At 48.6% G+C, this 142,796-nt stretch overlaps 2 protein-coding genes across 10 annotated transcripts; both read left to right on the forward strand.

Moving 5' to 3' along the window:
- SFSWAP (splicing factor SWAP homolog) lies at positions 11,408–92,150 on the forward strand. 9 transcript variants are annotated; one of them, XM_018061423.1, is made up of 19 exons: positions 11,408–11,782; positions 14,318–14,487; positions 15,071–15,202; positions 19,408–19,493; positions 27,679–27,904; positions 28,803–28,915; positions 29,799–29,934; positions 48,844–49,084; positions 50,059–50,190; positions 50,768–50,861; positions 51,568–51,739; positions 58,624–58,854; positions 59,918–60,108; positions 72,250–72,515; positions 77,117–77,338; positions 78,593–78,718; positions 90,120–90,272; positions 91,424–91,496; positions 91,828–92,150. In XM_018061423.1, exons 1-19 carry the CDS (start codon positions 11,565–11,567, stop codon positions 91,891–91,893), a joined length of 3,048 nt encoding a protein of 1,015 aa, XP_017916912.1. In that variant the 5' UTR covers positions 11,408–11,564; the 3' UTR covers positions 91,894–92,150. The 9 variants fall into 9 exon arrangements, with proteins under 9 accessions (XP_017916912.1, XP_017916915.1, XP_017916911.1 ...); XM_018061422.1 differs by having other exon boundaries at positions 11,409–11,782; positions 90,117–90,272; XM_018061424.1 differs by having other exon boundaries at positions 11,409–11,782; positions 77,183–77,338; positions 90,117–90,272.
- MMP17 (matrix metallopeptidase 17) lies at positions 106,321–131,116 on the forward strand. Its single transcript, XM_018061431.1, has 10 exons — positions 106,321–106,488; positions 116,698–116,830; positions 117,643–117,772; positions 118,455–118,738; positions 119,651–119,827; positions 121,320–121,419; positions 123,690–123,772; positions 123,862–124,014; positions 126,909–127,166; positions 128,200–131,116. The coding sequence occupies exons 1-10, from the start codon at positions 106,345–106,347 to the stop codon at positions 128,511–128,513; spliced, it is 1,776 nt and encodes a 591-aa protein (XP_017916920.1). The 5' UTR covers positions 106,321–106,344; the 3' UTR covers positions 128,514–131,116.

Genomic DNA, 142,796 nt, shown 5'->3' on the forward strand with positions numbered 1-142,796 from the left:
CCCGGCAGGCTACAGTCCATGGGGTTGCAAAGAATCGGCAACAGGCCTCTAGATAAAGATACTGGCAAGAGTTATGATTAAAATACATTTCCTTAATGTTCAACTTTGGGCATTAGGACTTGCTTATTCTTTAATACACAGCAATATCAACTAAAATGCACAAACAGAACAATGGCTAGACACTCTGAACTTGTCTAAAGGCTGATGGGCACTGAGAGCTTCTCTCTGCACTTCCTTCCCTGCCCCCACTCCCACCCTCACCCCCAGTGAACAGCCAGCCGGCTTACTCTTCAAGACTCGCTTAACAACTCCACTCCCCAAACACAACCATTCCTGTGAATTAACAGAATACATACTTAAAAGATGCTACTTTAACTCTCTACTTTCAAAATAGGCTGGGTACTTTTACACATCTAGACAGGCTGCTGCTCCTGCTGCTGCTAAGTCACTTCAGTCGTGTCCGACTCTGTGTGACCCCATAGATGGCAGCCCACCAGGCCTCTCCATCCCTGGGATTCTCCAGGCAAGAACACTGAAGTAGGTTGCCATTTCCTTCTCCAATGCATGAAAGTGAAAAGTGAAATTAAAGTCTCTCAGTCATGTCTGACTCTTAGCGACCCCATGGACTGCAGCCTACCAGGTTCCTCCATCCATGGGATTTTCCAGGCAAGAGTACTGGAGTGGGGTGCCATTGCCTTCTCCAACTAGAAAGGCTAGATGTTTCAAATAAAGATTTAAGTTTGTCCAGTATACATACACGTAGCAGCAATGAGTACACTGCACACAAAGGCTATCTAGTCCAAAGTGTCATCTAAATAGAACCACTCTAGCCAAGAACCACACCCCTGCTCATCTCTAGCAACCCAGTGGACAAAACTAATCAAAGGTCCATCTAGTCAAGGCTATGGTTTTTCCAGTGGTCATGTATGGATGGATGTGAGAGTTGGACTGTGAAGAAAGCTGAGTGCCAAAGAATTGATGCTTTTGAACTGTGGTGTTGGAGAAGACTCTTGAGAGTCCCTTGGACTGCAAGGAGATCCAACCAGTCCATTCTAAAGGAGATCAGCTCTGGGTGTTCTTTGGAAGGAATGATGCTAAAGCTGAAACTCCAGTACTTTGGCCACCTCATGAGAAGAGTTGACTCATTGGAAAAGACTCTGATGCTGGGAGGGATTGGGGGCAGGAGAAGGGGGCGACAGAGGATGAGATGGCTGGATGGCATTACCGACTCGATGGACGTGAGTTTGAGTGAACTTCGGGAGTTAGTGATGGACAGGGAAGCCTGGCATGCTGCAATTCATGGGGTTGCAAAGAGTCGGACGTGACTGAGCAACTGAACTGAACTGAATGCTTAGAGGGGATTTTAACAATTTCACTTCCACCAGTTGTTTTCAGAATCTTTCCTATGAATTTTAGTATGAAATGTACCCAATGTATTTATTTGTTATTTTTGTCACACACTGGCAACTTCTTTAACATCTAGGAAGACTAGATGTTGTAAACTTGGACATTTATGCCTTATGTACAGCAATGAGATCAAACTAGTCAATCCTAAAGGAAATCAACCCTTGGAAGGACTGATGAGGAAGCTGAAGCTCCAGCACTTTGGCTACCTGATGCGAAAAGCTGACTCACTGGAAAAGACCCTGATGTTAGGAAAGACTGAAGGCAGGAGAAGGGGATGACAGAGGATGAGACAGTTGGACGGCACCGACTCAATGGACATGAGTTTGAGCAAGCTCCAGGAAATGGTGAAGGACAGGGAAGCCTGGTGTGCTGCAGTCGATGGGGTTGCAAAGAGTTGGACATGACTGAGTGACTGAACAACAATTCTTAGGTATACTATATACACAGGTATGTAAAACAAAATGCAGAGACACATAAGGGACAATGGTTAATCTTGTTTCAGTATAAACACGCTAGTATAAATGCCCTGGTACTTTCATTTTCCCTCCGTTCATCAGTTCAATCGCTCAGTCGTGTCCAACTCTTTGCGACCCCATGAATTGCAGCATGCCAGGCCTCCCTGTCCATCACCATCTCCTGGAGTTCACTCAGACTCTCGTCCATCGAGTCAGTGCTGCCATCCAGCCATCTCATCCTCTGTTGTCCCTTCTCCTCCTGCCCCCAATCCCTCCCAGCATCAGAGGCTTTTCCAATGAGTCAACTCTTCACATGAGGTGGCCAAAGTACTAGAGTTTCAGCTTTAGCATCATTCCCTCCCAAGAAATCCCAGGGCTGATCTCCTTCAGAATGGACTGGTTGGATCTCCTTGCAGTCCAAGGGACTCTCAAGAGTCTTCTCCAACACCACAGTTCAAAAGCATCAATTCTTGGGCACTCAGCTTTCTTCACAGTCCAACTCTCACATCCATACGTGACCGCTGGAAAAACCATAGCCTTGACTAGATGGACCTTAGTCAGCAAAGTAATGTCTCTGCTTTTCAATATGCTATCTAGGTTGGTCATAACTTTTCTTCCAAGGAGTAAGTGTCTTTTAATTTCATGGCTGCAGTCACCATCTGCAGTGATTTTGGAGCCCAAAAAAATAAAGTCTGACACTGTTTCCACTGTTTCCCCATCTATTTCCCATGAAGTGATGGGACCAGATGCCATTATCTTCGTTTTCTGAATGTTGAGCTTTAAGCCAACTTTTTCACTCTCCACTTTCACTTTCCCCTGAACGAGCACAAATAAAATAATGTGTACTGCTCAGAGAGGTGGTTAAATTATTCCATTTCTAAAAGGACAGTAATTCATATGAATTTTTAAAAAGGATATATCTACAAAATATATTATTTCATGAAATCTCTTTTTAACATAACTTGTGCACTTCTAAACATCTAGAAAGACTAGATGTTTGAAATAAGGACTTAAGTTTATCCACTATACACACAGTAGTGTTGAATAAACTAGACACAGGTAACAATGGCTATATTCAAAAGTGTCCTCTACAAAGGAATATTCTAGTCTAGAATCTTTCATTTCCCCCAGTTCCTCCTTTCCACCATCCAGCCAACAGTGGGCGGTAAGTACAGGCACATATGTCACTTAGATGTGATTTGCAATTTCACTTCCAAAGGTCCTTTTCAGAGGACAGCCTTTCAATGAATTTTAACACAAAGTGTACAAACTGTGTTAGTTTACTAACCTTATTTTTGTTATTCACTGGAAATTTCTTTAATATCTATAAACTAGATATTATAAAATTGGGACCCATTTGTCCAGTTAAACGAAATACATTAACATAAATGTTAAACTGAAATGTTCTAGGACACATCTTTTGCAACCTTCCCTCCCACCTCCCTCAACCCAGTGAAAAAGAACAGAGTATACTGTTCAGACATGATGTCTAACAATTCCATTTCCAGTAAGTGGTGGATCTGCGCCGTTCATAAATGAAGGTGACCACAGCCTCAGGTGTGACATGGCCAAGCTACACAGCAAGGATCAAAGACCTATCCGTCCAGAGTGTTGACAGCAGGAATGGAGATCTCCCCTTACACATCTGAGCCAAGCAGCGGCCCAAGTAGGAAAGAAATATGAAGCTGTTTACAAAAGTGCTTCACTGTAACTGTGTAGAGGCTTTCACTCTGAAAATTAGATTTCAAAGAAATTTAGGAGAAAGGCTAAATCAGGAAATATTCTAGGGAGTTCCAGTTCAAGATGGTGGAGCAGAAGCACATGAGCTCATCTCCTGCGAGAGCACCAAATCACAACTAGCTGCTGAACCACCACCGACAGGAAGACACTGGGACCACACACAAAAAAGAGATACCACACCTTTAAAGACAAAAAAGAAGCTGCAGCAAGACAGCAGGAGGGGAACAATCATGATAAAATCAAATCACATACCTGCCGGGTGGGTGGCCCACAAACTGGAGAATAATAATACCAAAGAAGTTCTTCCACTGTTGTGAAGGTTCTGAACCCTATGTCAGGCCTCCCAGGCTGGGGATCCGACAAAAGGACTGGGCATCCCCAGGGAATCTGACCTTGAAGGCCAGTGGGATTTGATTACAGGACTTCCATAGGACTGGGGGAAACACATTCCAGCCTTGGAGGGCACAAACAAATTCTTGTGCCCATCAAGACTGAAAAGGAGCAGCCATTCGACAGGAGACTGAACCAAACCTACCTGCTACTATAGGAGGGCTCCCATGGAGGCATCGGTCAGCAGGGGCTCGCCACAGGGCTGGCGGCACTGGAGCAGCTGTCCTGGAAAGTCCCCATTGGCTTAAGCCCTCTTGGAGGTCACCATTATCCCTATCATAGAGCCCTGAATCAGCAAACTAAAATTGACTGGAATGGGTGAATTTAACTCAGATGACCATTATATTTACTACTGAGGGCAGGAATCCCTTAGGAGAAATGGAGTAGCCATCATGGTCAACAAGAGTCTGAAATGCAGTACTTGGATGCAATCTCAAAAACGACAGAATGATCTCTGTTTGTTCCCAAGGCAAAGCTTTCAATATCACAGTAATCCAAGTCTATGCCTCAACCAGTAATGCTGAAGAAGCTGAAGTTAAACGGTTCTATGAAGACCTACAAGACCTTTTAGAACTAACACCCAAAAAAGATGTCCTTTACATTATAGGGGACTGGAATGCAAAAGTAGGAAGTCAAGAAACACCTGGAGTAACAGGCAAATTTGGCCTTGGAGTACAGAATGAAGCAGGGCAAAGGCTAATAGAGTTTTGCCAAGAGAACACACTGTGTCATAGCAAACACCCTCTTCCAACAACACAAGAGAAGATTCTACACATGGACAGCACCAGATGGTCAATACCGAAATCAGATTGATTATATTCTTTGCAGCCAAAGATGGAGAAGCTCTACACAGTCAGCAAAAACAAGACCGGGAGCTGACTGTGGCTCAGAACATGAACTCCTTATTGCCAAATTCAGACTTAAATTGAATAAAGTAGGGAAAACCACTAGACCATTCAGGTATGACCTAAATCAAATTCCTTATGATTATACAGTGGAAGTGAGAAATAGATTTAAAGGACTAGATCTGATAGATAGAGTGCCTGATGAACTATGGACGGAGGTTCGTGACATTATACAAGAGACAGGGATCAAGACCATCCCCATGGAAAAGAAACGCAAAAAAAGCAAAATGGCTGTCTGGGGAGGCCTTACAAATAGCTGACAAAAGAAGAGAAGTGAAAAGCAAAGGAGAAAAGGAAAGATATAAGCACCTGAATGCAGAGTTCCAAAGAATAGCAAGGAGAGATAAAAAGCCTTCTTCAGTGATCAATGCAAAGAAGTAGAGGAAAACAACAGAATGGGAAAGACTAGAGATCTCTTCAAGAAAATGAGAGATACCAAGGGAACATTTCATGCAAAGAGGGGCCCAATAAAGGACAGAAGTGGTATGGACCTAACAGAAGCAGAAGATATTAAGAAGAGGTGGCAAGAATACACAGAAGAGCTGTACAAAAAAGATCTTCATGACCAAGATAATCATGATGGTGTGATCACTCACCTAGAACCAGACACCCTGGAATGTGAAGTCAAGTTAGAAAGCATCACTATGAACAAAGCGAGTGGAGGTGATGGAATTCCAGTTGAGCTGTTTCAAATCCTGGAAGATGATGCTGTGTAAGTGCTGCACTCAATATGCCAGCAAATTTGGAAAACTCAGCAGTGGCCACAGGACTGGAAAAGGTCAGGTTTCATTCCAATCACAAAGAAAGGCAATGCCAAAGAATGCTCAAACTACCACACAATTGCATTCATCTCACACGCTAGTAAAGAAATGCTCAAAATTCTCCAAGCCAGGCTTCAGCAATAAGTGAACAGGGAACTCCCTGATGTTCAAGCTGGTTTTAGAAAAGGCAGAGGAACCAGAGTTCAAGTTGCCAACATCCACTGGAACATGGAAAAAGCAAAAGAGTTCCAGAAAAACATCTATTTCTGCTTTATTGACTATGCCCAAGCCTTTGACTGTGTGGATCACAATAAACTGTGGAAAACTCTGAAAGAGATGGGAATACCAGACCACCTGACCTGCCTCTTGAGAAACCCATATGCAGGTCAGGAAGCAACAGTTAGAACTGGACATGGAACAACAGACTGGTTCTAAACAGGAAAAGGAATATGTCAAGGCTGTATATTGTCACCCTGCTTATTTAACTTCTATGCAGAGTACATCATGAGAAACGCTGGGCTGGAAGAAGCACAAGCTGGAATCAAGATTGCCGGGAGAAATATCAATAACCTCAGATAGGCAGATGACACAACCCTTATGGCAGAAAGTGAAGAGGAACTAAAAAGCCTCTTGAGGAAAGTGAAAGTGGAGTGAAAAAGTTGTCCTAAAGCTCAACATTCAGAAAATGAAGATCATGGCATCTGGTCCCATCACTTCATGGGATACAGATGGGGAAACAGTGGAAACAGTGTCAGACTTTTTTTTTTTTGCTCCAAAATCACTGCAGATGGTGACTGCAGCCATGAAATTAAAAGCACTTACTCCTTGAAAGGAAAGTTATGACCAACCTAGATGGCATATTCAAAGGCAGAGACATTTCTCTGCCAACAAAGGTCCATCTAGTCAAGGCTATGGTTTTTCCAGCGGTCATGTATGGATGTGAGAGTTGGACTGTGAAGAAAGCTGAGTGCCCAAGAATTGATGCTTTTGAACTGCGGTGTTGGAGAAGACTCTTGAGAGTCCCTTGGACTGCAAGGAGATCCAACCAGTCCATTCTGAAGATCAGTCCTTGGTGTTCTTTGGAAGAACTGATTTTGAAGCTGAAACTCCAGTACTTTGGCGACCTCATGCGAAGAGCTGACTTACTGGAAAAGACTCTGATACTGGCAGAGATTGGGGGCAGGAGGAGAAGGGGACGACAGAGGATGAGATGGCTGGATGGCATCACCAACTCGATAGACCATGAGTTTGGGTGAACTTTGGGAGTTGGTGACAGAGAGGCCTGGCATGCTGCAGTTCATGGGGTCACAAAGAGTCAGACACGCCTGAACAACTGAACTGAACTGAGAGCCCTTAAACCCAGAGCTGGGTCACCTCAGGCCAAACAACTACCAGGGAGGGGGCACACCACCACCAATCAGCAGATAATTGGATTAAAGCTTTAGTGAGCAAAATCCAATTTTTCCCATCACCAGTCCCTTCCATCAGAAAGCCTATGCCAGCCTCTTAGCCTCCTCCATCAGACAGCAGACAGAATCAAGAAGGATCATAATTCCACAGTGGCTGAACATTACAGAAAGTTAATCACAAGGAAAAAGGAGAAAGTTATGTCCCAGATAAAGGGACAAGATAAATGCCCAGGAAAAAAAAAAAAAAAAAACCCTAAATGGAGAGAAGCAATCTTTCAGAAAAAGAATTCAGAATTATGATAGTGATGATCCAGGATCTTGGGAAAACAATGGAGAAGATGCAAGAAATGTTTACCAAAGACCTACAAGAACTAAAGAACAAACTAACAGAAATAAATACACTAGAAGGAATCAATAGCATGTATGAACTTCCACTTACCGCATCACTCTGCTTAAGCCCCCAAATTGTATGTAGTTATTTTATATTGTTAGATTAATCATATTCCCATTATGGCTGGCAACTGTAATCATCTTTTTGTCTATTGATTGTGAAATTTGATAACCATCTTTCGCTACTGTGATTATGTTAACTATTACCTAATCATATCATGATTGGTCAACAGAAGAACAACAGAATTCTATATCACCAAACTATCATAGTTTAGTTTGTAATCACTTTTTAAAATCCAGATGCATATCAGAATTATCTTGGAATTTTTTGAAAAATACAAATGCCCAGGTATTGCTTTTTTTCTCCAAAGCTCCAGATATGTTTCTAATGAGCAGCCATGTTTAAAAACAACTGGACTATATGAGAATCTTTTACTTTCACCTAGCTTGTTTAACTTTTTCTACTTCATATTCAGTGCTCCCACTTCATTTAGTTTGTTTTCCAATGTCTCTCTCTCTTCTATGTTCTTTCTCAAGTTTTTATCAATTGTAGCAGAAAATCTTTTGAATACATATATATAAATAGCATGTATAACATATGTACCTTAGAAAACTTTTGAATTTTTGCCTAACTAAAAAATAGAGAACTCTTTACATTAAAAAAAATTTTTAATAGTACTGGTGAAGAGAGAGAAAAAAAATAAGAGATGTTTGTTTGTAGTCCAAGTTTTTGTTATTATTTTTTGCTAAGAAATGCTTCTCTTCCTGAGATTCCAAAGCTTCTGAAAATAACAAAATGGAAGGGATGGGGAAGAAATTCACTTGTTAATGGTTAAATATATGGTACCTTTAGTCTTTAAATAAAAACAAGATTCTGTCACCAACACACACACTACTGTACTGGCACAACACTATATTTTTTTTCCATCTTCAAACTAGATTATTAAAATATCCAGTTGAAGGAGACAAGCCCAGCTAACACTGCAGACAAGATGCTTTCATGTTGAGAACTTAATAGCAGAGGTGGGCTGGAAGGGCATTCTGACATTCAGTGTATAGCATGAGAAAGCATCCCCGTAAGAAATACCCACTTACAAAATATTCCAACAGAACAGATTTATCTTCACATGTCTGTCTCCCCACCTTGAACATGACCCTTTCAAAGACAGGGAACATCAACTCTCTTATTTCCAGTGCTGAGCACATTCAGCCTGGCAAGACAGTTGCCTTGATGGGTAGGAGCACAGGCCCTGGGGGCATCCAGCCAGGGATGTGTGACCTTGAACATCTCCAGGTAAGACTGAGATCACAGGACAACTTCGATCACAGAATAGAATTCAACTGAGCAAACCTTAAAGATCTTACTGGTTTATTCAATGATTCATATATCAGGTAGCATACAAATTAACATACAGAAAGAAGCACCAAGAAGCTGTACAAAACAACTTTTATAGAGGACTTCCTTGGTGGTCCACTGGTTAAGACTCCGCACTCCCAATGCAGGGGACCCGGGCTCAATCCCTTGTCAGGGAACTAGATCCCTGCATGCCACAACTTAAGACCCAGCACAGCCAAATATATATAAAACCTTTCATAGGTAGAAGGGAGCAAGAACAAGAAGTCATACTAGCCCCAAAACAGGTTGGTTATTGCAAGATTACTCTCCTGGAGGAGGTGGCAGGGGTCTAAAAAGCAAGTGACCTAACTAGTGCTAACTAGTGCTTATCAGGTGATTCCTGATTTGCTGATTTAAGATTCCATTTCTAGGAGAGCCAAAACCATAATTAAATCAGGTCTTAGTTTGATGACATGACGCTTAGTATCATCAACCCCATTTGGGGACTGTTGTCTTATTTCCCATCAGGCCTCATGAGGACCAGATGGGTCCTACATGTGCTCGGGAAGGCATCTATCTGCCCTCATGACCACTGATGCCCTTCTATCCAGTGTCACAAGAGGCTTGGCCTACAGGCTGAGCATATGGGCTTCCTAGCCCACTGGCTTCACCTCCGGACAAGTGCTATTTGGGTGCTGGAGGGCAGAGGCTGGCGTATTTGTCTACTTCTCTGTTTTGAATGGCATCTCCTGTTTTATCTGTATCTTCTTGATTCTAGGTCTCCACACAGCCCTTCCTTCACAACCAAGGCAGATACCCCACCCCAGCTCTGAGGAAGCAATCAACTCCAGCCTCCACGGTAGTGGGGGTGCTGGCTCGTTGGGCTCAGAGTTACCCCATCTACCTGTTTTCATCTCTTTCTAGACCTTTACTGGAGAAGGAAATGGCAATCCACTCCAGTATTCTTGCCTAGGGAATCCTGTGGACCGAGGAGCCTGGTGGGCTGCTGTCTATGGGGTCGCACAAAGTCGGACATGACTGAAGCGACTTAGCATGCATGCACGCATTGGAGAAAGAAATGGCAACCCACTCCAGTATTCTTGCCTGGAGAATCCCAGGGACAGAGAAGCCTGGTGGGCTGCCGTCTATGGGGTTGCACAAAGTCAGACACGACTGAAGCGACTTAGCAGCAACAGCAGCGGACCTTTATTACCAGCTCAGGGTATTAATTTCCCTCTGTAGAACCACCTTTATTTTCTTAACTGAACCCGGATTCTTAACCACTGGACCACCAGGGTGCTCCATTTCAGCCTAATTTTGACTGAATTTTAGGACTGGAATCACAAAGGTACAATTTGCACTTTTCTGTCTTGCTTCCTTTGCTCAAAATTGTTTCCAATTCATCTAGTCTCTTGCTTATAACTGCAGCTCATTCAGCTTCACTGTATATTCCACTGTGTATATAACTACACTACAATTGATTTGAGCACTCTGTTGTTGATGGACACTTGGGCTGCTTCCAGTCTGGGGCCATTCAAGAAGGATGCTATAAACACTTGTGTCCAGGCCTCCTACAGCACTCCGGGTATCACATGAGAGTACCCATTAGGGTATCCACGGACAAATGGAACTGCGGGGTACAGGTAAATACGTTGAACTTCATCGGAGTGACAGTCTCCAAAAGTAGTCGAAACAGTAAACCAAACAAATAAGAGTAAGAGACGAAACAAACCAAAGCAAAACCACCCCGCAGTCAATTGACAGGTCTCCACAAACGGAGTTCCCACCACTCTCCTCCCACTCGGGTCCCCAGGACCACAAAATCCGTCAAGGCAAGAGGCTTCACATCTTACTAAGATCTCTGACAATCGCTGAGGAAACCTTACGAGGTAGGCGAGACCAGGGTCATGACCCCCAGGACCTAGAAAAAACCAGGGCTTCAGAAAAGCCATGCGACCGGCTCCCGAGGCACACCCCTGTCAACCTCCCGGGCCCCAGAATCCCCGGCCCAAAGCACTCGATGCAACGACCCACGGCCCCTTTTCCTCACGACCCCACGGCCCCCAAGCACTCGACTCCACGGTCCCCGAGCCCAGAGCACCCGACCCCACGGCCCCCAAACACCCGACTCCACAACCCACGCCCCCGAGTAACCGACTCCACGGTGCCTCGGTCCCAGAGCTCCCGACCCCAGAACACTCAACCCCACGACCTCATGGCCCCACAGCCCCCAAGCACCCGACCCGACGGTCCCCGGCCGCAGAGTGCATGGTCCAGGGCCCGGCTGACAGAAAAGCCTCTCCCAGGAACCAATAGCACCCGCCCCAAGCCGCGTACGCAGCCCACGAAGCACCCGCCCTCCTTCCGCCCAGGGCCGGGACGCGCCCGGGTGTAGGTAACGCACGATCCGAAGCCGCGCTTTCGCCACTGGACTGCCGCTGCAGAAAATCCACACCAAAAACGCGCTTTCCTCTGATAACGGAAGTTCCTAACGTGGCGGCACCTCCGAATGCGAAAAGCTGGAGTCAAATATTTTTCTAGAGGCTCAAACGACGCGAGTGGATTAACTAATCAGTGGAATCTGCTCGCCGGAAGTAGGGCTGCACCTCGCCGGAAGTTGCGCTCCTCCATTTTATTGCCCGCAATGGCGGCAGTGTCTAGTTTGGGGCCGGGATGCGGAGCTCTTGACTGAACGGGTAGGCCAAGCGGAGGCTTCAGGGACATCGGCCGCGGCGCAGAAGAAAACCAGCCTGGACGCTGAGGACGCTGTCATGTACGGCGCGAGCGGAGGCCGCACCAAAACCGAGAGGAAAAGCGGCACGAAGGAGGAGACCGGGCCCGGCGGTGCCGGCGGTGGGGGGAACCGAGTGGAGCTGCTGGTCTTCGGCTATGCCTGCAAGCTGTTCCGAGACGATGAGAGGGCCCTGGCCCAGGAACAGGGACAACACCTCATCCCCTGGATGGGGGACCACAAGATCCTCATCGACAGGTCGGTTCCTCCCCCCACCCGCCGGTCCTCCCCTTCCCTCGCCCGCTTGATTTCGTCTGATGTTGACTTGATGGCCGGGACTGAAAGGGGTTTTCTGGAGTCATCGGGGATCTGGGGGACACCCCTCCCCTGTCCTCACATCCCCCTGGTTTTGGGGGGGAGGGGATGGTGAAACCTGCCCTAAGGCACTGGCTGGAGCTGCGTGCCGCGTCTGTCGCCGGAGGGATCGTCTCTGCTCCCGCAGCCCCTCACGACCCCTCACTCTTGTCGCTGGGTTGCAGTTGCCACTCCGGGCAGTGGAAGCTGCCCGGGCCCTGGGCCTCTCCTGACCGGCGCTCTGGGGCCCTCGGCGCTCCCACAGCTCCGTGTGGTGGGAGGGCAACCCGAAACGCCGCAAGCTGATGTCGCGATTAGAGACCTCTTGGACCCCAAGAGTTGGCTTTGAACCTCTCTTATCCCCAAGGCTCTCTGTGGAGCGCCCGTATTTTGCCGTCATGACATTTGATTACCGCCCCCCCCCAATTCCTCCCCCTTCCTGTGTTAATCTGATGAGTTTCACAGATTGAGGCTGAAGTTGCCAATCACTGAAGGCCAGTTGACTTTTTGCAGACACTGGCCTTGCTCTTAGAGGTACTGTTCTTAGGGCCGGTTTCACTGTCTCTTAAAACTGAAGGGTAGAGCTGAGACAGAGGTGTGTTCTTTTCAAATCAAACATGCTTTTAGGTAGTCACTCTGGAGGGTGTTTGGCCACTTTGGACAGAGGGGTCATGGGACTGGAATTTCTGAAGATGTTTGATTTGAAAAGGATGACCTTATATGATGTAGGTTTTTGCTCCCCTCCCCTCCCATGTTTTCAGTCCCTCTTTCTCCTTGGAATTTTTGTTTGTGGGTTTGGTTTTTGCCAATTTGGCAACTCTGCTTCTGGGGCCCAGACTGAAAAGTAACCGTGACCAACCATTAAACTGTGGAATAGTCTCTCCGAGCGAAGGAAGCCCATCGTTTGAGACAATTAAAACTGGATTCTACAAAGCCCTGGAACCTGACTATAGGGATGACCTCTGAGCTGGCCAGAATGGACACATTAGTGACCAAACGCCTTTTCCATCCCCGACGTTTCCACTTGGAGTTAGATCTAGACAAGAAGAACTCGTGGAGGGAGGGTCGCCAGCTCAGGTCTGGACCTGAGGGCCCCGGCACTCTGCTCAAGCATGCTGTACCTTTAAACCATGGTTTCTATTGAATGATGCTGCCTGAGTTGTCAGGCGGCTTCCTTTTGAAAAGTGTTACTTGTGGTATTGTTAAAATTTGATAAGCGAGGAACTCTGAGCTTTTTATGCAGTTTTCCATATCATTCTGTACATGATGTGAGTTAGGTCTTCCAAAACCAGTGGGGAGCAAACGCTACACATGTAGATGTGTAATATTTTAAGATAATGATCTACATTTGTAAGTTAAGGAGGTTTACAGCATAGTACAAATAATTTTTAAATTTAATAATATGCAATAACTTGGCTACCCTGAAATATTTGGCCTTTTTTCCTGTAAATGTCTTTTTTCCCCCTATATTTTCTAGTCCTCATTACAAAAGTCAGCATTAAAAAATTAAGCAGACTTTTGTCTCTCTAATGTCTGTTTCTGCAACCCTAAATCTGAGTGTTTTAAGTGAAATTCCCTAATTCACTCATTATCTGAGAGTTGCACTTTGACAGCATCTTCATTGAACTTTTTGTATTTTAAGCATAGCAGAAAATGCTTCCTTAGTCTTCATCTGGCCAACATACCTATGGGTCCGCGCAAGTGCACATGGATGTGTGTTCATGTATGTTATATCCTGGGGGCATAAAGTTTAGAAGCACATATTTTATACTGCATCTTCTAATAGTTTTGCTCTGTTTCTAGTGAACCTCCTTAAACTGCACGTATATGTCACTGTTCCTATGTATGTGTGTCTCTCTATCACATAACCCAGCACTTATTTCCTCAGCCAAGTGGCTAGGGGGCGAGCCTAGCCAAGATTTTACCTCCAATGGACGCAAGTTTCTTTGGTGAAGATCTCTCCTGAGAGTTCGGGACTAGCAGAAAGAAGCGAGGAAATTTCGACCGTTTGGTTCTTACGGATAGGTATTTATGTATTCGGTTTGTGTGAATGTAAGCTATGATATTTGACTTTTCAGAAAAAAAAGTTTTTTCTTTTCTTTTTTTTTTTCCTTACAAATGGCATTGAATGGTTAACCAAACCATAAAGGGTAAGAACTGCCACTGAAGTGGATACCATTTAAGCTATTAAAGGATTGTTTACCTTTAATTATAAGTTTTATCATATGTTAGAAAGGAATTTAGACTTTGTTAAGATAACTTGAGTTTAAAAGTAGGTGAGATATGACTAGCCAAATTAAATATAATGAGAAGCATTTTTATGTTTGCTTTAATATTTTTATTTCTTTATTTTAATTGGTAAGTATACATAGACAACGTCACACACGAACCAACCCAAACGTTAATTTCTTCCCCTTGACCAGCATGTTCATATTACAGATATGATGGGCGCGGTCACCTGCATGACCTTTCTGAGTACGATGCTGAGTATTCCACATGGAACAGAGATTACCAGCTCTCCGAAGAGGAGGCACGAATAGAGGCCCTGTGTGATGAAGAGAGGTATTTAGCCTTGCATACGGACTTGCTTGAGGAGGAGGCAAGGCAAGGTACTGCTCAAGAAAAACTTACTTAAGCAACAAACTTTTTAAAAAATTTTTAAGTATTTAAAAGTTTACTCCCATTCATTTTTTTATACTCACTCTTTCTGATATTATCTTGACAGTACCCAGTGGATTGGAAAAACAGCAGTCTTTGCGTTCTGAGAGGACCTCAGGATAGTTTATATATAGAGCCACAGAGAATTTTCCCAGCTTTTGAGGGCAGACTGGGATTTGAAAAAACAAAAACCAAACTCTTTAACTGTTCTTCTTTAACAGTATCGTATAAATTAAAATTGATGTTCTTGTCTTTGCCGTAACAATCTTTCATACAGTTCTTAATCCCCAAGTTTCTCAGCAGGAAGAAATTTTCCACAAAAGACGTGTAATCTGCTGTCTGTGGTAAACATGTACTGGCAAAAGTGCATATTGATAGATGTGAAGTGTGGAATTTTAAAAAACATTACTGCCTCGAAAAGAGGTTGGAAAAAGTGTGTTGTGTGCTCTACTGATAGCCACAACTTTAGAAATATATAAAATGTTTCTCAGTAAATTTCTGCTTCTGTTAACATAATTCTCATTTTTGTTCAAGAGGAAGAATACAAGCGGTTGAGTGAAGCGCTGGCGGAGGACGGGAGCTATAATGCAGTGGGATTCACGTACGGCAGTGATTACTATGACCCATCCGAACCCACGGAGGAAGAGGAACCTTCCAAACAGAGAGGTGAGGTGAGGGGGCTGCCCAGGTGATGATGTTGGGCAGGCGCTGCGGGTAACCATAGAGTCTCCAAAGCACGATTATGGGCACTAAACAGCCACAGTGTCACCATGGGACAGAGAGGAAACGTGATTGATGTTAGGGTAAAACAAAGCTAAGAAGTAGGAAAGGAATTGTTGTTGGAAGTGGGGAATGAATTCAGAGTTCAGTTATCTTCCAAGGATCTCGTTGCCTTTTCCTTTCTTGCTTTTGGATTCATGGAGCAGGAAGTTACTCTGGATTCTGTGTATGAAATGTATGGACAGTGTATGTGTTGAAATCCACAGTTCTCAGGTCTTGAAGGGACAGGCATTAACCACTCTCCTGCTAACCTGCTTCCTCATAACCACTCCATGAGTGAAATAATGACTGGTGTCCAGTGGAAGGACACCTGTGGAGTCAGTTATTATCAAACAGAAGACAGCACAGGGTGTCCTGGTTAGCCTCGATAGGCCCTAGGACATAGACTTACACAGTATTTTAAAGTAAGTAATATTTACCTAGAAATAAAGCTTCTAAATGTATGCCTTTTTGGATTAACTCTGAATGTTTTTTTTTAATAAACGATGGTGCTACTAAAAAAAACTGGAGCTGTGCAGTTCAAAAATAAACTCCATATTCACTTTGGTAAGCCCTGAGAGCACCTGTATAACAGCCCTGCATACTGATCAGTCATGAATTGTCAATGATGGTAACACACACTGGAAACATTAAGAGTGGATCACTTTATTCAGGATATTCTGTTTAAAGAGAAGAAGAGCTTCAGAAACCTATTCAAATGTTCGAAGTAATGAACTGGAATCACATCATAGAGAGATGGAATTCTGGAGCTAGCTGAACCTGTGATATGGACTTACTTATTGTTTTCTCCTCAAGTAAGAAACCTTCTGGCAAGTATGAAGTAACTGTGGCAGTTAATATTAAAATGCCATCTGCCCTGCACATTAAAATGCCTGTGCCCTGCAGCCACACTAGGGTTCTCCCAGCTTCTTCACCTCGGGGCATGACAGCAAGATGTGGGGGCCAGCTTATACAGACACTTGCCTCATTGCCCTTGCTTTCATTCTGCTCATTACTTTATGGCCATAAGAATCACTGTTGCACAGCTCTGTTCTGCAAGCTTCTCAAGAGTTTTCCCAGATGTAATTTTAATCATATTGAGTTAAAGCCTAGTTAAGGTATTAAACACCTTCTAGCATTGACTTCCGAATCTGAGCAGACCTCAGAAGCTAGGGTGCAGTGGACGTGTTCTTGCAGGTTTGAGAAGCATACACTCATTCCTTAATCTGGAATAAGTCATCCATCTTAGGATTCTGGACAGTTCCAACTTTGTCGTTGTCTCTGAGCCCTGTACATTCTGTGTGCTTTAAATATGCAGTGTTCGATCAGAAGGAAGGAATGCACACTATCTCCATTTCACAATGGAAGAACTGAGATTCATAGAACCCAGATGTCTTTTGCAAGGTCAATCAACTATTTTGGGAAAATATACAGTGATGTTTTCTTAACATTTTAGATTGGGGATCAGCAAACTATGACTGAAGACCCAGTTGGCGCATTTCTGTGAAGTTATATTGGAACAGCCATGCTCATTTGTCCCTGTTTTGTCTGTGTGGCTTCTGCACTTCATTGACAAAGTGGAGTTGTTGAGACAGAGGCCACCTGGCCAAAAAGCCAGGAATATTTACTGTCTGGCTTTTTGCAGAAAGATGTCGCAAACGCCTGTTCTAGGTGTTGGGTACCTGTCTCAGTGTAATTGTTGGGCTACCTGATGTCAAATATGGTCAGATTATTGAAAACACTTCAGTATTCTTGCCTGGGAAATCCCATGGGCAGAGGAGCCTGGTGGGCTACAGTCCATGGGGTTGCAAAAGATTTGGACACAGCTTAACAAGTAAATAACAACAGCATTGAATTTTAAGAACTTCAGTGTGGCTTAGTTTCTCTTCCAAGTTTTAGTGTGTTTTCTCTTTAATGTAAATTCTCCATATTTAAAATCTTATTTCTGTAACCACATTCTCAGAACTTTGCTTTGTCTGCTGATTAATTTTTTTAATGGAAGTTGGGCCCCTGTAAAACTTACAGCTCAACTCTAAATTTACACTAGTATAAATAAAATGCCACATATACAAATAACATGTACGCATGCACACACACACATACATACTTGTATGTGTACCTATGCATGCACACACTTTTCAAATAGAATACAGTTTGGTACCCAGTACCACTAACAACCAGATTGTACTTTACTGCTGCATTATCTTACAGTCTAAAATTTTAATTTTTGTTTGTTTTTCTGAGTCACCAACATGTCTCAGTATTCTTTGATTTACAAAAATGCCATACAGTTGACCATTGAGCAACAGAGGTGTGAACTGGGGAGGTCTGCTTATCCTCAGATTTTTTTCTTCTTTCAATAAAAAGCAGCATTGTGCTGTTGGCCAAATCCACAGAAGTGGAGCCACAGATACAGAGGACCGGCTCTGGGACTTGAGCGTCCCCGGATTTTGGTGTCCCTGCAGACACTGAGGGGCGACTGCACTGTCCTGGTGGTCGACTGATGTGAATCCTTCTGATATTAACCAGAAGCCTTTGACGGCGCCTTTAGTTCTGTGTAACATCTCTCTTCCCTTTCGGCAGCTTACTGTTTCCATCCTTTATTTTCACAGGTTTTCATCATCATCTATCCCTTTTTTTAACAAGAAAAGATTTAAATTTATTTGAATCTTAGTTAGCATTACAAAAGTTGCTTTTTATTTTGTGCGACTAAAACCATTTTTCTGTGAAGAAAAGTATGTGTAAGAACAGAGCAAATCTGTAAGCTACCTATTCCAAATAGCTCTTTTGCTCTGAGTTCCTTTATTTTTGAGAACAGCTTAGCACTAAGGAAAGGCTATTCGAACAAAGTTTATACCACTTTGTCATTTTAGGGAGATACGGTAAAGTTATACTTTTATATATTCACACCTTTGGCCTCATTCCCAAAGAAATTTGGGGATTTTAAGCTGTTACTTGGCATGTTGCAAACCGGTGTTTCTAATACTTACCAGTTCTGCTGTGTCATTTGGTTACTGGAGCTGAAGAGATGGGTTGCTGATTACAGGGAGCTTTCAGGCCATAGTAAGTCTTCAGTTCTTGGGAGAGAACAAGGGTATGTGAGCTTGTGAACAGTGGTGAATACTCTTACAAATCAATCTGTGTCTCATCAGACTGCAGTCAGCAGGTCTTTTGTACTGTGAAGCCTGTATAAAATTCCTTCTTGGCTTCGCAGAGAATTAAGTTTGAAATGGTTGTCTCTTCAAGAGAATCCATTATGTACAATGGAGATATTTGTTTTGATGAAGACCTAATGTTTATTTCACATCTTTTTTGAAGAAATAAGTAGATGTGAAATTCTTAAAAATGTTAGCTTGGTTTTCTAGTAGTATGTTTTCATATATTTCACTATATCCGCTTAAATTGTTCATTAAATTGAGATGTATATAGGTACCTTAGAATTCAGAAAGTTGCAGTGTGTGGTGTCTTGTCTGGCTTCCAGTAGACAGATGTTTGTGAAGTGAACCGTTAAACAAGAAATGAAAATGGACATACATCTGATTATTTGTGAAGAGAGAGGTGGTTTGCTTGGGTGGAGAGGTCTTGGCAGTTACATGCAGGGATTTTATGGTTCAGTGATGAAAACAGCCGTCTTGCAGTTGAGCACCCTGTGCTGTGCTTGGCCCTCTGGGGAACCCACCCAGATAGTGTGGGGGTGGGCTCAGCAGATCAGAGGGGCTGGGAAGGAGGAGAGGTGAAAGTGTGTCTGCCTGCTGCGTGCAGAGCCTTGGGGTGGAAACGCTCTCATGTGTGGTCTCACTGCGCCTGCACCATGGCCCTGGAGTCCGCGCTGCCACTCTGTCAGTACTAGGAGGAAACAGACAAGGACGAGGGAGGCACGGCCGCATGCTGCACCAGCCCAGCCCCCCTGGGATCTGGTGAGGTGCTTTTGCCGACAGGTAGTACAGTGAACACAGAATAGAGAGTGGAAATGTTCCTGAGAGCTGATGTACGACAAGACCACGAGGGGCCAGGTGATGCTCCTGCCGCTCTCCCCTCCACTGTTGCTTACTGATGGTGGTGCCGTCTTTTCAGGTTGTGGTTCTGAAGTTTTACGTTTTCTTTTTATACAGAAAAAAATGAGGCTGAAAATTTGGAGGAAAACGAGGAGCCTTTCATTGCCCCATTAGGACTGAACGTGCCGCCTGATGTGGAGCTGGTAGGTGTCTTTGTCCTTCACGTTGCTATTCACCGCTGTTTGCACTTACCGGGAAGTACTCATGTGAGAACCTCACCACAGTCACAGCCGCCTTACAGTTTGTGTGATGCTTTACAATTATTTTTGAGTTAATGGAGGAAAACTCATCACACACCACCTACTTTTCTCTAAAGAAAAAGAGAAACACTACAGTAGAATCACTAGACCAGAGCATCGGGGGCTCGGGAACTGGCTCACTCTGAGACCATGTGGTTGAATCCCCAGGTTTTACCAGCGCAGAAAAACCTAGTCAGAATTCCTGGTGAGGAGACTGTTAGCCACGTTTAGGTGTAAAAACCCTCTTGCTCAAAGCAGCTTGGCTTCAATAAAGTTGCTCTGGCCTATCTTTCTCTAATGTGGTTTTTGTGGGCACTTAAGATAAGTGTCCGGAGAAGGCGATGGCACCCCATTCCAGTACTCTTGCCTGGAAGATCCCATGGACGGAGGAGCCTGGTGGGCTGCAGTCCATGGGGTCGCAAAGAGTCGAACACAACTAAGCGACTTCACTTTCACTTTTCACTTTCATGCATTGGAGAAGGAAATGGCAACCCCCTCCAGTGTTCTTGCCTGGAGAATCCCAGGGACGGGGGAGCCTGGTGGGCTGCCATCTGTGGAGTCACACAGAGTCGGACACGACTGAAGCGACTTAGCAGCAACAGCATCAAGATAAGTGTCTTCACCTTGACATTCCCTTGGCACACTTCCGCCTGGTTTTCCTCTCTAGTATGTCAAGACCCTGTGGTATCTCCAGGCAGCCCCTGCACTCTGGAGGAACACCTGGGTGGCCTCCTCTCCACCTTGGTGCCCTGCAGCTGGTTACTGGCGGAGCTGGATTAATCTCACCTCACCTGGCTATTTCAGCTGCATTTGGTTAAGGTTACATTGTAACAGGCCTCATCAAGGGTTCTCCACCTGTTACCTCATTTAATGCTAGTGATCCGATGAAGTAGCTTCCTGTTACCATCTCTCTTTCACAGATGGAGAGAAGTGAAGAAGTTGGGTCACACAGAGCAGGCAGGAACTCTGACTCACAGTCTTTTGACTGTCACGCTGTCATGAATTGCTATGCTTTGTAGGGTCCCTACATGTTTATTAGGGATGTTTAAACATTTTTGTTGCATGTACATACCCAGAAAAGGGCTATTTGTGCTCACTGTAAAGTTTTTTCTTTGGCATCTTCCTGCCATGGATGTGGGTATTCCAGGTCGTTCTGTGTGTCCCGCTGTAGTATCACTGATACTCAGTGGACGCTGAAAACTCACAGAAGTCTTTTGCATTCTCCTCACGTGTGCGTGACACCTCCCATATTTAGTGCAGCATGGATTTGATGGTTCTTCCTCTTTGGTTTTGGTAATATAGAGTTTTATTATTTTTCTGTTGACCAGTCATGATACAGTGGTATTAAGTGAGTAATAGTTACATAATCACAATAGAGAAAGATGTTTATCAATCAGTGACCAGACAAAAAGTAAAAGATGATTACAGTCACAAGCCATAATGGGAACATGATTAACCTCACAGTATAAAAAAATTACGTACAGTTTGGGGGGTGAAGCAGAGGGATGTGGTAAATGGAGGTGCATACATGCACATGATTTCATCTGCCCAGTCAGTCTCTGTCTTCTGGTTGGTGCATTTAATCCATTTTCATTTAAGGTAATTATAGATACTACGATCCTGTTACCATAGTCTTAATTATTTGGGGTTTATCTTCTGTAGGTCTTTTGCTTCTCTTGTGTTTCCTGCCTGAAGAAGTTCCTTTAGTATTTGTTGTAAAGCTGATTTGGTGTTGCTGAATTCTTTTAACTTTTGCTTGCCTGGAAAGCTTTTGATTTTTGCATCAGATCTGTATGAGAGTCTTGCTGGGTAGGGAAATCTTGGTTGTAGGTTCTTCCCTTTCATTGCTTTAAATATATCTTGCCACTCCCTTCTGGCTTGTGGAGTTTCTGTTGAGAAATCAGCTGATAAACCTGGTTGGAGTTTCCTTGTATGTTATTTGTTGTTTTTCCCTTGCTGCTTTTAATATTTTATCTTTCTCTTTAATTTTGGTCAGTTTGATTACTGTGTGTCTCAGTGTGTTCCTCCTCGGGTATATCCTATCTGGGACTCTCTGCTTCCTGGACTTGGTTGATTGTTTCTTTTCCCTTGTTATAGGAAAGTTTTCAGCTATTTTCTCTTCAAATATTTTCTCAGGTCTTTTCTATCTCTCTTCTGCTTCTGGGACCCCTAAAATGTGAATGTTGGTGTATTTAAGATTGTCCCAGAGATCTCTTGGGCTGTCTTTTTTTTTTTTTTCCATTCTTTTTTCGTGTATTCTCTTCTGAGGCAGTGATTTCCACCATTCTGTCCTCCAGGTCATTTATCTGTTCTTCTGCCTCAGTTGCCTCAGTTATTCTGCTGTTGATTCCTTCCAGTATATTATTCATCTGTTAGTTTGTTCTTGCAGGTCTTTGGTAAACATTTCTTGTATCTTCTCCATTGTTTTCCCAAGATCCTGGATCATCTTCACTGTCATTATTCTGAATTCTTTTTCTGGCAGGTTCCTTTTCCACTTCATTTAGTTGTTTTTCTAGGGTTTTATGATGTCCCTTCATCTGGGATATAACTTTCTGCTTTTTCTTTTTTTTTTTTTCTTTTTTTTGCTTTTTCATTTTGATTAACTTTCTGTAATATGGTTTTTGTTTTAGCCGCTTTGGGACTGTGCCTCTTGCTTATTCTGTCTGCCTTCTGATGGGGGAGGCTAAGAGGCTTGTGTAAGCTTCCTGATAGGAGGGACTGGCATGGGAAAAACTGGGTCTTGGTCTGGTGGCCAGGCCCTTGCTTGCTGCTGCTACTAAGTCGCGTCAGTCATGTCCAACTCTGTGCAACCCCATAGATGGATTCTCAGGCAAGAACACCAGAGTGGGTTGCCAGTTCCTTCTCTAATACATGAAAGTGAAAAGTGAAAGGGCCTTGCTTAGTAAAGCTTTAATCCAATTATCTGCTGGTGGGTGGGGTTGCACTCCCTCCCTGCTAGTTGTTTGGCCTGAGGCAGCTCAGCCCTGGCGTCTGCTAGCTCTGTGGTGGGGGTAGTGGTGGCCTCGAAGAGGGCTTACACCAACGGGGACCCTCCCAACCTGATGCTGCCAGCGCCCCGGGCCCCACAGTGAGCCCCTGCCAACCCATACCTCCACGGAGGCCCCCAACTCTAGCAGGTAGTTTTGGTTCAGTCTCCTGTGGGGTCACTGCTCCTTTCCTCTGGGTCTTGGTGGGCACAAGATTTTGTGCCCACCAAGACTGAAGTCTCTGTTTCCCCCGGTTCTCTGGAAGTCCTATAGTCAAATCCCACTGGCCTTCAAGGTCAGATTCCCCGGGGGTGCCCAGTCCTTTTGTTGGATCCCCAGTCTGGGAAGCCTGACGTGGGGTTCAGAACCTCCCCAACGGTGGGAGAACTTCTTTGGTATTATTGTTCTCCAGTTGGTGGGCCCCCCACTCGGTGGGCATAGGATTTGCTTCTGTCGTGATTGTGCCTCTCCTGCAGTCTTGCTGCAGCTTCTTCTTTATCTTTAGATGTGGGGTATCTTTTGGGGGGGGTGCCAGTGTCCTCCTGTCGGTGGTTGTTTAACAGCTAGTTGTGATTTTGGTGCTCTCGCAGGAGATGAACACGTGTCCTTCTGCTCCACCATCTTGAACTGAAAGTCTGCTCTCTTCTCATGTTATTATAAAATGGTCTCTCGAGTAGGAAATTGCTCTGTGTAGGAGCCAGTTGTGAGTGCTCACTGGGTCTCCAATGGACAGCTTGCTTTTCCTTTATGGTGATGTCAGTAGCGGATTTTTCATAATTACTGTGAATTGGAGCAGTGATCCGCTGTGTGCATTATACACACGCTGTCGTCTCCACGTTAGTGGAAGAGCTCTAGCAGACAGATGTCTGTGTCATATAGTCCATCTCGGTTACTAATGTTGAAACTGCTGGCATGTGTTTATGTGGACACATGCTGCCTGGGTGGGCAGGGGCTTCTCTAGCTCCTGGCCATGTGGGGCTGAGGATGGTAAAGAGAGCAGGTGCTTTAGGGGTCCTTGGTTTCTAAGTTAAGTTTTTGGTTTAGAACCCAATGGCTACAGGGGCTCTGAGGTTTCATGTGAAGCATTGGGAGCAGTTAAGAGGTCACGGCACCCTGGGGACGTGTGCTGGTGCAGGCTCGAGGCTGGCCACTTGTTTCAGGTCCAGCCCCTAGACTAGACGCAAGCCCCTCAGGTGGCCTCACAGCTCTATTTTAGCTTTTTATACTGACTCTGTGTGGCTACTTGTATGTTTCTTGGGAAATAAGGACCTAGTTTTTGCCAGAATATGTAGCCCAATGCTTGTCCTAACAGTGTTTTCAGTTACCTGTTCCTTTCCCAGGCTTTGTCACCTCCTGAGTTCTGCACACGCCCAGGCCCGTTTGTGGTTGTCTTGTGTTGCACTGCAGGGAAGGTAGAGGGCGTGTCTCAACCTGGTCTCTCACCCACCTGAGATGCCATGGACCTTCTGGGCCTGTCTGTTCTGTACCTTCTGTTGTTTCCCTCAAGCCGTGGGGACCAGAAGTGCTGCTGCTCAGCACACCCATTTGAGTGTATTTACATGGGAAATGCACTTTGTTGTTCAGTCACTCAGTCATGTCTGACTCTGCGACCCCATGGACTACAGCACGCCAGGCTTCCTTGTCCTTCACAATCTCCCAGAGTTTGCTCAGACTCATGTCCATTGAATCGGTGATGCCATCCAACCATCTCATCTTCTGTCATCCCCTTCTCCTCTTGCCTTCAATCTTTCCCAGTATCAGGGTCTTTTCCAGTGAGTCGGCTCTTTGCATCAGGTGACCAAAGTACTGGAGCTTCAGCTTCAGTATCAGTCCTTCCAATGAAATGTGCTTGTTTAACTTACTTTATGGACAGAAGGAAAAGGGGGAAGGATTCAATGCACAGTCCCCATCATGGGCTGGGTTTCCGTCTAGTAGGTTAATAGCAACAGCAGCCAAGGAGTGTTCATTAAGCAGGTGCTGTGAGCCAGGCACTGTGCTGCTCGGCTCCTCAGTCCCCCTGACACCAGTATTTCTGTGACAGGGACACAGGCTAGAGGTGTCAAGAGTAGCGGCCCCAGGGCAGCCCAGAGCCATTGCAGAACTTGGGGCCACATGGTTATGCTTCGTTGAAGGTTGTTCTGATTAGAGCATTAATTCTCACCATGTGTTCAGCTGGTGTGTTGCCATGGGATGGAGGCGGGGACAAATTTTATTTACCCATGTCCCTGTGGAGTTCGTGTGTTTTCTCAGGAGATTGTGAGGACTGTTCGTGTATGATGAGCGCTAACTAACCCCTGGTCCAGCACGTGTTGTGCATGTTTGTTCTTCTGGTACTTTGTCTCTTAACTGTTTGTCCCTCTTTCCATGCAGAACTTAAATGTATTTTTAAAAACACATATGTCACCATGTTCCTTTCTGGCTTCAGGATTTTGAATCTGGTTTCAGTAGACCTTCCACCCCTGACAGCCCTATATTCCGTGCTGTTACATCCATAGTTTTGTTTTTACAGTGCAGTTCATGACTCAATCTGATGTTTATTAGGGGCTGTGATCACAGGGGCCTTCCCTGATAGTTCAGTTGGTAAAGAATCTACCTGCAATGCAGGAGACCCCAGTTTGATTCCTGGGTCAGGAAGATCTGCTGGAGAAGAGATAGACTACCCACTCCAGTATTCTTGGGCTTCCCTTTTGGCTCAGCTGGTAAAGAATTCACCTACAGTGTGGGAGACCTGGGTTCAATCCCTGGGTTGGGAAGATCCCCTGGAGAAGGAAATGGCTACCTACTCCAGTATTCCGGCCTGGAGAATTTGATGGACTGTATAGTCCACAGGGTCGCAAACAGCTGGACACAACTGAACGACTTTCACTTTCATGATCACAGAGGAGGAAAGGGCCAGCCCAGCTGCTCCTGGGGTTCCTCACTTATTCACCCCATGTGCCACCCAGTCTGGCCCCCTCATTTTCCCCCGGCTCCTGGATCTGAGCTCAAGTCTTTTCAGACCTTTTCAGAAATCTCATACTTGTGCAGGTTTTCTGAACTCACATAATGTTGTCCCATTTTCGATTCCTACTCTGGAGTTCTTAGAGCCACATTAATTTTGGGGGATCTGGGAGGTGTTAGCCCCCCTTCTTGGGGCTCAGTCATTTTCTTAAAGCACTTTCTTGAATTAGAAAATCATTTTCCCCCATATCAGTCTTTGTAACATATGTGTGTTGAACATTGGGCATATCCTTAAAATCTCATCTTTGGGTGGGAATGATTATATTTTTAAATAGAAAAGGACTTTTCTAAAACTTACATGATAGAGCAAAGAATGTCTTTCTCCAGACCAGGCATTTGTCTTATATATACTTGCTTTAGTAGCAGATCTTGAAAGGACGTTCATAAAGTACTTTGCTTCTCTATACTCATCATCGCTTTGTGAAATGACCTGTTTCTCTGTAACCACTGTAGCCATAATGCTGCCCAACACGTGGCTAGGTCATGAGAGAATATCTCTACATATAGGGGCAGATGGGGTTATATTTTCCCATAAGGGTCATTATTCTGAAGTAATCATAAATGATTATCATATATGCACTGACTCAAAAATTAATCTTCCTGTTGAGGCAAAGCCACTGAAAACATGCATCAGCATCCAGACTTAAGTATTCAGTGAGCCTTCAACATGGTCTCTGGTTTATTTCAAGATCAGTGAATAGCTTTAATTGTAGACATTTACGCTGTTCAAGAGTGAAGGACGTCATTAGTTCAGGAATCATATTTGAGAATTAAGGCATTGGTATTTCGTGAAGAATTCAGGCCTCAAGTGACAATAAGCATCTTGACTGTGTGTCATTAATGAGAGGCCATTTCCTACTTTATTTGCATGTAATTTTCTAGTATTAATCTTTTCATTGATACTAATAAAAGTATTTCAGATGTGTGGCTTCCAGCCTCTGGTCTGAGGGGCTCCATGTGTGAGTAGGAATTGCTCAGCTCAGGATGTGGTAGAGGTAACTTTGCAGCAGGTGCAGGAGAGAGGTGGGGTCTGATTCCTAGTAGTAAACTCACTCTAAGGCAACAAGATGATTCACCCAGTAAAGGTGGGTGAAACCCTCCCTGTTCTGGCCAGACCATACTTTGCTGTTCAGTTGCTAAGTTGTGTCCAATTCTTTGCAACCCCATGACCTGCAGCACGCCAGGCTTCCATGTCCTTCACTATCTCCCTGAGTTTGCTCAAACCCTTGTCCATTGAGTCAGTGATACCATCCAACCATCTCATCCTCTGTGTTTTCCATTGGGAAGTTGACTCTTCCCATTGCGTGACCAACGTATTGGAGCTTCAGCTTCAATATTCGTCCTTCAGTGAATATTCAGGGTTGATTTCCTTTAGGATTGATTAGTTTCATCTCCTTGCTGTCCAAGGGACTCTCAGGAATCTTCTCTAGTACCACAGTTCGAAGGCATCAGTTCTTCAGTGCTCAGCCTTCTTGATGGTCCAGCTCTCACATCTGTACATGACTGCTGGAAAAACTGTAGTTTTGACTATATGAACCTTTGTTGGCAAAGTGATGTCTCTGCTTTTTAATACACTGTCTAGGTTTGTCATAGCTTTTCTTCCAAAGAGCAGGTGTCTTGTAATTTCATGGCTGCAGTCACCATCTGCAGTGATTCTAGAGCCCAAAGAGAAGTGATTCTTAGATCCTTGAAAAGCTTGTTGAAACATGCACCCTCTCCTAGAAATATGCATGTGTATGTGCCGAGTTTACGTACAGCTTCCCAGAAGATTCATAACCCCCTGAAGCCTGTCTTGGAACCATGTTTAAGGGTGCCCAATATACGGAAACCTGTTGATTTTCTTACAGAAGTCTTCCCCCGTCAGTTCAGTACAAAGCTAGAATGTCCTGCCTCAGCACGGGAGTTTTCTGCTCACAAAATTCAGAAACTAGTTGTCTTGTGACAGGGGCCAGTGTCACTCAGTTCAAACTGGGCTCTTCCCCTTGAAATGTCTGTAGTTTCTTATAGTTGGCAGTAAAAACCAGGGTCACTTCTATGTTTTGAGTCACAAAGTCAGTGGACAAGAGAACAAACTGGTGACATGAATGTGTGTTTTCTCATAGCCACCAACAGCCAAAATGCATGCCATCATTGAGCGCACGGCCAACTTCGTGTGCAAACAAGGTGCACAGTTCGAGATAATGCTGAAAGCCAAGCAGGCCCGAAACTCTCAGTTTGACTTTCTACGCTTCGATCACTACCTCAACCCCTACTACAAGTTCATCCAGAAAGCAATGAAAGAAGGACGGTATACGGTACTGGCAGAAAACAAAAGTGAAGAGAAGAAGAGTATGTGAGACTGTTTCTGTCCTGTGTTGGTTGGGGTGGAGTGGGGCAGGGGTAAGGGGGGCCCTGGAGAAGTGTAGGGAGAGTCATCCTCATAGATAGAAGCTTGAAGTCTACACTGCAGAACTTCCAGAACGTTTATGAAGTCCTGCTGCCAAGGCCCGGGGATTAAACCTGCTGGTGCTCCATAGTCTAGTATGACACTCTTCCTAATAAGTCTGAAAATATGTTAGATTCTTTATTAATATTTTTATAGATTGGTGATGTAGAATTAAATATTGATGCCATCCGAACATATCCATGTAGGTTGGAAATAATTCCTTCCTTTGGGCTGTTGAACGTGTCACAGAGAAAGCAGCAGGCTCATGCTTCGTGGATGGTTCTAGGGTACACGCCCGGTTAGGGCATAAGGTTGAGTGTCTAAATTTGGAGTCCTTACGGCAAAGGCTAATTAAGTATTTCGAATAATATCCTAAGACAGCAGTATATCTGTCTGCCATTGAATTTTTTTTCAGCTGAAACATGATTTTCAAAATCAGTTGTATCAGTCTTACTGCAGACCTTACCTTCTCCATGTTAGTCTCCTGTAGGTTTCTAAAATACCTGTTGCTGTTATTTTACCTTCATAAATCAGTAAGATTTTTGCCTCTTTTGTAAAAAATGTGAATATTCAGTGGCCCCTGACCGATAAACGCCAGAGGGGAGCTGCCACTGGGCCACGCCTTTCTCACCACCTGCCTTGCTGTTGAGTGACTTCGGGGGCAGTGAGATGGGGAGTCTTTCCCAGAGGGATTATTTGGACAGATAATCGAGGAATGGCAGCACATAGTTCTGCCTTTGTTCCTACATTCCCACACAGTATATTTGTACCGTAAAATCTTGAAATGTGCTTTGCTTTCAGAGTCAGGCATCAGCTCTGACAATGAAGATGATGACGACGAGGAGGATGGCAGTTACTTGCATCCGTCCCTCTTCGCCTCGAAGAAGTGCAACCGCCTGGAGGAGCTCATGAAGGTGCTGGTCTCCTTACAGAACAAAACTGCTAATTTAACCTTGGAAGTTGTTAAGCATGTTTTTGTGTAATAGCTCGATTTCGTTTTACGATCATTGAGGTATATTTCGCCGTTTTGTTTGACTTGGCAGCAAAGGATTTGGTCCCTTTATTTCTTATATGCCCTGTTTTATATAATCACAAGCATATTGTTTTCATTTTATTATATTTGGGATTTTTTCACTATTTGGGATATTTAGAATGAGTAAAATGTTGGTTAAGACTTAGAAAATGGGTTTTTCATACAGATTTTATTATGAGAGGATTTCATAGGTGCATAGAGTATGTGCTGCTTGAAACCATCTGTCACAGGAAACATAATGTTACCTAAAAACCTATTTATTTTTTTTCATCCTTATCATTAGGAGTTAATCTACACCCCTCATGCTGCCATTTGTGATGTGAGAAAACGGGTCCCTCACACCTAAGCTTATCTTTTCAGCAGTCACACAGTGCGGCTGATCGATTGGACCTTAAAAGCTGTTGGTGATTAAAAATGAGAAATTGTTTTGAGGAGGGGCACAGTTTGAGATTTTGAGTGAATTTGGAGGCTGACACTTTTCTCAGCAGCAGTCTAGTCCTATCTCCCATCCTTACTTTCCCTCATGTCATTAGGAAGAGTGAAGTGATTCATTTATTCACTTCCTCTGGATCTCATGACCAGCTAGAGATCTCAGCCACAATTAGTCAGGACCTCCTTGTGTGCACGCACGTTTACACACGTCTGCTGAGGTTTTTCTGAAGCGTAGATACTGTTCTAAAGTTGAGATGAACCTTGCCACAGAATGGTTTTGCGTGACTCAGAATGCAGGAAATGGTGTGACCTGGCATCTTCTCTCTCTGCAGCCTTTGAAGGTGGTAGACCCTGATCACCCCCTTGCAGCACTGGTCCGTAAAGCCCAGGCCGACAGTCCTGCCCCCACCCCACCCACGGCGGATGGTGCAGCCGTGCAGCCCTCCCAGGTGGAGTACACCACTGACTGTGAGTATTTTGTTGTGCGCTTCCCGGCAGGGTGTCAAAAAAATATGAAAGCTGGCGGGCAGGTCTGGTAGAGGTGCCATGAGGAACCTTTACGTTGAGCATCCTTAGCGTGTGGGCTCATCCTCTTGCTTGTTGCTTCATATTGGCAAGTGGCTGCCCCATCACCAGCATCAGGCCTGCATTCCAGGACGGATGAAGAGGAAGGGCAAGAGCAGAAAGCAGTGTCACATGGTCTTCTCATATTTGGACACATTGCTGCCCTAAATAAAATCAGTTCTGTTAAGAAGAGCAGGGAGAACAGACATTGGTGGACGTGTAGTGTTGTCTGCCGTGGTCACTTCGCTGAAAAAGACGACAGGGCTTAAAGCAGTGTCTAATATGCACCTTGGAATTGTTTTCGGTTCCCACTTATTCTCTCTGATTGCTACTCTTTTTAATCTTAAGATTAATAGAATGCAAATCTTGAAGTTTTATTCAAGAAATTATTTGAAAGTATTTAACCTTGGGCTTACTACCAGGTCTTTTAAAAATTATTTTATTCAGAGGTTAAATATTGAATGAGAGAAGAACCTTTAGCAAAGCCACAGGAATTCTGTTCAGCCTACATCTGGTATCTGATTCAATGAATCCATCTATAAAGCTTGTCACTCTCAGCGATTAGAGGGTCAGCCTGAGGTTAATTCCGTTTTAAAATGTATAAAGTGCTTGCTTTGGGGGAATGAAGCTTTTGTTAAAAATGATAACTGTGTCCTTATATACTTCCTGTCTGGCATTGGCATGCAATAATGTGTAATTTTGATGTGCTAAATTAACATTTTTAGACCTCAGAAATAAGTTGCTTTAGTGAACTTAATGCATATGTCCTTATAAAAAAACCTCTTAGAGAACTCAGGTAACATCTTTAATGCTTAAATCAAGTCAAATGAAATTTCTTTAAATGTTCAAATCAAAGAGCAGATCTGGCCCTGTTTCATCTCACCTGCTGGTTAGGGTTTGGGCTTGGGGTGTGGTGGACCTGTCATAATAAGCGGAAATGCCTGCAGCATTTTGTAAATCACTCCCCAGGGGCTTTCTGTGTAGACAGCCCGCACAGGTGAATCTACTGCTGCCTCAGCCCAAGGTGCAAGCCGCTGAGCGAGACGTCTCCAGTTTCCTTCTTCCTTGCTGTGTCTTTTCAGACCCATCCTTGAATTTCCACAAGTTCAGTGCGCTGTCCCTGCACCTCCACTAAATTCCTAGAGCTATCAAACTTTCTTAAATTGGGAAGGAATAGAAATTCAGGATTGAGTGGCGGTTACCTGGTTATTCTCGCTGCTTATCACTAGTGTACATGCGGTTAACTGTGATATTGGTAATGGCTCAGCGTTGTCTAGAGACCCTGTAGGACTGGGCAGGGGAATAGCTGAGTGAGAGAAGCTGCTCAGTGACTTGGGATTTCACTGCAAGGTCCTGTGGTCTGGGCCAAGTAATGACAGGATGAAAGTTGTGGGCAGGTCCCAGGGAGCCCATGACTTCAGTCCCTTCTGCCACCAACCAGGGGCCCCAGAGGCCAGAGTGACTCATGGCAGCCTCTTCCCCCACCCCAGTATAATCTCACCCTTGATCTTTGCAACTGCTGTGAACCAGTTCATAGGTGAGAAGTCTTGGTTCCCTACGTGACCCATGACCCCAGATGGAGATACTCCAGTCAGGGGGCACCATTAGTAACTGGCTCTTCCCCTCAACAAAATAGTTGTTTTGATGGTCATCATTCTCTGGTGGCCCAGCTGATAAAGAATCCACCTACAATGCAGGAGACCTGGGTTCGACCCCTGGGTTTGGAAGATCCCCTGGAGAAGGGAGAGGCTACCATTCCAGTATTCTGGCCTGGAGAATTCCATGGACTGTATAGTCCATTAGGTCGCAAAGAGTCAGACATGACTAAGCGACTTTGACTTCACTTCATCACCTTCACACGTGCAAGAGTGACAGACATGAGTAGGAGAGAGCCTCTGGGGGGTCTTGCCTGGACACACCCTGCATCGACGGCAGCCTCATATCTGCCTGAGTCCGCAGAGATGAAGGAGGTGGTGCTGACAGAACGTGTGGCTGATTAGACATGGCAAGGGCAGGGACCAACTTCTAGGTATTCCAGAGAAGCAAGGAATCTAGCATGTTTGGGTGAAACATCTCAACTCACAGATGTTGGCAGTGAATTCGTACTTTGTAAAAATATAAGGCAGTCCAGCAAAACACGCAGCAAGCCAGATGCTGCTCACAGGTGCCTGCATCAGACCTCTGCTGTGGGTGCAGGAGGAATCACAGGCTGTGGGTCAGAGGGAGCTCACAGAGCTCCTCTGTGGAGACTGTGCTCAGCAGTAATCAGCTCTGCCTAGAGGCTGGGGAGCAGGCTCTGAAACATCCTTCAGATTTCAAACAGATTTAAATGCAATGTTCCAGGAGCGAGACCAGTTTTATTGAAATGAGGAGGACAAAAACCAGATTCCTTCCTGGTAGGAAGTGAATGGGTGGTGTGCACGACCCCTTGGCCCCTTCCTGGAACTTGCTTGTGAAGAGGGATGCGGGGACAGCACTAGTGAAGGAAACATTCCCTGAGAGCCCTCCCTTGAGGATCAGCCCCTTGGTTTGCCGTGACAACAACCCATCTAGCATCCAAGAGTCTTAGGGTGGGAGAGGTGGCCTGGGTATTCCCAGGAAGAGCCCGGGGCTAGAATTTGGCTCTGGATCAGAAAAATGCTTAGAGATAGCTGTACTCGGGTTCTTGAAGTTTGTTTTTATTTGTGGTTAGATTCTTAAAAATTAGCGAGCAAGAATATGAAAAATTTGAAAGAGAGGCACAATAAAGGGCCACATCTGATGTGGCCCATAAGATAATCAAGTGATGTGTTATAATAGAAGTCCTTGGGAGGTCTGAATTATTTGGTGATTTAAGGAAAGCGTGTGATTAAAACAGGTCTGAAAATGCTCCGTCCATACGTACCTGAATGTGTGCCCCTGTTGACTCACTTTTGACCTGGGCCACACCCTTGCCTCTGATGGGTGTACTCACCACGGCCAGCCTGGGTTCGGTGAGGTGAGGTGTACATCAAGAGCAGAACCCCAGGCTTGTGGTATCTTCCTTCTGCACTTTCACAGTTCTTTCTCCCTCCTTGGGTTCCACAGCAGTTTATTGTTTTTGTATTTTAAGCAATTGGTGTTTTAACCCATCTTTTAAAGGATTCAGTTGCATTTTCACAGAAGCAGCCATTCTCTTTTCCCACCCAGATTTCATCTGTGTGCATACATTTTAATTAAATACCTACATTCCAGTACATTTAACTAGAAAATGTTTAAAAGTTAAAAACTCTGCTGGTGAAAGCAGAAGGCTCAGCCGTCTAAGGAGGAATATCCTGGCCTGGTGTGTTAGTGCCTCCTGGGGCCTCCCCAGCACAAATCCCAGGAGACTCTTCAGAGGGAGAGAATGAATGAGCCCCCCAGAGACGGGTTCAGATGAGGAAGGGCTGGCTTATGAAAAGCATGGTGTCGGAAAAAGCTATTCAGAAAAGATCCCATTAAAACCTCACCTTTTATCTAACAGCAGAATCACTTCCAGGTTTAAGTGCCAGATGTGAGAGTCTCAGGAAAGTAAGTATACTTTAACAGATAAAGAATCATCTATTTAAACCAACAGACATGATATTTAACTAAAGGAAAAAAATAAAACTATCAAGAAAGCAGAAAAAACTAATAATACACAAACAGTTTTTATAGTCAAGTAGGAAAAAAAACTTACAGTCCAGTAGAAAAAATGAACTATAGTATGAATAATTCACAAAGGTAAAAATGACCATGCAATTTTTTTTTTAAAGGTTTACCCTTGCTACTCACTCAAATGGCATTGTATCTGCTGACTTTAGAACCTAATCTCCACGGAAAATAAAATCCAACATTTCTTTTAAATCAGGCTGCAGCAAATATATGAAGAATCTGAGACTTCATTACGATAAAAAAATGTCCATTCTCAGGAACATGAGAATACTTTGAAATTATATATCTTGAGATAAAATAGAAGTTTCTGGGCTATGGAAAATGTTCTTTTGTGTATACCTTTTTAAATTTCTTAGTAATCACAGATTAAATAAAAAGATGCAAATGACCCTACAGTGACATGCCATTTTTCAGCTGTCACATAAGCAAAGGACAAGGTTGACAGCACTCACTTGTTGCTGGTGAGAGTGTAGACTTGTATCCAGCAGAGTGGGGGGCAAGTGGACAGTGTGGACCAGAACTAAAATGCACCTGCCTTTGACCCAGAATTTCTCCTTTATTTCCCCAGTATTTCTACAAATATATGTGTAAAGATTGAGCTAGAAGAATGTTCACTGTGGGACTTCCCTTATAGCTCAGTTGGTAAAGAGTCTGCCTGCAATTCTGGAGATCTGGGTTTGATTCCTGTGTCAGGAAGATCCCCTGGAGAAGGAAATGGCAACCCACTCCAGTACTCTTGCCTAGAGAATCCCATGGACAGAGGCGCCTGGCAGGCTGTTGTCCATGGGGTCACAAGAATCGGACATGACTGAGCAGCTAAACCGTCACCACCACCTGGTGGTCCAGTGGCTAGGACTCAGTGCTCCCAATGCAGGGGGCCTGGGTTTGATCCCTGGTCAGGGAGCTAGATCCCACATGCTGCAGCTAAGACCCAGAGCAACCAAATAAATAGTTAAAAAGAAAAAAAAATAATGTTCATTGTAAAAAAGATTTTTATTAGTAGCACAAGGCTGAGCTGCCCTCTGTGTCCTTCAGGGAAGACTAATGGAATAAGCATCAGGGCATGCATGTGTGTGGCGGGCTGCTGGAGTTAAGAGAGGAGCTGGAGGCCCTGCCTGGGGCGCCTGGTGTGGGTGAAGGCAGAAGGCCCAGGAATAGGTTTTGGTGTGAGACCATCAGCATTCAGTTCAGAAGTGGAAAGACAGGTTAGAAACTGGTACTCACGGTGCCCTCGGAAAAGGACCTGGAAGAAGAAAGTACAGGACAAGAAGAGGGACTCCTTCCTTGGCCATTTGCACTCCTTTAAACCTTCTCAGAAAAAATACAGATTTGGGTGATACTTATTTTGAAACACTGGTATCTTGAGTTAATTCTTTGCAGTTCTGTGATTTAATGACATGACTGTTTTGTCAGCTCTCCGTGTATTCTGTTGAGGCTTAAGCAGTCCCTGTGGCAGCTTTTATCCCAAAAAACAAAGGCTGTGGTGCCCACCTGCTGGGGCCCATCTAGGTAGCTGGAGTCTCTAAGTTTTTCTCTCTTTTTATATGACTTGGTTAATAATGACATTAGAATGTACTCAGTTGTCCTTTGTTATTTACTTTCTGCTTATCAGAGATTTTCCTAGATTTGGCAGTCTAGGAGGAGAAACATCTGTTTTTATTTTAAAAGAATTTTTTCTCCAAATTTCTTAAATATAGATATATGAAACTTAATCTCTTTCACTTATTAGTCTGACAGTGAACTGTCATTCATGCTGTTAGCTGTTCTTATTTGGCTGTCTTATGCTATTTAGCTATAAATCCTTACCAAAGAGCATAATAAATAAAATTAATTATGCAGGAAGCAGTAATGCTGAAATACTACCCACTATTATCGGATGTGTTTTTTTTTAAATGCCAACTCAGTTTTTTTAATGTTCTATAAATAGCTTAAGTGAAATTAAACCACATCACGTGGCTGCAGTAGATATTTTCTTGCTTCTTCCCAGTTTTTAAAATGTGGTTTTGCTGTTGGTTTTAGCAATTTTTTCCCTGCAAAGTCATGACCTTGAAATGGTTTACTTACTTTCCAAACTCTCCTTTAGAAATGGCTTTATTGTAATTCAAGAGAAGTAGAAGGGGAAAAGTAAAAATATTACCCAAGATGCTACCATCCAGAAATAGCCATTTTTAACATTAGGTGAACATCATTGACAGTGGAAAAGACTGAGGTAATCGTGGGGACAAAGGGGAAAAAAAGAAGCTAATATCTTTAGGATACAAAGATAATTTTGATGAAAAAATGTTTTTAAAAATTGATGTGTAAATAGAAATATTGTGTTAAAGTGGAAATAAGCTTTATAATTTTACTTGAATTTGGCTGAAGAACCTGTAATCAAAATCAAAGTGAAGTAATTCCTGAACTTCAGGTAAAAGTTTCTTCCAAGAATTCAGTTCTAAAGGTTAGGAGAACATTAGAGAGGTTGGAATTGTAGGGGGTGGTTTTTTTTCTTAAGCTTTTTATTTTTTATCTTAGACATTATTAATCAACTAAGAAACTAGAGAAAATTAAGTCCTCATTAAAATACCTTCCCTCCACCCCTTCCCTAACTTGTTTTTTGTTTTTGTTTTTTTAAAGAAATACGCTTAGATTGTGAGAGTTACACATAGTATTTATGTTCAGTTCTGTAACCATAATTCCCTGGTTGATTATTCTGAGTTCTTTGGGTTAAGTTTTTTGTCAGAGCATCTCTGTTTGGGTTCTTTATCTGATTCATTTCTTGGTCATTAGAATTTCATAAACAAGTAGGTTTTTTGCAAGGTTTCTATTTCATATGTACTTTAAAAGGGCCTGCCTTTGACCCTGGTGTAGAAAGGAAAAATTGTCTGGGTATAAAATTCTTGGGTTGCTTATTCTTTCTCTGATATCTTTGTAAACTGGAATTTCACATGGTCCTTCCTCTCAGAGAAACCTAGGTTGGCTAACTTTTGCCACTGACTAGTTGTGTGGGTTAGTCGTTTGGTTTTCATTAGTTGCTCCTGGGTGCTGTTCTCTGAGATCTCATGTTCAAAAATGTCTGTGTTGCCCTTTGACATAAATAGCAACTTGACTGAGAATAGTGCACTTACTCACACTTGCTTGGAACTTGGGAGCATTGCTTAGTGTTGCTGTGAAAAGGGAGAGAGTGGCCAGCTCCATCTCCCTCCTTAAGAGCCTACTCTTTCTGATTGGATGCCTTAAGAATTCTTTCTTTCTTCTTAAATTTTAATAACTTACAATGAAGTCCTCAGTTTTCCTGGAATTTATTGCATACCCTTTTCAGTCAAAGATTCTGTTCTCATTTCAGAGAAATTATTTTGTACCTCTGAATGTCTTTTAAAAGATGCCAGCTTCCTTATTTTGGATCATCTTTTTCTTCCATGTCTGTCTTTTTCTCTTTTTTGTTTTAATCTCGGTTTCTCCTTGGCATTCAGCATGATCACATCCACCTCCTGTCCCATCTTCTCCTTACTTTGATTTTTTTCAACTATGACTGTTCGGTTCCTTACAGTTTAAAATGTACCAGCTTGGTAGGAGTGGTGTTCGGGTCCTCAGTTTGTTTTCTAAGCTCTTCAGCAAGGTTTGCAGACCTCTCCTGTAAAGGTCCAGATGTAAGCACTTCTAGTGTGGTGACTGAGTGCTCTCTGCGGCTGCTGCTGGTGGAGTGTGAAAGCTGCGCTGATGATTGGGAACAGAGGCATGTAACGGGGCCTCATAGAGCTTGATTTATGGACACCGGAATTTGAATTTCATAGAATATTTGCATCATGAAATTGTTGTTTGGGGTGGGTTTTGGTTTTATTTTTGAACCATTTGAAACTGCGAAGCCATCCTGAGCTCTCTTAGGCTGTGCTGAAGCAGACACACAGGCCTGGTTCCTGACCCTGCTCAGCATGATCCCTTCCATCTCATTGCTTGCTTTACTTCCTTTCTTTGTGCTTGATTGAACTCCTGTCTCTCCAGATTCGTCTGTGGCCCAAAAACTCAAAAGGTTGCTTGGGTTCTGTTTCCTTCCAGACTCAGTTCCTTGCTGTCTGCGTGGCATGTTCCTTGCTGGATTCCTTTTGCTGGGCCTCTTCCTTTTCACCTTCCCCTTCACCCCTCACCCTGCTTACTTTGGCAGCTCTGTCCAGACCTCTAGTCCCAGCATCGGGCGCCCCTCCTGTACACCATTCACAACTGCTCTGAGATGCTTTGTCTGCCCTCCCAAGTGCAGCTCCTCTGGAGGCTCCGTTGTCCGCTCTCATGGGATCCTAACAATGCCCTGGAGCAGATATCCTTTCCCAGGTCACCCCCCCGACCCCTGCAGTCTCGCCTCACCCTGGGCTCCTGGAGCAGATATCCTTCCCCAGGTCACCCCCACCCCCACAGTCTCGCCTCACCCTGGGCTCCTGGTCACACACTTGAGCCTCCTGCCTTCTCCACCCAGACTCTCCAGAATCCGTTCTTATGTAACTTGTCTCCAGAACTGAAGCACAGTATAAAATATTCAGATCATTTTGCTTGAGGGTCACTGATGAAGACTTTAAGTAATGGTTGGAGACAAGGCATCCTGAGAAATAACTTGTATTTGCAAAAAATAGAGCGATTACTTTTCAACACTGGCCTTAAAGTTCCAGAGTCACATGTTCACATGTCTAAAACTGATTCCCTTGAGTGGTTTCCGGCTTTACAAGTGAGATATTCGCAGCGTCACTACAGAAGTCTTCAGATTTTCCTCTTCCGGTTTGATGACAGCAGAACAGGTCTCCTTTTGTTCGGGGGGTTTTTTTCCCTTGAACACTGGGCTGGGAAATTTCCTGGTGGTCCAGTGGTTAAAACTCCATGCTTCCACTGCAGGGGCTGAGGGTTCCATCCCTGGTCAGGGAAGTAAGATCTGCAGTTGACTTTTTTAAAACAAAAATTCCACTTGTAGAGGGGAAAGTGTTTTAGCTTCAGAGTAAATAGAAAATGCTAGGTGTATGACACTCTCCCAGGTGACATACCACAGCCTGCAGATAGAATCCAGCCCGCCAGCTGTGTGTGTGACCATGAGCTAAGAACAGGCTTTACAGTCGTCTTGGTGATGGGGACACTATGAACCCCAATTCAATGGAAGTTTTACTGTGTAAAAGGAATTGTATTCTTCCCAGTAATGGACCTGTGCACCTCCCCCCCACACCAAAAAAAAACCCTGCACTCAATTATTTTTACTGTATTTTGAATTTCAGCAATTTAAAAATATGTGGGAATTTGTTTTTACTTACTATTAAGTGCCTGTATAATATCTTCAGTGTTGCTGCTTGATCCATGACCCTAACATAATTACTACCTGGGTTTCTATAGGAAAAATTTACCAACCCTTGGTCTATCCCAAAATTACTTAATAGACTTACTGAATATGAGTATTCTTATTTTATTTACTCCTTTTTTATTAGTATGTTAGCCCTACAAACTTTAACATTATAGCAAAGACCTGTTTCATTAAGACTCCAGCATTTACAGTGTATTGTTGTGGTAGGAAGTGTCTGTGTGTTTCCAGCCCCCGCCGCACCTGCCTTCTCACCATCACCCCCTAACTTGAGTGCATCCAGAGCAGGACTCTCGTCTTGCCCCCCGCCGCCCCCGCCCCATCCCTTTTTGAGGGCACAGCACCAGCCTTCACTTTGACATTCAGGCTAGAGCATCAGGCGTCACCTCAGTTTTCTCTTCCCTGTTCCCACATCTTGCTGCGCCTCCTTGGGGATCACGTTCAGGGCCTCCTTCGAATCTGACGCTCCTCACCGCATAACGCTACTTGGCCTTGTCATCTGTTGCAGCCCCTGTCAGTCTTGGTGAGCCTTCCCGTAGCCTGCGCTTCCTCTGGCGGTGAATGGAAGCTGCCCTGCCACCTCCCTACTCAGCCGTTCTCTTGATTTTCCATGCCATTTAGATTCCAGAAACTTGCCTCCACCCTCCACCTTGCCCTGCACTGTCACACTGTTCTTCCTGTGCTAAGTGGATTCTGACCCCAGGGCTCCTGAGCTGGCTCCTCATCAGCCAGAAATGCTCCTCCTTGGAGCTGTCGCTGCTCAGGTCAGGTCTTCCCTGGCCTTGCACAGTGTCTTTTCCTCTAGTTCATCCTCTTCTCACACACCCTGTTCTCTGTTTCCATAACCCTTGTCAGAACTGGAGCTTACTTTGTTCTTGGTTTACTTTCGTACTCTGACTTGCCATACAGCAGTTCCCAGAGGGTGGGGTTTGTCTGTCGTGGAAGTGTCAAAGTAATACATATATTTTCAAGTCAAATAATAAATGCTTTAACTGTTGTGAGTTTTTGAGGATTCCTTCATATCTCTGAATAATGCGTTTATAGCACTGTTTCTGGATTTATCAGCTCTAGATTTTCTCTGACGTCTTTCTTGCTATGACAAATGATGATTCGGCTCACTTGTGCCCCTATGAAGTCTGCGCTAATACCCTAAATTTTGCTCGTATTACTTGTTTAATTTTGGTTTTGGCTACTTTGTAACTTTAATATATTTCAACCTCTGTTTCCTAATCAAAATTCAAAAGGGAACAATACAGAAATAGTTGATTCACGAATCCTGTGCACCAGTTGGATTCCTCTGCAAAGTTCTGGACCTGTCTCTCTGTCCTGATCTCTGTCAGAGGAGCCCCAGCTATCAGGTGCCAGGACAGTCAGCCAGGTCACTGCTTTGACTTCCTCACCTCCAGTTTGCAGAGACATTGAGTGATGTGGGCTCTTGCTAATGGTGCCATCTTTTTAAGCGAGTCTTGTTGCTGGATGCTTCATGTTTGCTGCTGCGGCAGCTTCTCTGTGACATTGTTGGTTGCATTCACGGTCCGCATTGTGGTGACTGACAGCTGTGTTTCTGAGCTGTATGCCTTGGTACCAGTCTAGACGGGCCCTGTTCCCAACCTGCAGCCCAGGGTGTTCCGGTGACTTTCAGGCATTGCTTTCCTGTGTTAGAGCTGTTTTCTTCTGGTTGGTTGGTTTACTCCTGTATTTTACTATAGCACGTCCTCCAGTAGTTTGCCAAGAAAGAAAGGGTACACAGGAAGACCGATTTTTTTATTTTTTTAATCCTTGAATGTCTGAAAATGTCTGGATACTGACTCAAACATGATAGGTCATTTGGATGGATCCAGAATTGTGGGTTGAATATTGCCCCTCAGAGTTCAGAAGGTTCCAGACTTCTGTCTCCTAGAAGCCTTTGCCCCGTGTCATTCCAGTTCCAGTGATTTATACGGCCATTGAACAAGCTGGCATCGTGGGCAAACGATGCTGAGGATAGCCATAACATCGTTTCCTCCATCACGGAGCATCACAGAGTCAACAAGAGCCCTGGGGGAGTGAGTGCACAGCGCTGGCAGATAGAGCCAGGGAGGCCCTTGAGCCAAAGCTTTCAGGGCCCCAAGGCCTGAAGGCAGGTGCCTCACAGAAGGGGAGCGTGGCTGGGGACCTGAGGAGGAAGGTTCCCAGCAGAGGAGTGATGTGGCTGGGTGGGCGGGGAGGGCTCTGTCTAGTCGAAGAAGGGAACCCTGGAGCTTCCGGGGCAGCAGTCAGGAGAGATCTGATTCTGGGGAGTCGGATGTGGGTCTGAGAGACCACGGAAGCCAGGCTGACCCTGTGGGAGGAGGCTTGACGCAGCTGCAGGAAGCAGGAGGTGCCCGTGCATGGGGACGGCGCTGTTCTGGACACAGTCCATCTGTGAGGTTTATGAGATGCCCCAGTGCAAGTGTCGAGTGGGCACTTAATGTACTAGTTCAGCTCAGGGCTGGAGATGGCCGTTCTGGAATCAGCAAGTATAAACAGGATTTAAAGTCATTGAACTTGGTAGAAAAGTCCTGGGATGTAGGCTGGGGGGGCCAGGCACTGACCTCAACGGGGTGCAGCTGCTGCTGCCCAGGCCCGCTAAGGTGGTAACACAGTGCTGCTGCTTCACATTCTCGTGTGAATAGAGTAGATTGATTTTTTAAGAATATGCTCATTTCTCCACAGAACTCAGGAAAGCTATTTTCATTTTTGATACAAACACATGTTTATCTTCCAGAATTGACAGCAAGTATTGCTCACCAGGTCTCTAAGCTCCAAGAACCCTTCCAGTGCTGACATTCTCTCCTGAGAATTAGATTTATTTATATGAGATTTAAGATTGCATACAGATATCAGTAAATTAGCTCTGATTTTTGCAAGAAGCCAACTGAATAGAAGGGCTTCGAAGGAATTAGGCAGGTCTGTGTGACCCTGGGTTCCACAGCTGTCTAAGCCCACACAGTATTGAGGAGGAGTGCTTAAGGATATGCCTGGTGCTTTTAAGCAACTTGATTTTTTCCATACAACTATATCTGCCTTTGGAAAGTGTAGACCCCCACTGAAATATCTCTCTTGGGTTTATTTGAAGTAGGTGTTTGTGGTACTCAGTGATTTTTATTAAAATCACATCGACATTTAACTTGGGGTGAAACCCAATCCCCTCTTGGAAAATTCACAGAAAGTCCTGAGATCAATAGCAGACCTAGTAAGGAACAGTCTGTCACGGAAGCTCAGGGGGAAATGGAACCACAGGGGCCCTTTGGAACCCTGCACCTTCCCTCTCCCCCCACCCCAGTTCAGTCTGGGACACAGTGGTGAGTTTCCAGAAACCAGACCTCTGACTGTCCTTTCCTCCATCTAGTCCAGGCATTGTCAAAACTCAGAAGAATTTCTGACTTGGGAACTATACACAAAAACACATGTGCTCTAGTTGGTGGTCATTTTAAACGGTTTCAAGGACTTAAAAAGAGCTGTGAGGCCCCACTGGGCAAGTGCACATCTTCAGCAAGTGTTGTGGGATGGTGTCAGGTACCCAGCTTCTCGCTCTTGCAGAATGTCTCAGCCCAAGGGTTATTAGGAGGCGCATGCACCCTGCAGTCAGCAGGCTTCACTCTAAACACGTCTCTGGTGCTTGCTCTGTCCTGGGAGCTGTGCAGGTTTTCTGGCACTGCCCTCTGTGCCAACAGGCCAGGTTGCAGAGAACAGCCCCAGCAATGTGTGTTCAGGAAGGCAGAGCAGAGCCTCCTGGGGCAGAGGTGGTAAGTTGCAGGTGTTCGACATAGTGATTCACAATTTTTAAAGGCTATATTCCATTAATAGTTATTATAAAATATTAGCTGTGTTCCCTGTGCTGTGCAGTATGTCCTGGTAGCTTATTTTTTTAGTGAGTTTTTAAAATAATTTTTTAAATTTGTATTTGTTTATTTACGGCTGCGCTGGGTCTTTATTGCTGCATGTGGACTTTCTCAAGTTGCAGCGAGCAGAGACTCCTCTCTAGTTGTGGTGCTCAGGCTTCTCATTGTAGTGGCTGCTCTTGTTATAGAGTACAGGCTCTCTGGCACGTGGGCTTAGTTGCCCCACAGTTTGTGCGATCTTCCCAGACCAGGGATCAAACCCGTGTCCCCTGCATTGGCAGGTGGATTCTTAACCACAGGACCACCAGGAAAGTCGCACTTATTTGTTTTGTACATTATAGTTTGTACCTCTTATTAATCTCCTATCCTTGTCTTGCCCCTCCCCGCTTCCCTCTCCCCACTGGTAACCACTAGTTTGTTCCCTCTGTGAGTCTACTTCTTTTTTGTTATATTCACTAATCTGTTGTAGTTTTTAAAATTCCACATGTAAGTGATGTCAAATAGTATTTGTCTTTCTCTGTCTGACTTATTTCACTTATAACATAATGCCCTCCAGTTCCAGCCATGTTGCTGCAGGTGGCAGGACTTCATTCATTTTTGTGACTGAGTCGTAGTCTGCTGTGTATATGTACTACATTTTCTTTATCGTTCATCTGCTGATGGACACTTAGGTTCCTTCCATATCTTGGCTATTGTAAACAATGCTGTGAAAATTAGGGTGCATGTATCTTTTCAGGTTAGTATTTTCTTTTTTCCCAAAATATGTTTATTTGATTTTTAGATTTTTGAGACACCTCCATGCTTGCTACAGTGGCTGCACTAATTTACATTCCTACCAACAGTGTATAAGGGGTCCCTTTTCTTTACATCCTCACCAGGGTTTGTTCTTTGTTGGACTTAAAAAAAAAAAAACCTAGGAAGGACTTCATAGCAGGCAGAAGACACAGTTTAGAGGTGCCAGGATCAGAAGTGAGGGGCACAGTGCTGTTCACCATAAACTGGGGGGCAAGACAGGACAGGCATGGGTCTTTGCTGAAATTGGCCATCATATCCGTCCAGACCTCAGTGTCTGTGGTGAAAAGAACAGAAACAACTTTTACATTCCATGCACAGAGAATCTTGGAGAAACGGCCTCATAATTGGCCACAGTGTGGAGTCTTCAGCTGTGGCATTGCCCCAGCAGGCACCTTGCAGCAAGTCTGCATTCTCAGCTCACCACGCCTCAGATGTTTCACTGCCATCAAGGTTATTTTTGGATGTACAGAGATTTTCAAATTCCTATTCACCTTTGCAAGGTATAATTAGAATTTATTGGAAGGGACTCACAGAGTTCTTGTGTAAGAAGTGAGAGGGTGTCCCGAACATGTTGTCCCGAGGTTTCTGATTCCAGTCTGTCCTGTGCAAGACTCCCCAGAGTGGATCCTGGGGTGGCCCTAGGGTTTGCAGCCTGAGCCCCATTTCCAGCGTGGGAATCCCCACATCCTGAGTAAGCCCAAGGCTTAAGAGAGGCCTTCGGGTTTGGAAGGTTTGTTTGATTTTCACACCAGGAGGTGGATTCTTTTCTTCTTAGTGAGCTCAGCTATGCATTTTAAATTTCTCCTTTATTTTAGCGCACGTTTTTAGATGTTTGTAATGGATGAGTTCTTGGGTTCATCTGCCATTTCTCTGGCAGGCCTATTTTTAGTCTTTGTTTTAATTTAATATGATGGGTAGCTCAGGTATAGACTGATGGTTAATCTGCATATTCATATCAAAACTTTCAAAGGGCTGTTACTCAGTTTTAAAAATAATTTATTCACTTGTATTACATAAAGGATGCATTAAGTTATAATTGCATAATATATAGTCGAAACTCAGTTACGGACTTTTTTAATTTCATATTGTTTCATTGGTTTATGGCTACATTTTTTAAATGTATTTTGACTTGTTTTCAGGCAAGAGGCTAACTGTCTGGAACAGGACGTGGAGTGTCCTTTCCTTGAGGTGTGACATTTTGGACAGCACTTGCTGTCCCCCCTCCCCAGTATACACAGGGGTGTGCTCTGTCGGGGGGTGGAGGGCAGGGCACTCTCTGATCTTGCTGATGCTGCCTCCTCCTCTGTGGTGGTGGCTCTGCCCAAGGGGTGAGAAGGACCTTGTAGCTTGATTATCTGAAGGGGATAAAGGGAAATGTAATTCCATTTTTTCAAGGTTATGGTTTATCTCACAGAGGCTTCTCTTCACATTCAGATACCTCCTTTGGTTAGGAAAAGCCTGTATATGAATGTCCTATCAGTCTGTCCACCCATCAAACTCTGTGGGCTGAGTGCTGGGCTTAGAGAGCTAACCTCCCTTTCCTCCCTCAACGCCCAGCCCTTTGTGATCTCATCTCTGCCCGCGCCTGCCTTCAGAGGTGCGGTCTAAATGTCTCCTTGCTGAAGATCACATAGAGAGGATGTCGAGGCCACACATATTACTCTGAAAATGTGGAATATTGTCGTGAACGTGAACGGTGGTTGGTGCACAGCATCAAGCCAGAGAGTCACAACCTAGGATCTGAGACGTGTGTGATTAACGGAGAGTAAGTTATTAGCATCTGCGGATACACCTGCAGCGCATGTGAACTGTGCAATCGTTCCCGCCGAGGGCGGCAGGGCTCTGGTCCAGCTGTTAGGAGACCTAGGGAGCTGCTGCACCTCCCGCATCTTCCCTGCATGGCCTACCTTGCTGGAGACCACGGGCAGTGAATAGCTCTTGCTATTTGTAAGTGTTTTTGTCTTAAAGTAAGTTAATTGAAAATCAAAATATAATTCCTTACTTAGGAAAATCTTTCACCATCCTCTAATGAATAGTAAATTAAATCTCTGTAGTCAGAACCAGTTGCTTATCTACAACAGGATTAGAAATTTAAATGCTTAATTAGATCATTGGGTCTTCTGTGGGTTTGCTGGTTTTGAAATTTTTTTCCCTCACCAAAAAAAAAAGAATAAACTTACAGGAATTGTCATTGTTTTTGTTTTTTGTTTTTAAATAGGCTCTGTCTTACAGATACTAGCCTGTGTGGACAAAATATGTAAGAAGTTTTTGTACGTCACTGTTTATAATAGTAAAGCCCCAAAGTGATCTCAGTGTCCATTAGGACTTCTTAAGTAAATCGCAGTGCATCTCTGCGCTGAGGTGGGGACATGCAGTGGTTACAGAGCAGCACAGCTTTGTAGACAAGATGACTTTACTTCAAGACGAATGTATGTTTATTTTTGAAGTGTAGTTAATTTACAGTGTTGTGTTAGTTTCTGCTGTACATCAAAGTGATTCAGTTATTTATATCTACACACACACACACACACACACACACACAGATGTATATGGGTGGCTCAGATAGCAAAGAATCTTCCTGTAATGTGGGAGACTTAGGCTTGATCCCTGGGTTGGGAAGATCTCCTGGAGGAGGGCATGGCAAACCACTCCAGTATTCTTGCCTGGAGAATCCCCCTGGACAGAGGAGCCTGTGGGCTGCAGTCCATGGGATTGCAAAGAGTTATACACAACTGAACAACTAAACATACACATACATGTATATACATGTATGTATATGAGATTTGTATCAGATTCATTTATTATATCTATTACATATATGTTCTTTTTCAGATTCAGTTCTATTATAGTTTATTAAAAGATACTGGATAGTTCTCTGTGCTATAGAGTAGGACCTTGTTGTTTTATCTATTTTATATATAGCAGTATGTATCTGATAATCCCAGACACCTAATTTATGTCTCTCCTTCCCTCTTTGGTATTGTTTTATATGACTGTGAGACTGTTTCTCTATTGTAAATAAGTTCATTTGTATCATATTTTGGATTCCATATGTGAAAGTCGCTCAGTCATGTCCGACTCTTTGTGACCCCATGGACTGTATCCATGGAATTCTCCAGGCCAGAATACTGGAGTGGGTAGCCTTTCCCTTCTCCAAGGGATCTTCCCAACCCAGCAATCGAGCCGGGGTCTCCTGCTTTGCAGGTGGATTCTTTAACAACTGAGCTGTGAAGGAAGCCCATTTACATTCTGCATGTAAATGATATCAAATATATTTGTCTCTCTTTCTGACTTAGTTCACTAAGTAATAATCTCAGTTCCGTTCATGTTGCTACAGATGGCATTATTTCATTCTTTTTTGTGGATGAGTAATATTCTGTTGGGTTTTAAGAATCCACCCAAGGAAAAAAAAAAAAAAAACTGCCATGCTTCCTATGACATGGCTTCCTATTTTTTTCTCACTTTTATGAAGCAACCACCACATAAATTTATCAATTATATTGTTTTCTTCCTGTTTTTCTAATGCATTAACCTCTATTTTTATTAAATTTTTATTTCAAAAAAAAAAAAAAGAGTGATCATAAGCGATATAAACAAATTTTATTGAGATCACAGATACATTAAATATCTTTCAGTTATAAAATATTACATGTTTCTGGAAATCAAAGGCAAATTCATCAGTGGAGGTCAATCTGTATTTTCACATAATAACTCTACACATATTTAAATGGTAACCCTGTCCCACTCCTATTCTAGTGGCCAAAGATATAAGAATAAACAAAAATAGTAAAGATGGCTTATTGTAAATTATAAAAAATATCTAACCTTTTTTTATAATGAATGTGTTTGTCATAATCAATGTACCTAGAATAGTTTAAATAAATGTCTATTATGTAACCTTAAAAAAAAAAAAAAAAAAAGAATCCACCCACAATGCAGGAGACACAGGTTTGATCCCTGAGTCAGAAAGATCCCCTGGAGCAGGAAATGGCAACCACTCCAGTATTCTTGCCTGGGAAAGCTCATGGAGAGAGGAGTCTTGGCAGGCTGCAGTCCATGGGGTCACAGAGTCAGGCACGACTTAACAGCAATAGTATTCCATTGTACGTATGTATCACATCTTTATCCATTCATCTATTGATGGACATTTAGGCTGCTTCCATATCTTGGCTATTGTAAATAGTGCTGCTTTGAACAGTTAGGGTTTTCTCTAGATGTAGGCCCGGGAGGGTGGCTCTAGTTTTTTAAGGAATAAAAAATCTCCATACTATTCTCCATAGTGGCAGGACCAATTTATAGTCCCACCAACAGTGTAGGATTCCCTGTTCTCATACCCTCTTCCTCATGTATTATTTGTAGACTTTTTCATGATGGCCATTCTGACTAGTGAGAGGTGATACCTTGCATTTCTAATGCATTGCCCTAATAATTAGCAGTGTTGACCATCTTTTTTGTGTGCTTATTGGCCATTGTGTGTTTTCCTTGGAGAAATGTCTGTTTGGGTCTTCTACCCATTTTTTGATTGGGTTGTTTGTTTTCTTGTTATTGAGGTATATGAACTGTTTGTATATTGTGGAAATTAAGCCCTTGTTGGTCACATCATCATACTTTCTCCTGTTCTGTGAGTTGTGTTTTCATTTCATTTATAGTTTCCTTTGCTGTGTAAAAGCTTATGAAGTTTTATTGGGTCGCATTTGTTTGGTTTTGCTTTTGTGTCTGTTGCCTTAGGAGACCTAAGAAAATGATTTATGCCAAGACGAATTTTTAAAAGAGGAAAGTAATGAGTGTAAAGAGTGGAGAGTTGATGTCAAACAGGGAAGCCAGTGGAGGGGTTTAGTCCTCAGACGGTCATCTCACAAGACACACAGGGAGGGGAGCTGGGGTGCTGGGTGGGGGAGTCTGTCCTAATCTGCCGTTCTGCAGTTTGTGTAGGCAGTGGCCTTTTCTGAATGTCCCTGTGCATGCTCCGATTCCATTGTTCCTGGGTGTGTGTCTGGACATTGTCCAGTTCTTCCAAATTGTGTTGCCCCCTGGGCACCCTTTCTTATATCAGAAAAATAAAGAAAATACATGGTTGACATTGGACAGAAGGGACACTGCACTTGAGCAAGTGTCCCTTTCTCCCTGCATTGTGTATTCTAGCCAACTGGCCCATCATTTACCACTCTCATGCCCTCAAAATGTGTCTCTTCACAGCAACGGTGGCAGCCATGTACTACAGCTACTACATGCTGCCAGACGGCACCTACTGCCTGGCACCTCCCCCTCCAGGGGTTGACGTTGCCACTTACTACAGCACCCTGCCTGCCGGGGTGGCCGTGTCGAGCTCCACCGGAGTGACTGCCACCGCCCCACCCCCGCCAGGGACCACGCCCCCTCCCCCACCAGCCACGGCAGAGACAAGCAGTGGGGCGACCTCTACCACCATCACCACAAGGTATGCCCTCCTGCTGGCTGTCTGGGGCACGCGTGCTCTTGGTTTGGGCTTCTTTCTAGTATGGGTCACACAGAGGGTCTCTGTTATCTGAGTATTTATTATCCAAGTCCCCGCATTACAGGGGTGATCATGACATAGGCACTTAGAGCAGTGAGATTTAACCAACTGAGAAAATTCCCTCCCTGTTAGCATTCCACACCCCTCCCCTGAGCCCCAGCATCTGTTCTTTCCTGTATGTCACCATCTCAGGTGGACAGTACCGGGCATAGTCAGTATGGAGTCCAGTTATTTGCCAAAAACCCGGATTTCATAAAGTTGGTACAAGTGAATCTCTCCCAAACTGTTGGGAAATGGGGACCTGGCCATCAGCCCAGCAAACCACTGAGTCCAGAGCTAGCACGGCAGGGACTAAACCCCCAGTCCTTGTCGGGTGGAGTGGAAGGGACTCTGAGCGTCTCAGCTGAGCGGGCACTTTGTAAGAGGCACTGGAACGTGCTGAAAATGTGCTCAGGAAACTTGGCAGAACACTTGGGTGTTTTTGTAGAAATGACCCACTTTCTGAACGTGCTAAGAAAGTCAAAAATGAAACTATGGGTGATGAATTATGCTAGCCAGCATTTTTAAGATAAAAAAATCCACACTTGGTTTATTCTTGGTTACTTCTGAGAATTAGCAATTCGAGGGAAACGGGAGGAGATGATCCTATTTTCATGACCTTAAGTGTCACTTTGAGTAAAACCCCTATTTTCACAATCAGCAATGATATTTTGGTCCCTGTTTCAAATGGATTGACTTTGATTTGTTTTCTGGAGTCCCAGTCATCTCAGATAAGAGCGTCCCTGTCTCTGTGTGACTTACCTATTGGTGGGAACTGAGACAGTGCAGGTCCTCCTCCAGCCACTGTGCCAGCTGCCCTGACCAGTGGTCTGGGGGAGGGCCTAGTGCTGTGGGTGTGACTCTGTTCTCCCTTGCAGTGCGCTTGCTCCCGTGGCCACCATCATCCCCCCGCCCCCCGACATCCAGCCTGTGATTGACAAATTGGCAGAGTACGTGGCCAGGAACGGCCTTAAGTTTGAGACCAGCGTTCGGGCCAAGAATGATCAGCGGTGAGTAAAAGAGTTTATATGGGGTAGGTAGATGGTATTTGAGGTTTAGTTTAGCTTCTTTTTTTACCTAGCTACATAATTCTTTATATATATATATACATATATATTTAATCCTATGTTTAGATAAATACATCTTGTTCAGTTACTTTGAATTGGGGTGGTGGTCTGTTGTATTGTTACAATTTTTATTCATTCAGTTTGTTTTGCTTCATTTTTAAAAAATATTGGACCTGCCTAAAATAAAAGGCTGGAATTCATGCTTTTCAAGAATCTGCTGTGGAAGTTTAGACCCACACTTCACCTTGTGTTTTTAATCAAATAATGTTCCATGCTCAGATTGTAACGTAAAAACAGGAGGCTGTGGTTGCCGCACAATCTTTGTGACTGTGGATGAGCGCTCTGCCCCAGTCTCTCGGGTCTGTAAAGTGTGGGGTGGGGGCGGTGTTGTGGCTCCCCTAGGGGTTGTTGAGATCCTGGGAGTCAGTCACTGTGAAGTCAGAGCAGGTGTGGTTGGTCGGAGCTGAGGTGTTGCAGTGAGCGTGTCTTATTGAATGGCTCAACCCTTCTCTGTTCCTAGGTTTGAGTTCCTGCAGCCGTGGCACCAGTATAATGCCTATTACGAGTTTAAGAAGCAGTTCTTCCTCCAGAAAGAAGGGGGCGAGAACGCACAGGTATGTGTGGGAAGAACGGTCTGATTCTCAAGATGTGTACTACATTTCACACTTGCTTTTAGGTGTAATGGATGTCTTGCTTTTACTCACTTACCTTTCTCCCCTCTCTCTGTTTTACACCTGTTAAAACCTTTGACCACATTCACAGTTCATTGATGATCATTTGTCCAGTCAAGGGTGCTGCCCACCTTTGTCCTTGAGGGCCGCCTGCTAGCAGCTCCCTTCACAGCGTCCCTCCCTGCAATCGGCCCCACACTTGATTCTTAGGTACCTGTTGGAAGCATTTCTTCCTGTCCTTATAATCCTTTCTTCTGCCTCTCCTCTCCTCCTGATGTTTTTTAAAACCTGTATTGGTAGAAAACATATCAGTGGATTTCCTCAGGTTTTTATCTCTGACTGCTCAAACTGAAGAAAATGGACTTATCTGCAGGTGCCGTTCTAAATGTGTTCTCAGTGATCCATTTCCACAGAAGTTGTGGGCATTTGTTCCCAAAACGGTGTTAGAGGGGAAATACCTCCTTCTGCTCCTCTTTTTAGTCTGTTCTATCAGAAAATAGAAGTCTGAGTTAGAAAGTATGCTCCTTAGTGTTACTTAGGCAGTAACATAGCAGTGCTGTTGTCCCATGAGATATACATACACTGTTTCCTGACAAATCCTGCATCATTTCCGGTGAGCAGTTCATAGTCATGTTTTTAACCTCTGCAGGCTGTGTCAGCGCCGGAAGAGACTCCTGCAGAGTCTGCTCCTGAAAAGCCGAGTGATGTTGGGGAAGATAGTGCGTCTGAAGACGCAGCTGACGCAGGGGGAAGAGGTGTCTCCTCGGGGAAGAAGGAGGCGTCATCCAGCAGAGCTGTCCCAGACGGGAAGCTTGTGAAAGGTACGCTGCCTTTGGTACTGAGAGTTCCATTTTTGATCTTGTACCTCGTAGGTGTCACTTTAAATTAGCAAGGAAGAGCGCTAGACCACTTACGGTCAGCTGCCTTCAACCATAGGACAGGAGGGAATGGCTGCCCCTTCTAAGTTGCTGTAATGAAACTTGCTTACTTCATAGCATATGGGTTAGCCAACAAGTTTGTTCAAGTTTTTCAGTACTGTCTTATGGAAAAACCTCAACAAGCTTTTTGGCCAACCCAGTACTTTCTTGATTTTGAATTTGGGGTCATTTGGATACAAACTCATCTTAGGTATACATTTGTTTTAACAGACTATTCTCGTGTTAGGGTTAATGGAAGTGTTTAGAATTTTTCAAATAATGTTTTGTACCCCCTTGGACTTCTGAAACTACATTCAGACTATTGTGCCAATGAAATTAGTTTTCTTTATTTGTTAAGGTAGTTCCCTTGAGGGTCTCTACCAGGCGGTATTCCATTCACTCCATTCCCATTTCCCTTTATGTTCTTGGGAGGAGTTTTTCATCTACCAGGACAGACATACAGAAAGAAAAAGGCTGACACAGGCACATTAGCAGAACCCTGTGTGGTAGAGCATGTGAAGAAGCAGTGAATTCCACCAAGTGGGAACAAGAAAGGGCGTGCAGAGGGAAAGGGACTCCCAGAAATAGAGGCTCCCACCCAGGCAGAGGCAGTCCCACCTGAAATGCGTGGCTGGTTCAGAGATGGGAAGTGGTCCGAGCGACTCAGGTGTCAAGTGAGGCATACGCACCAAGGTAGCCTCAGCCAGCTCGTGGGGCTCTGCCCTCCCGGTGGGTCCCGGGGCTCCCGACAGGGGCAAAACACCTTACCGCTTAGATCAGAGGAGTCTCTTTGCCCTGTGTGGTGAGTGTGTGAAGCAGAGAGACCACATGGGAGGTTTGGAGTGGAGCTGATGGCCCCAGGTTGGGGAGGGGCGCTGGAGCTAGTGCTGGGGTGAGAGGAGAGGCAGGAGGTCCCGGATGGGCCAGGACCACAGGAGGGGCTTTCCCAGCAACCAAAGACAAGGTTCTCAAGAGTGACCAAAAGGACCCAAATGAAGAACTAGGGAACCAGTGATTTAGGAGAGCAGGGAAGCATCTGTAAGCCTCTCAGTATAGCAGGTTCCCTGGGCATGTGTGTTTCATCTCTCACCCCTCCCAGCTGTCTTCAGACTCTCGTTGAAATAACCAAAGGAATGTAGTAAGTAGAGAGTAAAAACTGTTACTAGTAAAGCAATTATTCTTCAATTAAAAATTATAAAAGGAGGGTGGGGTTGGTTACTGCTTCAAAAGCTGGGGGAACACGCTTAAGAAAGACAAGCCACCCCATCTGGACTTTAGTTCATAGGAACAAGCCGGACATTCGGGGAGCCAGTGGCAGTGACCCCCAGAAGAACCCACTGTCAACCAAAGAAGGGAGCACGCCAAAGACCGGAACAGCCAGGAGCATCTGAGGGCAGCTAGGCCCTGTCAGTGTAATCCAGTGCAGTGGGTCAGCCCCTCAGCCAAGGTTACTGCCCACCATGGGGCACCCTCCCCTTTCCTGTGAGTGCCTGGTAATTCAGCAGATGAAACCATGCTCGCCTCCTCGCACTCTCTGAGCCTGAGACGCCTGAGAGCTGCAGGTGTCCAACAGAACCCGCCCTGCCTGAGACAGGCCACTGCACCTGCAGAGGGGCAGGAGTTCAGAAGGACACGCATCTGAGCCCTTGGAAGCAGTACTAAGTTATAGGAAAATTCTTTTACTCTCTGATTTATATTCTCATAGAATTAAAAGGTACTGTAAAATCAGTGTAACTGATAATCCAGCATCTGGGAAAGATTTAGAAAAAGATTGCCAATTTTTAAAATATAATAAAGCGCTCAAAATCAGATTGGATGAGAAAACAAGTTCAGAATTTTCCTCAGATTTCCAAGGAAAAGGATAAAGATGGAAGAAAAGCCGTCTAGAAAGAAAAATAGGTTGTCCTCCACAGGGGAAAAAAGCAGGCTGGCACATTAGACATGTATCTATAGCATTAAATGCCAGGGAATTAAGGTATATTAGATTCTGAATGCAAAGTATTCTAAACGCTGGAGCAGAGTTTACAGATGTGGCAATGCCCTGAAATAGTCAAAGAAAGTGAAAACAAGACTATTACCAAAAAATTATCAAATGCAGTGAAAACTTAAAAGAAAAACCTATAACTTCTTATGCTTGTGTTGGTAAAGAAAAAATGCAAACAAACCAAGCATTCAACTCAAGAACCTAGGAAGAAACTATAAAATGCATGTAAGGAAAGCAGAAAAGGAAAATCACTAAAAAAGCAGAAATCAGTGAGGAAATACTAAAAGACCAGTAAAACTTTTCATCATTGTGCAAGTTTAATACAGTGTAGAAAAGAAAGCAAATGCACAACATAATGGAAAAAAAGAAAGAAAAAAACTTATTTTTAAGTACACAGAAGCAATATATGTAACTAAATTTGAAAATTTTGAAAATAAATGATAAAATTGTCTAAGAAAGTATGAATTGGTAAAATGATCTCCAGAGAGGCAGTAAAATAGATCTATAGGCCGAAAAGAATTTAGAAAACATTGGTAACTGAAATACCTCTAAAATCAGGCAGGCCAGGACAAAGTCAAGCTCAAGGTAATTTGAGATTTAAGCTCCTCCAGAGCCCAAAGCGGAGAAGGCAATGGCACCCCACTCCAGTACTCTTGCCTGGAAAATCCCATGGATGGAGGAGCCTGGTAGGCTGCAGTCCCTGGGGTCGCTACAAGTCTGATACGACTGAGCGACTTCACTTTCACTTTTTACTTTCATGCATTGGAGAAGGAAATGGTAACCCACTCCAGTGTTCTTGCCTGGAGAATCCCAGGGATGGGGGAGCCTGGTGGGCTGCCGTCTATGGGGTCGTGCAGAGTCGGACACGACTGAAGTGACTTAGCAGCTTAGCAGCAGAGCCCGAAGAGCGAAAGTTCAAAAGCTCTTGAGCCCCAGTACCTTAACCTCACAAAGCCTAGCAATGTGCAGGCCAGGAGCCTTGGGAAGCCCAGGTGTTAGCTTCTCAGGTGGAAGCAGGTTTGGAAGGGCAGTAAGAGCAAGTGTGGGCAGGTGGGGTTCCTTGCAGAAGTCCCAGTGTGGCACCCCACCAGAAAATCTCCCAGTACAGCCAGTCTTACCACCAGACAGGTGCCAGAACAACATCCACAGTTCCCGAGATGCTTATGAGACAGCTTCCCTAATATGACAATAATTGATGTTGGAAAAACAGGCTCTCCATTTGAAAAAAATTAGACTGTTACACCCCACCTGACAATAAATAATGATTCCAGACAAAGTGTTTAAATGCAGAAACTAAAACCATGAAAGGAGAGGAAAACTAGATAGTTCTTTCCTAGTCTTTAGAGTTGGAAAGTACTGCCTAAGAATTTAAGCCATAAATGATAAAGAAAGATTAATAGGTCTGGCGGGAGCTGGGCCCGTATAGAGTTGAAAGACAAATGTCAGGACAGCGGTGATTGCTAATAATAACAGAAGATAAAGGTCAAAATCCTTGCTATAGGAAGAGCTCTTGTGAATCAATAAGAAAAGTCACTGCAGTAGAAAAACAAAGGGCATGAAAAGCTAGTTCACAAAAGAAAAAGAGGTGGTACGTGAGCAGATTTCTAAAATGTGTCTCCACTGACAAGATACTGTTCTTTGCCTCCACTTTGCTAAGCTAGAAAGTAAAAGAGAGGGTGTGGGCGGCTGGGCCCTTACACACTGGCCGTGGAGTGTTGTTGGTAAGGCCTCTCTAGAGGAGGGAGCCTGATGGTGGAGACCCACTTCTAAACACAGACGCCCTCCTGCTCCTGGAAACGGCTGGTTCCCCAGGCTGTCTCAGCCAGGTGTTCATCACAAGGCTTGTGAGCTTTCAAAAATAAGAAATTGGGAACAGCTGTGGGAGATTGAAATAAACTGGTATGTCCATACTAAAAATATGACTGCCATTTATTAAAATGATGTATGTTGACATGGAAAGATGTCTACACTTGTGAAGTGGAAATAATAAGCGGGTTAAAAACGGTAAAGCGTGGTCCCATTTTCCTGTATCTGTGCACATGTTGCTGCCTCAGAACCATCCTCTGATAATATTCAGATCCTTTTTTTCCCATATCCAAATTGCAGTTGGTCTTTCATTTTCTTCACCTATGTTTTCATAATTTCCCACCGAGAATATATCTTACCATAGAAGTTAAAAGCTATTAATGACCTTAAGAAAGGAAGCATATCTGATGTGGAAGGCAGAGGGCCAGACACTGTGGGTTCACTCACAAGTGTTTCCTGAGAGTCGGTGTGGACCTGAGCCACCTTAGTGCTGCAGTCCTTGCCTGTCCCAGGCTCCAGGTGAGCAGACCACACACGCAGGACAAACTGAAGAGCGGCTGAAGGAGGAGAGCCCAGCAGGCCCTGTCCAGGGAGAGCCTTCATTTGAGAAGAGCTGAGGAAGAAAGCCAGGCGTGGGAGAGGGCGACAGCTCCAGGCGGAGGACAGGGCTGGCCCGGGACATAGTGAGAGAGGTGGCCAGGAGCCTGGGCTGCATCCTAACACGACAGGAAACTGAAGGCTGTAAGAAGCGCTCTTCACATGTTGTGTGATGTGACTTGCAAATAAGCTTCCATGTAGAAGCAGTAGTTGTATAATTGAATAATTCTACAAAGGAAGTAATTCCTAATCACCTGCTTTCAGGCTGAGCTACATTGGGAAAGTTACTTCACCTTTTTAACCTGTTTCCTTGTCTGTAAATGGGGAGGCCTGATCATTTCTTTCTCTTCCTGGGGTCGCAAATGTGAAGTGAGGTGAGGCATGTAGACTGTGTATTAGTCAGTTTTATTTTAAGTCACTTTAAAGTATATGCATGGTGTTGGCATGCATTTAGCTGTGTTCCAGAAGTTTTCCTTTTAATGTATTTGTTGGTTGAATTTATTTTAGTTTGGAGGCCTGAAGATGGGGAGTAATTGTTTTAAAATTGTTTTATGATACAGTACTTTAGCCCCAAGTTAACTTGAGTAATTTTGATTAACAGTTAACTGAGGTTTTCTTTTATAGTGACATGTTTATTTGACTCTGATTTATTAAAGAGACCTAGAGGCAATACAGGGTTAATGTTATGATACTTTTTTCTTAAGAAAAATTTCAAACAAGTACATAAACAGAGCCTGGCAAAATAGTCACCACACACACATGTGGCACTGAGTGTCCAGCTCCCGTGGCCAGCACTGACTAATTTTATCTATAGACTCAGTCCAGCCCATCCCCTAGGATATTCTGAAGCAGATCCCAACATGTTGGCATTTTATCCATCAGTGTGAGTGCATGTATCTCCAAAAGATAAGGGCTGTTCTTAACATAACCACAGTAAAATGATTAATGTTGGCTCTCCCAACAAAGTGTATTTTTCCTCCCGTGTTCTTTGTCTGGGGTTTATGAGGAACGTGCACACCCTGCACAGTCCAGGTGCGCAGCGTTGCATGATCAGCACAGAGACTGACTGTGCCCCCTTTGGCTCTGACTTACAAAACAGCGCTCTGTGCGCATTCGTCGCTCAGTCGTGTCTCTTTGCCACCCTGTGGACTGTAGCCCACCAGGCTCCTCTGTCCATGAGGTTCTCCAGGCAAGAATGCTGGAGTGGGGTGCCATTCCCTTCTCCAGGGGATCTTCCTGACCCAGGGCTCAAACCCGGGTGTCCTGCATTGCAGGCAGATTCTTTGCCATCTGAGCCATCAGGGAAGCCCAGTTTACCAACATTGAACATCTTAGGGTGTGCTTTGTAGCTTGAGGTGATTATTGACAAGAGATGATTATATTTCGGTGATCGGGTTATTTGCCAGCTTCTAGTCACACGTGGATTTGGAACCATAAAATGCTGAAAGTGGGGATGCCTCTGGGGTCAGCTGAGTGAGCTCACCCTCACAACCCCAGCCACTTCAGAACCTGCCTTGGTTAACCCAGATCCACTTCCTTCTCAGAGTTAGCTCATTTGTGCTGCACTTAAAATCACCCTTCATTGAGGTTTACTTGAATAGCTTTCATCAGTAATAACACATGGTTTTTAAAATAATGTGTCTTATTACAACCAATTAGGTGTTGTTAGAAGCCGTTTACCATAGTGTCTGAGGAAGAAGGGACCCAGTGAGTGAGTGTTGAGTGGATGGGGGGGAAGGGGAAGAAGATTGTTTCCTTTTGGGCCTTTGTATTTCTCTTAAATTAAAAATTCCAAATATTCTAGTAGAGAAAAAATTGAACCACCTAAATTTTTGTTACCTTAGGTTTAAAATTGTCTTACAGGTTCCGAAAATAGTTTAACATAATGCCTGGCACAAAGTAGGCACCCAGTCAAATGTTTGCTGAATAAAGGAATAGATTATCTTGCTTTTGTTTAAAAAAAAAAAGTTTATTTTATACAGTTGGGACTTTTTTTTTAGAAGTAACTTTTAATAGTGGAGTCGCATCATATGCTTACTTACGGAAACTCAGCTATGTGCTGAGCCCAGAAAAAAGAAGGAAAACGTCAACAAAAATTGACCATTTGGCCCTGCAGTGACCCCAGCTGGCACTCGGTGTGTGCATCCTGACGTGGCCCAAGTTGGAGCCGGTGCTTTGCAGTGCCCTGCATCTAGCCTGGGGTGTGTGACATCCTTCTAAAGGCTCTCTGACATCATGGGCACTACCTACTGCCCCTAAACCCTCCCTTTGCGTAAGATGTGGCTCCACTCTAGACGTTGCTCCCACCAACTGATGCTCATGTGAATGGTGGGGCCGAGATTTTTGCTCTGTGCTTCCAGTTACTTAAAAATGTATTACCATTTTCACCTTTTCTCAATAGCTTCATTTGCTCCAATAAGCTTTGCAATCAAGGCCAAAGAAAATGATCTACTTCCCCTGGAAAAAAATCGTGTTAAGCTAGATGATGACAGTGATGATGATGAAGAAAGCAAAGAAGGCCAAGAAAGTTCTAGTAGTGCTACAAACACTAACCCGGCAGTTGCCCCACCCTGTGTAGTTGTTGAGGAGAAGCGGCCTCAACTTACCCAGGAGGAGCTAGAAGCAAAGCAAGGTTTGTCAAATGTTTTAAACTTCTTAAAAGAAAAGTATGTACATACAAGATTAACCTACTAAGCCAAAAATACAGGACTGCAGACTAGAGTCTCCAGCCTTTGGAGTCAGACCACTGGGGAGCTGTGTGATGTTTCTGTTCAGCTGAGAAGCTCTCAGTCAGATGAGGAGCGCTGCTGCTCATTAAGCTCAGACGCAGTGCCCTCGGCGTCCGAGGAGGAGCTGAGAGTGGCCAAGAGTGCTTTAATGGCAGCCCTGGGGCAAATGCTCAGCCCGCGTTCTCAGCTCGGGTTAATGTTCTGAGCCAGCAGGTTCCCTTCTGTGAGGCCTCTCCCTACAGAACCATCGGACCCTTGAAGGGGCCGGGGCCCCTGCTGGTTTTCAGACTGTGGCTCGTCTTCATGGGTCACAGTGTGGCCACCGCTTGCCTCTGACACATGACCAGCAGTGTTCTACCCTTCTTTCAAAATAAGCACTATTCTTCTCTAACTAAAGTCATTAACAATCCTTAACTGGTTTTGTGAATTGCTTTTTCTGTGTATGCACAGACAGATCACACAGCATTGGTAAAAGGTAACTCTTTAACCACAGGAGGTCCTGGAACTTGTGATATGCTATAGTTCTCTCCCCAGCACACGTGTGTTCATGCCTGTGTCGCTAAATCTGCATTTACTACGTGTGAACTCAACTGTGTGTCGGTTCATTTGGCATAAAACACTTCACAGAGTGTTCATTGCCCGGTATGGCTGTTTGGGCACTTGTATATGAGAACCATTCCAAGAGTCTCATCATTCCAGGTTTCACTGCTATGGAACCCCATCAGCTTTCTGACTTTCAGTTTGAAAGTAAATTTATGAAAAGTACTAATAATAAGCATCATAAACTAATTCTTTCAGAAATCTGTTTGCCTGATTTGTTGACCTTTCCTGAAATCGGTATCACGTTCATGTTTTAAACTGCATTGTATCTCATGACTGTGCTACTGCCCATGAAAATTAAAACAGCAAGGTATTTATAAAATACTGCTTGCTCTAAACATCTTTTTTCTTTGTTTATTCCTTAAGCAAAGCAAAAGTTGGAGGATCGACTGGCAGCTGCTGCCAGGGAAAAGCTGGCCCAAGCGTCTAAGGAATCAAAGGAGAAACAGCTCCAAGCAGAACGTAAAAGAAAAGCCGCTTTATTTTTACAGACCTTAAAAAATCCTCTGCCAGAAGCAGAAGTCGGGAAAGTTGAAGAGAGTCCTTTCAGCGTAGAGGTGAGTTTAAAAAGGGTCCGCCATCAGTGCTCTGAACCAAGCACCATTGGTAGAAGTACCTGTGTGTGAATCCTGTAGCCTCTCAGCTCTTGAGCTGTGTGAAGGCTATGGGCAGCCCCTGCGTCTCTCCCCTATGGGATGGAGCGCCTGTCCAGGCAGACTATGGAGGCACCATAGAGTTCAGTTCCAGACCTGGCAGCAAAGTGAGGCATGCAGATTTCTTGGTTTCCCCATGTGTGTAACAGTTACGTTATACTATACCGTAGTCTCTGAAGTGTGCAAGCACATATGCCTGAAAGATAAATACATACCTTAATTTAAAAATCCTTTGATGCCCAAAAATGCCAGCCATCATCTGAGCCTTTAGCAAGTCATAACCGTTTTGCAGTAGTAACTTCACTGATCACAGATCAAATAATGAAAACGGTCTGAAATAATGCAAGAATTACCAGACTGTGACACCAGATGTGAAGTAAGCATATGATGTTGGGAGGATGGCCTTAACAGACTTGCTCGACACAGAGCTGCCACAAACCTGCAATTTGTAAAAAGAAAAAGAAAAAAAAAAAACACAGTATCTGTGAATTCCAACAATTTGGGAAAAAACAAACCATAGTATCTGTGAAGATGAGGTCTGCCTGTACTGTATAGCTGGGGTCAGCAAGAGTCTGATGGAGATTCCCAGAATGTACATGCACACACCACATTCTGGGTGCAGTGTCACAGTCCAGGCCTCTGGGCCCAGGCTGGGAGCCTGTGCTTTGTGGCGACCTCCAAGGAGCAACAGAACTTCGCCTCTGAGGCACTCACCTTAGGCCTGGACAGACCCGCCGGAACACTCATGTTCCTGCCATCGTAGCAGCCCTTGAGCTCACGCTTAGGGTTATAGTCTTATTCAGGGATCTAGGTTACTGTCAGCACTTTAACTAAAAGAAAAGTGAGATAAGATGCAGTCACTGTCATCTTCTCTTAAGGCAAGTTTCCTAAGCTGTAGGACCAGAACTTAGCCCCCCGGCCCATTTCTTCCCTTCAGAAGGCTGTGGAGGGGGGCTTGGACTGCTCAGAGCAGGGTTCACGCCACTTCGCCAAGTGTCCCCGAAATGTCTTTTGCAGCTCTTTCCCCTGTAATGTAGACGGGCCCTGTGCGTCTTTTACTTTAATTACGTTGACATTTCTAAGAGTCTAGAGCCATTATTCACAACTGATTTTTGCTGCATGTAGCCACAGGTTTATTTGTTTCTCCTTGGAAAGCAGCATTTTTCAGCATTGTGTTGAAGGTCAAATCAGTTTTCTGAAATTCAAATCTGGCAGGAGGCCTCAAAAATAGTAGCTGGATCAGACTGGGGAGCAGCGAGCGCCGGCTTACATGGCGCCTTCAGATGCGTCCGTCCCCCGTTGGGGAGGGCCTCACTGCCACCAGCTGGGCCAAAAATAAGCATGCCCAGGAAGGCACCCTCGGTCATCACCTAGCTTTGGGAGGACCTCTGGACCAGTGCAGAGGTGAAACCAGCAGCCACTAAGACTGCGTTAGATGTAAAAGGAAGAAGAGGCAGGATATGGAGCAGCTCCACTTTTATGGTTGCAGCTGTAAAAATTATGCATATAGCACCAGGGCAGGTTCTTAGGAAGACAGGGAACTGCCTCCATGGGAGGGGTGTGAGTGGCTATTTTCGTTTTCCTTATTGTTTGGATGTCACTTAGGCAGTGAATAAAGGACTTAATTAAAAGTTATCCACGTACATAGATACTTTCACCAACTATTCTACATGGGTGCATCTATATTTTCTAATAAAATTGTGACTAAATGCAAACTCAATCACAGCCAGAGTCCTTCATCGTTAATCCAGTTTTTCTGTCTGCTGTACTGCCAGTATTGTCACAGGTACCAGAATCGCTTCTTTATAAACACAAAATAGCCTGAGACTTAGGTTCTTATCTTGTTTGTCTTTTTTGTGGCATCTCCCCACTGTGTTCTTCTCAAGCATGTATTTTAAATCTGTAATACCTTAGAAATGAGTGCTTATGCTTCATGTTTAAATCATTGGGTCGATCTTCCTGGACGTCTAGTGGGAAAGATTACAGCTACTAAACTATTTCAACAAAAATGTTAACGGTGCTTGCAGGTGGTGATAGATATCTTTAATGACTTTGAAACAAAATACCTGAATTAAATTGGCAGCTATCATAAATGAGATTCACACTTGAAAATATTTTCAGTCTAAAGCAGCTTCTGGAGACAGGTGACCCTGATTCTGTTGACCGTTTCCTGTGCACTGGACTCACACGCTGACGTGTCCGACCCCACTGCTCAGGTGTATCATTTTAGTGTCCAGGGGACTTGGAGTGCAGTGGTGTCAGCCCAGTGGGAATAGACGGCACCCCAGCTCCATTCTGAGCAGACCCACATAGGGCTGAATAGGGTCATTCAAAACCTGGCACCTTGTAGCTTATCTGCCTGAGAGGCACTTTCTGTTTTTACTTTGCTTTGTATAAAAGCAGTACATACATATGGTTTATAAGTTCAAATGCTCAAGAGAAGTGTAAAGTAAAGAGTAAAAGTCTTTTACTATTTTAACCCTTTTTAAGGATACAGTTCAGTGGCACCAAGTACATTTATGTTGTTAGGCAACCATCACCACCATCCCTCTTGAAAACTTTTTCATCTCCCCAAACGGAAACTGTCCCCGTTAAACACCAACTCCCCACTCCCCTTCCCCAGCCTCTGGCACCCACCATCATACTTATCTACATATAGATTTTTTTAAATATTAGTTACTTATTTGACTGTAGCAGGTCTTAGCTACAGCATTCAGGATTTTCAGTCTTTGTTGCGACCCATAGGATCTTTAGTTGTGGCATGCAAACTCTTAGTTGTGGCACGTGGGATCTAGTTCCCCAACCAGGGATCGAGCCCAGGTCCCCTGCATTGGGAGCATGGAGCCTTAGCCACTGGGCCACCAGGGAAGTAAGTTCTGTATGTATAGAGTATTACCATAGGACTGTGCCCTATCCATTTTTCTGGTGTCTTGATTTTTTTCACTGGCTCCAGAGATCTTGCCATACCAGTGTCAGAGTGATGCTTGATGTGTAATAAACACTTGGTAACTGTTCTCTGGATGCATGACCGTCAGTCCTTTCACGCATCAGCCCTTATGTCAAGCTACTCTGCGTGTGCTGTGCGCTGTTCACCCCTCCCTGCTCAAGAAGCACAGGCCCTACTCGGGGTTTTACTGTATAGCGGCTCCTGTGACTTGTGCACTCACTGAGGTGAGTGTACGCACAGAGTAAATTCCTGACCATGGAATTGTTTATTACATTTCCGATTTTTAAATTTAGTTTACCTTTAAATTAGGCCCTACAACGGTTATTGCTCTTCTGGGGTGGGGTGGGGATGTTTTTGTTTTGTGTGTCTCCCTTGTGTATGAATATAGCTTTGTTGCCTCCCTGTCAGCATTGGTTATCATCCACCTTAATTCTCAGTCTGATAGGTGGGAAAATATGTTATCTCTTTGGTGTGACTACTTACTTTAATTATAGGGGACACTGAGTAACTTTGCACAGGCTTCACGGCCTTTCCGTTCTCCTGAGAACACCCTCTGTGGCCTTTGCTTTTCTCCTGGCTGATTGTCTTGTCTCTGCTGTTTTTGTGTTAGCTCTGTGTCATCAGCATTACCAGAAGTTTCTTTTTTGTCTCTTAATCTGCCCCACTGGGAGTTTATTTCACTTTGAGGAGCATATAGCTAGGCACAACACAAACGACTAAACCACATACCTTTTCCCACTGGTGTAAAGGACTCCCTTTATTGTATACTAAATTCCCACTTGTGTTTGCTCTGTTTTTACATTCTTGTCTGTTCAATTCCTTTGGTCTGTTTGTTAGGAGAGGTGATTTTATGCTTAGGTATAACTTTTAAGGATATCTTAAAGTGTATTTATTGACGTGGACAAATACTAGTATGTTAAATGTTTAAGCAGTATATAAAATATATAAAAACCTATTCATAAGTAGTATTTAGAAATCTGTGTATATATCATCCCATTTTGTGTGTGTGTGTCCGTGCACACGTGCACTGTTATTCAAAATGAAGAGAAATCAGAAGTTTTGAATCAAGTCTCTGTTGAATCATGGCATCGTTTATGTGGTAACAACAGACTTCAGTACTTCTGTTTAGATGCAGTGACTTTTTTCAGGCTAATGATCCTGCCAGGTTTAAGGTCCAGCAAGACTTCCCTGGTGGCTCAGACAGTAAAGCATCTGCCTATAGTACTGGAGACCCAGGTTCAATCCCTGGGTCGGGAGGATCTCCTGGAAAAGGCAATGGCAACCCACTCCAGTACTCTTGCCTGGAAAATCCCATGGACGGAGGAGCCTACAGTCCATGGGGTCGAAAAGAGTGAGACACGACTGAGCAACTTCACTTTCACTTTCACTTTTCAAGAGTTTGGAAAGAAAAGGGGAACAACAATCAACCCATGTTCGCTGAGCCTCTGTGATAATTCAGGGAGCTTTGGGGTATGAGTTAGAAACTGTTTCTCATGACCAGTCGCTTTTGAGTGGCTGGCATCTACACATGAACATTTCTACCACGCCAACCCTGTAAGGGGCAGAGCAGCTCTGAGTGTGTGGATGAGGACCCCGGGCCCCCAGGTCAGCAGAGGCGGCAGCGGGACTGTGAGGAACCTGGGTCATTTGGAGAGGTGACAGTAGCGAGGAGGCCCAGAGGCTCGCCTGTGGGGGAGGCCGGTGAAGCCCGTGCAGGCAGTGATAATGCCTGCAACCCTGCATCAGAGAGTCTGTGGAGGAGGCACAGAACAAGTCAGTGACACAGGCAGGTGTGGGAGAGGCTGAACCACTGGCTGCAGTACGAGTGGGACACTGACGAGCTAAAGCAGTGTTTCCACGGGAAGAATATGTATGGAGCAGCATTGGCAAGGCTGGCAGCAGCACGCCCAAGCAAACACAGCTGATGAGGGGAGGAGAGGGTGCCAACAGAGTGGAAAACGCAGGGTCATCTGGACAGAGGCCTCAGCGATCAGACCTGGGCCATTGCCCTGCCTGGGAGGGTTGCAGGGGTGTGCCCAGCACCGGTAGAAATTTGCAAATACAGTTCTAGAGGATGCATTTCAAAGTCCGATTTCAAACGTTATCTTGAGTCTTTTGTATAATTATCCCATTTCCTAGGTACTGTAGTGTTACTTCAGAAATAAGATTTTATTTTAAAATGTCTGTTAGTCTGCTTTTGAGCAATTTGTTTTCCCACAGCAGGAAATAGTAGTTGCTAGTTTGTGTGCTAACTTGTTGGCAAATACTTCGTTGTGATCAAAGACAAATTAATATTTTTCAGTGTTACCAACAAAAGGGATGTCAGTTTTTAAATACCCGTATGAGTAACTGATCTTGATAAAGTTCCTTTTGGTTTTGCCCTCCCACGATTCAGACCAGCCTGTGCTCTCCCCTCGCCCATGATGATTTGTGCCTTGGTCATCCTTGCTGGAATGTTAACATTCTGTCCGTGAGAGGCTGCTTTGCTTGTTTGGCACTGGTTGGCATGTGGTTCTGTTGCTGTGTCTCCTGTGGGCATCGCAAGCAGCTTTTCACAGGTCACTGTGTGCCAGGCCTTAGCCAGACACCTTCAGAAACCAGACACAGAACATGTGGGGCTGCAAGGAAGGTCTTGACTCAGCAGTGGCTTAGTCTCTCAGGTTATTCATATAATTTAGAGTATAAATTAACAGGTCATTTGACTCCTTCAGGATATACACTATACAGTATGGTAGCTGCTAACCACATGTGGCAATTTCAGTTTTGTTTCTGTTAAAGTTTTTTTTTTTTTTAATGTAGACCATTTTTAAAGTCTTTATTGAATTTCTTACAATATTGCTTCTGCTTAATGTTTTGATTTTTTTTGGCCAGGTGGCATGTGGGAGAGACCAGGGATCAAGCCTGCACCCCCTGCATTGGAAGGCAAAGTCTTAACCACTGGACCACCAGGGGACTCCCTGGCAGTTTCAGTTAAACTTAATTAAATTTGGACTTCAGGTCCTTGACCACACTAGCCATATTTCAGGTACTCCATAGCCACACATGGCTGGTAGCTAAATGCAGCAGAAACAGAACATTTCCACCACCACAGCACGGCCTACATTACAGAGCTAGCTGGGTATTCATTCTTTTTTGCCAGCAGTTTAAAAATCCAGATTGCTGCATCAGTCAGGGCTCTATATTACACATGCTAGAAACCTACCCTACTGCCCCCAAACGACTTAAGCAAAACCACTAACTAGTCGGGTTTGCTTTCTGAGTTGTGAGGGTAGCATGGCTCACGGGACGTCACAAGAAATCTCAAGGGTGCATCCGCAGGCCCAGCCTCCCCTGGCTGGCCACGCTCTCCAGCTCTGCATTGTGACAGCTGTCATATCAATGTGCATTTAAAAAAAAAAATTAATAAATTTCTGTGTAGCCATTTTAATACTGAAGATGGAAGAAAAACATTTTTGGCATATTATTATTTTATTATTTCAAGAAAGATAAAAAATACAACTGAAATGCCAAAAATAAAAAAATGTGTGCAGTGTCTAGAGAAGGTGCTGCAGCAGATCAGATGTGTTAGAAGTGGTTTTTGAAGTTTAGTGCTGGAGATTTCTCACTAGACAAGGCTCCATAGTTGGGTAGACCAGTTGATAGCTTTCAAATCAAGACATTAATTAAGAACAGTCAGTGTTATACCACCTGGGAGATAGCCGACACACTCAAAATATTCAAATCAGGAACTGAGGATCATTTGCACCAGCTTGGTTGGGTTAATCACTTTGATGTCTGGGCTCCATGTAAGTTAAGCAAGAAAACCTTCCTGACCATACTTCCGCATACAATTCTTTACTGAAATGTAATGAAACAGTCCATTTTTAAAACAAATTGTGACAGGCGATGAAAGTATATACAATAATGTGGAACAGAAAAGATCATGAGGCAGGCCAAATGCACCAAAGGCCAGTCTTCAGTATACAGTAGTATTGGAAGGGAGTCCTCTATTATGAGCTCCTTCCGGAAAACCAGATGGATTAATTCCAACAAGTACTGCTTCAAAATAGACCAAACTTAAAGCAGCACTCCACAAAAAGCGTCTGGAAATAGTCGACAGAACACAAATAATCTTCCATTGGGGTAACACAAGGCCGCGCGTTTCTTTAACGATCAGACAAAAGCCACCTGGCTGAGGAGGCAGCTGTTTGCCTGGCTGGGAGTTCTGATCCATCTGCTGTATTCACCAGACATTGCACCTTCAGATGTCCATATATTTCAGTCTTTACAAAGTTCTCTTAGTGGAAGAAATTTCAGTTTCCTGAAAGACTGTAAAAGACACCTGGCTCAAAAAGATAAAAAGTGTTGGAAAGATGGAATTACAAAAGTGAGAGAAGTCGCTTAGTCATGTCTGACTCTGCAACACTATGGACTGTAGCCCACCAGGCTCCTCCTCCGTCCATGGGATTTTCCAGGCAAGAATACTGGAGTGGGTTGCCATTTTTTTCTCCAGGAGATCGTCCTGACCCAGGGATTGAACTCAGGCCTCCCACATTGCAGGCAGACTCTTTACCCTCTGAGCCACCAGGGAATCCCTGGAATTACAAAACTGCCTGGGAAACAGCAGAAGGTAGTAGAACAGAATGAGTATGTTGTTCAGTGCAGTTCTTGGGGAAAATGAAAAATGTATCTTTTGTTTTTACTTAAAAACCAAAGGAGCTTTTTGGTCAACCCAGTAGTTCCATGGCTTGTGTCTAAATATCCATGAACAACTACTTCTGTGTTGCTGGAGTATGTACCCCACCCCCAGCTGTGCACACAGGAACGCCTTTGGTGTAGTTGGAGAGGCCAGAATGCACCCCTGTCCTGTCGTGTGCCATGTGCTGGGATGCTCCCTGACACTGGAGGCCAAGAAGCCCACCTCCCGAGCAGTCGTGGGGGCCCTGGGAGACCAGGTCCTCCTGCTTATGTTTGGGTAGAGCACCTGCGTCTCTGCAAGTCTCTTAAACTCTGCATTTTTACTTGCATTCTGGGCATAGGTACCACTGTGGGCTCAACTGGGCTCCTCCCTTGACTGCTGGTGACCCTGCGTGAGAGGCGTGACCTGAGTCTGTTTCTTGAGGTGCGGCCACAAGAGCCGCTGCCCTGGGCTGTAGGGTGCGTCATGAAGTTCCTGGGTTTCAGAAGCACTGGCATGTTGCGGAGAACGTACGTCTCCAGACTGCTGAGACATGCTGGCACACAGCCTGCCCCTGGAGCCACCACTGGGGGGCTACCACTGGGCGTGTAGGATTGGTTAGCCTGTTTCGTTGTTATTCTCAAGTCTAACTGCTGGGTTTTTAATGTCCTCTTTGTATTTTTAAGCTGAAAAAACGGTGAGGTCGTCACAATGCATCATCTTAATTCTGCCCAGCCAAGCGCCGGCCCCACCCCCACCCCCAAGTTGCTGATTTTTACTTTAATGGTGAAGGGTAATCGATCATTTTATTAGAATAAATAGATCCTATGACTTAATTGCAAGTTATATTTTTAATATATTGATTTACTTATTCCCTCGCCTCAAAATGAAATAAACTATAACCACAGCAGTAAAATAAGTGTTACTAACAATGGGCATTAGGACAAAGGCAACAGAAGCAGTAATGAAGTTCAGAGACACAAATCATCAGGCTGGCAGCAACGTATAAACGGGAATTCATCTAATGAGCTGCCACGCCCCCCTCCTGCTGGCCTGGTGTGGCTGCCCGCAGTGCCTCGTCCCCCTGGTTCCTGTCCTTTGTAGACATCCTTGGGGGGACGTACTTTCCCCTTCTCCCCCTCTTAGTGCAGCGCACATTATCACTCATCAGTGCCATCTTCTGTCCCCTGTGCAGGAGAAGGAGAAAGCCATCCCGTGTTCTCTTCATTCAACCATCCACTTAGATAAAAGATGGAGTCTCAGTTCTAAAACGGGCTCTCTGGTTCCCAAGGGAATTCCCCACAGCTGCCCTGACTGCCCTGTGGTCCCTGGGCCCTGACCTTCAGCGTTCCTAGAGGCCTCGCGTGTGCTGGCCTGGAAATTCTTAGTGGTGACTTTTACCCCCAATTCCAACTCACTTTTTCATGCAGGGTGTGTGTGTGTGCGCTCAGTCGTGTCTGACTCTCTGTGGTCCCATCGACTGTAGCCCACCAGGCTCCTCTGCCCATGGGAGTCTCCAGGCAAGAATACTGGAGTAGGTTGCCATTTCCTCCTCCAGGTATCTTCCCGACCCAGGGATCCAACCTGCATCTCTTGCATCTGCTGCATTGGCAGGTGAATTCTTCATCACTAGTGCCACCTAAGACCTACATATATTCCTAATTTAGAGTCCATGGTTATTGGGGTGTTTTAATGCACTAAAAGCTGGTTTTCCACCCTGGCAACAGCAGAGTTCTCTACAGGCCAGTGGATGCCGGGGTGAAGGGGGCAGCATTTCCCTTCCTCCAGCCTCTAAAGTTAGAAAACTCACTACATTTTATTAGTCTTAATTTATTGTATCATTTTGTATGTGTATTTAGAGAGTGCCAGAATGGGAATTAGGTGTTCTTAGATGTAAAGTTTTGTATCTACATGTTAGAATTGTTTAACAACCAATTATTTTAAAATTTAACCTGAAAAAATATTATTGCAGGACTTCCCTGGCGGTCCAGTGGTTAAGAATCCTCGATTCCACTGCAGGGGGCACAGGTTCGATCCCCAATTGAGGAACTAAGATCCTTCAAGCCATGCCAAGTGACACCAAAAAAAAAAAAAAAAAGGAAGAAAAAGATTACTGCACTAAAATAATTTGAAGTAAGAAAGACATTTTTGATAAGAAGAACTGTCTCATAATGAAATGGTTTCCCTGGAGACAGTTTAAGCAAAACCTTAAAAATGCCCTGGGCAGCATTGCCACGATGGAGAAGAGTGAAGGCCCGACAGGAACACCAGGCGGCCGTGTGCCCTTCCACAGGGGGCCTGGTTACTAAGAGTATTTCGGTGGGAATAAACTGCTTTGCGAGCAGGGCGTATTGTTCTTGAGCAGTTCTCAGCCCCACTGCCTCTCAGCTCACAGTAAATGAAAGATGTGAAGACAGTGTGTTGTGAGTGTAAACAACAGGAGACTGACAGGAAGGCAGAGCCCTGTTCTCTGGGCATACCCCTAACGGAGGGGCGACATCTTTGTCTGGTGGCTGCCCCACAAGACCACCATCACAGTTCCTTTCAAATGAGGGGAAGAAGCATAACTTCAGAAGAATCATTTGCACAAAGTGTTGTTTTGTCTCATCCAGTTGGCCTTATCCAAATGGACCCGAGGAGAAGGGAAGCCAGGCCTGCTGGAGCCCACCACCCGCCAACAGCCAGCACCCACTCAGGGCTGCAGCCACTGCCTGGGATTTTTTTATTTTCATGAACCTTAACAGCTTGAAAGTTCTGAGGCACAAAATGATAAATTCCAGATTTTTCGGTATATCTCTGTGTGTGGTGTTTACTGGCTATAGTTAAAATTCACATAAACTAATTCAAGGAAATGACCTTTCTCAGAAGGGGAAGGGTCTGAAGGTGGGTGGCTGCAATTGCAAATATAAAATGTGGTTTGGAGGGTGTTTTTTGTGGTTTTCTTGTGTGTGGCTTTTTTGGTTTTGTTTTTTGTAAATTCATTTTTTTTTATCTTACTGTGTGACATGGACAATGTTAATGTCAATAAAATAGGACTGCCACATCATTTTTAAAGTTGAGTAGTAATTCACTTCCTGGTTGGACCGTAGTGAACAAGTCCTAGAAATGGGACTGCTCTGGATGCACACTGCTGAGAGTGGTGGCTCCTTGGTGTATGTGCTGGTGTCTTGACATGAGAGTTCAGTAGGCAGCAGCCCTAAGATCTGTGCACTCTCTGTGTATCTGCCATACTTGGATAAAGCAGTCTGAAGACTGATAACCCATTAAGTGAAATTCTTTGCTGTATTGATAGACGTGGAGTAAGGCTGGCTTGTGGTGATGGGATTGTCTTGTCTGTGGTTCCCATTAGTGGCTTTATTTTTTTACTTTCAGTTTGACTGAGGTATAATTGTGTCACCTGAAAAAAGGTGCACATCAAGTTTTATTTGGGACAAAAATGAGGATGATAGCCCGGGGAGACAGCCTCTCAGACCTCTGAGGAACTGCTCCTGAGAGGTGGGGGGCGGGCCCATATATACGTGAGTTTGGTAAAAGCGGAATGTGCAGTGAAGCACACGTTTTGGCGGAAGATGGCTGCTTATCATGAGGAGCAGATGTCTCCATTAGTAATGTTAGTGCTTTTCCAGACATGAAGAGATGCAAGAATGGCTCTTAGAATCTTCTCCTGTAAAGGTCTAACTATCTGAAGGCACATTCTGCCAGTTTTTCCCGCAGCGCGGGAAGGCAGAGCCCTGTTCTCTGGGCATACTTAAAGGGCCTCTTTCCTGATCTCTGCACTGAACTTCTTTCAGGGTGTGTCAAAGGTCAGCAACTCCAGTGACCAGTGACTTCATCCTTGTAGCACCAGATGGTGAGGGACCATTTTCCAGTTAGCAGTTGACATGTAGCACTGTGTTCAAGGCTCATGGCATGATACGACTTACATAAAATATGCAGTAATCGACACAGTAAGTTAATATCCACCACCTCATACAAAGAAATGAATGTTCCTAGTGACAAATAATTTGTTATTTTTTTAATCAAAGAGGAACCTCTTTTGGTTCAGGCAGAGCAGAGATCCATAAAAACCTGGTGCTAGCAATTTGAAGAATCTCCTTTTTAGTGGAAAGTCACAATTATTTAGGAAAGAGCTGGCGGGGCTCTTCCTAACACAGCCCTCCATGTGCCGCGTTTCTTTTCTCAGATCCAGCCTCCAGAGCCTGGCAGGCTGGGGACGGGACCCTGCACAGGAAGGCTCGGCCGTGAGAGGTAGGCATTCGTGCTCTTGGCCTCTGAGGAGCCATCATTCTCCCAGAGATGCCGGGGGTATATTTAGAGCCACAGACGGAGGCATGGGCTGCTCCAACAAATGATAGTGCGCCAAAGTTGGAATCTTATAAACATACATTTTAAAACAGCATATCTTCCTTGCTGAAATCCGGACGTGTGCTTCTGTTTTCAGGAGGCTGGTACCGTGCCCTGTCCTCTACTGGCTGGAGGCAGACCTCTGCCAACTTTAGACGTGAAGCCTCCAGAAGGGCGCTCGAGCCGAAGCAAAGACCCGCCGAGAGAAGAAGAAAGAGAGAGGAAAAAGAAAAAGCACAAAAAACGGTCTCGAACAAGATCGCGATCTCCCAAGTATCATTCGTCATCCAAGTCCAGGTCTAGGTCTCACTCAAAAGCAAAGCATTGTCTTCCCAGTGCCTATCGGACAGCGCGGCGCTCGAGGTGAGTGTGCAGGGTGCCCCCGCGGCCGGGCGTCCGGTGCAGGGCGGATCCCGCTGCTCCTGCTCGCCAGCAGGGGGCGCGGGGCTCCCCTCCCCCGGCTTGCCGCAAGCACAGACCCACACACCTGCGTGTCTTTACGCAGAGATGCGCCCTGCAGTCTCATCTTTTCAAAATATTTTTTAACCTGACTTTCCAAAATGCATCAACTACTGTCAGGTTTTTCATAAAGGAGAGGTATTTGAATTTTTAACAGGTCTTGGGAGCAAGCCTGGCGTATTTGCTGAAAATGTGTGGAAAACTCACCGGGTTGGGGGCGTTTTGTTTGGTGAATGAGTCGACTTTCCCAGGCTAATTCCTTTTGAATGTGTATCTGCTGAAACGAGAGACATGTGCACTGTGTCTGTGTTCAGCTTCACTGGCACAGCACCTGCAAGTGCCCGTAAAGGAGGAAACACAGCGGCACAGATCTGTTTTCTCAATTAATCTGCTTCCCCAGCCTCCCACTAACAGTCACTGTTCAACCAAAAGCCACCTTCTGAGGAGCCAGCTTTTGAGGAAGCAGCTTAAGGTTTTATGCAACAGAAATAATAAACACGAAAACCTGTAAGGATCACAGAATTTAGTGCTTAGTGAAGCAGGTACTTTTCTGATTTTTAAAGCATCTGACTTGCAGGAGGTTCAGAAAAGCAAGTTTCTAGTTTTAAAACTTACCTCACGCCTTCTGATTTCTTACTGAGTGTCAATTGGACTTAGTTTCTCTAGCACAGCACTTGTACTAATCTACTTCTACAACTGATGTTCTTTCCTTTCCATGGGAAAAATGCAGATGGGCCTATACTTTCTATTTTTTATGTTTTAAAAAACTGTACTTGTATACACATTAGCCTTTCTTGAATATACCCTAAAACAACATGCTCCCTAATTTTTACCTAGACCAGACCTTCAAGGCTTGACAAGTATTTACCCTTCTCTACAATGAAATTAGGTTTACCTCCACGATAAATAAATTTGATCTTTGGCTCTGCATTTTTGTTAGTTCTTTAGAAGTTCTATCCCTTGCTGTCCCTCTCTCTCCCTTTCTCTCTCTCTCTCTCTCACACACGTATACACACACACACACATACCTTGTTGTTTAATTAAATGAACAACTTTGCTGACATATTTCCAATATTTGAAAGTCCCCAGGAACTTGTATGTATATATCAAAACTAGGGTTTCTTACTTGAAAAAATTTCTTATGATATAGTGGAAGTAAATAAACAGGCCTGTACAAGCCCGATGAATAATAACCATACCCAGTAAAATCCTTCCTAGATTTCATTTATTTCAGGGCTCAAAGAGAAGAAAGTATAATCTACTCCTAAATCCCCTTCTGGGGGCCTGATAATGCTCAGGGCTCCTTAGATCGCTTCTTATGTAAGAAATGAGTTGGTTTTCATGGTGCATGCTTAGCACAAATAGTAGGTGCAGGTGTCTAGTTCTTATGTGAACCCATCTGGTCAGACATAATGGCCACAGACTTTTCCCCAGGTTGGTCTCTTCAGAACTAGAAGTGTTTATGAAACACTTGGAATTTCAACTCTCTAGGATTTCTATGGTTTTTACTGACTATCTCTAGTAGAGTAAGTCATTATGTATATTATGTTAGTATTTTTAAAATAGCTTTTATTTTAGAATAGACTTACATATTTTCTATGCAAGTGTATTTTATATTGTTTTCATATTTCAGTACTGACAAGTACAAGAAGCAAAATCCTAATCCTTAGTGTATAATTTTCAGTTAAAGAAAAAATTAAGATTAAAAAATTGTTAATATGAGTTCTGTGATGGCAGGCTGACAATTTTACCTTAATTTAACCAACAAAGTATTTTATGTGTAAAGAGAGCTGAGTATTTTCATAATTCTCAAACTTTAAGAAAAATCTCAATAGTATCTATGGAAAAGGAAATGGCGAACCACTCCAGTATTCTTGCCTGGAGAATTCCATTGACAAAGGAGCCTGGCAGGCTACAGTCCATGGGGTCCCAAAGAGTTGGACATAACTAAGCAACTTAGACACACACACACACACAGTAGTATCTATGTGATACTTTTAGTTAATTTTAGTTAAACCAGCTGACTTAAGTTCACTAAATAAGTCAGATCTTTAGTGTTTGATTTTACAGCTTAGATAAAGTATCAAGGCAAAGTGCAACTTTATTATAAATTGTTTTTTTTAAATAATATTATAAAACAAAACCTTCAAAGTATTTGTCCAGGAAGCTTTGCCTTGAAAGCTTGTATGTGACAGTGATGCTGCTTGAAATCAGACCACCTCTGAGCTCAGGGTGCTGAAGTGGGTTATAGGTCTGGTTGGATGTATGGAGGAGCCTAGCTGTCCTGTGGTTGGTCTCTGGGTCCCAGGGACATAAGGCAGGAAGTTACCTTCACCAGGTAGGATCCTGCCTCAGCTCTTATTTCTGAGAAGAGTGAGTTTTATTTGATAAAACTGTACATTTTTTTAAGCTGGTTATAGACCTGCTTTCTTAATCCAAGCTCACATTAATAATTTCTAGGGACCCAACTGAATTTTGAATGCAGCAGTTATGAAATGAGAGGGGTTGGTGTTCTTGGTAATATGAATTGTCTGAAATGTAAAAGAAAAGAAATTAAATTTTAACCAAAATATTGAAGTTGCTAATGATAACTATCATAATTATTTCTTTAACTGTCTTTTCAGATAGAATAACCCATTACAGACATAATGTCTACATAGGATATATCAGACTTGTTTCTTGGGCCTGACACAATTTAATCGATTGTTTTTAAAAGACTACTGCCAGCTTCAAGTAAAATGACTGTTGTTAATATTTCTGCTTGGGGTAGGATGCTACAGTTGAAATATATATATTTTTTTGTATATTAAATTACTAAAGTCCTATGTAAAATGTAGAAAGTTAAGATTAAAAGCTTTACTATCATAAGTAATTTTTATGTTAATATATTAATGCTTGTGTGGTTGAAGTCCCATTTATAAAATATGTCTAAATTATTGATGACTCTGGCTCTCCAAAGGTGAATTAGTCATAGAAAAATCTTTAGTTTTGGAAATCAGTCTGTTGCTTCTCAGAAAGCACAGTGATTACTGCAAGGCAGGATTTAGTGTCTTTTAAATCAACATTGATTAAAGTATAAGACTTCCTTCTCTTTTGTTTTCTGCTTTTATATCACATTAGGTTTTATATCTTAATGGGATAAAGATGTACTCATGCAATTTACTGCCTAAAATTAAAATCCAGTTTTAACAGTTTAGGTATTTTAAAACTAAACTCAATGAGACTAAAGCTTGAAATTCAGTTTATTTGTAAAGCTTTTAATAAGATCACCTGTGGTGTCATTTCATTGGTTAGTTTGTGTCTAAGGGGAGGTTTCTAGGTAGAACTCTGCACCCCCACATTTGGGGGTGTTCTCTGTGAAGGATAATGAGCCCTGTGTCACTTCCTGAAGTAAAGTTCCCTCAGGGCTTTCACTAAAGGAGAGGCCGGAGGTTAACGTGGCTTTTTAACAGTTACACTTAATGTTCAAAAAGAACTCAGGTGGGCAAAATCGGGGTCATATTTTAGTTTGAAATTTAATTCCTCACTTCTCCCCCCTGATAAGCTGCGTATCTAGTCAGTGAGTGAGTGATTCATCTCCCAGTCCTGATCTTTGAAGGAGCGTGGGGCCCTGATGCTCCCACGAGGAGACAGTTCCCATGCTGGTTTCCAGGAAGTGAGTCGTATCCCCAGACAGGGCCACAGCCACTGATAACAGTGCTGGGGTGGAAAGCTGTGGGAGACACTGGCCCCTCAGGAGAGGAGGGAGGGTCTGTGAGAGAAGCTGGGTCCACAGCTCAGAAGTGAAATACATCTCAGTAGAACCTGGGATCCTCTTGGTTATTCACGCCAGTTGGTGCCAGATCCCTGCTGCCAGGGCACCAGCAACACCCGTTCGGTTCCATGAGGACCTGTGAGCAGGAAAGGAACAGGAGTGAAGAAGTGGGTCGCAGACGTGGTTAAACGCTGGTAGAAGCAGCTATTTATAAATATCTCATCATTCAGACAAAAGGTTTCCTTATGCTTTTATTTGACAGCAAACCGTTATGATTATTTAAGAAAAAAATATCCAAGTTGCATTATGCTTGAAGTATTTTGAATTCAGACTATTGCATCTCTATAAGAAGGCCTCTGGTCACGTTATACAGATGATTTACGTAAAGAATGGAATTCCTGATTCCTGCACTGTGTCGTGGTAGCAATATTAAGAGCCTACTTAATAGAATAAAAACATTAGAGCTTCTTTAATCAAAATAAAACCGAAGTATTATCTGGCATAGCTCACGGCCCTTAATTCTGAGATGGGCTTTTTTCCCAGATAACTTGAAATCTACTGGTAACAGCCACTTTACTTTAAAGAAATCTAATACTCATAGCCACCGCTAAATGGTATTGTATTTCAAAGTTACGAATTTGCAAACATTAAAAACTAATCCATTTTCCTGATTACTGAGTTTATTGTAGAATTCTGCGTCTGAGCGTTCCATAGGTACTATAGTTTTGATTAAGCAGAGCCCTTTTTTCAGGGTTCTAGCGCTGCCCAGCTCAGCACATTTTATTCTGAATGTGAAGTGTGTACCTCCATATCACAGACCCACAGCCTCCCCAGGGACGCTGAGCACGGAGCCTTGTCAGAGCAGCTCGGCAGTGGCAGCAGCAGCAGAGCGGGACAGTTATCAGGCAGCTTCGACCACGAGCAGATTTGCCTCCTGGAGCTCTTTTGAGGGGAAACCTGGTAAAATGTCAAGGTGTCTGACTGACCTCACCTTTGTAATCTGTTACTTAAATCTTAGGAAAGGTCTGGAAAACCAAAACCACTGTATAAGCTGAGAAGCAGTTGTGTGGGAGGAGCCCCAGAGTCGAGGGGAGTTGATCCCGGAGCAGGTTCATTCTGTGGTTGTGGTGTTTTTTCAGGAATGACTCAGGGTTTTCTCCATGACACAGAGGGTGGAATGTGATTACAGGCTGATCTTTGCCACAACCATGTGTGTTGTTTGGGAGGTTTGGTTGTAACTGGAATGGTTCAGTGTAGAATTTTTTTAGATGACAAAAATCAAAACATCTCTTCTTTACATTGGTTTTGAGTGTGTTGTCATAGAAACAGAACAGAAATAAATTGTTTTGGTTTTGGGGTTGTTGGTTTTTTGTTTTTTTTTTTTTTTTTAGCTCAGATATCTGCTTATTTCAGATTTCCCCAAAATAGTATTTTCACTGAATGGACAAAGAACTTAAATAAGAGTCCTAAACCCATTATTAAAGGTCTCTTCTTAAGGACCTGACCACACAGGTGAGGGTCTGGAGTTAGAGCTCTGTGTGCTGGTGTCTGTGGGACACTGCATGAATAGAATAGTCCCTTTCCAGGCTCAGGAAAGGGAAGAGTAAAACAAACACTAGAAATCTCAGAAACAAATAATTTAGCCGAAACTTTCATGGGAATGGCAGGGTCTGAGTTGGACTGAAGGTTTAGACTCCTGCCAGTGGGCCTGCAGCCTGCTCTTCATGCTGAGAGCCCGTGAGATGAGTGCATACAGGGGAAATTTCCAAGTCACCTTCTAACCTTACTCTGTTTAGTTCCTTCCTCTTGCCAGTGTTCAGAACAAGTAGAAAAACCAGTCACTAGAGTCTCAGTGCCTTTCCGTCCCTAATTTTGATAGAAATACCAGTGAGCTGAACATTTTTAGGGCAAAGGCAAGAGGGAGGAAGAGCAGCAACAGGCCCACGTCCGCCAAGACCCGCAGGGAGATGCCCAGTCGGGGAGCTGGCCGCTGCCGGCCCAGAGCGCATGGCTCCAGCCTCAGCATGAGTTGTGCCCCAGTTAGAAGCTTAGCATTGGCGTGACAAGTGCTCTGCCCCTGAGCCTGGATCCCGTTCTGGGTCGGCAGAGTAGGGAGGCTGGGGGCGGGCCTCAGAGGACAGGCCAGGGCTGGCCGCCACCTCAGTGGTGGAGGTGCTCCCCTGCCGCCACACACAGAGGACTGAAAAGCCTGCCTTCCTCTGCCCAGGTCCCGGTCCCGGTCCCCTCGGAGACGAGCGCACTCCCCCGAGAGACGACGGGAGGACAGGAGCGTCCCCACCGCCTACCGGATGAGTAACAGCCCTGGAGTCAGCAGGAAGCGGACCCGGTCCAGGTAGGCAGCCGAGCTTTCGCTGACGTGGGACCTGAACTGGGAAGGTGGGGCTTCCGCGTCCGCAGCACAGAGCTGTTGGGAACCAGGGGAGCAGCTGCTTTGACGGATCCTGAATAGTCCTGGCAGCGTTTCCACTGCTCTGGAACTCTCACAGGCAGAGGGGAACTTGCCATGCTAGAGCCAGGGACCGTCTGTCTTTGCAGTGGGTCGTGGGGCCTCCATTTTCCCCATGTCTAGCTGCTCCTCTGGACCCCCACACACAGCACCTTATCCTCTACCTGTTGAGAAGGAAAAGGACGGTAGGGATGAGTGACAAGGAAAATCAGAAGTCTCAAGTAGGTCCCTGCTGCTCAGGTGGCCAGGCCCCAGCTTTGGCTCCCAGGAGTGGGCCAGAGAGAAGGGACAGGGTCCGTCGTCTGACCCCTTGACCACTGGAAGAGACCTGTCTGTTGAGGAGGGTGAGGGAGCCAGGTTCCCACATCACCACCACCCCGGTCTGGGCCTCTGACACTCAGCAAGCCAGGGCCCCGCTCTCGCTCCCGGGGAGAGAGCTCTAGGGCTGACCTCTGCCACCAGAGGCCCCAGTACCACCACTGACTTGAGAAGACACAGAATCCAAGCCAGGAGCAGAGCTGGTGGCTGGTGGACCAGTGGGCATTTCCCTCTCAGCTAAGCATTGCCATCTGGAGACCATCCCGTCCAGTGTGGGTGATGCCACCTGAATACTTTAAAGTCATTTGGCTTCTGTATTTCCATTTGCCCCAGAAGTGAGGCTGGTTGCTTTTTGTGCCCTGGCTCTGGGGTTAAGCAGGCCCCAGCTGTTCTGGGTAGACAGGAATATTGCTGTCCCGGCGACTGAGGCATCCAGAAACAGGCAGGATGCCATTGTTGCCCATCATAGTCTCAGATTGCATGAGGCTATGCTGCTGTGTGTGTGTGTGTGTGTGTGTGTGCGCGCACGTGCGTGTGTGTGTGTGTGTGTGTGTATCAGGACATCCGGAGTTCCAGAACCTTCTGGAGCCTTCCAGAGGACAGATCTGAATTCTTGGGCAAATGAACCCAACCATCACCCAAACCTGCCTCAGAGACCCGCCTCCATCAGCACTGCCTTTAACAGGGAGAGTTCTAAAAGGCATTGCTAGCCAGATAATGTTCCTGCAGTCTGGCTAGTTATGTGATTGTTCCATTAAATGATAAAATGTCAACTCATTTATTTAAAACAGAAAAATCAGAAAGGAGCTGTGAAGCTAATATATTTCAGCAAAGGCTTCATGTACAGACTCATTCCATCTGTTTATAAATTTCATTTTGTGCCTTAGAAATCCCTCACTAAGCATACGTGACTGTTCCAGGATAACATGATGAAAAGTGAAGTCCATTTTAAATTTTATTTTTTATGCAAGTAATTGACATTTGAAATTTATCATCACCCTTGGTATATGTAAAGGGCATGGTCTAAAATTAATTCCTTGTAGCCGAAAATCTCTAACAGAAGAGTTCTTGCTTTACCCTCAAATTAGCCTTTGCATTAAAAGAGCTATCACTTGAGACTATGGTAATTATATTAGGATTCATCAGAGCTTGTGTTATCATCGGAACTTTAAGTCAGACAAAAGAAGTCAAGATTGATCCCACTGCAGGGCCCAGCTGCCCTGGTGGATGGGATTAATCCTGTGGCCTAACTCTGAGGGGCTGTGGGCGGTGGTGGATTCAGGGGGAGCCTGAAGAGCTGAACGTGTGCATGGTTACTGGTCGATTTCATGGCAGTGATTATAAACTCACAGAGTTATCTCTCAGTTCAGTCACTTGGTCATGTCTGACTCTTTGCAACCCCATGAACTGTAGCACACCAGGCTTCCTTGTCCATCACCAACTCCTGGACCTTGCTAAAACTCACATCCATCGAGTCGGTGATGCTATCCAACCATCTCCATTCTGTGTTGTCTGCTTCTCCTCCTGTCTTCGGTCTTTCCCAGCATCAGGGTCTTTTCCAATGAGTCAGTTCTTCGCATCAGGTGGCCAAAGTATTGGAGCTTCAGCTTCAGCATCAGTCCTTCCAATGAACACCCAGGACTGATCTCCTTTAGGATGGACTGGTTGGATCTCCTTGCAGTCCAAGGGACTCTCAAGAGTCTTCTCCAACAGCACAGTTCAAAAGCATCAATTCTTCGGCACTTAGCCCTCTTCACAGTCCAACTCTCACATCCATACATGGCCAGTGGAAAAACCATAGCCTTGACTAGACAGACCTTTGTCAGCAAAGTAATGTCTCTGCTTTTTAATATGCTGTCTAGGTTTGTCATCACCTCATGGCAGATAGATGGGGAAACAATGGAAACAGTGACAGACTTTCTTTTCTTGGGCTCCAGAATCACTGCAGATCGTGACTGCAGCCATGAAATTAAAAGATGCTTGCTCCTTAGAAGAAAACCTATGACAAACCTAGAGTTGTCTCTAGGTCCAGAATATGTTTTTTTAGCGGGCAAGTTATATAAACCCAACAGTCAGGCTGTTCCCTCTGTCCTTCTACTCAGAGTAGCTGCTGGGGCGGGGAAGGGGGGTTCTCTGCTTCAGCACAGCAGCAGGTAGCTAATTATGCACCAAGTCAGGGTGACTAATCCCATCAGGTCCCCCAACTGAGGGGAAGGTGCCTCCTCCCAGATTTGAAGGATTATTCCTGCAAGCTGATCATTGAATGCTGCTTTTGCTGACTTTTTTTTTTTTTTAATTTTAACTTACTAGAAAGTTTTGAATTTACATAGAAATAGTACAGTGAACAGCCATCTGCATGAAGCTTGTAGCTCAATTCACTGTTAATGTTTTTCACACATTTGCTTTCCTCTCTCTTCCTCTCCCTCCCTCCCACCTTTCTATGTGTATATTTCATGACTTATACAAGTCCAGGCCAGTCCAGGTCATTGAAGACTCTGCACTCTGGGTTGGTCTTACTTTGTCCTCTTGGCTGTGTTGCTGTTAAGTATCTGGGGCAAGAGCACTGTATACTGTATAAATGATGCTAGGTAACTGCCCATGGTATCACACAGATGCACAAGTACCCCTTTGTCCCGTTACCAGGGGCTCCGAGTTTGATGACTCGGCTGAGGTTGCGCTTGCTCTGCGCCTCTTTCTCTTTGAACTGGCAGGTGACCTGTGGGCGGCGCTGCACAGTGTAGATGTCTGTTGCTATCAGCTTTCTCCTCATTTTTTCTCTGAAGACACCCCACCCTTTGTGAGGTATCACTGTGGATTTGGGGTTTGGGGAATTTATTTTGTATTGGTTGTATAATAATCCATTGCCACTATATTCAATTTGATGGTGACATTGTCTCACATTCGACCCCATTGTTCCTTGAGCACTTTGTCACTTCTGACCCAAGAGACTGTAGGTTTAGCTGGTGCTTCCCCTACCTTGGCTGGGGTCAGTCATTTCTCCTAGGAATCATGGTTCCTTTTAGTGAGTGTTTAGAAATCTAAATCTGGGCAGAGTGAATATTTTTTAAAGTAAAATTCACGAAAATGTTTAGCCAAATCATATTGCCATATACTCCAGCAGGAAGTCCCCATTGCTTTATAACGGTAAGTAGTTAGTGATTGATTGGGGAAGGGGTGGTTAGCATTGAATTCCTACAGCTCAGCACTGCACTGAGCACATCAGTAAATGTTTATTGAGTGAGTGGGAATATACTGCTGTTCTATGGTTCTTACATCATACATGAAGTGTTATTAATTCATTGTAGACTATGACTGTCGAAGGTTGCATATCATAATTCCCTAGAGCAACCAATTAAGAAAAGCTAAAATCTAATAGAGACTGTTAAAGAGAACATTAAAAATGCTTTATTAATGCAAAAGGAAGTGGAAAAGTGCAGAGGGGAAGCAAAAAGAACAAATAGACAACTGGAAGGCAAAAGGGATTGTTAGCACCATCTATACAAATAATTGCATTAAATGTAAGTAGACCGAAAGCGCTAGTTAAAAGGCAGAAGTTTAGACTACATTAAAGTGCGAAACCTAATACTAAGCTGCTTAAAAGAGACACTTGAAATACACAAATACTTTGAGATCTAAAAGACTGAAAAAAGATACACCGTGCAGGGCTAATAAGAAGAAAGGCGATATGGCTGTTTTAATAGGAGACCACATAGACTTGAAGCAATGGTGCTAGAAATTAAGAAGGCCTTTTCATAATGATGAAGGGATCAGTTCTTCATGAGCACATAATGTTTTAAATGTGAGCGTTGAATAAAAGCTTTAAAATACTTGAAACAGAAACTGAAAGAATTAAAGGGGAAAAGGCAGGCAGTATAACAGTACAGAAGCAGCAGATGTGAACAGCACCAACACTACGCCCTGCAGTGACGCGTGTACGCTCTCATGACGTGTGCGTCATGACGTGCGCGGGTCAGTCACCAAGCTAGACCATTCTCTGTACTGCTGAACTAGTGCCAGTATGTTCAGATAACACAGAACGTGTCTTCCTACCACATGACTAAGTGTGTGTGCGTGCTAAGTTGCTCAGTCGTGTCCGACTCTGTGCAACCCCATGGACTGCAGCCCGCCAGGCTCCTCTGTCCATGGGATTCTCCAGCCAAGAATACTGGATTGGGTTTCCATGCCCTCCTTCAGGGGATCTTCCCAACCCAGGGACTGAACCTGAGTCTCTTATGTCCCTGCATTGGCAGGCGGGTTCTTTACTACTAGCACCACCTAGGAAGGCCGACTTTAAGTATGAAAATCTGTAAAAGGATATCTGGAAAGATCCCAAATATTTGAAAATAAACATATTTGAAAATTACCCATAGGTCAAAGAAGAAATCACAAGAGAAAGTAGAAAATAGTTTGAAATGAATAATAATGAAAATGTAACACTCAAGTCTATGGAGTGCAGTTGTGCTCAGAAAGAAGTTACTAGCTTTAAATGTTTATATGAAAAAAAGAGCAAAGTCAAAAAACTGATCTAATCTGTCTTAAGCTAGAAAAAAGAAGAACAAATGAAACCAAAAGTAAGTAGAAGCAAGGAAATAATAAAAGATCAGAAATCAACAAAACAGAAAAGAGACTCACAGAGGAAAATAGTAAAACCAAATGATTGTTCTTTGAAAATGATTTTTTAATTGATTAATCTGTTTTTAGATTGATCAAGAATGAAAGACCCAAGAGATATTAAAAGAACAATAAGGAAATAAATACCATGCCAGTAAACTTAACAATTTAGGTGAAGTGGACTTTCTTTCCTTGAAAGAAACAAAGTGCAAATGGACAACAGAAGAAATGAAAAGTCCAAACATCTCCACATCTGCTAAAGGGACCTAATTTATGGTCCAAACCTCCCACAAAACGCAGGCCCAGATGACGTTCATCAGCAGAGCCTAACAAACGCTCAAGAAAAAGCAGAACACACTTCAAAGGGAACCGAAGAGAGAACACTTCATGAGGCCACCTGAAGCAGATGGGCAGGCGTGTGCACATCCGTGTGGTGGGGAGTGTGTTTTGTCAGGGGGTGTAGACGTAGTCATGAACCAATATTCTCAGGAAAATAAGTGCAATAATTCTTAACAAAGTGTTAGCTGATTTGAGTGTAGCAGTTTACTAAAAGGATCACACTAACACATCAGGACCAAATGGGATTTGTCTCAGAAGTGCAGAGTTCTTTAACATTCAAAAACCAGTCCTTGTAATTCAGTGTTGACAAAATAAATGAAGAAAATCATATGACATCTCAGTGGATGCAGAAAAAAGTATTTGATACAGTTGAGCACCCATTCATTAAAAAGAAAAATGGGGGGGGGGGATATTTTTGGCAAAAACAGAAATAGAAGGAAATCTTTTCCATCCGATTTTATTTTTTGCTGCACCCGGCAGCTTTCAGGAATTTAGTTCCCTAACCAGGGATTGAACCCTGGACCTCGGCAGTGAAAAGGTGGTGTCCTAACCACTGGACCACCAGGGAATTCCTGAAGGGCATCTTTGAAAAACCTGCAATTAACATCACACTTCCTAGTGCCTTCCTCTGAGATTAGAGAAAAGGCCAGGGTGTCTGCCATGTAATAGAAGTCATAGCCAGGACGGTAAGGCAAGAGAGAGAAGTAGAGGGCATAAAGGTTGCAAAGGAAAACGTGAAACTGTGTCTTTTTACATAATTGTGTAAAATTGTGAGGAACCTCTTATTTCCATCTTCAGTTCAGTTCAGTTCAGTCGCTCAGTTATGTCCGACTCTTTGCGATCCCATGAATCACAGCACGCCAGGCCTCCCTGTCCATCACCAACCCCCGGAGTTCACTCAGACTCACGTCCATCGAGTCCGTGATGCCATCCAGCCATCTCATCCTCGGCCGTCCCCTTCTCCTCCTGCCCCCAATCCCTCCCAGCATCAGAGTCTTTTCCAATGAGTCAACTCTTCTCATGAGGCTTTTAACTTCATTTTTTTTTTTATGCCAGTATACAGAAATACTGGCATAAAACAAAAAATGAAGTTAAAAGCCTCACCATCCATAACAATATCAGAAAAGCAAACTACGTATCGATTAATGTAAGGAAACATGTAAGATCTCTCTACAATGAAAACCATAAAACATTTCAGATAAAATGTTTAGGAAACTTAAAGAAATGGAGATAAAGTCCGTATTCATGGATTGGAAGGCTCAGTATTAGTCAGATGCTCTTCTCCACAAATTGATCTATAGATCCAATACAGTCCCCGTCAGAACTCTCATGGGCTTCTTGTAGGTACTGGCAAACTGACTAGCAGTCAGAACAACCTTGAGGACTTCCCTGGTAGTCCAGTGGCTGAGAGTCCTACTGCCATTGCCAGAGTCACGGGTTCAATCCCTGGTCCAGGAAGATCCCACATGCCACAGGGCCACTAACCCCACGAGCCACACCTGCCGAAGCTCACGCTCTAGAGCCCATGCTCTGCAACAAGAGAAGCCACAAGCTCGCTCCACAGCTAGAGAGTAGCCCCTGCTCGCCACAAATAGAGAAAAGCCCGCATGCAGCAACGAAGACCCGGCGCAGCCAAAAACAAAACGAAAATTTAAAAAGAAAAGACACTTGAAAGCTAAATTGGAAGACTTTTACTACTAATCCAAGACTTCCTAGAAAGCTTCATCAAGCAGGCAGTATGTACTATACACCTTTAAGAGGTAAAGAGCCAAACAGTGCAGTGAGGAAAACCTTTTCAACAAAATTTGCTTGAGTAACTGGATATCAAAATGGAAGAACAGTGACCTGTACCCCATATACCAAGTTTAATTTAAGATGTATCACAGACCTAAATGTGAGAACTGAAACCATTCTGTTGTGTGTGTTGTTTTTTTTTTTTTTTAAGAAAATAAGGAGAATACGTTTAATGAAGTGACACAGAATCTTGAGGATATAGAAAATTCCTCCATAAGAGGAAAAGATTATAAATTTGACTTCATTGAAATTAAAAATTTCATTCAAAAGGCACAGTTAAGAAACCGCATTGACAGGCCCCAGACGGGGAGAAATATTTACAGTGTGTATCTTTGACAAAGGCCTGTGTCAATGCCAAAAAGACAACCCCATAGAAAGGGGGCAGACTGCTTGAAAAGACGTTTCATGACAGAATGTATTTAAGGTCCTCATCTGCATCAGCCTGGAAGGACGTTGTTGTTGAGCTGTCAAGGAGAAAAATTACCACGGCTTCCAGTTCTCTGATGAGCGCTTGGATGCACAGCCTTCTGGTCAAGCATCTGCGACTTCATATTGCTGGAGCATTTACTGTATGCCTGGGAGTTGAGTTTTTCTCTCTTAAGTTTGCTGTGGGTGAATCAGGAAAGAAGGCATACGCAGTTTCCTACACAAATTGTGATTCCGTAAAAGATCTGGAGGAGATGAGGAAGGCTGGTGTCTTTCAGAGTGCAGAGTGATTTTGGAATGTACAGGATTTCTTTGGGTTGAGTTCCGTGGTAGTTTGTCACTTAACCTGTGTTCCTAAAGTATGAACTATGAATATCTGGGCTACGGAATAGTTTCTCTTGATAAATAAACAACTAATAAATACTGTGCATGAAAAAAAGAATATATTTAAATAGCCAGTGAAGATAGGGTATGAAAAGATGCTTAGCTTCATTAGTCATCTGTTAGGGAAATGCAGATTAAAACCACAACGAGGTGCTCTTTACACTGACAGGAATAGCCGGAAATAAGCAAGCCCAGTATTACGTAATGAGTGTCGACAAGCGTGTGAGCAGCCATAATCCTGAGATGTAGCTGCAGGGCGGGGGCGGGGTGGTACAGCACTTGGGAAGCAGTTAGGCAGTTTCTCACAGAGTCCCACGTACACTGCTGCACGGCCCAACCCCGCTAGTCCCAGGTGTCCACTCCCCATAAACATTTGCCCGCAAATGCCCACTTGATTCGTAATTGCCAAGATTGGAAACAACTCAGGTATCAGTTAACAGGAGAAAGCCTAAACTGTATGAAGGTAGATTCATACAGTATATAATCAAAATAGGAACCATTACAATCAACACATTTTTTTGCCAATGAGAAATAAGTTTGTCTCTTCCTATAGCACAAAAATCTGTGCTTCAGGATTGGACCAACTCTTGGAAAGCATTTTCTGCATCCTGCTGGTTGCAGAAGCATTTTCCCTGCAAAAAGTTGTTGAGATGCTTGAAGAAGTGATAATCACTTGGCAAGAGGTCAGGTGAATATGGCGGATGAGGCAAAATCTCATAGCCCAGTTCAACTTTTGAAGCGCTGGTTACGCAGTGTGCGGTCGGGTGTAGTGCAGATGAACTGGGCCCGTTCTGTTGACCAATGCCAGCTGCAGGAGTTGCAGTTTTCAGTGCACCTCATCCATTTGCTGAGCATACTTCTCAGATGTAACGGTTTTCACCAGGATTTGAAAAGCTGTAGTGGATCAGACTAGCAGCAGACCACCAAACAGTGACTATGACCTTTTTTTGGTGCAAGTTTGGCTTTGAGAAGTGCTTTGGAGCTGCTTCTTGGTCCAGCCACTGAGCTGGTTGTCGCCACTTGTATAAAATCCACTTTTTGTGGCATGTCACAATCCGATCGAGAAACGGTTCGTTGTTGTTGTGTACAATAAGGGAAGATGACACTTCATAAGGACAGTTTTTTTGACTTGCACTCAGCTCATGAGACACCCATTTAACAAGCTTTTCCACCTTTCCAATCTGCTTCAAATGCCAGAAGACCGTAGAATGGTCGACACTGAATTCTTTGGCAGCTTCTCGGGTAGTTGTAAGAGGATCAGCTTCAGTGATCCTCTCAGTTGGTCGTTGTCAGCGTCCAACGGCCGCCCACTGCACTCCTCAGCTTCAAGGCTCTCATCTCCTTTGCAAAACTTCTTGAACTACGACTGCACTGTGCTTTGGTTAGCAGTTTCTGGGCTAAATGCATTGTTGATGTTGTGAGTTGTCTCTGATGCTTTATGACCCATTTTGAACTCTAATAAGAAAATCGCTCGAATTTGCTCTTTATCTCACATCATTCCTAAAATAAATATAAACAGCAAGTAATAAGTCATTAGCAAAAAAAACCATAAAGCAAGAAATGTGTGTTAAAATGTATATAACAAAACCTCATTTTTTTAAGAATGTATTCCAGTGTCAAACAGCAAAGTTCAGCAGTGCAAAACCACAATTACTTTTGCACCAACCTAATCTGTACTAGAAATCAGAGCAGTGGGTCCATTAATAATTAGATTACTTAATTCCTTAAGCAAACACTTAGAAAGTTTTGTTATGAGATCAAGTTGTAGTGATTTACAGGTCAGGATTGCTAACCTACCTGTATTTCATATCGGCAGCCACAGGAGCTTAGCTAGATTTGGGGTTAAGTCATTTTTTTTTTTAACCCTGCTTCCTTTGAAATCCTAGGCATGTGTTTATAGACAAAAATTCCAAAAACCTCTGCAGTATAGGAAGTAGGCCTGTGGTGTTATGCACTCCACCTCTGTGTGTCCAGCCCCAGGAACAGCCTCTTTCTCGACCACTTCTCTTCATCCAGGCCTGCTCAGAGGCCACCTGCCCACAGCCCAGCTCACTGGGGGACACTTCCCGCAGCTGGAGTCGTCAGGCTGTCACCACCTGCGGCCAGGCTCTGGTGCTGTGGTTGAGGCAGGGCCAGAAAGCTATGCCCTACCAGACAGGAGGATCAGCTTACTTCTCTGGCTCAGCAGTCTGTTACGCCAGGGGTCCACAGGAGCTGAACCATGGGACTCGAGCATGAGCCCCTTCAGGTGCCCGGAGTGGCCCTATCTGGACCCCACACTCTGCTACCAAGGTGGATAGAGGCACCAGGGAAATGCCCTGGTGAGTGGCCGGTCAGGTGGCAGGTGAAATGGTGAGAGGACGTGAGGACAGACCCTGGGGTATCTGCAGATTAGGGAGGGCCTGCAAGCTGCCTGAGTCCTGAGGAGCCGAGAGGAGTCTGAGCTGTGCAGGCAGTGACCTGGGTTGTCCGTATTTAGAGCAATAAATACTTGCAGGGGTCACGATAGCACTGGGAGCCTGTCATCCACCCACCAGCTGGCACCCTGCACAGTTTGGACGTCAGGCTCATGAAATTCACAGTGACCTATGCCTTCAAAGAATCTCCCAGAAATGCTCGGTCACAGCAAGAGGGCAGGCTGCAGAGGCCCCTGTGCTGTGTGCTGGGGTGGGCTTCTCAAGGACTGGCAACAGGTAGTCTTTCAGCAGAAGCCCGGAGGAGGGGCTCAGTGCCCATCTGCACTTCCAAGCCTTCACCATCTACACATGTTCCCTCTTTCTTAAGGTGTTTTAGGGGCATGGGAAGGAGGGTCACAGGGCAGGACGTAGCATGAGACCTCAGGGATCATCTTCTCTGGGCAGGGGAAGGGTCTGGAAAGGGGAGACGGAGCTGGGGGCACATTTCTGGCGTGGAATTGCAGGCCTTGGTGACTCGGAGCACATGGGCTACAGTCAGCGAGACATGGCTGTGGGGACCAGAGGGAGGGCAGGCAGCCCCGGGGAATGTCCGCCTCAGGCCAGAAGGACACACTGAGCTTTTGTGTTCGCAGTGCTTGGTTTTAATAATTTTCCGTTTCTGGCTGGAAATTCCCGTTAAGTCAGCATAAATGAACAGGAAGCATAAACAGCACTCAGTTGCTTATCTTGGGTGTTTAAATGCAGATAAAGTGCTGAGCATGTTGTAAACCCACAGGCATCTGACTTCAGAACTTCTGTCTCAAAAGTGGTCTACATTTCACTTCTTGCATGGCTTTTATATTGTTAGACCCATCCCCGTTTCAAGTTAAACATACATAGTTCTTAAAAAGAGTTCATGTGTATAGAAGGGGGAAGTTGCCGAATTCTCCTGGAACACACCCAGCACTCCTTCATAGCCAGCTCGGTGCCTTTGTCTAACACTGCTTTCCTTCCAGAAGCCCCCACGAGAAGAAGAAGAAGAGACGCTCACGGTCACGGACCAAGTCCAAGGCCGGATCTCAGCCAGCCTCCCCGAGCAAGCAGCCCACGCGCCGCCACTCGGCCAGCATCTCTCCTGTGGAGAGCCGGGGCTCCAGCCAGGAGCGCTCCAGGTAGCTCCTCCCTGACCCACCCCCACCTCTGGGCCACGCAGGGGAGCTGAGAGGGGGCAGGCGTGCTGGCAAACGCCCAGACCCCTGCTCCTGCACCCTCCTCTGTGTGTCACTCAGGCTCAGAGTGAGCTGAAGGTGGACACAGAGGTCAGAGAACCTAGGCTGCCTCCTGCACCCACGCCCTGGGCTGCCCCCACCCCCTGCTGTGAGGCAGAGGGAACCTGGGAGCAGGAGGGGGGCCTCCCTTCCCAGACCTGGGCGCAAGTCCTGGGGAAGCGCCTGCCTCAGATGTAGTGTGGCAGCAGCCGTTCCCTCATGATGGTACCTCTGTCTTCACACGGGCCGTGTGGGGTGGGAGTCGCCCCCTCTGAGGAGCCCCGTGTGACCACGGGAAGAGAGCAGGCACAAGAGTGCACGGTGACTGAGCCCCAGAACCCCTGTCAACCCGCTGCTTACTCTAAGCCGGGGCAGACAGGGGTGAAACTTCCCAAGCACACGGGCTGCAGGGCCGTGGGAGTCCACGCTGACCATCACAGTCTCCCCATGCCCACGAGGTGGCTCCCCAAGGACTGGCTGCCCTGGTTGTTGGGAGGTATCTGCCAGACAGTACCATTTCATAAAGCCGCCCCCACCCATCCACCCAGAGGGGTGCTGGGATCATGTCCCTTCCTGCTCGTACACCCACTGTTTTCATGAGTGAGTTTTGGCCCATCTCCCCCAAACCTGGCAGGTGAGTGGTGGAGACCATAGAGACCATAGCTCACTTGGGGTGAATCAAAAGCTAGGCTGTGGCTTCTTCAAAGGTGAACCTGAGTACAGGCTCCATCATCACTTGTGTGTCACACCCATGCCCCCAAAAGTCCAAAACGTGGGCCGGAGGCGCCCACTCAGGTCATGGTCAGGTTCTGAATGCATGCCAGCTCTCTGTGCTGCCCTCCTTTTCTTCATCGTTTTGTAAATGTGCCTTAGATGATGTTTATATGAAAATATCTTTTGAGTTAGATTACATTTTATGAAATATTTCAAATTTCTGTTACACAAAATAGACAAAATATGTGCATTTATAAGGCTGCTTTATTTTTTAAAGATACTAGGAATAAAATGGCTTGAAGTATTTTTAAGCCCCCGATTTCTCTTTCTCTTTGCATTAGGGGAGTTTCTCAGGAAAAGGACGGTCAGATCTCCTCAGCCATCGTTTCTTCCGTGCAGAGCAAAATCACTCAGGTAAGGTGGAAGCGGGTCTGTCTTCCCTCTCATCTTTTTGTGACAGGGCTAGCCTTCACTTCCTTCTCCTCTCATGGGTGCTGACGGGGGTCCTGGGCTGCTTGCCTGGAGGTCCCGGGGTGGCTGAGCCCTGAGCTTCCCTCTCCGGGCAGCTGTGTCCTCCTTCCCCGGTGACCTGTGTGGTCGACTCCTGGGCCGTGAGCCCGTGAGCCCCACCTCGCGTCCCAGCAGCAGGGCTGGGACGGAACCCTGCCCTGAGCACACCCACGGCCCCCAGCACGTTGCCCCCAGTCTCCTCTGTCCTCACCTCACCTCGTCTCTCCTCACACAGGACCTCATGGCCAAAGTAAGAGCGATGCTAGCAGCTTCCAAAAACATGCAGACCAGCGCCTCCTGAGACACGGGCCTTGGGCGACCGGGCTCCCGGGCTCCCGGGCTCCCGAAGCCGGCAGAGCAGAGCCCCGACCTGCACAGACCATCCCCCCCGGGGCTCCTGGACAGTTGGCGGGTTTTGTAAATTACTTTTTGATGACATTTTCAGTTTAAGATTTTTGACCAGCAGTCTCTTACCTGTATATTTGTAAATAATATCATGTTTCTGTGAAAATGTATTATCAAATAAAATGGGAGGAAAACACCTTTTTTAGCTAGTAACTGTGGGCAGTTTCTTCCTTGTCTGGCTTGTGAGTTTTTTACTGTTTGTCGTCTATCATTGGCCTCTAACACTTGTTACGTGGGCATCAGGGGACTTGGGGATGGCTGTTGGTTTTGCCAGTCTGACAACACCACCCCGACCCAGGCATACAGCCACCACTACCCCCACCCCTGGCTCCTGTGCCCCCAACTGTGGTCAGAGCTCAGCACTCCCTGCACCAGGGTGCAGGGCCACTGCCGTCTCCGCTCCCCGCAGAGCAGGAGAGGCAAGCGGCCTGGAGCCCCCTCCACCGGGCAGGGCATCGCTGCACGGGTGGGTTCCTACCTTTAGCACCTGTGCCCTCCCCGTTCACTCAGATGGTTGGTGCTGAACACAGCTGTCCTTTCCCTGAACCCTGCTCGCTTGGCCCCCATACCTCGTATTTCCACCCGTTTTCACCCTACTGTAGGCTTCGGCCACAGCCATGAGAGGGCAGCTTGCTTGTGACTCGGGGCCTTTGCAGAGTACCCGAGGCCCCCAGCAGTGCGCAGACGCCTGTGCCTTATTTAAAGCACCAGCAGTGAGGGCCTGCTGTCTCTTGTCCATGGTTTGAAGTTCATCCTCCCAGTAAGAAGGTTCTGCACTGCTCACTCACACACCCCCCGTGCCAAAGTCGGAATTCATCCTGGTTCTGCCAGTTTTCCAGAACCAGAAAATGGATCCTTGAGACGTTCCTTTTCAGAAAGCAGACGCCTTCCCAGGGCTCTTGCTGAGGACAGTCAGGAAGAAAACGACACACCCCTGGGAACCAACTGTCCGAGGCTGGGCTGGAGGAGGACGGGGCCAGGGCGTGCACAGAGCTGAGGGCACGGAGCCACTTCCCGCTGCGGCTGTGGTCCTGCTGCCCGGTGGGTGCGTATGCACGCCAGTGTCACACACCTGTCCCCTCACACGGCGGTGGCTGCTATGCTTTGTGGAGTTCTGTACTGTATCCTGAGGGCTTGCCTTGAGACGGTGCCCTGTCAGCAGTTAAGGCCCCACCCTGGCCACCACCATCCAACAGACACAAGCCTGGCGCACAGACCCAGAGCTTGCATGTCAGGGGCATCCTCTTTTTTTCGTGCTGTACCCGCATGACAGACATCCTGGAACAGACATCACCTAAGCACACAGGTACCACGGAGCCTGCAGTGGAAGTCCCAGGGTACGTATCCTTTTGATTTTGATGCGAATAATTGTCCTCCAGAAAGGGCTCTTTGGCAGTCAAACATGAGTGTCTTTTCAGCATCCTCATCAAAGCACTGTGACTCACACATCACCTTGGCTGAATCAGAGAGATGAAAAGTTCTCACATTTTCATTTTGTTTCTTTAATTATGAGCAAGATTGAGTAACTTCTCTTGTATTTATAAATCCCTTTGTGTTTCTCCTCTGCAAACCAGCCCTGTGCTTCAGCTCTTTATTACTATTGAGTTGCTTATTGCACAGTAAGCAGCCCGTTCTGTATTATTTACTTTGTAAGTAATTTTCTCCCAATGTGTCACCTCTCTTTTAACTTTATAGCTTTTTTGAGCCTGAAAAAATTGTGTGTGTTTTTTTTTTAACATGGTCCCTCATTTTCCTCACAAGGTCTGGGTTCTGTTCCTTAGACCTGTGGGCACCGACCGTGACTTCCATTCTCTGCTATTTTTACGTCTCTGTTGCTTGGTGCAGGGCCACTGTTGAGCTGTTCCACTGTGAAGTAACTGGGAGCATGAGCCAGGCAAAGGTTCTTGGCAGGAAAAGGATGACTTGGACCAACGCCAGCAGGACACCCACTGACCGAGCACTGTGGGGTGGGGTGTCTGTCATAGGCCCGCGTCCTCTGATGTCCAGAGTCATCCGTGAGGGCGGCTGCAGGAAAGCACTGGCAGAGGATGTCGGGGCTGGGGCTGGGGGCTTCGTCTAGGCATCTGTCAGGCCCCATGTAACACAGACATTTCTGTTTGCAACCAAGTGCTCCTGGGTGATGGCACGCAGCCTTGTCTAGAGGCTCCAGGAACATGGCGGGTGACATCGAGCTGTCAGGGGAGCATCATGGTATGGTGAGGAAATACGGTCTTTACACAGACGTCCCCCAGACAACACCTGTCGTGGACTCTGTGTCTGGGGTCCACGAGACTGGCAACCACCATCACCACAGCGGGAACGGGAGGAGAGGCCCCCGGACCAGCACAGGTCTGGGCGGGAACCCCGGCTTTGGTCTCCCTCACCGGCTCAGCTGCCCCTGGGGCGGAAGACCAGGCAGCCACGGTAGCCCCCTACCCCATCCCCTGGGTGAACAGCACGCTCTCGCATCCTACAACTGAAAATGCCAGGATATCAAGCCAAAAAAGCCTTTCTCTCCTCATCATGCGTGTGCAGCGTGGATCCGGATCATCCCCAAGGCTCTTCACATGCAGTAACATTGCTCAAAACACACTCCCGCCTGTTGTCAAGAATGCTTTGTCTCAACATCCCTACAGCCCAGAGGCGGGTGTGGCTCAGGTCCGAAAGCCCTGCCCTCCACCCCCCACCCCCAGCCAGACCATTCCACTCCCCTGACCCAGCGAGAGCTCAGGGCCCAGCCGCTCCGCCACATTCCCAGAAAGAGACAAGGCTGCTGGGGAAGGCGCTTCATCCAGGACAAGACTGCAATGGCAGAGAGCATGGAGGCGGTGGGGGGGAGGGGGAGGAGGCCAAGGGGGAAGCGGGGGCGGGGGGTGGGGCAGGGAGGCCAGGCTGCTGCCGAGAAGAGGTGGAAACTCAACCCAACGGCCAAACATCTCAGTCCAGCAGGTGGTTTTCAGCAAGTTTGCGGTTTCGTGTTGAATTAAGTGATCATTCATATGGTTAAACAGGCTTCCCTGGTGGCTCAGCTATAAAGAATCTGCCTGCAATGCGGGAGATCCGGGTTGGATCCCTGGGTCGGGAAGATCCCTTGGAGTAGGCAATGGCACCCCACTCCAGTACTCTTGCCTGGAGAATCCCATGGACGGAGGAGCCTGGTAGGCTGCAGTCCATGGGGTCACAGAGAGTCGGACACAACTGAGCTACTTCACTTTCACTTTTCACTTTCACCCATTGGAGAAGGAAATGGCAACCCGCTCCAGTGTTCTTGCCTGGAGAATCCCAGGGACGGGGGAGCCTGGTGGGCTGCCGTCTATGGGGTCGCACAGAGTCGGACACGACTGAAGCGACTTAGCAGCAGCAGATGGTGACAAGACACCACAGCACATGCAGTGTTAACAACAGAGGGAAGTAGGTACAAGGGTCATCGGCACTTCTATATGATCTTCACAGTTTTTCTATACATGTAAACTGTTCCAAATTTTAAAGTATTGTTTGGGTGTTTGGTTTATCTGTTTGTTTTGAGCATGAAACATCTTAGTTCCCCAACCAGGGATCGAACCCAGGCCCCCTGCAATGAAGCACAGAATCCTAACCACTGAACCACCAGGGAATCCCCAAGGTTTATTTAAAAGACAAGAAGAAAAGAGAAACTCAAACACAAAAACTCTGCCTCCTAAAGCTGGGAGTAGGAATGCCTGCGTTTGGAAAGCATGTCAGCTTGAAGGATGAGTGCACATGAGCTGTGGAACCTTCATTGGGAACCCTGGGCCCTGAAGTCCAGCAGGGAGAAGACAGGGCATCACTCAGGAGGAGTGGCCTCAGTCACCGGCGGCACCGTCTCCCACTGCTGAGGCTGCCACCAAACACAGGTGCCCCACGACTGGGCTCCAGAGCTAATCTTCCACAACGTCGTGGAAACTGATAGATTATTCCCTCCACCACCGAGCACTGGAACCAGGGGACTGAACACTAACAAAGGAATATTTGTTGACTTCAATAAAGTCAAGGCTTAGAGACGCATCGCCTGTTCTCATCATCTGTCACAGACTTGTTCAGAATAAGCATGCGTGCGTGTGCTAAGTCAATTCAGTCGTGTCTGACTCTGCAACCCTATGGACTATAGCCCACCAGGCTCCTCTGTCCATGGGATTCTCCAGGCAAGAATACTGGAGTGGGTTGCCATGCCCTCCTCCAGGGGATCTTCCTGACCCAGGGATCAAACCCATGTCTCCTGCAGCTCCGGCATTGCAGGCAGATTCTTTACTGCTGAGCCACTGGGGAAGCCCTCAGAATGGGCACTTCTGGTTAAAGACAAAGTGAGGACTTCCCTGGTGGTACAGTGGGAAGAATCCACCTGCCAATACAGAGGACGTGGGTTTGATCCCTGGTCTGGGAAGATTCCACAGGCCACAGAGCGACGAAGCCCACAAGCCACAGGTACTGAGCCTTCGTGCTGCAGCCACTGAGCCAGTGAGCTGCAAGTCTTGAAGCTCAAACGCCTAGAGCCCATGCTCCTTGACAGAGAACCCCTGCTCACTGCAACTAGAGAAAGCCTGAGCAGCAACAAAGACCCAGCACAGCCAAAGTGAATACATACATAAAGAGACAGTAAGCTAGTCTACAGAAATAAAAACCATGCCCAGGTTCATGGCTGCACCCTCCACAGAGTCGGTGGTGTAGGGTGGGGGAAGGTGAGGCGCCGAGTTTGGGGACACACGGGGGTGCCTGCCATGGCTCACCCACAGGAATGTCCAAGGAGGCTGTCAAACAGGAGCCACAGGAGTCAAGCAGGCCACACCCTCGTGCGCACAGGGCGTGGCTGGTCACGGAAGTCTCCAGGGTCAGCTGAACAGGAGAGAGGGACCCAGGATCAGTCACTGGGGACCCCACACTGAGGGACCAGGAGACCAGGAGATGCTGGATACCTGGAACCCCGACAGTGGTTGTTCCCCTCAGCCTCCTGACGGTGGGCTGGGGCAGCCCCCCTCCAAGCGGAGGACCCTTTCCGAGACCATCGTGGTGCTGCTGGGAGACCGTGAGGGCAGGATGGCAGTGCCTGGCCTTGGGGGGAGCCCAGAGTAAACAGATGAGAACAGGCCAGAGGGCAGGTGGTAAAAACTGCATGGAGGAAAAACCAAACAGGGAGCAGGGGCAAGGGCAAGGGCTGCTTCGCAGGGGCTGCAGCATGGAGGCACCTCTAAGGAGGTGACACAGAACAGAGACCCACGGGAAGTAATGAGGTTCGGGAGGGACACGGGGGCTGGGGGTGATGCGAAGAGCAGGTGCAAAGGTCCTGTGGCAGAAATGCACCTGGAGGGACAGGCGATGGGTCGGCTGAATTAGGAGAGTGTGAGGGGAGAGGGGACTGGGCAGGGCGGAGGGGACAGGACCGGCAGGCCAGGGTGGGACAAGGAAGCCCCTGACGGTGAGACAGGCAGCACCAGCCCTTCCCAAGCGGGAAGCTGGCCCTGGCTCCAGTTTAGGGAACAGCAGGCAGGCAGGGTGGGCACAGAGGACAGTCAGCAGCCGTGTCAGGGTCCTGGGCGGCTGCCCAAACCACCGTTTTGCTGTTGTTGGTGTTTAGTGACTCAGGCGTGTCCGACTCTCTGAGACCCCGTGGACTGTAGCCCACCAGACTCCTCTGTCCATGGGATTGTTCAGGCAAGATTACTGCACTGGGTTGCCATTCCCTTCTTCAGGGGATCTTCCCAACCCAGGGACTGAACCCACACCTCCTCCTTGGCAGGCAGATTCTTTACCCCTGAGCCACCACTAACAAGGGGCTGCTTCTCGGCTCTGGAGGCCAGAAGTCTGAGTGCCTGGTGTTTCGGAGCTGGTTCCTCCAGGGGCTCCTCACGCTCCCAGTGCTGCCGGCATCCTCGAGGCCTTGCCTTGTGGTTGCATCATCACTCCCTTTCGTGCGTTTGCCCCTTCTCACCTCCTCTGAGGATTCCCATCACTGGATTTGGGCACCAGGTAGCTCAGTGGTAAAGAATCTGCTTGCCAACGCAGGAGACACAGGAGACACGAATTCAATCTATGGTTCAGGAAAATCCTCTGGAGAAGGGAATGGCAATCCACTTCAGTACTCTTGCCTGGAGAATCCCATGGACAGAGGGGCCTGGCGGGCTACAGTCCGCAGAGTCACAAAGAGTCAGGCATGACTGAGTGCGCACGCACGCAGCACGCTGGATAATCCAGGATGGTCATCTCCAGAGCCTTAACTTTGATTCCATCTGTAACAACCACTTTTCAAATTAGCTCACATTCTCAGGTTCTGGGTGGATATGGATCTGGGGGGACACCACTCACCCAGACGCACAGCCTTGGAAGGAAACCCCAAATGCTGTGGAAGAGCAGGCTTTAGCTCTAAGGAACGCAGGGCTGAGTCAAGAGCAGTGGAAGCATCAGACCTTCCCCCTCTCAGCTGCATTCCAGGAAGGCTAGGCTCCTCCGTGGACTATTTCAGAAGGCGCATCCTTCCTCCCCCTTCCCCTCCCCCGAAAAGGACAAAGCCCACCAGACAGAGCACAGCCTGCTTTACTTATGTTGTTCCGTTTTTTTAAAAAAATTTTTTTCTGGCTGTGCCACGCAGGATCTTAGTTTCCCATCCAGGGATCAAACCCACACCCCCTGCAGTGGAAGGGCAGAGGCTTAACCACAGGACCACCAGGGAGGTTCCTACCTTATTCCTTTAATGCATGTTTAATAGAGATGCATGGTGAAGAGCTGTGTTTTGCTAAGTCTAGAAAGCTCATCCAATAAGTCGGAAATCTACTGCACGTGACAAAGCAGTCCGTCGTCGTGTGCTTGGCGGCAGTTTCCCTTCTGAGCGCTTTCTGAAATCATGGCACAACTCAGATTCAGTGATGCACAGTAACTTGGCTTTTTGTCAGCTTTACAAAGTGCCGGCTGCTTTGATCAGCTATTCACTGTGTGGGGCTGGGGGCAAGAAGAGTGGCGGCCACATAGCACAGATGGGGAGGGCGGGTCAAACCTGCCAGCCCTTCACTTGGGGGGCCTGGAGCAGAGCCCCTGACCTTCATCCCCGCATTTCCTTCTCTTCTTTTAAGTGGTGACTCACACCACACCATTTACTCCTTAAAAGCTGAGTGACTTTTAAGTACATCCGTAGCGCTATGTAACCATCAACCACCATCCAATTCCAGAAAATCCCCATCAACCCAAAATAAACCACCTACTCGTTACCAACTGCACCCTTCCCTTCCCCCAGCCCTGGCTGTCTCTGGTTCCTGCCTCTCTAGATTTCATGGTCTGGGCATTTCCTATAATCATACACTCCGCGGCCTTTTCTTTCTGTTTTTCCTGCTTACATAGTGTTTTCCAGGCTCCTCCATGCTACAGCATGCATCGCAACTTCATAGCTTTTGGGGGGTGGGGGTGGTGAATAATATTCCATTGTGCGGAACCGCCACATTTGTTTATCCGTCCATCATCATTTGATGGATATTTAGGCAGCGTCCACTTCTGGGCCATTATGAATAATGCTGGAATGGACACTCTTGTGCACGTTTTTGTGTGGACACTGGTTTTCAGCTTAGGTTCTTTTTACATTGGGAGTAGCTATGGCACCCCTGGGTAGGGAGGCCGAAAGAATTCACTGAGTTGGATCTGTACGCCCTTAAATTAGCGCCAGGAGCACAGTGACTGGATGGCAAGCCTGGCAGGGGTGCAGGAACTTGCATCATCTGGCCTGTTTCCTGCCAACACTTGCTTCTCCACCGGGCCCACGTGGTGGGGGTGGGGCTGACAGGTTGACCCTCCGCCCAAGACCCAGGCCAGCCAATCAGCACTCACCTCTGCTTGGCCCGGCTCCCAAAGGAGATGACAAGACCCAGGTGAGACAATCCAGGACCTTCCCTGAAACCTTAGGAAAGGCCTCCTCTTCTGGGCAAGGGTGAGGAAGCATGAGAGGTCAGCCTTGTGAGAGTCTGTGTCCAGAGCCACTGGAACCAGCCATGCCTGAAACCAGCTCTCCAATGTTCCCTGGGCTTCAGCTAGGCTTCTCTGAGGAGCCTGAAACTGTTCCTCTCTCACACAGACCAACGGGGCCGAGGGTCTAAACTTGCTCTGATGGAAGAGGAGGGGGAGACGAGGCTCAGCCTGAGTGCCTCCAAGCACGTCCGACAGACGATCCCAGAAGCCAGAATGTCTTCTCTTCAAATACCAAGAGGTGAACACAAGTCTTCTGAACCAGAACTGATCTCTCTTGTAATTCCTTCTCTGGAGACTGTGGTTCAGGGACGTCGGCTCCTCTCGGGTGAGGGAGGGGCTGGGGTGCTCCTGGGGGCACAGCCTGGACAGGCTGGGCAGAGGGTCCAGCTCTAGGTCCAAGAGTTGCCCTTGGGAGGTTGATCAGGGTGGGGCCCAGGGACTCCAGCAGCCCTGCACCCCGACCCCCACAGCCACTCTGCCTGCCCAACACCCTGCATGCTCAGTCCCTGCCCCAATGACCTCTCACCTTTGACTGTTGTCCCCTCACCCTCCATCTGGAGCCAGCTGTAGGCAGAATTGTGTTCCTCCAACATGCAGACACTGCGGTCCTAACCCCAGCACCTCAATATGTGACTGTATTGAGTCAGGGTCTTAGAGGTAATTAAGGTAAAGTGAGGCCATTGAATGGGGCTCATCCCATAGGACTGGTATTCTTATTGGAAGAGTAGATGAGGACTCAGACACAAACAGGGAGGACCATGTGGGGACACGGCCAGCTACACACCATGGAGCGAGGCCTCAGAGAGAACCAGCCCTGCAGCACCTCGACCTTGGACTTCCAGCCTACATGAGAAAATAAATGTCTGTGATGCTTGTTACAGCATCTCTAATAAACCAACACAGCATCTACATGCCAGCAAAACATCCCAAATGTGGCAACACTGCACACCCCCCACCCATCCTGACTGTCTTCCAGGGGTGCGCCTCAGAGTCTTCCCACAGCCACCCCAGACCACGCAAAGGCTTCTCCAACCACAAGCTGGCCCCTGAGCTAGGAAGACAAAGAGACCCAGCTGTAACATCTGGGACTTCCCATGTGTCTCTCTCTCCTCACCTCCCTCTCCCTCTCTTCACCCCACTGAGATTGTGTCTTGCAGTGACTGTGTGGGGGTCCAAGGAAGCCCATGGCCTTTTCTAAGGCAGCCTTGGAAATCACCACATGAATCCTTCAGGCTCACCTGTTGATGGAGGAGGACATGAGGCTTACCCAGGTTCGAGAGGGAGGGGTGTGATCCCCTTGGGAACACAGCTTAGAGTGCAAGGACAAGTTTTAAACTACCCCTCCTCTCTCGGCACTTCAGCCCCACGCCTGGACCTCTGATGCACAGCGGCTGCCCCAGGGCCTTTGCACAGGCTGGCCGCCCACCAGACTGCTCTTTCCTCAGGCCTCTGAGAAGCAGACACCCCATTTAATGTTGCCTTCCCTCCTGATTCCCCAACTCCGCCCATCCCACCACCCGATATAAGCTGCACAGAGGTTTCCTGTGGCTGCAGTATCTGTGACCATAAACCTAGTGGTGCAAAGCAAGAAGTATTTCCTCTCTCACAGTCTGGAGGCTGGAGGTTCTGGAGACAGTTTTGTGGGGGAGTAAGCAAGGTGAGAGCAGGGCCGGCTCCTTCGAGGTCTCCCGGGGAGGCTCTGCCCTCACCGTGTCCAGCCTCTAAAGGCACCTGTGTCCCCTTGGCTCCAGGCTGCATCATTCCAACCACCACTTTCATCACCACGTGGACTTGTCCCCTGACTCTGAGCCTCCCACCTCCCTCTTTTTCCTTTTGAACATTTATTTATTTGGCTGCACCGGATCTTAGATGTAGCACACAGGATCTAGTCCCCTGACGAGGGATGGAACCAGGGCCTCCTGCATTGACAGACTGGAGTCTTAGCCACTGGACCACCAGTCCCCAGCCTCCCTCTAATAAGGACCCACTGTGAACACCCACTTCTCAAGATCTGTAACCTAATCACATCTACGAGACCCCCTTTGCCACATAAGGGAACATCCATGGGTTCCAGGGATGGGGCCTGGGTGTCTCTGGGAACCACTGTTCCACTCTGCACCCTTGATTCATCCACACCACGCCCCCAGGGCCCCTTGAGTATCATCTCCACAAAGCAAGAGGTCAGGCATGTGGCCCGGGCCCCATCACTCTGCTAGAGTGAAGGTCTCAGGCCTGGTCTAAGGGCCCCCACCTCCCCTCGGGGCCCAGCTCAGAGAAGGGATGTCCTTGAGCAAGTTGACACTTCATATCCAACACACACATTTACCCAGCTCTTCCCACTGACCTTCAGTTACACAAGCAAACTAGGAACAGCTGTTCCTGGTAAGAATGTAAAACTGCGCTGAGACGCTGAAGGCCTTGGTCCCCTCTGTGCCCTGGTACCCGTTGGTCCATGCCCCGTCCCCTGAGCAGACCCAGTAACTTGGAGGAAGATCCCCCCAAGAACCTGGCCGGGCAGAGGGATTAGGAAGGGCAGCAGGCATGAGGACCAGTGTCTGTGGACAGTGTAGGTCATGTCCAAGGGCCAGAAGCATCTCCCCACAGTTAGTCATGAACTCAGAGTTACCGGGGATGGACATCCTGAAGCCTGAGGGCCTTAGAACCAAGAGCCGCAGTGCAGGCAGCAGGAGGGAGCGTCACACCTGGACGTTGTCTGAGCTCTCAGGGATGCAGGTGGAGCTTGGGTCGTCCCCTCGCCTGAGGTCATCACCCTTTGCTTTCACACACTTCCTCCAGATTTCTTCCTCTGCTTTTACACATGTGCACACACAGGGCCAGGAAAGCTGTAGCGCACGTCCTTCCAGCTTAGCCAGCCCGGCCTACAGAGAAACTAATAGCTAAAACCACAGCCCCAGTGCTGTCTCTCAGTGGAGGATGTAGGTTGTGTGTCCATCCCTGAAACAAGCAGATGGCCAGGGGAATGGAAGTCAGCAACTGACCCAACTTGGGCTGGGGTGGGGTCAACATCACTAAACCCCCTGGGCTGACAGATTCAGAGGGGGATTTTTCTAAGGGAGATGCTGAAGTCAGAGAAAAGAAGAATGGTCGGCAGGGAAGGCTGGATCAAGGAGCTCAGAAGAGATAATGTGTGTTTGCATATGGTACAATTGGTAAATGTAAATATACAGTTGTTTTGGGAAGGTTTACCACTCTCTGCTGTTTTTTTTTAAAAAATCATTGCTGTTGTTATTCAGTAGCTAAGTCAGGTACAACAATTTGTGACCTGTGGATTGCAGCACACCAGGCTTTCCTGTCCTTCACTATCTCCAGGAGTTTGCTCAAACTCATGTCCATTGAGTCAGTGATGCCATCCAACATCTCATCTTCTGTCGTCCCCTTCTCCTCCTGTCCTCAACCTTTCCCAGCCATCAGGGTGTTTTACAATGAGTCAGCTCTTTGAATCAGGTGGCCAAAGTATTGGAGCTTCAGCTTCAGCAGCAGTCCTTCCAATGAATTTCAGGGTTAATTTCCTTTAGGATTGATTGGTTGATCTTGCAGTCCAAGGGACTCACACAAGTCTTCTCCAGCACCACAGTTCGAAAGCATCAATTCTTTGGAGCTCAGCTTTCTTTATGGTCCCACTCTCACATCTATACATGACTACTGGAAAAACCATTATCATAATTTGTTTTTTTACTCAACAACATATCAAGTTGGTACACCTGGATCTAGTCCATTCTTTCTCACTCAGTGCAGTGCTCCATCGCTGGGGTACGTTCCAGTGTGGTCAACCCAGGGCAGCCACCACCTTACACAGCACCTGTGGGTCTTACAAAAGGCGCCCCTTTCTGCAGTGAGACATAGCCCCACTCCTGCCCTCACCTTCATCCTTGACCATAGCCAGCCAGCATCACCACACACATTTAGGTGATTTCTGATTTTTTTCTTTTTTTATATTACATCTTGCATCAGCCTTCTTGTGCAAAGATGTTTTTCTAGGGCAGAAACCAAGAATGCTGGGCCATAGAAAATGTACTTTTTAAATTTTAATAGCTGCTCCCTGATGGCCTCCCAGCGAGGCTGTACCAACTGGCACCCCTTCCAGGAGCACTGAAGTCCCCTCTTCCCTCCTTGGCACATAATGATAGATGACTTTCTCAACGTTGCCCATCTGATGGGTGAAAGTGGCCTCTCATCATTGCTTGGATTCAGGCCACATTCAAAAGCCAGAATTCACTGGCAGGCTTGAAGAGAAAGCAGCAGCCGTGGTGAGCCACACAGCCCCACCACGAAGTGACACGGCCCCCCAACGTGTCCTGCACCATTCCCCAGCCACCATCTGGACCTATGTGGGGAGAACCATGTCTGCCTGCAGGTTCTGCTTATGCTTGTGACCCTAAGCCACTGCCACAAGCCCTCACTCTTCACCATTCTCAGTGCCTCCTAGAGCCCTTCAGTCAGCATCCCTCTCAAAGTTCTCCGATGCAGGAAGAACTCTGTTACACCATGGGGTTGACTGCTCTAGCATCTCTTTGGTGCCCCTTGATCCAGCCCTTCCTGCTGCCCACCCTCCTCTACTGTGATGTCAGCATCTCAAGTTTCCTTTAGATGGCAATTTCCCCTTCCTCCCCACCACCAGGGCAGGCGGTTCTGCTCCCTTCCATCCCCTGACCACAAGGTTGGTTCAGGGCTGGGCACATGGTCCACAGCATCCAATGAGAGATGGCCTCAGGACCGTGGCTTGAGAGTCAGTCTGCTGGGTTTGCTAAACTGCCTTTGCTGCTGTTTGGAGAAATGTTGCCTGAGGATGAAGCCAACACAGAGATGGAAAAAGAAACCGTATTCTGATCACGTCTTTGTGCAACTTGATCCAGCCCTGCCTGACGTCAGTGTGCTCCGAAATGCCCCAGTTTACTGAGCCTATAGATTTCCTTTCCCTGACCAGAGCCAGTGTGAGCTAGGTTTTTGCCACTAGCACTTGAGCAAAGTTGGGGGGTATGCCTGTGAATGGTCAGGGAAGGGTCCTTGCTGAACCTGATCTCAGCAGATCAATATAATGGTCTGAGCAGGTGCAGAGTCTCCATGCTCCAGAACAGGCCACTGAGGCTCTGAGAGTAAGGGTGAGGGTTGGCCGGGAGTAGGATAAGCAAGACCTTCCCAGAGGGGAGCCAGTAGGGAGGGGACTCTGCCCTGAAACCCAGACCACACTTCAGTGGAGGGGCCACCGCTCCCCTCAGACTGGGGGACGTGGGTTCAGAAGTGCCTGGGCCTCTAGAACTGGACCACAATCGACAGCAGGAGCTGAGAGTGGGGGTGGGGCGTGGGAGGGGAGAGGTTGTAGGAATTGTAACTGAGGTGTAGGGATATTTACATTGGAACCTTGGCCCCCACATGCCCTGGGGATCCTTTGATCCTTTGGCTCTGTGACCTCCCACAAGTTAGTTTATTCCTCTGAGGCCTCAGTTTCCTCATTTGAAAAATGGAATGATAATTTCTATCTCGAAAGATGTTGTGAGAAGTAAACGGGTATATACGGTAGGCGATTAACTAGTGCACGGCACACACTAACCTCTCAGCAGACTTCAGCTACTAACATTGCCCTCCCCACATCCTCAATAAGCGCAACCCCGGGTCTTCGCTGACCCCCAGTAGCTCCCAGACCCCACCAGAGTCGGTCCCACCGCCCCAGCTCTCATCCCAGCCCCTCCCAAGATCCCCCCGCCCTAGCTTCACCGCAACCCGGCTCCTCCCCCTCACCCACCCCCCGACCCCCTCTCAGTGCCCACCCCTACGCCGACCCCTCCCACACTCGCGCCTCGCCCCTCACCCGACCCCCACCGCTCAAGCCCACCCAGCCCCCACCTCCTTTCTACCACGGTGCAAAGGCTCCCCCAAGCGTTCGCCGGGCGCGCTGCGGCTGCCGCTCCGGGTCCCCACCAGTGACCGCGAATCCGTGCTCAGCTCGAGGTCCGCGTTCGCGCGGTCTGAAGGGAGAGGACGGGTCTGTCCCCCGGCGGGCGGCCCCGAGCTCCGGACTCTGTGCTCCCGCCAGCAGGCCTCCGCTTCCCCCGGGGCCGTCTGGGGACACTTGAGAAGTGCCTTCCTTCGGGCCGCCACAGCCAAGGTCCCCGTGTGGATTCGCCGGGCGGGGGCGTGTGCGGAATCTGAGCATCCTTTCGGGGGCGCGGGACTCTGGCTGGAGCGGGACGCGGACCCTTTAAGGAGGGGCGGGGCGAGCGCCGCCGGCGGTCATTAGCATATATTAGCATGTCCCGCCCCGCCGCTGGGAGGCGGCGCTGGGCTCAGTCGGGCCGGGAGCCGGGCGCGGGCGCGGGGCGCACGGGAGCGGGGGAACTGCCACCGCTGCGCCGCCCGCCCTTTGAGCGCGATGCGGCGCCGCGCCGCCCGGGGACCCGGCCCGCCGTTCCCCCGGGCCGGGGTCCCGCCGCTGCCGCTGCTGCTGCTCGCGCTGGCCGCTCGTGGGGGCTACGCGGCGCCCGCGCCCCACGCGGAGGACCTCAGCCTGGGAGTGGTGAGTGTGCGGCCGGGAGGCGGGCTCCCGCGGCCCGGGGAGACCCCATCAGGGCGCCTACGGGAACCCGGACGCCCTGGACCCATTTCCTGGGCGGGAAAGCTGAGGCTGGGTCGTAGGCTGAGTGTCTGACGCGCGCCCACCCGAATCTGGGAGAGGCGCGCTGGGTCCCTCCTGGGCTGCGTGCGCCGGGACCCCGCCGCAGTCGCAGGAACCCTCGGAGGTTGGCGGCTTACCTGACCGAAGCCCTGTCCCCGACTACGTGCAGCCCCAAAGAGGCCCCTGAGGCGGATGGGACAGCAGTCGCAGCCGCCCAGAGCTGGGCATCCCGCGTGCGTTCCCAGTGGGAGTGGCGGGGGTGGGAGGTGCGCACCCACAACAGAGAAAAGGACGGAGCTGCGGAGTGTGGGCGCCCCGGAAAGCTGGTGGTTTCGAGTTTGCTTCGTTGAGGATGTTGAGGAACAAGGGAACCGACCCCCAACCCTCCACTAAGCATGGACCTTGGCCCTATTTCCTGTTCCCTTCCACCCCCAGGACGGCCAGCCTTGCCTTACCACCCTTGTCCTCGTCCTGAACCTGATGAGGTGTCCCACACAATTCGCAGGCTCGGATGTAGCCCCACTACCTTATCCTGCGCTTCCCCCCGCCCAGTATCAGCTGTGTCCCACTGGCTTGGAAACCATACCGAGGGGCTGCGCAGTGGCCTCTTCCCACGTCCCCTCCCCCGTTCAGTCCGCCAGGCTTGGAGCCTCCTCCCTGGGACTTGGAAGATTTAGATCACACTTTATGAGTCTCCACCCCCAGGCCCGGGGAGGCCAGGTGTGGGCACATGGGGGCTGATGGATTAAGCAGATTCCTTCTGAGGCTTCCACCCTGCAGTTGCCCTCACTTGGGCTCCCTGCCTCTGCACCTGGCCCTCGGTAGTCTCCTAGAAGGGTGCTGGCAGGGCTCCGCTCCCAGGCTATTAGCATTCTCGAGCTCCAGGTGGATTTCAGGCCAGTGCAAGCATTTGGGGGGCATCCACAGCCCCGTGGTTGGCAGGACTTGGCCACAGGTTCTGGGTGAGGAACAGTCTCTGGCCACCCCCACCCAGCTGCCCTGGTCCCCCTGCAGTCATCTGGGAGGGCACAGCCACAGTCCGTGCTGGCTGCACTCGAGGGACCCCCAGAGCCGCTTCCTCCCAGCCAAACTGCTCTGAAATTTGGGTGCCTTTACCCATCTCTGGTGTCCTGAATCCCCTCTTGGGGTGCAGGCTCTGAGGGCATCAAATCTCTAGGTCTGGGCTGGGTGGCAGTAGAACCAGGCTCTTCAGGCCCCCACCATCAGGACATGGAGCTCCTGGCCCAGTCAAGTTCATTCATCAGACCCAGTGCTGTTGTGAAGCTTCTTGATGCCCACCCGGAGGGAGCGGGTCAGGTACATTCCTCCCGGTTTGCACCTCCATGCCTCCTCTGTCTGCCCCTCTGGCTTCCGTGACACCAGGGGGTCCCCCGGCCCCACACCCTGTGGGAGGCACTAGGCAGGGGATGTGGCCCCTTAGTCTGGAGCCCCAGAGACTGCAGGGCCTTGGCATCTGACCCAGCCGATAAAGAGCAGAGGTTGCTGCCCCTGCCAGGAGAGACCCCCACCAGGGGAAGGCCAGGTCTCTTCCAGGCTGGTGTGGGAGAAACCTTCCTGCATTCTGCCCCCAATTTGCGGGCAGAGGGCGGTCTCTGGTGGTCTTCCAGGGAATGACACCTCAGTGCATCAGACCCAGAGGTGCAGGAAGACCAGCAGGGATTTGCAAGGAGGAGGGGGGACCTCCTTTCTACCCACCCTCTGCAGACCGCCCCCAGGGGCCCACTGACTCTGTATATTCAGGTCTAGGGCTGCCAGTGAAGAGAAGGGCCCCTTTGTAAGTGTGACCCAGCTTCTGCCAGACAGAGCCGTGCCCAGCGGGTCTCTCAAGCGCTGGCTGCCCCCGGGAGGGGCTCCCTGGCCCAGCCGCCGCTGGAGCATCAGAGGAAAACAAAGCACCGGATTGAGGCCCGCTGCGCCGGCCCAACAGCAGGCTTTCAGGCCGCGGTGGAGCGGGACAAAAGAGCCCCATGCCCTCCTGGGGTTGTCGGCTGAGCCGCAAGTCTTTCTGGGCCCGTTTTCATTATTTTGTTTCTGAGTAAGTAATATCCACGGCAAAATGTTCAGGCCATACAGAAGGGTCCGCGGGGGCGATTGTCTCCCTCGTTTCTTAAGGATTCTTCCAGACGTTGTCTGGGCATGTAAAAGGGCATGGGGCCTCAGCCCCTTATTTCTATGGATGACAACCTGCTGTCCACTGCTGTGTGCCCTGCTGTTTTCACTTCCCAGTCTGTCTTGGGGAACGGTCGGTATTGGAACATCTTTATCTGCCTGGTTCTTTCTGTCCACCCATCGCATTTCACTGCAAGGATGTGACTGACATCCGTTAGCCAGACCCCGGCCCGGACGTGCAGGCTGTTCCTAATATTTCACCGTAGTCAGGAGCGGCCGGAACGCCCAGTCACTGCAGCGTGAGTATGTGAGGGGCTCAGCCCTGCGGGAGCCTGGTGACAGGCATGCACGGAACATGTCGTGAGCTGACAGATTTGCCGGCCAGTCCTCTAAAGTTCGGGCTTCCCTGGTGGCTCAGTGGTAAAGAATCCGGCTGCCAATGCAGGCAACGCAGTTTTGATCCCTGGGTTGGGAAGATCCCCCGAAGAAGGAAATGACAACCCACTCCAGTATCCTTGCCTGGAAAATCTCATGGACAAAGGAGGAGCCTGGCAGGCTACAGTCCACGGGGTTGCAGAGTCAGACATGACTTAGCAACTGAGCACACACCTCTAAAGTTTGTTCTCAGGTTTCTATCCCAGCAACAAAGTGTTTGAGCTCTTGTGCCTCATACCATGCGTGTTAGCAGTTCTTTTGGTTCTCTATGGTTTGTGGCTGAGAACGTGTGAGGGTGGCTGAGAATCACCAGGGCCCTCCCTCGGTGGCCCAGGGAGCTGGGCAGGGGCTGGAACACCTGTGAGCACCTGTACCCCTGCAGGAGTGGGGAGGGGGTGACAGACGTGGCCATCACCCTGGCCTCAGCCAGTGGCCTCTGGGTCCCTGCTTCTCAGTACCAGCACCCAGGCAAGCCTGTGGGCGCTTGGTGTGCTCAAAATCCGCGTCAGACCTGGTTTGGAGCCAGGAATATTCCTCTTGGTGCAGTCAGAGAACCCAACCCAAGGGAACAGGGGCAGTCTCCCTGAGCGGCAGGGGGAGAGCCTCAGCTCCCAGGTCTCCCGCCCACCCCTCCAGAGCTTGAATTTAAGTGTGAAGGTCTTGGGACCCAGCTGGTCCCCTCCCCATTCCCACCCTGCAGGCATGTTGTCAACAACTGAGGTCATTTCCCGGACACTCATTGCCCTGGGCATCTGAATGACTGAGAAGTCTTTGTGGCACTTTCATAGGGGCCCATGTGGTGTGGGCACAACCACGCTGGACGCCTGTGGTCTGAGCCCTGGGAGTGTGGACTCTGACTAAACAGGCCGGTGACCAGCCTGGCCGCTAAGGAAGTGTCATTGCTCTTTCAAGAGCTCTGGAACCAGCCTCTGGGCGAGGGTCCCAGGCTGCTGCCTACCAGTCTCGGGGGAATCTGTGCTGTGCCTCAGTCTCCTTATCTGTAAAATGGGGCCATGAGAACAGAACAGTTGGGATATTACCTGACTGATGCCCCTGAATCACTCACCACAGAGTCTTGTGGGAAGTAAGCTGCCTTCACACACTGAGGGAGAGTGTGGAAACAGGGAAGGCTGGGGAGCAGTTAGGGGCTCACCCGGGTGCTTGCCAATGCGGTGCCTTCCTGAGGGTTTCCGAGGGTGCTCTGAGCACACCGCATGGTTTTTGCTTCTTGGTTAACGGTGGCTCAGAGCTTCAGGTGAGACACTCCAGGTGCAGAGTCTGTGCTGTGCATGTGAAGGGTGACAGACGTGTGTGTCACACACTAGCTCACAGCCCTCTGGGTCCCTTCCAAACACCATCCTGCTCTCAGGAGGGAAGGACAGTCATCTGGGCAGGATGCCAACCCCACTTCCCCTCCTTACCTGGCCCACTCATCCACTTCTCCACCCTCTCTTCTCTCTGTACCCCAGTCCCACCAGCTCCTTTTTGTTTCCTGAACTTCCCACACTGGTTCCAACCACGGGGCCTTTGCACTGGCTGTTCCTACTGCTGTGAATTTTTATCTTGGCTCATCACCTAGCCAGCTCCTTCTCATCTTTCAGGGCTCTGCCCAACACCACCCCACCAATCAGCCATTTAAGGAGCCCCTCCACGCTGTCTCACTTCTATCAGCACAGGGTTCCTGGAAATAGGCCCTGAAGCTAGAGAGCCTGGGTCCCCATCCCAGCTCTGTCCTGTGCTGTGTGACTGTGGGCAAGTGTCCTGACCTCTCTGCTCCTCAGTTTCCTCATCTGTAAAATGGGCATAATAATGGCCCCTACCTATAAAATCATTGCAGCAGTTCTTTATTGAGCACCTGCTGTGTGCCAAACGTGGATTGAACCCCACGGACCGCACACCCCTGTCCTCACAGTTTCCCCCTATAGCTGCTGTGAATATAACTCAATAATCATTGGCCATTAGGATCACTTATCATAGTTATCACCCTGACACCTATTTTTCACATGGTTAGTGCTGGTCTTTCCTACGAGACTGTCCCTCCTGGGACAGCAGGGTGGGATCTCCCCAGGTCTTCGCCGTGCCCCCAGCACCTGGCACAGGGAGCCCTCAATGAGGGTGTCCAATGGATGGATGGACTGTCCGAGGGGGGGCCTGGGAGCATCCCGCTGGGGAAGATGCTGGGATGAGGGATCATCCCAACCACAAGCAGCCCCCGGAGGAATTCCCACCCTGCTGGGGGCCCCCAGGTCCTTTCTCTCTGGGTCTTTATTGGCTGGACATCCAAGGGGGTCACACACAGACTCGAGCCAGAGCCATACCATGTGACCGCAGGCCATTTCTGCAGCTGCACCTAGGAGGGCGGTGTGTGGGTGGCAGATGAGTGGGTGAAGGTCAGAGGTGGCAGCACTCAGTGGGTGCTGAGGGTCTGTTATTATTTGGGTCTGGGGGCGGGTGCTCTAAAGCCGCTGCCCACCCGCCTCCATTGTCCCTGATGCTGTGGCAGTGTCTGCACTGCCCTGGCCTGTTTCCTTGTCAGTGCCCTGGGACCAATGACACCCACTCTGCATACCCCCGCGAGGCCAGCGGAGTCCAGTCAGTGACGGAGCACAAAGTGGGTGGCGGACAGTTCAGCCGTCTGTCCCCACGGTCCCCACTGGCCCCAGGCCCCTCACAGCCCATCAGACGGGTGTCCTGGGGTCAGCTTGCTTCACTCCTGTCCCACTGCCGTCACGCAGGGCAAACCCTTCTGCGCCTCCATTTCCCCACCTGAAAATGGGGCAACAGTGGCCAGGCCAGGGCTGGGGGAGGACCTAAGGAGGCACTGCACACAGTAAGTGCCTCTTGTTTACTGGCACCATCCACATGCATTACAGCAAGGCCTTCCCTCACCCTCCAGTCCAGCCACGTGGCAGGTTGGTTTACCGAGTCCCCTGGGAGCTGGCGCTAGGGCTGTGGGTTGAAGGCTGACCCGCTGGGCGGAGGGACTGCTCAGGACATGAGGCTCAAACACGAGGCCTCTTTGTGGGGGCCATGGCCCACTTGCCTGTGACTCTGATGAGGTCAGGAGAGAGTTTTGTGGTGTGTGCGTGAAACATCGTTAGCACTGTGAACAGATACACATTGTGTCAACCAGTGATAAACAATACAGAGAAAAATAAAACCAAGCAGGCGGGGGCTGGGGGGGTTGGGAAAGCCATGGGAAGGGTGATAGGTGACTTCGTCTAGTTTGTGGGAGGGGCCAACACCCCACCCCCTGCCAGTGCCTTGAGTAGAGCACCGACATCTCTGGGCCTCAGTTTCCCCATCTGCAGTAATGGCTCAGCTCACGGGGGTCCTGGCAGGGAGGAGAAAGAGAGCACATCCTTGGCTGTTAGGGATTACCCATGATGAGGCGGCCCCTGCAAGTTTGGGGCTCCCCCTCCCACCCATCCCCCACTTCTCTTGGCCTTCTGGAAAGTTCACCCTCTGCCCACACAGCCTGGTTGCCCTGGAGACACAGTCGCCGTGGTGACAGAGGGAGGACCAGTGGGTGAGCACAGGAAGGGGCCGGTCCAGGCGACCCACGGGCTCTGTAGGTATTAGAGGACAAGGGGCGGGACTGGAGACAGCTGGCTGGACAGGAGGTCTGGGCCCCCACCCCAGGGGCTGATGTTCCAGGGGCACTACCGTGGAAGGGGGCAGGAAGAGGGGCTGCCGTGGCTCCAGGGGAGGCCTAGGCAGGGCGTTTGGCAGCCTTTGCCCTGTGCAGGGACCTGAGCTCTGAGGTTGAATTCTCAGCCTGGTTCCCCTCTGATGTTCCAGCCTGTACTAACTACCAGGAAAAAAAATTACACCCTGGCCATTCGGGAATTTTTGTCTCCCCGGAAGATCGGGATGAGCTGGCAAGTTGAGAGGGAGAGAGACAGAGAAATTAGTTTTTAGACATCCCCTCCCTCCCTGGGCTCCAGAGCTGTTCCTTTCCAGCAGCAATGGGGGCTTCTTGTGTGGACACGTGTTTCCACTGAACAGGGGAGAACAGGATGGCTCAGGGCTGAGCTGGGGTCCCCATGGGCTCTTCAGGACCAGCAGCCTCCCCCTAAACCCACCAGAGATTTGTCCTGTTGTCAGGCATCTTCTGAGGATTTCGCCCCCAGTGCCCCCCACCCCTCCAATGGCCCCACCGCCCGCCAACCCCCTTGAGCTGAGAGTTGTTCCCAGCCCCTATTCCAGCTAGTCCAGGAATTAATGCAGAAGCCCACCAGCTCTGTGGGGGCCAAGGGGAGGAGGTGAGGTGAGGGTGTGAAGAGAGGGGACAGGCTTTGTGATGGGGGAGTGGCTGCACTGGGGGCAGGTGGGACAGCTGAGCCCAAGCCTGTGGGAGGGGCCCCACCCTCCCTCCCACCAGCCCCCCAGATCCCATCAGCATGCTCTCATGCTCTTGCAGCCAGCAGGGGCCACAAATGGCAGTGCTCCGGAGCCTGGGCAGGTACCAGCAGCTGCTGATCATGGCCCAAATAGTGCCTGTCCCAGGGCAGCACATGCCCCAGTCCTGCCCTTGATCTGCAAGTGGGCACAGAGACCAGCCACTTGGACCTGCAGCTAAAATCTGCTGCTCTGCAATGTTCGCAAACAATTCCAAACCACTTGAAGAACTCTTGAAGCCTGAAGTCTGACAATGTGCATGGCCTCCCAGCAGGGCTGGCAAGACCAGAGGAAGCCACTCCTGTGTAACCCCCGTGGAGCTCTGGGAGGGCTGGGAGCAGGGGGCTGCTTGGGTCAGACACCCAGCTGTTATCCCAACCTTTAGTGTGACAGTTGGGAGGAGGGTGGTCCTCCCAGGGTGTCTCAGCCTCAGCCTGCCCAAAGCAACTGGCCTGGGTGGGGAAAGGCTCTCACTTGAGTAGCTCATTACCTGGTAGGGGAAATGGGGCCAGCATCCTCACCTAGCATCATGTGCTAAGGAAACTCTGGAGGACTTCCTGGAGGAGGCAGCCTCCTGGTGCTGAACAGCCCCCAGCTCTTTAGCTCAGGCCTGCAGTGTTAACAAAGAGCTGCAAAATGTGTGTTTGTTTTCTGACTTTCAGAAGGAAAATGGCAGAATCAAGATTTTAAAATATCTTTAAAAATTGTCCCCAAAAATGTGTAGCCACAAATACACCTCTGTCTTTTTTTTATAATTTTTATTGGAGTATAGTTGATTTGGGCTTCCCAGATGGTACTAGTGGTAAAGAACCTGCCTGCCAATACAGGAGATGTGAGAGAGGCAGGTTTGATCCCTGGGTTGGGAAGATCTCCCGGAGGAGGGCATGGCAGCCCACTCCAGTATTCTTGCCTAGAGAATCCCATAGACGGAGGAGCCTGGCGGGTTACGGTCCATAGGGTCGCACAGAGTTGGACACAGCTGAAGCAACTTAGCATGCACACATGCCCGTAGTTGACTTACAGTGTTGTGTTAGTTTCCGTTGTATAGCTATGTGAATAAAAATTCACATCTGAAACATGAAATGCTCTCTTGGGCGTTTCCAGGGCCCAGTGATTAGCCCTGAGACTCGCTCAGTAAACCTTGTTGATAACTGATGGGATACATTTTTAAATAATTGTATTATTTATGTATTTACTTTTGGCTGTACTGGGTCTTCGTTGCTGTGCGAGCTTTCCTCTGGGAGCGCTGAGTGGGGGCTTCTCTCTGGTTGCCATGCACGGGCTTCTCATTGCGGTGCCACCTCTTGTTGCAGAGCCGGGGCTCTGGAGTGCGTGGGCTTCGGTACTTGTGCCATGTGGGCTCAGTAGTAGTGGCACACAGGCTTCATTGCTCCACAGCATGTGGGATCCTCCCAGATCAGGGATCAAACCCGAGTCTGCTGCGTTGGCAGGCAGACTCTACCACTGAGCTACCAGGAAAGCCCCTGGGCTGCATTTTAATGTGTTTGAAGTGATGTGAAGGGAAGTCCTCCCAAAAGAAGGGTGCTCAGGGGTGCGGAGGCGCCAGCACCGCAGAGGGCAGAGCCCAGAGTGGAGATTGAGCCTTTCTGCCTGCTCATCTGAGCACAGGATGTCACTCGGGTGTGTCCACTGGGGGCACCCTGTGGTTGCTGTTCACTGTCCTGCCCGACAGCCTAATAGGGGCTCCCAGACCTGAGAGGGGTCTCCTGTGTCCCCCAGTTGGGCACATTCTTGGAGGCCCCCAGAAGTTAGGGAGGAAGTCAAGGAACAGAGAGAACCCCAGCAAGGATTCAGTGTTTCCTAGAAAGCAAGGGTGGGGAGTGAGGGGGGAATCCGGCTGGTTCTCTGCAGATGTATGCAAATTATATGCAAATCGTTGAGGACACTCCTGGTCAGTTGAGGCTTCTAGGCATTCCCAGAGGATGGACTCCCTCCCACTAAGCACCTGCCAGGCCCCTGGAGGTAGTGGGTATAAGGAGTCAATAGGCAGGAGCTATATACTCACCAGCTTCCTGGAGGCCATATAAGTGGTGTAAATGAATAGAGCAGAAAAAGGAAAAGGAGACCTGAGCGTCAGTACCTCTCTTGAAGCCTGATCTGGAAGGGAGTGGAGCTCAGAGAATCGCCAGAACCCTGCCTTCCAGCCACCCATGGGTCTTCCCCAGACTGACTGGTGAGCCTGCCCCCGGCACTGCGTCCACGTGGCTGAGTGCTTTTCACGGGGTTGTCACCCAGCTTAGGAAGTGGGCGCCTGCACCATTTGCCTTGGAAGAAACAGCAGCCCCCCAGGGGGTCCCCATGGATGGCATCGGTACCTCCCTTTCCCCCCAGATGGTAAAGGTGACTGGGCCAGGGAAGGGGGCTCTATATATGCCCGTGGCATAAAGGGTTGCGCCCGTTTCTGCTTCCTGCTTGGCTCGGGGGTTCCCCCAGGGCGCTTTGCAGAGACCCGTCCCCTGACAACCAGCACACACATGCTTTATGTGGAGGGTGCCTGTGTCAGATGCTGACCTGAGGGTTTCCACGTTCCAACTCATCCTCACTTCCCAGGTGAGGAAACGGCCTGGAGAGGGCACTGACTTGCCTCAGTTGCACAGTGAGGAGGGGGCTAGGTAGGATCTGAACCCAGGCAGCCTGGCTCTTAACTCCCGTGCATGTGCAGCACATGGACAGATTCTTAAAACCCGTTTCTGAGCCCACTGCCCTTCTCAGCGTGGGTTTTAGAACTGCTGCCTCACTCCCAGCTCAGGGCCTGACTTTGACACTCATGATGTTGAATAAATAACCTTTTAAAAATTTCAATTTTGTAAGTGTCCCTTGGGCATTTTGCTGTCGCAGGAGGAGGGTGGTGGGGCAGGCTGCCATGAACAGTTGTGCAAGTCGTGCACTGCTGAAGCCCATCCCATCTAAGGGGCACTGAGTTTCTCAAGACACTTCTGCAGCCTCCTGTAAAGAAATTTAAGGAAGGAGCAAGAGACACCCTGTGGGCTAGTGGGCAGGGGCTGGCGTGTTGAGCTGGGCTGGGAAAGGCCTGCCCCTTACAGCGATTGGGCCCCGGGCCATGGCTCTTCAGGTGGCTGAATCCCCCCCTCTACCGCCCCTCACTCTGCTCTCTGCCCACAGGAGTGGCTGAGCAGGTTTGGCTATCTGCCCCCAGCGGACCCCGAAACAGGACAGCTGCAGACACCAGAGGAGCTATCCAAGGCCATCGTGGCCATGCAGCGGTTCGGAGGCCTGGAGGCCACTGGCGTCCTAGGTCAGTCCTCGGGGTTCAGTGGGAGATGGGTGCCAACCTGGCTTCTCCCAAGTACCCCCGCAGACCACCTTGCTGTTCAGGGACAGGGGGGAGGATTCTCACTGCCGGGGGGCCCTCCATCATCCCCCTCTCCTCCCCATCACCATCCCCAGTGTGTGCACGCCAGTGGGTGAGTGTGCCAGCTGCACCCAGACCCCATTTTCACACTTACAGCGGGATCTCAGACTCCATGCCATGGGCCAGGCAGACCAGGTGTGGGAGTGAATTCTGGCCACCCAGGCCCCAGTTAAGCCTTGCCCCATCAGGGATAGGGGGCAGCCCTGTGCTGTCAAAACTCCCCACTTTCCAAGGGAAACCAGAAATCTGGGGTGTTTATGCAATGCCCCACTTTTTACATTTTGACAACAAATTCCAATTTTGTAAAGACTCTCAGCAAGGCTGGCCGATCGAAACATGTCTGTCCCCAGACACGTGTGTCACACACAGAGCCATTGGGCTGTGTGTCCTGTGAGAGGCAAGAAGCGTTGGCAATGGTCCCAATTGGAGTTGTGCCCCCTCCAGTTGCTCGGGGCCCCTGCCGTACATTAGTAAATGCTTGGGCAGCCCCCACCCTGTTCATGGACACACCCCTGGCAGTAGGGCCTGATGCAGCTGGAGACCCAGGCCTCATCCCCCCAGTCCTGGGGCGGGGAGCCAAGGGGACTGGACTGGGGCTTGGAGCCCGTTCTCAGGGAGCTGCTGGGAGTGCCCGGTTGGGGGTGAGTGTGCACGGGGTCGGACTCCTGACCTCTGCCTGCCTGCCCACCCTGCAGACGAGGCCACCCTGGCGCTGATGAAAACTCCTCGATGTTCCCTCCCTGACCTCCCAGCCGCAGCCCCGGCTCGAAAGAGACGCCAGGCTCCAGCCCTGACCAAGTGGAACAAGAGGAACCTGTCGTGGAGGTGGGCAGGGCCTTCCTGGGGCCTGGGTACCACAAGGGCAGCCAAAGTGAGCACTTGCAAACCAAGGCTGCAGAGACAGGATTTTGTCCTCTTGCTTCTGGAGATCAGAAACCCAAGATCCAGGGGTGGCAGGGACCCCTTGGAGGCTGTGAGGGAGAGTCCAGCCTGGCCTCTATCCAGATGCTGCGGGCTGCTCTGGGTCCATGGCTCCAATCCCTGCTTCCATCTCCACACGGCCTCCTTTGATGTCTGTGTCCCCTTCTGTCCCTTATAAGGACACTCCCTGGATACAGAAAGTGAAGGTATTAGTCACTCAGTCATGGCCGACTCTGCAACCCCACGGACTGTAGCCCACCAGGCTCCTCTGTCCATGGGATTCTCCAGGCAAGAACTGGAGTGGGTTGCCATGCCCTTCTCCAGGAGTTCTTCCTAATCCAGGGATCGAACCCAGGTATCCCATATTGCAGGCAGATTCTTTACCGTCTGAGCCACCAGGCCGCCCTAATCCTGGATGACCTCATCTCCATCCTTGTCCCAATGACATCTGCAAATCCCATTTCCAAATCAGGTCCCCGGTGCCCCACTCGAGGCAGAATGTTCCCAGGAGTGCACTGCAGCCTGGGCGGGGGCACTGGGCCCGTCCCTGCGGCCTGACCCCGGGCTCTGACCCCACCCACCCCAGGGTCCGCACTTTCCCGCGGGATTCGCCCCTGGGCCGCGACACAGTGCGGGCACTCATGCACTACGCACTCAAAGTCTGGAGCGACATCACGCCCCTGAACTTCCACGAGGTGGCCGGCAGCACCGCCGACATCCAGATCGACTTCTCCACGGCCGACCACAACGACCGCTACCCCTTCGACGGCCCGGGCGGCACAGTGGCCCACGCCTTCTTCCCGGGCGAACACCACACCGCAGGGGACACCCACTTTGACGACGATGAGGCTTGGACCTTCCGCTCCTCAGGTGTGTCCAGGGCAGCCCCAGGGACCCTGCATCACCCCCCAACCCCCAATTGACCCACGATGGTATAGGGAGTCACACCAGCGCCCCAGCACTGGAAACCGCCATGGCCTCCCCCTGAGCCAGGCCCCGCCCCCAGCCTAAAGCCGTGGGCACCTGTCCAACTCGGGAGGACAGCGCTGTGGTCCTCGCCCAGGCTGATCTCACCAGCTGTCTGTGGCACGGGCAGCCGACCTGGCCAACCCTGGCTGGGATGTGACTATGTGAGCCCAGCTTGTCCTCATCCTGGTCTCCACTTCCAAGATGGAATGGGAACTTGCAAGGCCTTGGCAGGCCTGGGCACATCATCACTCCTGCTAAGTCCCACTGGCCAGAGAAGTTGCAGACCCCCAGGTTCGAGGCGGGAGGAGGACAACGTGGCACAGGGCATGACCACAGACAGGGGAGGTAGGACCCTTGAGAGGGTGGTCTCTATATCAGGCTGAGGAGCCCATCCCAGCTGGAGGAACCAGCAGGGACCCCATGGAAGCTGCAGGTTCTGTGCCATGATGGGACCTAGGGAATCTGTTCAACTCTGTGGGGTTCAAGGAGCTTATAGTGACCCCTGTAACTTGGCTCCTGGTGGCCTGCAAAGCCTGAAGTATTTAACATGTAGCCTTTACAGTTTGCCAGCCTTACTGTGAGTGGCACACGTGGGGTGGAGAGACCAAGAGACCTCAGGGCCTAAGACGCCCCTGAAGATCCCATCGGGCCTCCTAAGAACCTGAGTGACTCCACAGAACCCCAGTCCAGGACTGGGGCCTCCTCCACAGCCACCCTGGTGGGCCCATCACATCCCACCCCACAGGTCCCATCCCAGTGGCCCAGCAGGAGCTGGCAGCCCCTCCCCTGACTCACTGGCTCCTGTGTCCCCAGATGCCCACGGCATGGACCTGTTTGCGGTGGCTGTCCACGAGTTTGGCCACGCCATCGGGCTGAGCCACGTGGCAGCCACTCGCTCCATCATGCAGCCGTACTACCAGGGCCCGGTGGGTGACCCGCTGCGCTACGGGCTCCCCTACGAGGACAGGGTGCGCGTCTGGCAGCTGTACGGTGAGCCCTCCCCCCGAGAGCCAGCACTGGTCACCCGGGGATGGGGACAGCAATGCTGAGGACCCCCAGAGCCCGGAACCCCATGGAGGAGGGCTGGTGCTATCTTCGCTGTGTGCCTAGCATCCAGGACCTGCACACGCTGGCTGCCCCTCAGTATGTGTGGCATGAATAAACAGGTGATTTCTGTCACCAGGGGCTTTTCACAGAGCTTGTCTCAGAGCCCCCGGGCAAGATCCCACGTTCAACCCCCAGGGGATTTCAAGTTGTGACAGCTGACATTGATGGTGACCCAGGGCCCCCGCAAAGCTCTTATATGTACTAAGTCATCCAGTCTTTACAAGCTGTGAAGTCCATACTGCACCCCTACTTAGAGATGGGAGAGCTAAGCCAGGACTGGCCCAGAGCCAGGGGTCACCTCAGGAAATGTGGCCGAAGGAAGCCGGTCCTGGGAGCTGACAGGAGCCTGGGGGTGGGGCAGTGATGGACCCTCCCCCATATACCTCCCCATCTTCACACTGGGACCCCTCACCCCCACCCACAGCGGCCAAAGCAATTCCCTTAAAGCCTGGGGCGGAGCCTTTCACCTGGCTGGGGGGAGGTCAGCCTCACTTTATGCCCCGTTGCAGCCCCTCCCCTGCTTCACTGTTGCCTTTGACGTCTGTGGACTTTTTTCCTTGAATTCATTTATTTTTTAATTGCAGGATAATTGCTTTGTGATATTGGTTTCATTTCTGCCATACATCAACATGGATTAGCCATGAGTGCACCTCTGTCCCCTCCCTCTTGAACCTCCCTCCCTAACTGTAGTAAAATTTACCATTTTTACCACTTCAGAGCAAACCATTCAGGGACATTCGGACATTAACGGTGTTGTTCAAGCATCATTTCTATCCACTTCTAGAACTTTTTCATCCCCCCGCCCCACCTCCTGCTCCTGCTTCCCCCATTAGCAGTCTCTGCCCAGCCCCTGGCAAATCCTCAGCTCCTTTCTGTCCCCATGGATTTGCCTCTCTGGACAGCTCACGTAAATGGAATCCTGCAATGTGCGGCCTTTTGTGTCTGGCTGCTTTCACTTAGCGTGTGTTTTCGAGGGTCATCCCCGTCATAGCAGGCATCAGTAATTCCCTCCTTTTCACGGCTGAATAATTTTATTTATCCATTCTTCCGGTGATGGACATTGGGGTTGTTTCCACCTTTGGGCCATGATGAATAATGTTGCTGTGCACATTCATGTGTAACTTTTTGTTTAAATTCTCGTTTTCTGAAACACTTGTTTAAGTCATCAAGGCGCCCATGCCTTCTGCTCATGCATCTCGATGCTCAGGCTTGGGTGGGGGTTGGGCGTCTCCCCTGTCCTGCTCACCACCACAGTCCAGCTCCTGACTCAGTGCAGGCGCAGCACTTGATTCCATCCTGGCAGCTCCAGAAAGGGTGGTGGGGTCTACAGGGAGGCGGGCATGCCAGGTTCAACGCAGCCTCCTTGTCTCCACAGGCGTGCGGGAGTCGGTGTCCCCCACGGCTCAGCCGGACACCCCAGAGCCTGAGGAGCCACCCCTCCTGCCAGAGCCCCCTGACAATCGGCCCAGCACCCCGTAAGCCGTGGGCCCCTGTCTCCACTCTGCAGCCAGCACCTCTCTCAGCAGTGGCTTAGAGTCCTGAGCTCCAGGGTCATCTGGGCCTGCTGAACCCTGAGAAATAGTTTCTTTTCTTATGAACAGAACTGGAGGTGTTGCAGGAAGGGGGACCCCTTCCAGGGCCCAAGAGTGGGCTCGTGTCTAACACCTGGAAATGAACTGTCTGAGGAGACACACATGCTGGCAAAGCAAGAGACTGTATTGGGAAGGGGAGCCTGGGCAGAGAGCAGGAGGGCCAGGGAACCCAGGAGAACGCCTCTGCTGCGTGGCTCCCAGTCTCGGGTTTTATGGTCCTGGGGTTAGTTTCCAGCTTGTCTTTGGTCAATCATTCTGACTCAGATTCCTTCCTGGTGGCGCATGCATTGCTTAGCCATAATGGATGCCAGTGAGAAGGGTCTTGGGAAGTGGTAGGACACATGGGATCACCTTTTGACCTTTTCCGAACTCTTCCTGTTGGTGGTGGCTCATTAGTTCCGTGTTCCTTACAGGGACCTCCTATCATAAACTAACTCACACAGATGGTTACTGTGGTGCCTGGGCAGGGTGGGCGGTTTCGGTCAGTGTGCTCCCCCTAACAGAAGGGACAACTAACCACCATCCCAGAACTGTGCAGAGGCGTTACTTTCAAACCCACGATTTCCTCTCCCCCTTTGTCTCAGTCATCTGTCGCTGTATAACAAACAGCCCTGCCTTGTGGCATCAAACCACCACGTCGGTAGACTCATGGATTCGGTGGGTCAGGAAGTTGGACAGGGCACAGGCGGCTGGTTAGCTCCACAGTGTTGGGAACATCTACTGGGGACTAGAATCCTCTGGGGGCATCTTGACTCGGGTCTGGTGCCTGGGCCGGGCTGACTCAGCTGGGCACTCCTCTGTGGCCTGTGCTGGAGGCTGGACTCCTCAAGTGGGTGTCCCAAGGGAGCGTCTGGAGGGTTGGCAGTGCCAGAGGCCAGGCGACAGCTGCCTGTCTTTTAAGGCCCAGCCTCGGATTCGTCTCGCTCAGTAGTAAAAGCGGCAGCCAGAGCCTACCTACGCTCATCCACCCCACCCCACCCCCACCCCGATGGAACAAGTGCCACCGAATCTGCAGGGGCCATCCTCATCCACCCCCCACCTCCACCCTCACAGCCTCCCTGCCCGCTTCATGCTCACACGAAACACACAAACAGAAATCTATGTATTTAGGCTTCCATGGTTCGGTTTGGTTTTCCAAGGGTGGAATGTTTTTATGCTTTTCTCACTCAGCTGTCCGTGGTGAATTTCCACTGAGGTCAACAGCTGTTGCTTTATCTTGTGTTGTTATTGTTCTTCATTGCACTTACTTATTGAATAAGTAACACTTGTCAGTGTACATAGCTCCAGAGGCACAAAAAAGTACCCGCAGTGAAAAGTTAGTCCTCACCGCTGATAGACCAGCCCACTGCCCAGGGCACGTAATTGGTGATGTGCGTGTCCTTCCAGAGATTCTACACACGTATAAGAACGTTAAGCATGTAGATATACACATGTGAACCCATTGGGACGCTCGAGTGCTGGTCTGCACCATGCCTCTGGCCCCAGGGCCTGTGGAGGCCTCTGTGTCTGTGAAGACACCTGATTCTCTGAGCTTGAGCTGCTTGATGGTGCTCATGTGCCTGTTTTATTTTTTATTTTATTTATTTTCTTGGCCACACCACATGGCGTATGGGATCTTAGTTCCCCAACCACGGATTGAACCCGGAGCCCTTGCAGTTAGGAAGCACGGATTCCTAACCACTGGACCGCCAGGGAAATCCCCTGCCCTGCCCTGCTTTTTAAGTTCTGGATCGGTGGGCATTTAAGTTCCTGATCTTTTGTCCTCTCAAATGATGTTGCTGTGAGTGCTGTCAGTGGGCAGAGCTGCAGACTCAGAACGAGGGGACCCAGCAAGTATGCTCAGCGTTTCTATAGAAAGCACCCGGCTGGCTTCTCGATGCTTCTCTGGCAGCATTGAAGGTGCCTGCTTGTGCTCCCTGACGCTCGCTCATCCAGTGATCCATCTTCACCTGAAGGGCCAGAATAAGACTTGTTTTCACCCACTTTTCTCTCTTGACTAAACTGCTGTGGTCGGTGAGCCTGCAGGCAGGATGAGGGATGAGGGGGTCCTCAGAGGAGGCTCGTCCTGGTGGCCTTGTGCAGCCCAGCTCCCCAGGGTGGCTCAGCTCAGAGTGGGGCTGCCTCCCTGCCCTTCCCTCTCTCTCTGCCCCCAGGCCCAGGAAGGACGTGCCCCACAGATGCAGCGCCCACTTTGACGCGGTGGCCCAGATCCGCGGTGAGGCCTTCTTCTTCAAAGGTAACCCCCGTGGGGTCCAGCGGCCGGTGGACGGAAGAGCGGGTCCCACCCCAGACCGGCCACCTGCAGCCCCACCCCATGTCCCCCAGGCAAGTACTTCTGGCGGCTGACCCGGGACCGCCACCTGGTGTCGCTGCAGCCGGCACAGGTGCACCGTTTCTGGCGGGGCCTGCCGCTGCACCTGGACAGCGTGGACGCCGTGTACGAGCGCACCAGTGACCACAAGATCGTCTTCTTCAAAGGTGGGCGGGCCCCTCCCCAGGTGCCTGCCGGGCATCGCTGACCGGGGGAACCGAAGCCCTCACTCTCCAGGACCCCCAAGCTTGCCTCCGCCCAGGAGCACTGGTCCTGTGGATCTAGAGCTCGGCGCAGATAGCAGCTCATTCTTTTGTGCACTCAGCCAGTTTGTATTTATTGAGCACCTGCTGTGTATCCCATACCTAGGTAGGCACTGCAGGCACACAGTGGGCAAAACAGATATATCCCTGTCCTCACTCTGGGCAGGGGGGGGACACAGTAAGCACCCACAAGTAACGAGGAAGTTAATTTCAGATAGACCTGAGGGAACAGCATTCCAGACAGAGGGAACTGCCAGCGCAAAAGCCCTGAGACAGGAACACGCTTGCTGATTGAAAGACCTTAGAAGAGAGTGGTGAGGCTGGAGCAGAGTGAAGAATGAAGGTTCAGGGGAGGCGATGCAGGTCAGGGTGACACCCGAGGAGCCGTGGGTGTCAGGCTGGATTTATTCTAAGTGCAGAGAGGAAACTGAGGACCTCCCTGGCCCAGGCCCAGCTCCCCAGTCTCAGTCCACGGTGACAGGTCCTCTGGAGGAGGGGCGTCACTTCACCCTCTAACACCCCCTCTCCTGGGCTGGGCTGGGGAGGCTGTCTCTGTTCCTGGGGAGCATGCTGTCTTTGAGGGGCAAAGGCAGGGTGCCCGCCTGCAGCAGGAGACCAACCCCTGCCAATTCTGTGGGCACTCAGGGCTCTGAGCCTTCCTCCATCTCATAGGCATGGCTGTGCGCACATACAGATGTGTTTTGGGGATCTGTAGCTCCCCAGAGTGAAGCCATCCTGCTGCCCTGATCAGGCCTCTTCAGCCTGGCCTCCCTTGAATAGGGCCCGAGTTCACCTGCTTCATACCCACCCTGGCGCCACCACCACCCCCGACAGTGGAATCACTGTCTCCCAACCTGGATGCCTAAGGCGAGCTACAGTCATGGTGGTGGGACCTGCCTGGCATCTTCTAAATAATTTGGATTATTTCTCAGCATTTAAAACTCAGGAGATCCCCGTGAGAAACCATAGCTCTGTCCTGAAATGTAAGACAGTGTGGGCACTTGGGGCCTGTGCATTTGCCTGGCAGAGTCAGCTGCAGCAGGTCGGGCTGCCCTGTCCAGGTCACCCACACCAGGCGCCCACTTGGAGGAAAAGCTCACAGCCCTTTTCGTTGTTTGTATGGGGCCCTTTCTGCAGCTGTGCCATCCTTTCCTTCAGTGATTTTCAGTCTCTGACAGAGGATTTTTTAGAAATTATTTTTAATTGTGGTTAAAAAAAACACATAATGTGAAATTTACTATCTTAACCACTTTTAAATGTACAGTTCAGGAGCATTAAATACATTCACCCTGTGTCCAGCCGTCACCTCCATCCGTCTCTACAGCTTCTTCATCTTGCAAAGCTAGCTGGAACTCTGTCCCCCATAAACACTACCCCCCATCCCCCTCTCCCAGCCCCTGGCACCCGCCACCTGACTTTCTGTCTCCATGGATTTGATCACTCTAGGGGCCTCGCACAGTGGATCCATACAGGACTTGTCCTTCTGTGATCGGCTCATTTCACTGAGCATAAGGCTCCAAGGTTCATCCATGTTGTAGCATGTGTCAGAAACGCCCTTCTTTTTTTTAAGGCTGAGTAAAATTACATTATCCTGGAGGAGGAAATGGCAACCCACCCCCGTATTCTTGCCTGGGAAATCCCATAGACAGCGGAGCCTGGTGGGCTCCAGTCCAGGGGGTCGCAGAGCCGGACAGGACTGATTGAATGTTCCGTTGTATGGATGGACCACGTTTTGTTTACTGTCTGTTGATGGACACTTGGGTTGCTCTCACCTCTTAGCTGTTGTGAATAACCATGAGTGTACAGACCGCTCTTGGAGAACCTGCTTTCAGTTCCTTTGTGTATATTCCCAGGGGTGGGGTTGCTGGATCCTGTACTAATTCCATGTTTAATTCTTTGAGGAACTGCCAGACTTTTCCACAGCAGCTGCACCATTTTACATTCCCACCAGCAGTGCCCAATTTCCCCACATCCTCAGCTACACTTGTTACGTTCTAGGTGTGGAGGGGGGAGGTTGATAATGGCCGTGCTAGTGAGTGTGAGGCGGTATCTCATCATGTTTGGACATGCGTGTCCCTGGTGATTAGTGATGTCAGAAGCACGTCTTCTCCTGTGCTGCTACCTGACCATCTGATTATCTTCTTTAGAGAACTGTCTTGTCTAGGCCTTTATCCGGCCAAGGATTTTTTTATGTTTTGCTTTTTTTCCCCAACTGTTTTCTAAATAACTGGGCTAATTTTTGCTAAACCTGAGCTGGGGTAGGGGTACATGACAACACGTACTCAAACTTATTTCTCACATTCCCACCCTTCTGTGGCAGAATAGCTAAGGATGTTTCTAGAGCTCAAAGCCCAGGATATACCCAACAAGCATCTTAATCACACCATTTTTGGAAAGTTGTACAAACAGATTTGAAGTACTTGGTGATTTCTCTGCTTCTGTGTAGTCAGACAAGGCTGCACCCAACCAGGTCCAGCTGGGCCTTGACCCAGTGCCCTCCTGCCCAGGAACAAATTCACCCACCTCACCGCAGATCTGACTGAACTAGGCCCTGCAGACCAAAATGGCTTCTCCGGGTGGGGGTGGGGACCCCCATCTGTGATGTGGCCACTTTATCAGACCCCACGTCCTCTGGCTGCTTTGGTGTGGGACCCCATCCCAGCACACAGCAGGTGCTCGGTGAATCTCAGGGGTGCGTGCACATCGGGGTGTCTGCCCGCGGGAGGAGCAAGGGCCGGGGCCCCCGCCTGGCGGGCTGGGCGAGCCCCGGCCCACGGCTCTTTCTCTCACCCCCCCAGGAGACAGATACTGGGTGTTTAAGGACAATAACGTAGAGGAAGGATACCCGCGGCCTGTCTCGGACTTCGGCCTCCCGTCGGGCGGCGTCGATGCCGCCTTCTCCTGGGCCCACAATGACAAGACTTATTTCTTTAAGGACCAGCTGTACTGGCGCTACGATGAGCACACACGCCGCATGGACCCCGGCCACCCAGCCCAGAGCCCCCCGTGGAGGGGTGTCCCCAGCACGCTCGACGACGCCATGCGCTGGTCCGACGGTGAGCCGGGCAAGGGCGAATCCCTGGCAGCCTCAGCCTCCCCACTTGGGGAGTGGGGATCCAGGGGCACAGGGGTGCGCCTGCCCCGCCTCCTTGACCACAGACCTGCCCAAGACCCCCCTGGCCTACTCCTCTGGCGCTTGTTCACCTCTCCCCTCATCCCTTCCTTGCCCCCGTCACCCTTCCAGCCGTAGCATCCTCACCTCTTGCTGCCACACAGACACGTGCGCACGCACGCGCTCAGGCACACACCCCAAGGCCTTTGCACCTGCGGCGCTTCCTCCTGGAACACTTCCCCCCCCTGCCCCCCGCCCCCCTGCATACCCACGCGGCTCCTCCCCTACCCACCTCAGTTCTTCTCGCAAACGTCCTTGCAGCGCCCCCTGCCTGCAGTGAGAAGTACACCACCTTCCTACAAGGGCTGTTCAGTTCAGTCGCTTAGTTGTGTCCGACTCTGCAACCCCATGGACTGCAGCACGCCAGACCTCCCTGTTCATCGCCAACTCCCGGAGTTTACTCAAACTCATGTGCATTGAGCCGGTGATGCCATCCAACCATATCATCCTCCGTCATACCCTTTTCCTCCTGCCTTCAATCTTTTCCCAGCATCAGGGTCTTTTCAAATGAGTTGGTTCAGGTGGCCAAAGTATTGGAGTTTCAGCTTCAGCATCAGTCCTACAAGGGCAGCTTGTGTTCTATTTTCAAAGCAATGTCCCCAGCATCTAGAAGAGTCTGGCACATACTAGGCTGTCAGTAAATATCCAGTAGGGGAAGGAAAAAAAAAAAAACAGGGTTACTTCATTCATGCCCCTGCCTCCAGGCGGCTCCGTGAGCTTTCCCAGGCCCCTTAAGGTTCTGAATGCCCACCAATGAGCTAGCCGGGGGCTGAGAGCAAGACTCTGACTCTCACCTAAGACATTTTGCATATTCTCTACTGGCCCCGCAGCTCTCCGCTCCCGGTCCTCCTGCTGTCTAGCCTGAATCCCGCGTGCTGCAGCAGCCGGAGCTCAGGTGCCCGCTCTCTTCTCCCTAGGTGCCGCCTATTTCTTCCGCGGCAAGGAGTACTGGAAGGTGCTGGACGGCGAGCTGGAGGTGGCGCCCGGGTACCCACAGTCCACTGCTCGGGACTGGCTGGTCTGCAGAGACCTACCCGCCGACCCCGAGGGCATGGATGGAGAGGCCGGGGCCCACGCGCGGCCGGGACAGCGCGACCATAGCCGCTCGGAGGATGCCTACGAGGTCTGCTCCTGCACCTCCCTCGCCGCCCCTGCCTCGCGGGTCGCGGGCCCACCGCTGGCCGTGCTGCTAAGCTTCCTGTGGACAGCGGCCCAGGCCCTGACGCTGTGACATTCGGTGCTGGCCTTCTGGCCAGGGCCCGGAGCTAAGAAGTGCAAGGACTGGTGCCCGCCCCTCCAGCACCCTAGGCAAGCGTGGCAGCAGAGCGGACCCCGCCTTGAGGCTGGGAACGGGCGCCCCCTATTCCTGGGCCGAGGCCACCAGCTGCAGCCTCCCTACCTCTGGCAGAGGCCAGCAGAGGGCGCTGCTCCTCGGGCCGTGGATGCTGGAGTAGCGCCCGCCTGGCCTTGACTGCCGGCTGTGAGCTGGGAAGACTTCTTCACGGCCCTAATGGGGGCCGGAGCTGTCTTTTTCAGCCTGTGAGTGACGGCGTCTCATGGAAATTAACAGATTAATATCTCACGGAGACTGACAGGAATGGGCAGGAGTGGGGGCGTTACATCAGGCCTCGGGGGCCCCAGCTCCGCAGGCCCTGGGAAGGGCAGCCCGGGGGTCCCACGGCCACCCCCTCCCCATCACCAGACCGCACTGCCGCCCCTGGTGCTTCCGCCCACCCGTGGGGCTTCCTCTCCTGGTCCCTGTGGGCCTGCTGGTTGCCTTGATGAGGGCAGCCTCCCCACACACAGGCGCGTCCCCAAGCTGGGGCCGTGGTGGTCTTGTGACGCATTTCAAACAAACACGACCTCTTCCTGCTTGGAAACGGCTCAGACTCGGCTCCCTGATGTGCCCAGGCGGGTGGAGAGTGGGCAGCCTCTGGGCCTGGAAGGACTCTTGCAGCCCTGACCCCAGACCACCAGCACTCTGGAGTGGAGGGGGGGGGGGCCTCCAGGAATGCCTGTGTAGTGGTCACCAACACCTTCCTGCCCAGCACCTCCTTGACTCCTCCATGACCATCCCAGGTGGTTACACCCATTTCACAGACGGACAAGTTGAGGCCCGGTTCAGGGAAACGCACCTCCTGCCAGCAGGCAGAGGTCAGGCTGGATCAGGTCTCAGAACCTGAGGTTCTGGCACATTGGCCCAGCCCTCCCTGACAGATTTAGTGCCTACTTGCACGTGCAAGTACTGCAGTCAGTATGGGACGTGCAGAACGAGACAGGTTCTTGGGTGAGGCACCTGGGATGCCATATGCCACGCTGTGTGCCCCAAGGCGTGGCCCAACAGGAAGTGTGGGTAGATGGCTTGGCTGGCCAATCCAGGGACTCCGCTCCATCCCGTTGCTCCTCTGCCCCATGGCTCCATATTCAGGAAGGCAGCCGCAAGTCCCACCCAGAGGCAGAGAGTGCGAGCTGTACCCTCCGCCCTGCAGGGGACCTTTCCCTGAAGCCCTGGCTGCCTGCCTGCCTGCTCTCACTGGCAGGGAGTGACTTTTCCTGGGGGTGCATAGCTGTGGGAGCAGGATGTTCTTTGCCCATCCCTGCAGCAGCCATAGATGCCCCAGGGTAGGGCACTTGACCTGAGAACCTCTGGCCTAGAAGAATCACTAACATCTCTTCACTGGGACTGGGGAGAGGCAAACACCTTTGGCAAAAACAGGGTTGGTCAGGCAGAGGATAAATAGGTGGGGGTGAGCATTAGGCCCTAAGATGGCGTGAAGAGACCCTGCAGGGACTGCTTTAGAGCAGGGATCTCCAGGCCGGGTGCCCAGCTGGAAGCATCATCACCTGGAACCAGCAGAAACGCAGATTCTCCGGCCTGCCTTTACCTGCTGATCAGAAGGCTGGGGGCAGGGCCATGTGTTACCCTACCCCCATTCTCTAAGTGTGAACTGCTGCTTTCCAGGGGGCTCCAGAAAGGCCTCCCAGAGCAGGGGGATGAGCAGAAACCAAGGAAGGAGGGAGGAGGAGGAGTTGGTTGTGCTGAGATGATAGAGAAGAGTCCAGAGTCCAGCCAGGGTGTGGGGGAAGTGGGGGGTAGGTGCATACATCTGGGGGTAAGATGGGCATGCTCCAACAGAAGATACTCCATCCTTTGGCCAGAGATTTTCCAGAGGAGAGTGGGAGCCCAGGAGGGCAGGGGCAGTCTTTGTCGGGGGCTTGCAGGCTGCTGTAAGGCGTTGGGATCCACTCCCCATGTCATGGGAAGTTGCCAGCCCCAGCTCTAAGGAGAGGCAGGAATGTTCCCATTTTCAGAAGAGAGCGCAGGCTCCTGCAGCTACTCAGCTCCTCCCCTACCTGCCGCGCAGGTAGCAGAGGTCAGCTCAGGGCCATCCCGGGACACATGGGCAGCATGACGCCGCAGGCAGGCAGGCAGTCTCTAGGCCTGGCTCTGTGTTTGCTGAGCCAAGCCAGGCCGCATCCCACATCCATCTGTCTGCCATCTGGTCTCTGGACCCGGAAGGGCTCTTTGCCCGTCCGACCAGACCAGATGGACTAAAGATCCCTCGTGGGTGGAACAGACTGCCTTTGCTCAACAAGGGCACCTCTCCCCACACGGTCCCACTCCTTTGCATTCTCCAGCAGCCTGTAAGGGGAGCCAGTCCTAGGCCCTTGTGCAGTTGGGGAAACGGCCCAGATAGGGTCCCCTGGGCACACAGCCCATGGGCCAGAGCCAGCCGTGGACCAGGTCTGCAAGAAGCCAGATTCTCTCTTGGTGGGTGATGGTTTTACTCTAGAGTTAAAGCCAAAAATCATTTTATAAAACTTTCCCTGTAACTCTGTCTCACATGAAGTATATAGCAGACACGTAAGTGGTGCATCTCTGTTTTCAGTCCTAAGGGACAGATTCATAGGAGAAGTAGTAGCAGCAGCAGCTGCTTCCACCAGGAGCTGAAAACTGGGAGCCTGGGCATCAAACAAACCCACGGAAATACTTGGCTTGATCCTACCTTTTTATAAAACATCCATATTTTTTAAATTTTGAAATTGTCTCATGTTTACAAAGAAGATGCAGGTAGAGTACCAGACTTTTTTTTTTTTTTAACTTAAATTATTTGGGAGCACACCAACAACCTCGGACACGTTTCTGTGTATTTCCTGCCAACCAGGACTTTCAAGTCTGTGTAAAATCAGGAAATAACAGGACACGTTTGACCCCACTTGATCTCTGCATTGGTTTCCACATCCTTTACTGACAGGACCCAACCCAGCATCACATTCAGCTGTCCTGAGGTTTTATTCTCTCTGAGCCTTGGTTTTCCTTTGAACTCCACGACCTTGGCCCCTGTGAAGGTCACAGGTTGGCTGTTCTGTAGACTACCCCCAATGCCAGCAGCCTCAAGTGTCCCCATGGTTCAATTCCAACTCTGTATCTCTGGTGGGAATGTCACAGAATGCTATTATACGTGCAGTTGCTTCAGTCGTGTCCAGCTCTTGGTGACCCCGTGGACTGTAGCCCGCCAGGCCCCTCTGTCCAGGGGCTTCTCCAGGCAAGAATACTGGAGTGAGCCGCCATTTCCTTCTCCAGGGGATCTTCCCAACCCAAGGATAGAACCCATGTTCCTTATGTCTCCTGCAGGTCAGTTCTTTTACCACCAGTGGCACCTGAGAAGCCCCGAATGATATTATGCTCACAAAAAATTTTCAGTTTTAGGTGAGTCACTATTTAAACACCTGGGGCTTTCATGTAAAATTATGAATTTTCAGTCAAAGTCTTGATTTTGACCCCACCCTGTGCTAGCTTGACTTGAAGGAACTGTGGACCCCCCCTGGGGGAGTCTGCTGCCGTGGTGACAGACCCAAAGAAACCCCTCAGAAGGAAGTCAATGAGGGCATTGACCTTAGGAGAGCTCAGCCGTGGAGTCCCAGGTGCTGGCTGACCTCAGCATGACTGGGTCCTGCAAGCAAACACTCATATCCCCGTGTGCGTGAGTGTCAAGTTTACAAAACACATCTACGCAGGTGACCCTGGGGGCCAGAACATCTATACTCTCGCTCCCACTTCACAAGTGGGGAAATTGAGCTCTGGTCTCAGCTCATGCTGTCATAACAAAAGCCACAGTGTGGGCTCAAACAGCAGCTACTGATTTCTCACAGTCCTGGAGAATGGACATCCAAGATCAAGGTGATGGCCGACTTGGTTCCCAGGGAGAGCCTGCTCCCCAGCTTGCAGGCGGTGCCTTCTGACTGTGTGTTCACACGGCAGAGAGCAAATCTGATCTCTTCTTTTAAAATTTATTTTTATTTATTTTTCGGCTGCGCTGGGTCTTCACTGTCACACTCAGGCTTTCCCCAGTTGCAGTGAGCGGGCGCTACTCCATTGTGGTGCACGGGGGCTTCTCATTGCGGTGGCGTCTTTTGTTCTGGAGAACAGGCTCTAAGGCACAGGCCCAGCAGTTGTGGTACATGGGTTTAGTTGCCCCTCAGCATGAGGGATCTTCCCAGACCAGGGATCAAACCCATGTCCCCTGCATTGGGAGACAGAGTCTTACCACTGGACCACAAGGAAGTCCCTTTTCATCTTCTTATGGGGAGACTAATTCCATCCTGAGGGCCCCACCCTCATGACCTCATCTCAACTTATCACCTCCCATAATTCTCGTTTCCAAGTACCGTCATGTCAGGGGTTAGAGCTTCCACATGCGATCTTTGGTGGGACACCAACACTTAGCCTGTAACCCACAGGGAGAGGCAGCCACAGCCCTGCAGCTGCCCCCAAGATGGGACCAAGGCCAGACCCAGATTCCAGCCACACCTCATCCTCATAGTAGCAAACTGTGGGGGCTAGGGGGCTCTGGGTGACTCCCCCCAAAGAATAATCATGATGATACAGTTACCGGTACTGTTCTGCACTTCACAAACGCACAAGAGGGAAGGCACTTAGGTCCATTTTCCAGATGCGGAATCTGAGGCTCAGAGAGGAGCAGTGACTTGCTGAAGCTCAGCCACTTAGTGGGTAGATGGTCTCGCTCTGGGGGTCTTGCTCCCAAGGTGTGGCTCTCCTTGTGTGGGGACGGGGTGTGATTATGGGATGGCAGTGTGGATGCTCCTTGTTGGAATCCCATGAGTGACTTTTCCTCCAGGGCTCTGGGGACTAACCATCACCCAGCCGGAGTCCTCCCAGCTCCCAAGTGTCCCCCGGGCCTGCCACCCCAGCCAGATATTGGGCCCCTGCTGGTTCATTTTCATGCATTGGAGAAGGAAATGGCAACCCACTCCAGTGTTCTTGCCAGGAGAATCCAGGGGACGGGGAAGCCTGGTGGGCTGCCGTCTATGGGGTCGCACAGAGTCGGACACGACTGAAGCGACTTAGCAGCAGCAGCTGGTTCTGCAGCCCAAGCCCTCTCTGAGTCAGCAAAGGGTGACAGGAACCCCGGGGGGGCCAGTCCAAAGAAACAAGAGGACCCCGAAACAGATGGGCCCCAGCACAGCCGCCTGCTCCCCTTCCTCCCCAAGGAGCTGCAGCAGCCACAGCCACCTGCCCTCTCCTGTCTCTGGGTTCTCACCTGGACTTGCAGCCAGGTGGCGGCCAGGGCCGCGTCCTCCTCCCCGTGAGGCTGGTTGGCGGTTGCTGGAGAACCTGTGTGGCCTGGGTTTCCTTGCTCTGTGGCTGGTGCCAAGGGCAAGAGTCCCCAGATAGGCAGAAGTCACAGGTCACTTCTGTCTCAAGCCTTCTGGCTGCAAGGGAAGGGAGCAGAGCCCTCCTCTCAGTGGATAATGAGAGTCGGTCCATAGTCCAAGGAACTATGTGAGGTTCAAGGACTTGCTTTACCCATCTTAGAAAACCCAACTGGCCACCCTACTCCACATGAGAAAACCAGGGGTTGGAGCACCCCAAACCTGCTCCTCCGTGGGTGGACAGCAGGCCACTCCCACTGCTCAGGAAGAGATCCTGCTCTTACCTCCTGCCCAGCTTGCCAGCTCTTCTCACCCCCTTGCTAGTCACCATCCCCTGTGCCTCCTGACTAGTCTCTCTTTTCCCCACATGACAGCCACATGACCGGTGGAAAAGTTCATCAGACCAGGTCCCTCTGGTCTCAAAGCCCTCACGTGAGCCCCATAGCCTTGTGGGTGGAGTAAAAATCCAGTCCTTACTATGGTCTAAAACTGCGCCCCCACCCTGCCCCCTCTTCCTCGTTCCTCTGTCCCCCATCTCCTGTCCCCTTCACTCCAGCCACGCTGATCCAGCCCCTCCCAGACCATAGCTCCTGCCCCAGGACAGACGCGGGTCCCCAGGCCCATCTCCAGTGCCACCTTCAAAGCAGTGCCTCTCTGACCACCTCCCTGAAATCGCAAACATCCCTCATTCCCCACAAACACACCCAGACCCTTTCCCACCTTCATTTTCTCCTTACTACCACCTGACCTATTATTTAGTCAATTTATATACTCAGCTTGAATTTTGTTGACTGTCTTTCCTCTCCACTGGAGTATAAAGATTTGGCCTATTTTGTTCAATGCCCTGGTCCAGGGTTACTAAATGTTTGTTGAGCGAATAAACAGATGGGGAAAATGCCACAGGTGGACGTGGGCCCCTCGCTGGCGTCTGGTCTAGGCCTTCTTTTCCTGTGGAGTTTTGTCTGGAGTCCCCTCTTCCTCCTGGTCCAGGAAGTGGCCTTTGGGAGAGCAGCTGCTCAGTTTGGATGAAAACCAGGACTGTCCTGTACAGACCTGGCCCCTAGATCTAGGCCAGACCAGGGGTGCAGGGCCTAAACTCCCTGGGACTTAAACAAATTCCATGCCCCCGTCTCCCTCAATCAAGCCTTCATCCTGGGGTCCATGGTGTTGGTCTCGCTCTCTCTCTCTCTCTCTCTTTTTTTTTTTTGGCCTTGCTGCAAGGTTTGTGGCATTCTAGTTCCCGGACCAGGGATTGAACCTGCGCCCCCCAGCAGTGAAAGCTTGGAGTCCCAACCCCTGGAGTGCCAGGGAATTCCCAGTCCATGGTGTTTGAATCTCTCCCCATCCAGTGTTGGTTTCAGAGGGGAGAGGTAAGCATCTTACAATCAACTATGGGGAGACCCAGAGGTGGCGCAGCAGAGACCGCCGAGCTAACTGCAGAGAGCAACACACAGACCTCGAAAGAGCACCGAGAGACAGAGTGAGACAAGGCAGGCTCAGCAGACAGAGCCGCCCAGAGGCCTCAAGATCTCCTGGCCGTTTGTTTAGTGATGAAGACACGAACAAGCGATTCCTGAACAATACGGCTTGTCGCAGAGACGCAGGGGCACTGAGCTAGAAGTATTGACTGAGCCCACAGAAGGCACGGGTGGCTCCTGAGAGGATGGCACTGTGGCCTTTACGCTCAGACCTATTTCACAATCGGGTCCAGGAGTCAACAGGTTAGGGTTATATAAGACGTGTGCTCTGCACGGGGCAGGAGTCCAGGGGGAAAAGTGAGTAAATAGAAGGAAAATGAGTGGGGACTGAGTGTGGCGGAACGGGGGTGGGAGTTCCAGAAAGAATGAAGCTTCCAGGGGTCTCTGCGGAGCAGCCAGGGCTGAGAGCTGTCTGGGGACTGTCCAGGGGGTCGTGGAATGTGAGCTCCAGGAGCTCACCCTGGTCACAGTCATGGCCAGCAGAGGTGGCCACCGGCCAGGGTTGCATCACCCCAGCGATGCCCCAGAGCCCCGTGCCACAGCAGCAGGGACCCTGATGCAATCTTCTGCCATTGTGCAGCCTGGCTGTCCTGCCAGCCTGGACTCTGCCCTTCGCGGGGCCCAGCCCCCGCTGCGGCCTCCAGCTGCCCTCTTCTTCTAGGCTCCGTCTAGAAGCCCTTGGGGTCATGGCCCTGTGGCGCCAAGCAAGCCACTTCTGGTCTCAGAACCTTCCTTTGCCACCTCCCGTGCGGCGCCGGGGCTTGAGGACCCACGTGGGGGCTGCTGGGGATGTGGGCTCCCTAGCCAAGCCCCTGTATACATCTGCTCTTCTTCTCCTTGATGGTGGGACCCCAACCAGTTACTCAGCTGCTCCATCTGTGAATTGGGTACCTGCCTGGTGGGCTGGTACCACACCTGGAGGGGAAGAGCCAGCCAGGGCACAGGTGCAGTACCAGGGTCTGCTAGTGTGATGACCGAATTCCACTGAGGACTCAGTGAACAGTTTTTCACATGAAATTAGCGATGTGCCTTAAAATTGATGAGGGGTCAAAGTACAGCCCACCGCATTCCACTTTTCCTTGTTGTTCAGTCACTCTGTCCTGTCCAACTCTTTGCGACCCCACAGACTGCAGCACGCCAGGCTTCCCTGTCCATCACCGTCTCCCGGAGTCTGCTCAGACTCATGTCCATTGAGTCGATGACACCATCCAACCATCTCATCCTCTATCATCCCCTTTCTCCTCCTGCCCTCAATCTTTCCCAGCATCAGGGTCTTTTCCAATGAGTCGGCTCTTTGCGTCAGGTGGCCAAAGAATTGGAGCTTCAATAGAAAGAGTAACGGCTGCTCTTTCTAGCAGCTTGTAAATGAACCAGGGTCTTTTCCACCAATTAGATGTGATGGAACACAGAAGTGTTACTAAGCACAGCTGTGCAGGGCGTGACAAAATCCACAGAGGGGAAGTTGAGGAAGGGCTCTGTGAACCAGGAGTGGTGTTAACAATGCCTGGGGTCAGTGTCCCCAGAGAAGGTCCTGGGCTGCACCCTGGGCACCACAGCCCCTAGACCCTTGATCCCTTTCTGGGAGTCTCAGAGACTCCAAGGTGCCCACAGACAGTCATAATCTCTCAATGCAGAGGCGGAAGAGAGGGGTGAACAGGTCAGTGCAGCCATCAATAAAAGGGGGGTCATGAGCAGTGATGATCAGTGACTGAGGTCAAGGTGGCAGGACAAAGAGGAGGAGAGAGGGCAGCTCTGAGTACGTGGGAGGCAGGGCGGCAGGTGCCTGGGAGGGGTCAGAGGGTGGCCAGCAGAGGTGTACCTTATATTGGATCCAATGCACCCCTTACCGTCACCACGGGAGGGAAGGTACAGACCAAAAGCGTTCCCAGGCCAGGCGGCCCTCCAGGTGGAAACAGGCAGCTGCGCAATGGGGGCAGTGCTGCGGGGAACCCAGGGATCCTTCCTGCTGTGCCCAAGCCCCTCCCCTCAGGATGAGGTGCTGAGGCAGCAGCCACACCCCAGCTCACACCTCGGGTTACTGATCCCTCCCCACGGAAACCGACATGTAGATTTGACTTCCCTTTTCATGTATACATGCTTTATTTCAGCTCATACCTTTTTCAACAATTGTATGATAAAATATTCATGACACAAAATTGGCCATTGGTGTCACTGAGTACACTCCCAGAGGTGTGCAGCAAACCCCCCATCCAATTCCCAAATATTTTTCGCATCTAGAGGGAAGCCTTGTGCCCACGATCAGTCACCCCCAGCCCTGTGCCACCCCCCAGCGAACACAAATCTACCTGAAGTCTCTGTACATTTGCTTATTCAGGGAACCTCTTCTGGGAGGAAATCATACAATAGTTACTATTTTCTTAAAAACATTTTTTTTTAATCTATGTATCTGGCCTGTGGGATCTTTAGTTGTGACATGTGGAATCTCGTTCCCTGCCCAGGGTTCGAACCTCAGCCGCTTGCATGTGGAGTTCAGAGCCTTAGCCCCTGGGCCACCAGGGACGTCTCAAGTCTGGCTTCCTTAACATAACGTGTTTTCAAGGTCCATTCATATTGTAGCGTGAATCAGAGCTTCATTCATTTTTACAGTTGAATCATATTCTCTTGTACGGCTGGGCCACACTGGTTTACTCATTCCTCTGTGGACACCGGGGTTGGCGGCTGTGGGTTACCCTGTTGTGAGCGTGGGTGTATGTTTCTGCTGAGCTCTGGTTTTAGTTCTCCAGGGGATAGACACAGGAGTAGAAGCACCGGCTTTACGGGGGAACCCGAGTGGGCTTCTGCGAGCATGGCAGGGGTGCACGTGGTGGCTACGCTGACTCACCCAGCCCAAGCCAGGCCTGAAAGAGCAAAGCTCCTCAGCCTCCCCCACACCCCTCCACCCAGCCGTGACCCAGCAGCTGTGCCCAGGGAGCAGGTGCTGACTGGGCCTAGCCTCTGGGCTGGAGCCAAGGAGTTCCCACCCACTAGCCCAATGGACAGTCTGCAGCTCAAAACTGATAGGACAAAGTAGATGATTAAATAGTTAATCCCACCAGGGGATTATAAGTAGAAAAATATGGGAGACCCCTGTACGTTAACGATTATTCAAGAGAGCAGGTTTGCTTAAATATAAAACCAAGCAGGCTTGCGTAGCAACAAAACCTTGCAACAGAAGCACGAGAAGTGTCCCCAAACAGTAAAACAATGGTGGCATGAGCCCCACATCCTGCCCAGTGAGCTCAGCAGGTTAATGATCCCTAGGACATGTTGTCTGCACACATGAGAAACAATTTGTGGGCCTAGCTTGAAACGTAGGAACAAGAAAACTCCCCTGCCCAACCTGGAGGAGAAACTGATGATGAAAGCCTTATGTCTTCTCAAGAAACACAAAGGCGGTCTTCTCCCCCTCCCCACTTTTCCTTTGATTATAGTCCAGCAAATTCTCACCCGCCCACTTGTGAGCCCCACAAGCATCCTATCCTAGTGTCTATGTCCTTAGGCACTCAGCGTGTCCGACTCTTTGCAACCCCATGGGCTGTTGCCCACCAGGCTCCTCTGTCCATGGGGATTCTCCAGGCAAGAATACTGGAGTGGGTTGCCATGCCCTCCTCCAGGGGATCTTCCCAACCCAGGAATCTAACCAGGGTCTCCTCATTGCAAGCAGATCTTTTTATCCGCTGAGCTACCAGGGAAACCCCATCCTATTTTAATAAATCACTTCGTCTCTTGCTGAATTCTCTCTGTGCTGAGATACACAGGATTGTGGTACTGGGGCATTTCCCCCACCCGGAAATGCCGCCCAAATGGTTTCACAAGCATAAGTGCTTGTAACACCTTTGGTCAGGTTTGTGCAATACTGGGCACCCTCCATGTCCTGCAGAGGCTCTGCTGCACCCCTGAGGGCATCTGGGTTTGAGACCTAGGAACCTGCCTTGGTTCAGGGAGGGGTAGGTTCTCCTGAAAAGGCCCACCAGATAAGTCCTGTTCCAGGTGAGACCAGGGATGCCCAGGTGTGGGCTAAGCTGGACCTGTAGTTACGAAAACCGTGGCTCTCTATGCACCTTCCTTTGCCAGGCAAAGGGGGAACACAGTAGGCTAGTGCTTCAGGAACCATACCCATCTCCATGCTGAGTAGGGAGAAGCTATATAGTCAGGTAGGGGTATGTGATAAGGATCAAGGCAGTAACAGTCTTAGTTCCTTCTTCTGCAAAGTTTCAAAACGGGGGTGTGCTGTGTGCTCAGCTGCTTCAGTGTCCAACTCTTTGCAACCCCGTAGAGCCCACCAGGCTCCTCTGTGCATGAATTCTCCAGGCAAGAATATTGGAATGGGCTGCCATTTTGTTCTCCAAGAGATCTTCCCAACCCTCATTCCCTGCATTGCAGGTTGATTGTTCATCTACTGAGCCATCTGGGAAGCTCAAAAGGGTGGGGTTGCTGACATGATTAGCGTGTGGGGGGAGGGGGAGGTGTGCTGGGTGAGGAGTGTGGTATCTTAGCTGGTCTCTATCCTAATCTTGATGAGCCTCTCTGGTCGAGCTGGCCTCAGGTGATTTCACTGCTGCTTCTCCCTTTGATTAGCCTCTGTCCTGCCCTTTGGAACTGAGAGGAAGTCAAGGAGGCTGGAGTCTTACCTATAAGGAATGGGGGATTAAAAGGCCTCCATGCCCAGGAACCCCACAAGGCCCTGCTGGGCATCACTATCTCCTTGTAGTGGGGGGTCACCTACTGTGGCTAGGGTGTGAGGGGTGTGAGAGCACAGAACAGAGGGGACCCCTGCAGGGACACTGAGGTAATTACCCCACAAAAGCCACATATGAGGCAAATTGATCTGGAGCCAGTACCAAAGTTTGGCCACCGGATGCAAAGAGCATCTTTTTCACTGGAAAAGATCCTAATGCTGGGAAAGGTTGAGGGCAAGAAGAGAAAGACGTGACGAAGGATAAGATGGTTGGATGGTATCACCAGCTCAATGGACACGAGTCTGAGCAAACTCAGGGACATAGCGAAGGACAGGGAAGCCTGGGGTGCTGCAGTTCATGGGGCCACAGAGTCAGACATGACTTAGTGACTGAACAGCAACAACCACCAGAGCTTATCACTTATCAGCATGGGAAGCAGCAGGAGAGAAGAGAGTGCCCTTCTCAAAGGGTTTGGAGAATGCGGTTTAGGTATGTGGGAAAGAGAACAGATGTCTGTTTTGTTTCAGATGATCCTAAAACATTTTGCTCCCATCAGTTTGTAGACAAAGAATGTCACCTGCCTTTTCAGTAAACAAAGGATATTGTGGCCATAAATCCTTGAGCCACTGCAGCTGACCCTGTGGTACACCCTGAGGGGAACTCAAGATGCAGAAAAACAGGATACTGGCCCTAAGTAGTTAAGATGTATATTCAAGAATGAGAGAGAAGGGGCCGGGGTGGGGAGAGACATGTCATAGGAATGATTTCAATGACTCTTGTATCTTACCATACAAAGAAAGGCACTAAACTCATTAATTTGAGGACTTTGCTGATGGAGTAATAGATAAGAATCCTCCTGCCAATGCAGAGGACAGGGGTTCGATCCCTGGTCCAGCATGTTTCTACATGTTTCAGAGCAACTAAGCCTGTGTGCCGCAACTACCGAGCCTGCACTCTAAGGCCTGCGTGGGGCAACTCCTGAAGCCTCCATGCACCACAGCCTGTGCAACGCAACAAGAGAAGCCTCCAGAGTGAGAAGCGTGTGCACCACAACGAAGCCAAGATAGATCTCGATGTAAACGCATCTGGAAAAAGCAAGGCTCATTATAACCTGGCTCTGTCCTCTGACTTTTGACCCCAAGGAGCCTTTATGACCATGTGCAGCATCTCCCTCGCCCCAGAATGGGACGTATACGACCTCTTGATGCTTTACTCACACAAGGTTTAGTCCTTGTCTGTTCCTGCCCTGACTATTATCTTAAGGTGTCCACAGGAGACAAAGCCTGGCTATTTACCGTTTCTGTCTACTTCCATTTCAGACAGCAAACAGGAGGCTGGTTGTAAATGTCTAACCAGGAGCCCATCTATCTACTGCCTGAAGGAATGTAAACAGAAGACCAGTTGTAAATGCCTAGCCTGGGGCCCATCCATCTCCTGCCTCAGTGTCAGAAAATGTTGGCTGCGTGCCTGTGTTCAGCTGACACTCATCCCCGACTTCGTTCACCGCAGAGCTATTTGTGGAGCACATACTCCCTTCCAAGAGCTGTTCCAGGCATAAGGGATGGCCGACAACCTGAGCCCCAAGGGCAGATCCTCCTCCACCCTGGCCCAGCCTGCTGAAGCATGAACAGTCACTTCACAAAAGAGGTTGGAAGGAGCTGCAATTTGAGGCAGCAAGGAGCTATTCTTTGATTAACTTTTTTATTTTATTTACTTTTGGCTGCGCTGGATTTGGTTGCTTTGCGAGGGCTTTCCCTGGCTGCAGTGAGCGGGGGCTACTCTTTCTTGCCGTGCATAGACTTACTGCTGTGGCTTCTGTTGCAGAGCACAGCCTCTAGGGCATGCAGACTCAATGGTTGTGGCTCCCGGGCTCTGCCCTGGCTCGGTAGCTGTAGTGCATGGGGAGCTCCGTGTCATGTGGGATCTTCCTGGGCCAGGAATCAAACCTATGTACCCTGCACTGGCAAGTGGATTCTTATCCACTGTGTCACCAGGGAAGTCCAAGAAATGCTCTTTGAAATTGACACTGTCCAAGTGCTGTCATTGGCCGGTGTTGAGGGATGGAGGACGCGGGGTCAGGGGGCTCTGGTGAGTGTGTGGTGGTGGTTTTAGTCGCTAAGTCATTTCCGACTCTTGCGATCGCTATCCCATGAACTGTAGCCTACCAGGCGCTTCTGTTCAGGGGATTTTCCAAGCGAGAATACTGGAGTGGGTTGCCATTTCCTTCTCCAAAGCCTTTCCTTCTCTGCAACCCTTTTGGAACATAAATTGGCATGATTTTGTAAAGTGAAACCTTGGCATACTTAGTTGCGCTGCAATTCCACCCCTCGATATGGCCCCCAGAGAAACTCTGGCAGTGGACGTGAAGGAGAATGTTTGTGGCAGCCGGTTCCAAATAGCAAAAATCTGGAAACAACCCACATGTCCATCATCAGGAAGAATCGTGGTTCTGGGGTAGATCTTACAGGGCGGTGTTAGGCAGCAGTTGAGGACAATGAGATGCTGCTGTGGGACAGTTTGGAATGGATCTCAGCAACACAATGAGAAGAGCAAGGTGCAGAAGACTGCAAGCGCTACTGTTAAAGATGATGAAGAAAGGAAAACTTAGGATTCAGAGCTATAAAAGTGAAGAGGGGTTAAAAGGTTTGCTTAAGGAGGGCCCCAGGCAGACATTAGAAATTT

Source organism: Capra hircus, chromosome 17 (genome assembly GCF_001704415.2).
Source record: "Capra hircus breed San Clemente chromosome 17, ASM170441v1, whole genome shotgun sequence".
NCBI classification, from domain to species: domain Eukaryota; kingdom Metazoa; phylum Chordata; class Mammalia; order Artiodactyla; family Bovidae; genus Capra; species Capra hircus.

Excerpts from the sequence above, each read along its gene's own strand:
- MMP17 (XM_018061431.1), top strand. The coding sequence starts at position 106,345 with ATGCGGCGCCGCGCCGCCCGGGGACCCGGCCCGCCGTTCCCCCGGGCC. Across the intron at positions 106,489-116,697 it reads AGGACCTCAGCCTGGGAGTG|GAGTGGCTGAGCAGGTTTGG; the intron begins GTGAGTGTGCGG and ends CTCTGCCCACAG. Across the intron at positions 118,739-119,650 it reads TTGGACCTTCCGCTCCTCAG|ATGCCCACGGCATGGACCTG; the intron begins GTGTGTCCAGGG and ends CTGTGTCCCCAG.
- SFSWAP (XM_018061422.1), top strand. The coding sequence starts at position 11,565 with ATGTACGGCGCGAGCGGAGGCCGCACCAAAACCGAGAGGAAAAGCGGC. Across the intron at positions 29,935-48,843 it reads GGTGGAGTACACCACTGACT|CAACGGTGGCAGCCATGTAC; the intron begins GTGAGTATTTTG and ends GTCTCTTCACAG. Across the intron at positions 51,740-58,623 it reads AGACGGGAAGCTTGTGAAAG|CTTCATTTGCTCCAATAAGC; the intron begins GTACGCTGCCTT and ends TTTTCTCAATAG.